Raw genomic sequence first — 144179 nt, 5'->3', positions numbered from 1 at the left:
TACCTCTCTGTCATACGGAGTGACAAATCCCAGTCTCGATTCATGCACCCAATAGACACTTTCGGAGATACCTGTAGTGCACCTTTAGAGTCACCCAGTTACGTTGTGACGTTTGATACACCGAAAGCATTCCTACGGCATCCAGGAGTTGCACAATCTCATGGTCTAAGGAAATGATACTTGACATTAGAAAAGCTCTTGCAAACGAACTACACGATCTTGTGCTATGTTTAGGATTGGGTCTTCTCCATCACATCATTCTCCTAATGATGTGATCCCGTTATCAACGACATCCAATGTCCATGGTCAGGAAACCATAACCATCTATTGATCAACGAGCTATTCAATACAATTATAGCATGTTGTGGTCTATGTATTCACACATGTATTACGGTTTCCGGTTAATACAATTACAACATGAACAATAGACAATTATCATGAACAAGGAAATATAATAATAACCATTTTATTATTGCCTCTAGGGCATATTTCCAACAAGCAGCCCGCCAGATCTGGTTCGGCTGGCCACACCCCGACGCAACCCACCTACGCAGGCACGCACCACCACTCTCCCAGTAGTCCACCACGCAACACCGCCATCTGTCGTCGTCGCCGCGCAAATGCGAGAGGAGGCAGTCCCACACCAGCACTCCCCATACGAAGGGTGACATGGCCCGCTGCCATCGACGCCGGCTGGGCTTTGCCTGGCGGCGCGCTTCGGTGGCGGCGGGGGGAGAAGATCGAGGAGGGAGGGAGCTGGCGGCGGCGAACGAGGGTTTCGCCCCCCTGATACGTCTCCAACGTATCTATAATTTTTGATGTATTCATGACATGTTTATAATATTTCTATATGATTTTTGGATAATTTGGTTAGAACTAACCCAGACTCACTACCGTGGTGTTGTTTTTGTGCAGAAATAAAAGTTCTCAGAATGCGCTGAAAATCAACGGAGATTTTTTTTGGAAAATATAAAAAATATTGGAACGAAGAGTTACCGGAGGGGAGGCCCGTGGGCCCCATGAGGGTGGAGGGCGCGCCCACCCCCCTGGGGTGCGCACCCTACCTCGTGGATGACTTGGAGACCCCCCTGACGTGAGACCAACACCAAAAATTCCTATAAATACAAAAACCCCAAAAAGAAACCTAGATTGGGAGTTCCGCCGCCGCAAGCCTCTATAGCCACCAAAAACCAATCGGGACCCTGTTCCGGCACCCTACCGGAGGGGGGATCCATCACCGGTGGCCATCTTCATCATCCCGACGCTCTCTATGACGAGGAGGCAGTAGTTCACGCTCGGGGCTGAGGGTATGTACCAGTAGCTATGTGTTTGATCTCTCTCTCTCTCTCTCGTGTTCTTGATGTGGCACGATCTTGATGTAACGCAAGCATTGCTACTATAGTTGGATCTTATGATGTTTCTCCCCCTCTACCTTCTTGTAATGGATTGTGTTTTCCCTTTGAAGTTATCTTGTCGGATTGAGTCTTTAAGGATTTGAGAACACTTGATGTATGTCTTGCGTGGGATACCCGTGATGACAATGGGGTATTCTATTGATTCACTTGATATATGTTCTGGTGATCAACTTGCGGGTTCCGTGACCTTGGGAATCTATGCATAGGGGTTGGCAAACATTTTCGTCTTAACTCTCCGGTAGAAACTTTGGGGCACTCTTTGAAGTTCTTTGTGTTGGTTGAATAGATGAATCTGAGATTGTGTGATGCATATCGTATAATCATACCCGCGGATACTTGAGGTGACATTGGAGTATCTAGGTGACATTAGGGTTTTGGTTGATTTGTGTCTTAAGGGGTTATTTTACTACTAACTCTAGGGTTGTTTGTGACACTTATAGGAATAGCCCAATGGATTGATCGGAAAGAATAACTTTGAGGTGGTTTAGTACCCTACAATAATCTCTTCGTTTGTTCTCCGCTATTAGTGACTTTGGAGTGACTCTTTGTTGCATGTTGAGGGATAGTTATATGATCTAATTATGTTATCCTTGTTGAGAGAACTTGCACTAGTGAAAGTATGAACCCTAGGCCTTCTTTCGAAGCATTGCAATATCATTTTCGCTCACTTTTACCACTTGCTACCTTGCTGTTTTCATATTTTCAGATTATAAAAACCTATATCTACCATCCATATTGCACTTTTATCACCATCTATTCACCAAACTAATGCACCTATACAGTTTACCATTGTATTGGGTGTGTTGGGGACACAGGAGACTCTTCGTTATTTGGTTGCAGGGTTGTTTGAGAGAGACCATCTTCAGCCTACGCCTCCCACGTATTGATAAACCTTAGGTCATCCACTTGAGGGAAATTTTCAACTGTCCTACAAACCTCTGCACTTGGAGGCCCAACAACGTCTACAAGAAGAAGGTTGTGTAGTAGACATCACCCCCCCCCCCCCCGCTCGCGGGAGCTGGCCGGGCGAGGGTTTTTTCTTGAATCACCAAATTTCACCTTCATCCACGGTGATGTAAATGAAGAAAAGAAATATCTATGCTGCCAGAGCTGACCGCCCCTCCTAAAATCATGTTATATTCATTGACTTCTCACATTTCTAGTCTACCAAATTTGGAATTAACAATTTTAATATTAGTTTTATGCCTGGAACAAGTGGAGTGGATTCTTTAATCATAAGATGCATGTTTCATGTCTTTCAGGTATTATTACACTAGCTTATGCTTAGGATATATGAAGTGCGCTTCCAAAATTGACTATTCATAATCGAAGGTACGATTGTTGATTCATGTTATGCTTACACACGCAAATGCGTGTGAAGATATTTTCTCCGATAAATAATGATACTTATCACCTGCAAAAAGAAATAAGCAATGATACTTCCAAGAGTTTCTTTTTCTTTCATAGCAAAACATGGTGATGGTTGGCAAGATTGATAATAGTGCAGAACAGGTTAAGAGAGACTTGATTAGTAGGAGACAAACGGTACAAGACAAACTTTTTCTTGCACATTGTTGTCGTGGTTATCTCACAGGCGGGTTCGCAAGGTGACAGATGCCACGGGGTGGCTTGAGGAGAGGGCAAGACTGCCGTGGAGATCTGGGGACGGGATTGGGCAAATAGCACGCGATGGTTTACCCAGGTTCGGGGCTCTCCGGAGAGATAATAGCATAAAGGAAATATGCCCTAGAGGCAATAATAAAGTTGTTATTTATATTTACTTATATCATGATAAATTTTTATTATTCATGCTAGAATTTTATTAACCGGAAACTTGATACATGTGTGAATACATAGACAAAACATAGTGTCCCTAGTATGCCTCTACTTGACTAGCTCGTTAATCAAAGATGGTTAAGTTTCCTGACCATAGACATGTGTTGTCATTTGATGAACGTGATCACATCATTAGGAGAATGATGTGATGGAAAAGACCCATCCGTTAGCTTAGCATAATGATTGTTAAGTTTTATTGCTATTGCTTTCTTCATGACTTATACATATTCATCTGACTATGAGATTATGCAACTCCTGAATACCGGAGGAACACCTTGTGTGCTATTAAACGTCACAATGTAACTGGGTGATTATAAAGATGCTTTACACGTGTCTCCGAAGGTGTTTGTTGGATTGGCATAGATCGGGATTAGGATTTGTCACTCCGAGTATCGAAGAGATATATTTGGGCCCTCTCGGTAATGCACATCACTATAAGCCTTGCAAGAAATGTGACTAATGAGCTAGTTGCGGGATGATGCATTACGAAATGAGTAAATAGACTTGCCGGTAACGAGATTGAACTAGGTATGATTATACCGACGATCGAATCTCGGGCAAGTAACATACCGATGACAAAGGGAATTACGTATGTTGTCATTGCGGTTTGATCAATAAAGATCTCCGTAGAATGTGTAGGAACCAATATGAGCATCCAGGTTCCGCTAATGGTTATTGACCAGAGATGTGTCTCGGTCATGTCTACATAGTTCTCGAACCTGTAGGGTCCGCACGCTTAACGTCCGATGACGATTTGTATTATGAGTTATGTGTTTTGGTGACCGAAGATTGATCGGAGTCCCAGATGAGATCACGGACATGACGAGGAGTCTCAAAATAGTCGAGAGTTAAAGATATATTGGGTGAAGGTATTCGGACACCGGAATGGTTTCGGGACGTTTCGGATATTTATCGGAATACCGAGGGGTTAGCGGACCCCTCGGGAAGTAATGGGCCTTCATAGGCCATAGGGGAGAGAGAGAGGGGAGCCCGCAAGGGTGGCGCCCCCCAAGGGAGTCCAAATTGGACAAGGGGGAAGGGGGCGTGACCCCCTTTCCTCTTTCCCTCTCCCTCTCACTCTCCTTCCCTTTTTCCCTCTGATAGAAAGGATAGGGGGAAGTGACTAGGATTAGGAGTCCTAGTCGGTTTCCCCCCCCCCTATGGCGCGCCCCTTGTGGCCGTCCTCCTCCCCTCCTCCTTTATATATGGGGGCAGTGCGGCATCCCATAGCACAATAGTTATTCTCTTAGCCGTGTGTGGTGCCACCTCCACAGTTTACTCCTTTGGTCATAGCGTCGTAGTGCTTAGGCAAAGCCCTACGCGGGTCACATCACCATCACCGTCACCATGCCGTCGTGCTGACGAAACTCTCCCTCGAACCTCTACTGGATCAAGAGTTCGAGGGACGTCATCGAGCAGAACGTGTGTTGAACTCGGAGTTACCGTACGTTCGTACTAGATCGGTTGGATCGTGAAGACGTTCGACTACATCAACCGCGTTAACCTAATGCTTCCGCTTTTGGCCTATGAGGGTACGTGGACACACTCTCCCCCTCTCGTTGCTATGCATCTCCTAGATAGATCTTGCGTGATCGTAGGAATTTTTTTAAAATTGCATGCTACGTTCCCCAACAGTACTCCTGCATATCTGGATATATATGTGGTGTACATGTCTGGCAGTACAGAGTTGCTCCTGAAGCTGTATCTGAGGTCAGTGACGTGGGCATCTGGCCTCCTATCTGTGTGTGAGCACAAGTGCCAAGAGCACTAGTAGTAGTGTAGCATGGATGTATGCATGCGTGAGTGGCCTTGTGGCCGTGGGAGTGTGTGAGTCTATCCTCCTGGATGGATGGATGTGAGCTCATATATATAGGTGTAGGCTAGCTTTGGATGTAAGCTAGGTGAGCATGGGTGTGTGCTTGGGATATAAGCTACAACGTGTATCTTACATCCCAAGCTATGCTTGCTTGAGAGCTAGGCTAGGTATTATCCCTGGGTCATTTTATAAATCAATGTCCAGGGGACAAAGTACACTGTAGATGATGCCGCGTGTGACGAGCGAATAGTGTATGCTTTATCAGCAATAGTGGTTGTGGTATGGCCGTCTTATCAGTGTTGTCTTGATGCAGTGGTTGACTTCGCGTAGCAAGCCAGCTGGAGCAGCCGGACGGGGAGTCGGCCAGGCAGCCGGGATGGTGAGCCGGCCGAGGTGGCTGGGCAGCCGGACCGGGGCGCTGGTCGCCCCGATGTTTTTGAAGAGTTGTCTACCGTCTTGGGCCTACCCAGGGGTCATCCCCCCAACAGTTGCCTTGGTAAAATTTGTTTGGGTGTACAGTTGAGCCCACTTCAGAAATGAACTCATGTAGCAACATTTTTTTCATGTTCAGTGTCACTTTATTGGCTCCAAATTTGTTATCGGGATGAATACTTTATTCAAGATGATTTGTTATAATTTTTTATGTTGTCATAAACGACATGTGTTAAATGGTCTGAGAATACCTATGTACTTAGCGTTATCCTTTTTGAAAGAAAATGGCATTTCTTTAACTAAAAGATTGCGCTTTTTATACACCATTGTGTTATGTGCTTCATGTTTTTAATTTTTAAAATAAAATAAAATGAGGACGCTTTTACGCTTTGCATTAGTCTTACTTGATTTTGTTGCACCTATTTATGCATTTATGTAACAAGTTTCCCACAACAACATGCGAGGTATCATCTAGTTTTTCAAAATCCATACTACGCCATGCAACACACAAAAACCACGTACTACTACATTTTACATAGATAAACATAGACTACCTATTTGTTGTCACATATGTAGACGACATCTGTGTTGCCGGACGGACTTGCCACCTGGTGGATGGTCGCCTCCCACAGCTCTATCTCCTTCTCAGACTCCATGGCCACGATAATTGCGTCCACCTTCGCTCATGCCTTGCGGAGATAGCGGCGGTTTGCCTCTACCTTCGCCTCCAAGCGGAAGGAGTTCAGGATGGCCTGTTGCTCCGCCGCCTCCTCCGCTTAGGCAACCTCGTACTCGCCTTGTGCGTTACCCATGCCAAATCCGACTTGGGCAACCATAAGAATTGACTCTGCCTCACCTTCCTCCTCCTCCATCACCGTGTCCGTCGCCTCCTCCTCCTCCTCATGCCTGAAGAGTTTGGAGGTAGGCCAGCCGCAATTCGAGTGGCACGCCGGGCCTGGAGCTGCAACCGAGGCTCCAGAGTGAGCATCGCGCACATGGTGATCTGCTATTGGGTCAGAGCTCCATACAGCGAGATCGAAGCAGATGGGGAGGGGGTGGTGGCAATGCAGAGGATACGGAAATAGAATGAGACTAGGGTTGTGGGGTTGCCGTCCGGCTTAAATAGCTGGATTTGGCCCCTCGGATAGCACACCAGAGCGGCGTCCTCATCGGACCACTAGTTTCGACGGGTGTCCACATGGGTACTGATACGTCTCCAATGTATCTACTCTCCAAAAACTTTTACTCTTGTTATGGACTCTAATTTGCATGATTTGAATGAAACTAACCCTAACTAGCATTGTTTTTAGCAGAACTACCTTGGTGTTATTTTTGTGAAGAAATAAAAATTCTCGAAATTGGATGAAACCTTACAGAGATTTTTTATGGAATAAATTAAAAAATACTGGAGCAAAGAACTTCCCAAGGGGGGTCACCAGCAAGCCACAAGCCCGAGAGGCGTGCCTCATGAGCTTGTGGACCTCATGAGCCTCCGTCCCACCTAATTCTAAGCCTATATATTTTGTCTTCTCGAGAAAAAAAAAGAGAAAGTTTTATCATGTTTTACGATATAGAGCCACTGCCACCTCTTGTTCTTCGCTGGGAGCCCTAATCTGGAGTGCATTAAAGGCTCCGGAGAGAGGAATTCGCTCGTCGTCATCATCAACCTTTCTCCATCAACAATTTCATGATGCTCACCATAGGGAGTGAGTAATTCATTTGTAGGCTTGTTGGACGGTGATGGAGATGGATGGGATTTCCTATATAATCGAGTCAATTTGTTAGGGCTTGATCACTAGTATCCACTATGTTCTGAGATTGATGTTGCTATGACTTTGCTATGCTTATTGCTTGTCAGTAGGGCCCGAGTGCCAAGATTTTAGATCTGAACACTTATGCTTTCCATGATTATATACTTGAGATGTTGATCTTACATGCAAGTTATATGCACCTATTATCATTCCGAACCGCAGACTCCAAAGTGAAAATGATTGGGATACTCTCTGGGAACGACTGTAATTTGAGGAGTTTATGTATTCACTATTTGCTAATGCTTTGTTCCAGTTTTCTATTGAAAGGAGCGCCTTAATTACCCTTAGTTTTCATTAGGACCCTACTACCACGGGAGGGTAGTACAAAAGATGTCATGCAAGTTCTTACTGCAAGTACGTATGACTATATACAGAGTACATGCCTACATATGATTGATAAATTGGAGCTATTGCGTATCGCTCTAGGTTGTGACTGTTACATATAGAATTTCATCCAAATCTTCATCTCTTCTCTATTGCCTACACTCCTATAATATTGTCTATGCTCAAGTTACTATTTCTACCGTTGTTCCAATTACTACATGTTGCTATACTGTTACCGTTACTACTGTTAGTACTACTTCATTGCTATCATATTACCGTGCTACTAATAAATTGCTGCAAGGAAGTGACTTCTCAGGTGTGGTTGAATTGACAACTCAACTGCTCAGTCTTATCAGTATGGGTGATATACTACACTCGAAGACTGTTATGGTCCCCTATACTTGTGGGTCATCAGGTCTTGCATGTTAGTCCGACGTGGCGGACGCGCTCGGGCCTCCTCATATCCACCATAGATTCGGGATGGATTTGAGGGGTGCCAGTCAGCCCGGACATATAGGGCTAGTTTAAGGAGCCTAGCTTGGTCATGTTTTTGTGACCGGTCACTGACCGGGCCACCCGCCCGAACATATAGGGGAATTGAGGAGATTGACTGTAGATGTTCTAAACACAGCGGTCTGGTGAGTGCCACCACTCTGATGCACTACCTGAGACTCTGAATTCGACTATTTAAGGTGGGCGGTGGAACCCCAATCCTATTAGTCCTATTTTCACCATATTCTTCCCTCTACGCCGCCACCCTGAAATCCGCTTGAGCTCCTGCGTCTGCCGTTACTCATGGTCCGACAGTGGATCACCACGTACGCCATGCTCAATCCAGAGCGGCGGTTGGAGCTCCTGAATGAGGTCCTAGACGGCGCGCCGATCGAATTGTTGTCGGCCTGCCTCCAGACTCTCCTGAACAAGAGGAGGAGGAGCAGGAGGAGGAGGAGGGGGAGAAGGAGTAGGAGCATGCGCCAGACGCAAACATGGTGGCCATGAAGCTGGAGGAAGAGGAATAGGAGGAAGGTGATGCAGATCCAGCGCCTCCGGCTATCGGATTGGGCATGGGTGACACCCTCACGGAGTTTGAGGTGGCCCAAGTGGAGAAGGTGGTGGAGCAGCATGCCATCCTAATTCCATCCACTTAGAGGCGGAGGTGGAAGCCAACTGTCGTGCCTTGCGGAGGTCAATGAGCTCTTGACGACATGGAGTCTGATGAGGTTGCAACAATAACATGCAACTTCTACACATAAGTTACAACCAATTCTTAAAATGTGAAACTAATCAATTTTCTTAGATAAAAAAATTGACAATCAAGGTCATAAAATAATAGACCCTTAATTAGGCAAACATGAAATGATTAGTGACACCTTCAATAAAATGTGGCGTCCAGCTTTGATTGGTCATGTCTTTAAGGACATTTCTACTTAGGGCATCTCTGATGACCCACAAGTATAGGGGATCTATCATAGTCCTTTCGATAATTAAGAGTGTCGAACCCAACGAGGAGCAGACGGAAATGACAAGTGGTTTTCAGCAAGGTATTCTCTCCAAGCACTGAAATTATCGGTAACAGATAGTTTTGTGATAAGATAAATCGTAATGGGTCACAAGTAAATAAAGTAACTAAGGTGAAGCAAGGTGGCTCAATCCTTTTTGTAACAAAGGACAAGCCTGGACAAACTCTTATATAAAGCAAAGCTCTCCGGAGGACACATGGGAATTGTTGTCAAGCTAGTTTTCATCATGCTCATATGATTCATGTTCATTACTTTGATAATTTGATATGTGGGTGGACCAGTGCTTGCGTGCTACCCTTCCTTGGACGAGCCTCCCACTTACAATTAACCACTCTCGCAAGCATCCGCAACTACGAAAGAAGTATTAAGGTAAACCTAACCATAGCATGAAACATATGGATCCAAATCAGCCCCTTATGAAGCAACGCATAAACTAGGGTTTAAGCTTCTGTCACTCTAGCAACCCATCATCTAATTATTACTTCCCAATGCCTTCCCCTAGGCCCAAATAATTGTGAAGTGTCATGTAGTCGACGTTCACATAACACCACTAGAGGAGCACTACTAGGGATAACCTTATACATAGAACATTAGCAGTAGCGCGGGCTAAAAACAAATGCTGGTGCTAATTAGCAGTAGCGCGCCCGCGTACAAAAGCGCTACTACTAAAATTCCCATGGCTTAGCCGATAAGTTGCACATAGTAGTAGCGATCTTCGCCGAACCGCGCTACCGCTATTTTCTTTGTAGTAGCGCGTTTACGCTGAGAGGCGCTACTGCTAAAGTAAATAAAATTAAATGGAAAGCAAATAGAAAAGTAAATGAAAATGAAATAAATACAAAAATGTGAAAGGAAAAAACAAAATGTAAAGAAAAATGAATGAAAAGGGGAAAAGAGAATGGTATAGCAGTAGCGCGTATCCAGGAACGCGTTGTAGCTATGTTAGCAGCAGCGCACTTCCTGGAACGCGCTACTGCTACTTCTGACTAAACCACTCGATTCGTTTTTCCCAACGGTCACTTCCCCCAAATCGCAACTCCTCCGCTGTCGCCGCCGTCGCCCGTCGGCCGCCGCGCGCTCTCCCGCCGCTCTCCCGCCTCAACGCCGCCCCCGACCCCGACCTCGCTGCCGTCGCGCGCCCGAGCCCCGACCCCGACCTCGACGCCGCCTGCCCCTCCCTCGCGGCAGTCATCGTATGGCTCTGCCTCTCCTCTCTCCTACCCTCCTCTCTCTCTCTCTCTGCTAGGGCAATTTATATATGTGTTGATGCTCATATGAACCCTAGATTTGTTTAGGGCAGTAGTCATTTTTTAGAATTTAGGAAAAATGATTAGCAATTTTTTTAGGAAATTAGCTAGGGAAAATTTTTATGAAAATGCCTAAACAGTAATTTCATTTGCATATTGTTGTTATATGATATATGTCATTGATGTTCATTTGCATATTCCATTATTGAAGTGGTTCGATTGTGCCCAAGTGGCTTTGTTGTTTCCAGGAAATGAAGCCGAGTGGCCTATGTTTTGCCAAAATGTTGATTCATTTCCGTTCTGGAAAATTTCAGGTTCTCGATTTGTCCACTTTTTAGCAAAAGTTATGCCGAAATTTTCCGTGAATTTCTGCATGACTTGTGCTACAAACTAGGACATATCGAGTGCCCGGGATTTGCCGCACCGGGAAGGAGTCAACGTTCCTGCAAAGCATAGGCCTTTTTTATGTCATTATTCATTTTATTAGGTATAGAATTAGTTGACTAGATTTAATCGTAAGAACTAGTTGAATTAATAGAACTAGTTGAACATGTCACATTTGTTGTTATTTTTTAGTTAAAGCAATTTTTCGCGCATCGACGTCGATGATGCCTATCCCGCATCCTCGTCGTCGAGTCGGCCGAGGACACCTGCGTCACCAGATGGGCCATGTCTGGGACTGGGCTCCGCCGGGGTGGTACTGGGAGGCGCTACCTGCCGGGGGGCGCAGGTTGGTGAGGAGCCAGCCTGTCGTTGACCCGAACCTTCTTTGGTGGCGGTCGCATGGGCCAGTGACGGTCCAGAGGCTCGAGGACCCCGCGGAGGTGGTGCGTCACCGTGTCAGTGAGGAGGACACGCACGTCCGTCGCTACTTGTTTGCGTTGGAGCACAGGTTCTCCAATACTTGGCAGGTTCTCCAGGGATCTCACTGGAGCTATGATCCTGTGATGGTTCCATCTCTTTGGGTGTCCACCGACTGTGTCGATACCCGTCGTGCGCTAGGGTTTTAGTTGTATTAGTGATTTTATATGTATGATACTATTCGGGATGTATTAGTGATAATATTCGACGATGTACAGGCGCATGAGATGATCTACTTTTGCTTATTGAATGCATGCTAATTTGAATACTTATTTACTTTACGATTTGGTTTTGCTTATTGAATGCTCATGTCAATATGAGTCCTATAAGATATTTTGAGTATCCTGGAGTTGTCTTCGATCGATTTTCAATTAATGTTTCAACTATGAACATAGGAAATGTCTGACAACGAAAAGGACTTTGGTATTTGCAAATACTGTGAAGACGAGCGTGGCCTATGCGACGGAATCTTCCTAGATGATGATAGGCGCTTCAGCATCAAGCTGGACGTGAACTTTGAAGTGGATACAGTAAGTCACAATGACAAGTCTTTTTTTGTAATTAAGCATGACATCTGCTTCATTTGCTTCAACTTATAATTTATTTATTTTTACTATTCTACTAGCGTATCCCCTGCCATGCAAGAGTTCTTGTCTTGGATAAGATAGGTTTTAGTCATACTATGTAGGTAAAGAAAGTTTACTTGAAGACCGAGCATGGTTATATTTTCCATGCAAAATTATACAACGGAGATGACTACACCTATTTTGGATGCAAAACTTGGCGAGCACTATGCAAGACTTAGGCATTTGAGCTTGATATGGTTATCACCTTTGATATTCGTCCGGAAGATGATATTGAAGGTAATAGCGACATCTGGGTCGATGTGCAGACGCCTCCACTTATACCATTATGTGAGTTTCTCAACCATATTTATGTCTTTGATATTGTTTATTCAAAAATAGTTGACAACTAATTTCTATTGTCAGCTTGTTTCAGTTCAAGCAAACATGTCCAGCGCTTGGTAGACAGGACCTACTACTGTCCCGGGGCTGAACTAAACTGCGAGGAGCTAAGTCATTATGTTTCATGGCTTGAGGATCTTGATACTGTCAAGACAAATTTTCTTCCTACACTTAGAAATGTTAGTACTGAAAATGTGCGACCAATATTGTTCATAATGAACTATAGTCACATCTATTTAGGAAAGATGGTAATATTTTTACTATTTTGTCCTCAGTGCATCTTTTGCATACATTATTTTTTAAGCTAAACTTCATTGCTAAGTATGTAACTATACGATGTTCTTCAACAGGGACTCCCGATGAATGTTGTGCCTCGTGGGATCGAGACTAATGGTACCATGAGTATTGTTAGCTTACGGCCAAGATATCCTACAATGCACTTTAGTGCATTCAGGATTTCTAAGAGCGAGGAAGTCTTAATAGTGAAAGATTGGACCAAATTTGTGATGGAGGAGCGCAGAGAAGTACTAGGGGGCATCAATCAGAAGCGCATCCCGCGATTAGGAGACAGGTTCATCTGCATGCTCCAACTTTATGAAGGAGGAGAGCTACACATGTTTTATGTTATTTTACCTGAGAGAGAGCAGCAGGAGTGATTAGCTAGCTAGAAATGAGTTTGAAGATGATGATGTGCTACACTATGACTATGATGATTAAATAGCTAGTGTTGGTGGTAATGACTATGATGATTATTATTAGCTAGTGTTGGTGGTGATTAGATAGCTACCGCATCTAGTGTTGGTGGTGATTAGCTAGCTAGAATGAGTTTGAAGATGATAGTGTGCTACACTATGACTATGGTGATTAAATAAATACTGTTGGTGGTAATGACTATGATGATGATTAAATAGCTTGTGCTGGCGGATTAGATTCAAGTGGATGCAACATGTGGTGCACATCAAAAGTACTACTAGTCCAAACTAGATCAAGTTTGGATTAGTAGTATACTTTTGACATGCACCACATATTGCCTCCACTTGAACCTAATCCACCTTCATTTGACACACTGTTATGGACATAAGATATAAACCTCATAATTGGTATTGTACCAAAATTTGTATAACGACATATAAATACAATAAAAATGAAAAAAAAGTACTAGTAGCGATGGATAGTAAACACACTACAACTAGCTGGATTAGCAGCAACGCGGGATAGAACAAGCGCTGCCGCTATGTGTCTTAGCATCAGCGCTTGTCGCACGCGCTACTGCTAAGTAATAGATGTAGCGCCTTATTGGTAGTGCGGCTGCCCGTGCTACTAGTGGGCATTAAACCCGCGCTACTACTAGGGTTTTCCCTAGTAGTGGAGAGACAACATACATCTCATCAAAATATCAAACAAATACCAAATTCACATGATTACTTATAACAAGACTTCTCCCATGTCCTCAGGAACAAACGTAACTACTCACAAAGCATATTCATAATCATAATAAGAGGAGTATTAATTATCATTAAGGATCTGAAAATATAGTCTTCCAATGGATAAACCAACTAGCATCAACTAAAAGGAGTAATCAACACTACTAGCAACCCACAGGTACCAATCCGAGGTTTTGGGAGCAAGATCGAATACAAGAGATGAACTAGGGTTTGAGAGAAGATGGTGTTGGTGAAGCTGTTGCTGGAGATTGACCCCCTCTCGATGAGAGGATCGATGGTGATGACGATGGCGACGATTTCCCCCTCCCAAAGGGATGTTTCCCCGGCAGAACAGCTCCGCCGGAGCCCTAGATTCGTTCTGCCCAGGTTCCACCTCGAGATGGCGGCGCTTCATCCCGAAAGCTTCCTCTTGATTTTTTTCTGGTCAAAACACACCATATAGCCAAAGATGGGCACCGGAGGCCAGCCAGGGGGCCCACAAGGTCGGGGCGCACCTAGGGGGTAGGGCGCGCCCTCCACCCTTGTGGCTGGCTGGTGGCCCCACTGGTAGTTTCTTCGCCCAATATTTTTTATATATTCTAAAAATAAGCTCCATGAAGTTTCAGGAATTTTGGAGTTGTGCAGAATAGGTCTCTAGTATTTGCTCCTTTCCAGTCCAGAATTCCAGCTGTCGGCATTCTCCCTCTTCATGTAAACCTTATAAAATAAGAGAGAATAGGCATAAGTATTGTGATATAATGTTTAATAACAGCCCATAATGCAATAAATATCAATATAAAAGCATGATGCAAAATGGATGTATCAACTCCCCCAAGCTTAGACCTCGCTTGTCCTCAAGCGAAAGCCGATATCGATAATATAAATATGTCCACATGTTTAGAGATAGAGGTGTCGATAAAAATAAAATACGGACATGAGGGCATCATGATAATCTCTAGAACAGCAACATATATTGTCATATAATTTCTTATGATAAAGTAACAATTCATTCACAAAGTAAAGTATGAATCATAAACTTTATTGAAAACTAACAAACTATGATCTCAGTCATTGGAGCAATTGCAATTTATCATAACATCGGAAACAGTTAATTAAAGAGCTTTTTAGCAAGTCCACATACTCAACTATCATATAATCTTTCACAACTGCTAACACTCACGCGATACTTATGGGTTCAAAGTTTCCATCAGACACAGAGAAAGATAGGGGCTTATAGTTTTGCCTCCCAAATTTTTACCTCAAGGGTAATGTCAATAATAATACTTTATGAAAACCTACATCCGAGTGGATATATATATATATATCCGGATCTCTCCAACACACAGAGCTTGCCAAAGGAAAAAGTATAAAAAGGAAAGGTGATGATCACCATGACTCTTATATAAGGGTAGAAGATAAAAGTAAAAGATGGGCCCTTCGTAGAGGGAAGTAGAGGTTGTCATGCGCTTTTATGGTTGGATGCACAAAATCTTCATGCGAAAGAACGTCGCTTTATATTGCCACTTGTGATAAGGACCTTTATTATGCAGTCTGTCGCTTTTATTTCTTCCATATCACAAGTTTGTACACAGCTTATTTTCTCCACACTAGTAGATCATACATATTTAGAGAGAAATTTTTTATTGCTTGCACCGATGATAACTTACTTGAAGGATCTTACTCAATCCATACGTAGGTATGGTGGACTCTCATGGCAAAACTGGTTTTAGGGATGTTTGGGAGCACAAGTAGTATCTCTACTTGGTGCAAAGAATTTGGCTAGCATGAGAGGGAAAGGCAAGCTCAACATGTTGGATGATCCATGACAATATAACTTCTATTCAGATATAAGAAAACATAACCTATTATGTTGTCTTCCTTGTCCAACATCAACCTTTTAGCATGTCATATTTTAATGAGTGCTCACAATTACAAAAGATGTCCAAGATAGTAGATTTATATGTGAAGCCTCTCTTTCTTTATTACTTCCTATTAATTGCAACAATGACCAAAACTATGTTTGTCAACCCTCGACAACTTTTATTCATCATACTCTTTATATGTGAAGTCATTACTCTCCATAAGATCAATATATGATCTTTTTATTCTTTCTTTTATTTAATACCCTCAAGATCATAGCAAGAAAGCAAAGCCCTCAACTCAAAACTACTCTTTATTATATATCTCACGGACTTGATTACATAGAGGGAACATAAAGCAAAACTCAAAGCTAGATCATACTAAAAACTTTATTCTACTAGATCAAGATATAACCAAAAGGATCGAACTAAGAAAAACGATAAAGATAAAGATGTGATGGTGATACGATACTGGGGCACTCCCCCAAGCTTGGCAGTTGCCAAGGTGAGTGCCCATACCCATGTGTTTAGATCTCTTTCTTCGGAGGTGGTGATGAAGGATTTGTTGATGAAGTAGGCTCGTCATCCATCTTCTAGGGCATAGGCTCACCATCATAGAAGGATGATCGAGTCTCCGGGATCCTCAAATCTACAGCCAAACTCATCCTCTTGAATCTATATTCATACTCATAGTTTTGGTTTTGCAGGTCATAGATCTGGGCTTGGAGATGCTCGATTTTCTCATGAAGCTTGAGGTTGGCCTCCACAATGTTCTTGGCGTCCATCTTGTGATTGTTGGTGAACTCCGCGATCATCATGTGATTGGCGTTTAGTCCCCGTTCCACCATCCCTTGGGACTTGAAAACTTGCTGCTCCATTGCTTCGAGTCCCGTCTCCACGCTTCCGGTCTTCTTTGGCCCCTCTACATCGCGGATGTGCAGCACCCCCTCACGCATCTCAATGGTTTGAGGGTATTGCAGCACCTCTATGAGGTAAGGGTTGATGACCTTTTCAAAAACTTGTCCTTGGGGGCGCTTGGAGACGTCATGGTGATCTAGATCTGTCAGAAAAACAGCTCGAAACCAAAACAGGAGATATTGTCGTGGTACGGTGGTAAAACCTTCAGGAGATTATATAATGATTTTTTACCGACCAAAAGAAGTATCGTGCAAGAAAACGGAGTCCGGAAGGCACACAAGGTGGCCACAAGGACGAGGGGTGCGCCCAGGGGTTAGGGCGCGCCCTCCACCCTTGTGGTGGCCTCGTGTCTCTCTCGGACTACTTTTAATTTTCCTAAAATTTTAAATATTCTAAAACGGAGAAAATTTATCATTGGAAACGTTTTGGAGTCGGCTTACTTACCGTACCACATACCTATTCCTTTTCGGAGTCTGAAACATTCTGGAAAGTGTCCCTTACGTACTCCTCTAGGGTTACGGTATTAATTATATTGGTCTCAACATTTATGGGAGTACCTGAGATGTAATGTTTGATTCTTTGACCGTTTACCACCTTCGGATTTGTGCCTTCGGCATTGTTAATTTTTATGGCGCCGGAACGATAGACATCCTCGATAATGTAGGGACCTTCCCATTTAGAGAGAAGTTTTCCTGCAAAAAATCTTAGACGAGAGTTGTACAGCAAAACATGATCACCTACATTAAACTCATGCTTTTGTATCCTTCTGTCATGCCATATTTTAACTTTTTCTTTAAACAACTTGGCATTCTCATAGACCTGGGTTCTCCATTCATCAAGTGAGCTAATGTCAAATAACCTCTTCTCACCGGCAAGTTTGAAATCATAATTGAGCTCTTTAATAGCCCAATATGCCTTATGTTCTAGTTCAAGAGGTAAGTGACATGCTTTTCCATAAACCATTTTATACGGAGACATACCCATAGGATTCTTATAGGCAGTTCTATAATCCCACAATGCATCATCAAGTTTCTTGGACCAATTCTTTCTAGATCTATTAATAGTCTTTTGCAAAATTAATTTAATCTCTCTATTGCTCAATTCTACTTGACCACTAGACTAAGGATGATATGGAGATGCAATTCTATGATTAACATCATACTTAGCAAGCATTTTACGGAAGGCACCATGAATAAAATGTGAACCACCATCAGTCATTAAATATCTAGGGACTCCAAACCTCGGAAAAATAACTTCTTTAAGCATATTAATAGAAGTGTTGTGATCAACACTACTAGTTGGAATTGCTTCTGCCCACTTAGTAATGTAATCAACATCAACTAAAATATGTGTATACCCATTAGAGGAAGGAAAAGGTCCCATATAATCAAAGCCCCAAACATCAAATGGTTCAATACAAGTGAATAATTCATAGGCATTTCCCGACGTCTACTAATATTACCAATTCTTTGACATTGATCACAAGACAAGACAAACTTGCGGGCATCCTTGAAGAGAGTGGGCCAATAGAACCCGGATTGCAATACCTTATGTGTAGTTCTATCTCCAGCGTGGTGTCCTCCGTAAGACTCAGAGTGGCACTTGCGTAGGATCTATTCCTGTTCATTCTTAGGTATACAACGTCTAATAACACCATCTACTCCTTATTTATAAAGGTGTGGGTCATCCCAAAAGTAATGTCTTAAATCATAGAAAAACTTTTTCTTTTGATGGTATGTGAAACTAGGTGGTATAAATTTAGCAACAATATAATTAGCATAATCAACATACCATGGAGTATTATGAGAAGCATTTATGACATTTAATTATTCATCAAGAAAGCTATCATCAATAGGTAGCGGGTCATCAAGAACACTTTCTAACCTAGTCAAGTTGTCTGCAACGGGGTTCTCAGCTCCCTTTCTATCAATAATATGCAAATCAAATTCTTGCAGCAAGAGAACCCATCTAATAAGTCTAGGTTTAGCATCTTTCTTTTCCATAAGATATTTAATAGCAGCATGATCAGTGTGAACAGTTACTTTGGAATCAACAATATAAGGTCTGAACTTATCACATGCAAATACAACTGCTAAAAATTCTTTTTCAGTGGTAGCATAATTTCTCTGGGCACTGTCTAGAGTTTTACTAGCATACTGGATAACATTTAATTTCTTATCCACTCTTTGTCCTAGAACAGCACCAATAGCATAATCACTAGCATCACACATAATTTCAAAGGGTAAATTCCAATCAGGTGGCTTAACAATAGGAGCAGAAATCAAGGCTTTCTTAAGTATTTCAAATGCTTCTACACAATGATAATCAAAAACAAAAGGAACATCCTTTTTGCAAGATATTAGCGAGAGGCCTAGAAATTTTGGAGAAGTCTTTAATAAACCTCCTATAGAAACCAGCATGACCAAGGAAACTTCTTATACCTTTGATATCTTTAGTACACGGCATCTTTTCAATAGCATCTACATTAGCTTTATCAACTTCAATACCTCTTTCAGAAACTTTATGGCCCAAGACAATACCTTCATTAACCATAAAGTGGCACTTTCCCAATTCAAGACAAGATTAGTTTCTTCACATCACTGCAAAACTCGGTCAAGGTTGCTTAAGCAATCATCAAAAGAAGTTCTGTAAACGGAGAAATCATCCATGAAAGCCTCAACAATCTTTTCACAAAAGTCGGAGAATATAGTAGTCATACATCTTTGAAAGGTAGCAGGTGCATTGCATAAACCAAAAGGCATACGTCTATAAGCAAAGGTACCAAAAGGGCAAGTAAAAGTGGTTTTCTCTTGATCATCTTTTGACACAGGTATTTGAGAGAAACCGGAATAACCATCTAGAAAGCAAAAATGAGCGTGTTTGGATAGTCTTTCTAGCATTTTATCAATAAAAGGTAAGGGGTAATGATCTTTTGTAGTAGCTTTATTTAATTTGCAGAAATCAATTACCATTCTATAACATGTAACAATTCTTTGAGGAATCAATTCATTTTTATCATTAGGAACAGTAATACCTCCCTTCTTAGGGACACAATGAACATGACTTACCCATTGACTATCAGCAATAGGATAAATTATACCTGCCTCTAGAAGCTTTAGTATTTCATTTCTTACCACTTCTTTCATCTTAGGATTTAACCGTCGTTGATGATCAACAACTGGTTTAACATCTTTCTCTAGTTTAATTTTATGCTGACATAGAGTGGGACTAATGCCCTTAAGATCATCGAGAGTATATCCAATAGCGGCACGGTACTTCTTCAGAGTTTTCAATAATTTCTTTTCTTCATGCTGTTAGCACTAATAATAACATGATATATTTTCTTTTCATCAAGAAAAGCATATTTCAGAGTATCAGGTAATGGTTTAAGCTCAAACACGGGATCACCCTTAGGTGGAGGAGGATCACCAAGGATTTCAATAGGCAAATTGTGTTTCAAAATAGGTCCTTGATTAAAGAATACTTCATCTATTTCCCTTCTTTCATTCATAAACATCATTTTCATGGTCTAGCAAATATTGTTCTAAAGGATCATTAGGAGGCATGGCAATAGAAGCAAGACCAATAATTTCATCTTTACTAGGCAATTCTTTATCATGGGGTTGTCTGTGAAATTTAAATAAATTAAAATCATGAGACATATCACCTAAACCAACAGTAACAATATCTTTCTCGCAGTCTATCTTAGCATTAACACTATTCAAGAAGGGTCTGCCAAATATAATGGGACAAAAGTTATCTTGTGGGGAAGCAAGAACAAGAAAATCAGCAAGATGTTTAATTTTCCCACACAAGACTTCAACATCTCTAACAATCCCAATTGGTGATATAGTAAATCTATTAGGAAGCTTAATAGTAACATCAATATCTTCTATCTCATCAGGTGCAATATCATTCATAATTTCTTTATGTAAGGTATAAGGAATTGCACTCACACTAGCACCGACATCACATAAGCCATGATAACAATGATCTCCTATTTTAATAGAACCAACAGGCATGCCAACAACAGGTCTATGTTTATCTTTCGTATCGGGTTTTAGCAATTCTAGCAGCTTCATCATAGAAATAAATAACATGCCCGTCAATATTATCAACCAAGAGATCTTTAACCATAGAAATACTAGGTTCAACTTTAATTTGTTCAGAGGGTTTGGGAGCTCTAATATTACTTTTGTTAACCACAGTTGAAGCTTTAGCATGATCCTTTATTCTAACAGGAAAAGGTGGTTCTCAGCATAAGGAGTAGGAACAATATGATCAACATTGTAAGTAATAGTTTCTTCTTCAAATTTAATAGGTTCAACTACTTTAACTTCAATGGGAGGATGATATTTAAACCACTTATCCTTAGGGAGATCAACATGAGTAGCAAAAGATTCACAAAAAGAAGCTACTATCTCAGAGTCAAGTCCACATTTAGTGCTAAAATCACGAAAATCATCGGTATCCATAAAAGATTTAACACAATCAAACTTAAGGTTTATAGCTGACTCTTTACCTTTTTAGAGATCCCAATCTTCAGAGTTGCGTTTAATTCTTTCCAATAAATCCCATTTGAATTCAATATCCTTCTTCATATAGGAACCAGTACAAGAAGTATCAAGCATGGATCGATCATTATGAGAAAGCCGAGCATAAAAGTTTTGAATAATAATTTCTCTTGAGAGCTCATGATTGGGGCATGAATGTAACATTGACTTAAGCCTCCCCCAAGCTTGAGCAATACTTTCTCCTTCACGAGGCCAAAAATTATATATATAATTCCGATCATGATGAACCAGATGCATATGATAAAACTTCTGATGAAATTCCAATTTCAATCGTTTGTAGTTCCATGATCCAATATCATCCAATAGCCTATACCATGTCAATTCCTTTCCCTTCAAAGATAAAGGGAAGACCTTCTTGTTGACAACATCCTCGGGCATACCTGCAAGCTTAAATAATACACAAACTTCATCCAAGATTAGGTGCATATCGGGATGTAATGTTTCATCTCCTGCATAAGGATTAGCTAGCAGTTTCACTATCGCACCCGAAGGAATTTCATAATAAATATTTTCAGTAGGTGCAGTAGGTTGAGGAGCAACTAATTGTGGTTCTGGTAGAGGTGAATATACCCCGAACAAACCCCTCAAAGGATTATTTTCCATAGTAACAAGTGACAGTATATTTCAGCACACTATATAAATGTTTCCTTACCAAATTCCACTTACCAAAGGCGCTTCACTCCCCGGCAACGGCGCCAGAAAAGAGTCTTGATGACCCACAAGTATAGGGGATCAATCGTAGTCCTTTTGATAAGTAAGAGTGTCGAACCCAACGAGGAGCAGAAGGAAATGACAACTAGTTTTCAGCAAGGTATTCTCTACAAGCACTGAAATTATCGGTAACAGATAGTTTTGTGATAAGATAAATCGTAATGGGTAACAAGTAATAAAGTAAATAAGGTGCAGTAAGGTGGCCAATCCTTTTTGTAGCAAAGGACAAGCCTGGACAAACTCTTATATAAAGCAAAGCGCTCCGGAGGACACATGGGAATTGTTGTCAAGCTAGTTTTCATCATGCTCATATGATTCACGTTCGGTACTTTGATAATTTGATATGTGGGTGGACCAGTGCTTGGGTGCTGCCCTTCCTTGGACAAGCCTCCCACTTATGATTAACCCCTCTCTCAAGAATCCACAACTACGAAATAAGTATTAAGGTAAACCTAACCATAACATGAACCATATGGATCCAAATCAGCCCCTTACGAAGCAACGAATAAACTAGGGTTTAAGCTTCTGTAACTCTAGCAACACATCATCTAATTATTACTTCCCAATGCCTTCCCCTAGGCCCAAATAATGGTGAAGTGTCATGTAGTCGACGTTCACATAACACCACTAGAGGAGAGACAACATACATCTCATCAAAATATCGAACGAATACCAAATTCACATGATTACTTATAACAAGAATTCTCCCATGTCCTCAGGAACAAACGTAACTACTCTCAAAGCATATTCATAATCATAATTAGAGGAGTATTAATTATCATTAAGGATCTGAAAATATAATATTCCACCGGATAAACTAACTAGCATCAACTACAAGGAGTAATCAACACTACTAGCAACCCACAGGTACCAATCTGAGGTTTTGGGACCAAGATCAAATACAAGAGATGAACTAGGGGTTGAGAGGAGATGGTGCTGGTGAAGATGTTGATGGAGATTGACCCCCTCTCGATGAGAGGATCGATGGTGATGACGATGGCGACGATTTCCCCCTCCCGGAGGGATGTTTCCTCGGCAGAACAGCTCCGTCGGAGCCCTAGATTGGTTCTGCTCAGGTTCTGCCTTGAGACGGCAGCGCTTCGTCCTGAAAGCTTCCTCTTGTTTTTTTTCAGGTCAAAACACACCATATAGCCAAAGATGGGCACCGGAGGCCAGCCAGGGGCCCACAAGGTCGGGGGGGCGCGCCCAGGGGGTAGGGTGCGCCCTCCACCCTTGTGGCTGGCTGGTGGCCCCCCTCTGGTACTTTCTTCACCCAATATTTTTTATATATTCCTAAAATAAGCTCCGCGAAGTTTTAGGAATTTTGGAGTTGTGCAGAATAGGTCTCTAATATTTGCTGCTTTTCTATTCCAGAATCCCAACTGCCGGCCTTCTCCCTCTTCATGTAAACCTTATAAAATAAGATAGAATAGGCATAAGTATTGTGATATAATGTTTAATAACAGCCCATAATGCAATAAATATCAATATAAAAGCATGATGCAAAATGAACGTATCAATCTCCAACACCGACCCTCAAACCGCCCGCATATGTTCGGACCACGCGGTTTGGACGTGTTGTGCCATCCAACGCAGGCGTGTATCGGCCCGTGGGACGGTTTGGAAGTACTTTCTCTCACAAACTAGAGAAAAACATGGGGGGCTTCGCGCGCGTCTGGACTGATCCCAAGCCCGCGTCTAGCCGGCCTGGCCCAACAAAAATCTCCCACCTGCCTCTTTCGTGCTTTCCATCGAATGCCCGCTCCGCTTGCCACGCCACATTCATGCAGGTCTAGAGCATGCAGCGGCCGACATTAATGCCGCGATTTGGCCATACGGGAGGGCGGTGTTGGCGGACATGACCTCCCGGGCATCGTCGGTGCAATGCAGACGTCACGTCCCGACGATCCAACTCCGGCCGCTGTGCTGCATTGAAGCGGGTTGGCCGCCCCTTTGCCTCGCCTGGCCGCGACTATTTAAGCCGTGCGTCGGCGATGCATGGAGGCGCACCCCCTCCCCGAGCATCGCCCCCTCCCCACCCCGCCTCTGTGCCCGAACCCCTCTTCCTCTCCGAGCCCAGCGGCGGCGATGCCGAAGTCATGGTGCTCCATGCCGACCGGCGGAGTCGGTGGAAGCTCATTGTCTGGTGTTTCTTGGCGCCGCCGCCCATGCTCTCCGGGCCATTCAGCGTCAGGGGCGGTCGTCTCCTCTGCCTACGAGGAGATCTTCATAACCTTCGGTGACAAGGAAGACCCGATGTCGTAGCAGCTGCCATACAGCCGTCTGACTCCTCAAGGAGGCCACTATGATAGACGAAGATTTTGTTCGTCAGATTGAGATCACATGGGCATGTTGCCACCACCGCTGGCGCGCGTCAAGCAGCAGTCGTCGTCCCCGCCACGCCACGCCACTACATGAAGTGCCAGCCGACGTCCCCACTCCGGCTGGTCAAGGATGAGCCGGCCTCACCCTAGCGCAACTGCGACGTCCAGATCGGGTGCCGCGTCAAAGGAGGAGCCGTCGTCACCCCCCGCACCACTACATCATCCAGATCGGACGCCGGGTCAAGGATGAGCCGCACGTGCAGCCGAGATGGGCGCATGGACACACCCTCGTCGCCGCCGCGTTGCCACCGCCCTGCCGTCAAAGAGGAGCTACCGCCTGCGATCAAGAAGGCGCAGGGTCGTCTCCTGCACTACCTCGAATGAGACGGTTACGGCGGTGCCTCGGGCTCAAGGGCCGTCGTATCCAAGGCAGACCGCGCGGCAAGGCAGCTGGCGAGGTACGTCCGGCACAATGCCGGTCGGCGCTCCGCGTTCGCCAAGAGCGGTGTGACGTCGGATTGGGTCCACAACAACCCTGACCTGACCACCGCGTGGGAGCTCGACCGCTCCGTGACCATCATGGAGATGACCGCCAGGCGCCGCTACTGCCTTGACGGAGAGCTCGACAGGATCAGCGAGGAGTGATCGCTTAGTGACTGCTCCTCCAATGCTGGTCGCGGCAAGGCCACTGCCAGGGCTCTGAAGGCAACGTCGGGAATGGCCGCGGCGACACTCCACACTGGGCAGCAGGAGGCAGAGCGGCTCCTCCGCGAGTGGTAGGCAACCGCCATACAAGGCTGTCGCGACCCTCCGACACCATTCCGCCGCTGGAGGATCGATGATGATGACGACACTGACTGCGACGGCTGTGCCGCATGGCAGGCCGGCCAAGCGTAGAGGTGGTCGTCTGGTATAGGGTTTAGGTTTTTTTCCCCTAGTTTTTTGGTAAACAGTCAAAATATCAACTTTTTATGTAAATTACAACCAAACCTGAATGAATTCCATTGTGTTTGAATGAATTTTATCTAGTTAGAGCAACTCCAACGCGCCGACCCAAACGGACGACTTTTTTGTCTACTTTTTGTCCGTTTGGGTCGGCCGCCCACTCGGTGTCCGCCTTCTTGTTGATTTGGGTCGGCAGTGCGCCCAACGCGCCGACCCATATTTGCCGGCGTGGCTGGCTGGCGGCCCTTTTTCAACAAATATGCACACATTTTACATTATTTTACAAGCAAACATATAGTTTCATAACCAAATATAGCATAGTTTCACAACCAAATAAAGCATAGTTCTACAAGCCGAATAAAAATTAAATTGTCTCACATAGTTTGAATAAAAAGATACATTTATTGGTTGCCACGAGCCCACATATGCTCAACCAAATCATTTTGAATCTACATGTGAGTTTCCCAATCATGTATTTCATGATGAAATTTGGTGAACTGTTCAAACGTTGCCGCTCCTCCATGCTCAGGCGCTCATCTTCTACGATCACATTGTGCATGATCACACAAGCAGTCATCACCTCCCATAGCTTCTTGGTGCTTCAAGTCCTAGCAGGATACCGAATGATGCCACATCGAGATTGCAAAACATCAAAGGCACGCCCGACATCCTTCCTAGCACTCTCTTGCTCTTGGACAAATATTTTCCTCTTCTCTCCGATGGGGTTGGGGATTGTCTTCACAGTAGTGGTCCATTGAGGATAGATACCGTCACCTAGGTAGTATCCTTTGTCGTAGTTATGGCCGTTGATGGTAACATTCACCCGTGGCCTGAAGTGTGACAGTGCAAGCCCTGACATGGCCCTAATACTGCCCTTGTCAAGAAGGGTAGTTCTTCCCCTCCTAGTGCATGCAGTCTATATTGCCAAGCATCCATGGGAAGCCACTGCTGGCATTCATTGCCAATAAGCGTGTTGTATCTTGAGGAGTCAGCTCTCTCAAGTACTCAGGGCCGAACACAGCAATCATAGCCTTGTAGAACTTGTACATGGAGTCTAGGGATGTGGACAAGCTCATACGGACGTACTCATCAATGAGATCACCGGGCACTCCGTATGCAAGCATCCGGATGGCTGCAGTGCATTTCTGATAAGATGGGAAGCCAATCTTTCCAAGGGCGTCCTCTTTGCACTCAAAATAGTTATCGTATCCGACCACTCCCTCTCTAATACGGTTAAAAACATGCCTAGCCATACAGAAACATCGCCGAAATTTCCGATGTTTGAACAGCGGGTTGGTCGTGCCAAAGTAGTCCTTCCAAAGAAGGAAATGGCCGCTTTCTCGGTTGCGATTCAATGCCAAAAGGTGTCCCGGAATCGAGCCATGGAACAACGGCCACTGGCTATTAAGGTGGTGATGGACCAACACGACAACCAAGATCTCCTCCTCCTCATCGGACGAGGAATCGTCGGAGTCGCAAAGGAAATTATGGAAAAAGAACTCGTCGGTGGAGTCCATTTTGTACCTTGGCAAACTGTCGAACAGCTTGCGGGCGTCGTCGAAGGAGCTGGCCGGCAAAGAGGCGCGCCTCCCTCGGACCAGGCGGCTGGCCTAGAGACGCCCGACGAGCATGCCAGCGTCTGGACGAAGGAGCTGGCCAGGGCGGCCAGACGACTTGCTGCTCACGGCGGCAACATCGGGAGGTGGGGGTGGGAAGCTTCGGTGGCCCGGCGGCGAGACGGTGGTGGCGACGTTGGGGGAGGTGTGTCGGCACCGGCTGCTGCCAGAGGCACCGGCAAATGGGCGGCGGCGACGATGCGGCGGAGGCGGAGGCGGGCGAGGGTTTGCTGTCGATATGGGGGGTGGGGAAGGATGGCCAATGTGCCACCGACTAGCGGGCCAGGGGGAGTAGGCGGGCGCCGCGCGCGTCCGTTTTTTTGTCCGCGCCAACGCAAATGAAGCTTAAAATTGTACCGGGAATGGGTAGGCAGGCGGACGAAAAGTGGGCACGCGTTCGTTTGGGTCGGCGCGTTGGGCTGATTTTTCTGTCCGCGGCGACCCAAACCGACGTGGGCGCCCTGTTGGAGTTGCTCTTAGTTCGAGTTGTTGTTAAAATGTATGCGTGCAGCTTGGATGGCGGTCTCCGGCATCAGGGTCCACGAATTTGCCCCTTGTGCGTAGACGGATGCCGGAAAAAATTTACGAGTTGAGACGCCTTTACGTTCTATATGGCTAAACTTGGATTGCGTTTTTTTATTTTTTATTTTTTGCTGGGGGCGTTTTGTTTGCTTTTGCTATATGTACCAAACTCGTACTTGTGCTCTACCGCTAGATTGCGCACTTTTTTTTGCTGGGGGCGTTTTGTTTGCTTTTGCTATATGTACCAAACTCGTAATTGTGCTCTACCGCTAGATTGCGCGCATCCCTATAGCTATTCTGTTAGCTATTCTACTGGTGTGTGTGCTGGTAGCAAATGGAAACGGTCAAAGAATGGTGGCTATCCACTTCTTCTAATGTTGTCTGCCGGTTGCAGATGGAGACGGTCAAAGAATGGCGGGTATCAATCCTGTGGAGGTTGGTGGTCGTCGCAAAGCTATTTTTCCATCGTCATGCTCTCTCGTGGTTTGGGAGACTTGGAATGAAGAAAACCGTGTTTTAAGGACACATCCTCTTCGCCGCCGGTTCTAAAACGCATGTGTTTGAACTTGGAAGCGAGGATTTGGGCCAAGTCCGACGCCAAATTCTTTAGAGTTATAATCTTGCCAGGTGAGTAGGATTGTGTAACGCCTTGGCTTCGCGCCAAGAATTTTCTTCTGTTTATAATCTTGTAACGCTCCTTGATTAATGAAACGGGTAAACTTTTTGTCTCCGTTTTGAAAAATGTATATTGTGCGCTAACTTTCAATTGTACTATCCCTTTTGTCATTCCTACTATATACCAAACATGACCTAGCATTGCCCTAGACTTTGTAGGTTACGTGAAGGAGGACATCTATACTAGGTTCATTGGCAGAAAATAAGGACCAACCAATGTACCTATGTTCTCCTCTTTCAAAATAAATAAATTGTATACCCATGTGTAGTAGGAGTAGTTGAGAAACAACTCCAACCTCTTGTGCAAGCTAGTCGCCTATATATTGAGCAGGGCTGCTGCTATTGGCAACACATCTGCTAGCATATATATACTTTCGTTGTTGAGCATACCAACAAAACAAATTCTTCCTCGAGAGTTTTAGGTGGCCATGAAGATGGACAGCGATTTCCATATGGCCAAAGGAGAAGGAGAGACCAGCTATGTCAAGAACTCTACCCATCAGGTAATTTGAAGAAATAACTCACAGCGCTTTTTCAAAGACCAAAATTCACAACAAATATGCTGCCCTTGTTTCCTTTATAGTACTTAGCATCGACATTTCTGGCTCACCAGAGCTGGTTACACTTTCTATCAATCTTAAATGGTAAAGTTTCTTTTTGTTCATTTTTATCAGAAGAAAGCTTTGATTCAAACTAAGCCGGTGCTTGAAAAGGCGGTGATAGAAGTGTGCATGGATTTGCTCCATCCAACAATGATAGTTGTTGACCTAGGCTGCTCTTCAGGTGAAAACACACTCATCTTTGTCTCCAACGTGATCGAAGCAATATGCTGCAACCATGACAAGCTTCATGGCAACCTCATGGAGCTCCAAGTCTTCCTCAATGATCTACCCGGAAACGACTTCAACTGTGTGTTCCAGTCACTTGAGCAGTTCAAGGAGTCAATTACAATAACTCATAAGCTAGAAGCGCTACCACCTTTTTATATTGCCGGGCTACCGGGCTCCTTCTACACCAAGCTTTTTCCTCGTCATAGCGTTCATCTGTTTCACTCATCATATTGCCTTCATTGGCGATCTGAGGTACTAAACTGGCAAGCCACAGTTTATCTGTCTATCATTATTGTTAACCATCAAGGTCCTACAACTATTGTTTGAATCATGTAGCTCCCGGATGGATTTGCGGCCAAGAGAGAAATGTATCTAAACAAAGAAAACATTTATATTGCGAGGACTACACCACCATCTGTAGTTAAATTATACCAGGAGCATTTTGAGAAGGATATGTTGTTGTTCCTCAAGCTGCGATATGAAGAACTGGTGCTCGGCGGACAAATGGTACTGACATTTCTTGGGAGAAAAACAGAGGACGTCTACAATGGAGATATGAACCAGCTCTATGGATTAATTGCACAATCTTTGGAATATCTTGTTGAAGAGGTACACACCAGTATATCTTTAGTACAATTATTTCACAACTCTTATAATTACAGAAAATTAAACTTTTTTGCGAATAAATTAAACATTCAACTGTCACAACAGGGCCTCCTAGAGAGGGGAAAACTCAACTCCTTTAACCTACCCTTTTACGGTCCATCACTTACCGAAGTCAAGATGGTGATCAAGCAAAGTGGACTATTCGACATAAATCACATCGAATTGTTCGAATCCAACTGGGATCCTCGCGACAACTCGGAAAGCAATGAAGTGCACGACCCCCTCCGAAGCGGCATGAATGTGTCCAAGAGTTTGAGGGCAGTGATGGAGCCCCTTTTCACAAGTCATTTTGGTGAATCTGTGCTCGACATACTCTTCAACAAATTCGCGTACAATGTCGCGGAACACCTTGCGAGGGAGAAGACAAAGTATTCCATCATTGTTCTGTCCTTGGAAAGAAAATAATGGAGGTCTACATTGATTGTGTATCTTGACTTGTTTTATCTCTCTATGAACTTAATCATCTACCAGGTCTTGTTTAGTTGTTGACTCTGTCCCAGAAATGGGGGTTTTCAAGTTTTGTCGTCCTCGGCTGTGTTCACCTTGGATGTAGACTCTTTTGTGTTTGTATCTCCCATATAAATTGGGAAGAATCAAAAGGATGATACTCCCTCCTTACCAAATTATAGTGCATATAAAATTTGGTATAAGTCAATATTTTAAAATTAGAAACTTTATATTCACTTACAATGCCTAACCAATGCCATTAGATTTATCAACAGATATATGTTCATATATTTTTCTATAAATTTGGTCAAAGTGAAACTTTTGTAAATTTGGTTGTGGCATAAATGCTATATGCATCGTACACAACATGTATGGTTCAAAATGAGCAATAATAACTGCAGCATTTTCTTCTTGCAGTTAGACAATTAGCTGGCCAAAAAATAATTCAAGGATTCCTTGACCCATTCCCTTTGTTGGCCATATCGGCAAAATTATGAAGGGAATGCTAGAAAATTTCCGTAGACATGCAACCAACAATTACGTATAGAAGGATCATAGCATGCCAAATTTTTAATGGCACAAATTTGTGCCCAGCCAAAGAGAGAGAGAGAGAGAGAGAGAGAGAGAGAGGGAGAGAGTACCAACCATTTTATTGATTTTTTACAGGGTAGAGGTGCGTTCGAAGGGCATAACCATGCTTCAAACCTGTTGCCTTGCATTCTAACTACGCTTATGCATATGTAGGTTCATGCATCCAAACCTCACGTGTGTTAAAGAAATGATGGTGTCCGGCAGTTTATGATATTTATTAGCCGGCCGGATGGGGTCACAACTCATATGTACTTGCATGCTAATTTGCACACGCATGCACACGTGGACGTGCTATCTGGAAACTGCCTACCAGTTGCATGTTTTCTTCTTTAGGAATATCAGGCTTTATTAGTCAATATAATCAAGAGAGAGTGCCTCCCGGATACAATCCGGGGTTACATGAAAAATAAAGTCACTAGAGAACTTAGAAGATCTAGCTAGAATATGTGCCGCGACATTCGACAAACGATTTACATGACTAAAGCGAACAAACGAGAAGAACGAATGCCAATTCCTTGATATCAGCAGTGATGAGCCTCACCGGCGAGCGATCAACCGTCGAGGCATTGGTTTTCTGGATAACTGACAAACAGTCTGTCTGAAAAACGGCCCTTAAAAATCCTTGATCATGGGTGTGAGCCACCGCATGCCGTAGCGCCACTGCTTCAGCTAATTCTAGGGTGGTAACCTCATCAGCATGCTCACGGCAAGCCCGTAACCAATCTCTGATGTGGTTCTTGGTTACCACGCCAATTCCCATCCGTCGAGACTCCTTAAAGAGTGCAACATCCACATTAACGGCCATTGCATCTGCAGATCTGCTGGCGGTGGAACCCATTTAACGGGAGATACTGGAGTATCACGCCTTATAGCAATTGCAATCCTACCACAATTCTGCATAATGAAGTCAACATAAGCCAAAGCTTTCTCAGCCACTCCGCGGGGATGCATCCTAACATCATTATTTTTTGCATCATTCCTGGCCTCCCAAATGTGCCAATGGTTGCTACCAAAGTCGTGGCCTCGAGAGAGGTCGCTCGTTGACTGAAATCAAATATCCACTGCTTGGTATGAACAAGACCTTTACGGCACAGATGGAAGCCTAAATTCCGCTTCAGCACTTGTCATACCTGGCGCACGAAGTGGCAAAACAGAAAGAGATGCTCAGCTCGCTCCTCTTTGCTAAGGAAAAAATATGTCACCGCATTCGGAACATGGCGCCGTAGCAACTGACTGCCTATCGGCAGACAATCGCAGGCCATTCTCCATAGGACGATCTTCATCTTTCCCGGAGCATTGACCTTCCAAAGAGCTTGCCAGTTTTTCTCTTCAGCACCAAAGTCTGATTGCACACCATGGCCATAAGAATTGCGAGTACCATGAAATTTCTAAGACTTGGCCAAGTTATATGCCGATCTAACTGAGTAGGATCCAAATTGATCATGAGACCATGTAACAAAATCATCCACCACGCGCACACTTAGTGGAATTTGTAACACTACGTTGGCTGGCCAACGCTTTGCACATGGGGCAATGATAGGTGCCGATCAGCCCATTAGATTTGGCCCGGAGAAAGGATTCACCCAGTTCACCCTGTGCCCTTCCCTCTCCTCCCGAATCTCGCGCCCGTTGACTAAAATCTATGTATCGGTCCCCACCCGTGAAGCCTCTCCTTGCCGGTGGCAGCACAACGCCTCATTGTCGGGATTAGTCGCTGCACCGTACCGCCAGCGCCAGCGCCAGCACCAGCACCAAAAAGACTCACCGGTGTCGTGCCCCCCCCCCCCCCTTGATTGCAGCATCGATGACTTCCCCGTCACCTGAACTCTTGCCAAACGTAGCATTTGTCATCGTGGATGCAACTCTCTGCGTCCTCGGTTCTAGCATCGCCAAAATCCGGTTGTAGCATTCGAGTGTAACTTGTCTCGCCACAGGGTACTAGCAACGAGTGTAACGGGTGGTAGCAAACCAGATGATCTAGCAATGCGGTTGCAGGGTTCGGTGGTGAGAGAGCACGGTGTCCCACGGTTGGAGCTCCTCCGGCTAGACAGTTGCGACTCCCATTCCCAATGGTTCCAGCTTTTAGCATCACCGGTTCCAACAAATTGGCACGCCCGTTGTAACTTGTGGTCCACCGGTCACAACAAAAAATGCGTCCCGGTCACAGATCTCGTCGTTGCTGGTTCTAGTAGCACCACACAAAGGTTGAAGCTTTCGATGTGTATGGTTGCAGCTTGCTGCCCCTTGTGGTGAATGACGATTCCTGCACACAGTGTCACCACCTCCGATGCCGGAAGGTTTGCCGTTTGTAGAAAATGGAGATCACTGTTCCAGCAACGGCGGGTGCTGATTGTAGCACCGTGGGAGTCCAAGGGTGCGTCTTATCTGGCGCCAGCGGGTGTAGGTTGTAGCTTTTCAATGCACCGGTTTCGACATCTTACAACAAGGTTGCGGCTTTTTTCGGCAAAGCTCGTATGCGTCATATTGGTTAGTCCACCATGCTTCGGCATGGTTGATCGAAGGAGTGGGTGGCTGATGGAGCTGCACGGCTGTGGTGCTCGGGTGAGAGATCATTGGCGAGGACAATGCCTCGTCGACCATGTGCTCCATGGGAGAGAGAAAGTATATAGAAAGAGAAGTGAACGACTGGGAGAGTGGACAGAAGATATGGCGGTGTCCGCATCTTCCCATGAGTGGCCCACCCGCCCTTACATGTCGCAGATTGAATCGTTAGGAGCGTGCGCTTGTGGACACGGCCGACCGAAGCTTGGTCCGGTCGGTCGGTGCAAAACGTTTCCCTTGTACATGTGGGAAAACGTGCGTACTAGATTTTGCATGCAGTCGTGCGAGGCTGCATCGACTGAGAGCATGGTAGCTATATGGGAGTTGCCATGTCACCTATAACCAATCTAAAAGCATGATCAATAGTATAGTCAACAACTGATTATATGAAGTTACCACTTTATCTATGGCCAACCTAATAGCCAACATGTATAATAACTACTTAATAAGAAATACTACTTGATTAATACTTGGCCACCTTACATTCTCACCATGTTTTTTGAAGCCCGTGCTGCATCCGACTTTTAATCTACAACATGCTTCTCTTCTATCTCCTCTCTCTCGCATCCAACTCAGCAAAAATATAATACTTTAATTCTTACAGCCTGCTGACTGTACCTTATTAGACTTGCTTTAATAGCCAACATGTGTAATAGTCAATTACTAAGAAGTACTAGCCCATCTTACACTCTCACAATGTTTCTTGGAGCTCGTGCAGTAGCTGGCAGTTAATTTACAGTCCGCTTCAATTCTCTCTCCTCTTCTCTCCCATTCAACTAGGCAAAAACATAATACTTTATCCTTACAACATGATGACTGTACATTGTTAGACTTTCTCTGAAGCGATACATTTATTCGCGAAGAGATGCATACATTCACACAAGTCGTAACCGCTAGATAGTGAAACTATTCCGCAACCTTTGCCGGCAAACAATCTTCAATTGCTGGACAGCGAAGTCTTCCTGAATACCTACCACGAAACGACTTCAACCATGTGTTCCACTCACTTGATCAGTTCAAGGATTCAGTTACAGTCACTCATAAGCTAGAAGCACTACCACCTTTTTATATTGCCAGGTTACACGGCTCCTACTACACCAAGCTTTTTCCTTGCCATAAAGTTCATCTGTTTCATTCATCATATTGCCTTCATCAGCGCTCTGAGGTACTAAATTGGCAAGCCATGATAAATTGACGGTGGGCATGCGCTGCCTCTCGCCGGCTGTTCTCAGGCTCTTGTGGCTGCACCTATGAGCATCACGGATCAGGCCCGATCTAGTGTTTGGTGGCTTTTCTTCAAAGATGCGATATACATACAATGGGTTGACGCAAAGGGCATGGATGTGCAGTGGCGGCATTGAATTTGCTGTCCGGATTTGATAGTCTTGGGTGGAGAGACGTCGGTGGCCATGACCCTATCCGGAGGTGACTACCGAGATAGGACCTAGGATCTTGGATCTTCAGATCTGGTGGCAACGAGAAGTATATTTTGTTGATTGATTCTGCCACTATGGACGAGGACGACGGAGCATGGGGACGGTGTGGGGCTGCCAAAGCATCCCGGTGTGGGATTTGGCGGTCCCCATAACGTTCCTCCTTAAATCTCCATTGCAATGTGCGACAATAACCTTCACCTTTTGAAGCTGTTAGTGGTGATCAACTCTTGTCGTGGCTCGATTGCCTGCTTTTGCAAGCATGGTCTTCACCTGTGTGACATCTCACATCAAAGACTGTGATATGCATGTAGCTGTTGGGATCGCGGTAAGTGCTAGTGACAACACTGGATGACTTCAATTTGGTGATGCTTCTTAAGCATTAGTCTCGAGCTCTGGGGTGAAAACCCGAGGCGTTATATTTTTGGTTATTGTGTCATTACCTTGTTAAAAGACTTGCTCAGACTTGTTCTTCGGGGTGAAAACCAATGATCTGGCCTTTGGTGGTCAGATGCGGTGAAGGCAGTGCTTGAGCGTTGTTCCCTACCTGAAGGTGTTGCTGCTGGAGCCTTCTCATGGTATTGGTGATATCAAGTGATTGTTGTTGCGGATATCGTTGCTGTTCTAGATTGTTGATCATTGTTTTGATCAATACGGAGTTTTTTTTCCTCATCAAGGTATAACTTTGGTCTTGCTTGACTTATCTAGTTGCCGGCATGAATTTTATGTGTGTGCGTTGGTGTTGGTTGTGTGCATCCTAGCTATGCCGATGCCATGTGTGTTGCTCATTGTGTTTGTATCCCCTTGATGCTCCATTATATTATGAGCTAGTAAAATCCTTCCTTTGTCGGAAAAAAATGCACCGTTAATCATCAAGGTCCTACAACTATTGTTTGTATCATGTAGCTTCCGGATAGATTTGCGGCCAAGAAAGAAATGCCTCTAAACAAAGGACACATTCATATTGCGAGACCAGGAGCATTTCAGAATGATATGTTGTTGCTCCTCAAGCTGCGATATGAAGAACTGGTGCTCGGCGAACAAATAGCATTGGCATTTATTAGAGAAAAACAGAGGTTGTCTACAATGGAGATATGAACCAACTCTATGGATTAATTGCACAATCTTTGGAATATCTCGTTGAAGAGGTACACAACAGTGTATCTGTGGTACAATTATTTCACAGATCTTATAATTAGAGAAAATTAAACATTGAACTGTCACAACATGTCCTTATAGAGAGAAAAAAACTCAACTACTTTAGCCTACACTTTTATTGTCAAGATGGTGATCACTGATCAAGCAGAGTGGATTATTCAACATAAACATGTCGAATTGTTCAAGTCCCACTAGGATCATGGTGACAACTCGGAAAGTGATGACGTGCATGACCTCCCTCCAAAGTGACATGAATGTCTCGAAGAGTTTGAGGGCAGTGGTGTTGCCCCTTTTCACAATCCATTTCGTTCAATCTGTGTTCAACATACTCTTCAACAAATTCATGTATAATGTCGCGGAACACCTTGCGAGGGAGAAGACTAATTAAGTATTCCATCATAGCCCTGTCTTTGGAAAGAACATAATGGATGTCTACGTTGATTTTGTATCTTCAACTTGTTTTACCTTTATGAATAAAATGATATGCTTGATCTTTGTTTAGTTGTTGACGCTGTACCAGCGATGAAATTATTCAAGTTTGGTCTCGTTGTCTATGTCTATCCTCGATGTAGAGACTCTGTTGTGTTTATGGGAAGCACTTCAACTTCGGCACACCCCTCTAAACACATCGACGGAGGAGATTTCTTCATACCCCTTCATAATAAAGGGTAGGGTGGTCTTTTCTAAAAGTGCATCGCCCACCGGAACATATACATACGCAAACACCCCTCTGCGCCGGGCCTACCCATTTTATCTTTTCTTTTTTTGTCAACCTACAAAAAAGTGTGCGAGACGTGATTCAAACATGCAACCTCCTCATTAAGTGTACGCCGCAGTGCGAACCAATCTATGGTTGGATGGCTAGAGGGACAGTGCTATCCCTAGCCCACCAGGGTTCAAGTCCTAGTGATCGCATTATTTCTAGATGCGCTCTCAGTGGGAGAAGATGTTTTTATCAACGGACGAGGTGCCTACGGTGACTTCATAAATCACAAGATGATATGCCGGCTCAGTGTCTCGAAGATGCTCATAGAGGTAGGATGTGCGTTCATAGGGTGAGTGTATGCGCATATGTATAAACGTTTACGTCTGTACTGTGTTCAAAAAAGTGTACGCCGCAGTAGCCAACCACACAACTCACCTTATGCGAATACTTACATCTTTTTTCTTCTTTTGTTCTTTCTTCTCTTCGTGCCCAGTGAACAAGGAAGTCGGGGGTTTGTTTTTTCTTTTTCTTTTTATCTTTTCTTTTTCTGGTTTCCTTTGGTCGTGGTCACGGGTACGTTTAACATGGTGTTTTTATACATTCTTGACCTCAACTTTTTCAAGCAGGTGGGTATGCCCATGGTAACTTTTGACACCGTATTCATGTTGCGACACGTCTGGCCATTTATCGATCTTTTTCACAGTGAAAAATCCAAAAAATACAAAACTTGTCAAAAATCTAAACAACTTGGCATGGTGCTCTGAATTGGTTATACAAGGCCATGGAAAAAAATGGGGCGGTCTATTTTTGGACATCCTTGATATGACCCTAACTTTTACAAGCAAGTGGGCGTGCCTATGGTAGGCTTCCATGACAAGTTTGTTTAAATCCCGACACCATTTGATGTTGCGACACGTTCGACAATTCATCGGCCTTTTTACACCAAGAAAACTTCAGAAAATATAAAACTTGCCAAAAAAACCAAACAACTTAACATGATGCCTTGAATGGTCATAATAAATTATGGAAAAAACTTGGGGCACTTTAAGGATGTCAAAAAACAACGTGCTCTCACATGGAGCTTTCTGGCGTACCAGAACACTCTCCGTTCAACATGATCTACATTTGGACATCCTTGAAATGACGTCCATTTTTGCAAGCTTGTGGGCATGCCCATGTTAGGTATTCATTTCAAGTTTGAACGATTTCTGACACCATATGCAAGTTGCGATGTGTTCTGCCATTTATCGGCCTTCCTTGACCGAGAAAACTCCAGAAATGTAAAATTTGTCGAAAGCCAAAATAACTAGGCATGGTTCCTTGAATTGGTCATACAAGGTCATAAAAAATTGGTGTCATTTCAAGGATGTCGAAAATCAACGTGCTCTCAGACAAACCCTTCTTGCCTACCCGAACACCGTTGTCGAACATTGCATTTTTGTGGACATCTTTGAAATGACCCCAAATTTTTCACCCAGTGGGAATGCCGATGGTAGATATTTATGCCAGGTTTGAACGACTTCCAACACCGTGTGCAAGTTGCAACACCTCCGACCATTTATCAGTATTTTTTCACCGAGAAAGGTCCAGAAAATGCAAAACTTGTAGAAAACACAAGTAACTTTGTCTGGTGCCTTGAATTGATCATAAACTACCAGGAAAAAAAATTGGGGCCATTAGGCGGTTGTCAAAAAAAAACCATGCTCTCGAACGGAGTCTTCTGGCTACCCAGACACCCTACGTTCAACATGGTGTTTTTGTACATCCTTGATCCTAACATTTTCAAGTAGGTGGGCATGCACATGATATGCATCCATGCCAGGTTTGAACGATTTTCGACACCCTATGCAAGTTGCGACACGCCCAGCCATTTATCGTCCTTTTCTGATCGAGAAAAGTTCAGAAAATACAAAATTTGTAGAAGAACCAAAACAACTTGGCATGGTGATTTGAATTGATCATGCAAGCCAATAATAAAATTAGTGTTATTTGAAGGATGTCGAGAAACAACGTGCTTAAAGGGAGCTTTCTGGCATACTCAAACACCCTACGTTGAATATGGTGTTTTTTCTACGCAAATTCAAAAACTGTTTAGGGATTTGTTTTTGAAAAAAATCCTTTAAAATTGTTGTTCACATTTCCTGAATTTTTTAAAGTTCTAAATTTGTTAGTGTTTTCAAAAATTATAGAAATTCCAACTTTGTTCACTTAAAAAAAAGTTCACCGTATTGAAATAATGCTCCTGTATACTGAGAAAATGTTCACTGTGTATAAAAACAAGTTCATCATGTACAGCAAATTGTTTCAACATGCATTTGAAAAAAAAAAGATGTTCACCGTATATTTTCAAAAAAAATTATGGTGTATTATAAAATGCTCATCATATGTTATACAATTGTTCAATATGAAAGGCGCATTTTTTAAAATGTTGATCCCATATTATAAAAAAAAATCAATATGTTTTTTAAAAGGTTTCATCATGTATTAAAAATTGGTCATCGTGTATTATATAAATGTTCATCATTTTCAAATTTTTGTTTAGGTATTCAATAATTGTTCACCTTTCAAAAAAATGTTCACCGTATTTAATAAAAATGTTCACCATACATAAAGAAAATTTTCACTGTATATAAAGAAATGTTCATCGTACATAGAGAAATTGTTCAGCGTGCATTTGGAAAAAGATAGTTTACCGTATATTTTAAAAATGTTCAGTATGTATTTTAAATTCAATTTCTAAAAAATTGTTGATAGTTCATAAAAATGGTTCAGAATTCACAATTTGTTCATAATTTTTGAAAATATTCACATTTAAAAAAAATGGTCACGTTTTCAAATTTGTTCCCTTTTTAAAAAATGTGTTCATGTTTTTAAAAATTTTAAGAATTTCGAAATTTGTTCACCATTTTGAAACATTGTTCACATTTTTTCCAAGAAATATTGATTTAAAAATATGGTTCTCCCGCCGTAGTTGGTACTTCAACACTACCGATGCATTTTAGTCATCAGCTGTTGGCAGCTTGGCTGGCTAGTAGAATCAGTATCTACTAGAGGCTAACGCGGGCTTTGCCGAGTCAGTTTTCACTTGTCGTTTTTTTATCTAGCAGGTTATTGTGGTCGTTTTTTGTTTTATCTGTATAATTAGCTTGGATTTTAATTATGTTCTGATGGTCTTTTAATTTGTATATTGTGCCAGAGTGCCCATAAAGACGATATTTGTTTTAAGAGGAAACTGAAGTTGCTCGATGCATGATTGTGATATCCTTACATATTTCGGTTTTAATGTCAGCCCGTGGTCATTCTGTGAGCCTCTTGGGAGCTTATATTCCACGGTGAAATTGTAGCATTGTTGGTACAATGTTCACATGGGTGATCCATGAATCTCCCACTTGCTCAACTCGACTCTCTGATCCACTAGCTTGCTTTGTAATATAGGTTTGCGCCCACTCTACTGCAATCTTATAAAAAGCCGGATATTTTTTTATTTTTTGTTAAATCAAAAGATTTTTTTTACAACCATGATTTTTTAAATGGAAAGGAATTTATAATATATTTATAGATTTAAAAACATTTGCAAATTTAAAATAAACTTCATAGATTAAAAGTTCACAAATAACTCTCAGCAATTTAATTCACAACAATTTTCCGCCTTAAAATGACGCTATAGCAGACCTCTCCTGGAGCCGCTACAAAGCACTCTCAGCGGCCTACATAACGCCAAGCCAATCGAATTAACTCTCGCCATCAGCTATCCTCCACACCACACGGAGGAGACGTACCCAAAAAAAAAATGGACATGCAAGGAACCAGCTGCCCACACAAAACGCCTAACCCACTGTCATCGGGGGCCCACACACTCTCCACACCCCACAAGGTGATTGCCAGGTCGGCAGGTAGGAGTTTGACTTGTACCAGTGTCTTTTCTATTTTTCATGTAGCATGGGGTTGTATCGAAGCGGGACTTTTATTAAAAGCATTAATAAAATATATGCAGCATATATATACAACGAATATGCAGATTATAGATATATGCAGCTTATGTACTACAAATACAGTCTGTGAATACAACAAAATAAATGCAGCTTATATACAACAATATATCAACTTGTGGCATACATGAGATATGCAACTTATATACAAAAAATATGATTCTAAGTGAGCAATAAAAATTGCAGCGATCTCTTCCTGCAGTTAGGGCATCTCCAACGCTAACCCGCAATCAGCTTCGTATCCATCCGCGAATCGGGGGACCAGTCCATGGACACAGATGCGGGAGCCAACCATCTATAGCTATCCGCATACAATTAAAACCGCATTGCAACAGGCTGGATGAAATTCAATCAAACTGGATGAAGTTCATTCAAGTTCTGTCACAATTTACATAAACAAACGATATTTCAGCCTTTTACTGGAAAAAAAATCGACAACTTCTACCGGACAACCACCTTGTACGCGTGGCTGCCCTGCCCGGCCGTGCCACCATCGCCGTACATGCCGCCGCCGTTGTCGTCGTCCCTCCTGCGGTGGTAGGGCGTTGGTCCGCCACGGCAGCCTTGTCCGACCGCTGTCTGCCGGTCATGGAGGAGCCACTGCACCTCCTCCTGCGTGGCATCAATGACGGTCGGTGCATGATCTGGGCCGGCATGAATGCGGCGCGGGAAGCGGCGCATGCGTTAGATGGAAAGCACGAGACATGAGGGTTTTTTGGATGGGTCAGGGGAGTCAGAAGAGGGCGAGGTAGGGGTCCTGACATCTGCAAAGACCACCCCAGTATGTCTCGAGTTTGCGGGAAAAAATGTGTCAAACCGGTCAGCGGAGCGATACAGGCTAGCGTTGCGAAACACATCTGGACCGTGTTGTCCAGTCGGATACAAACGGGTTGAGGGTTCGCGTTGGATATGCCACAAATTGGGTGGCCAAAAAATAATCTAAGAGCATTACTAGTAGAACCCTCAAACCCTCACTAGCGTTTTAAGGGTCCAAAAATGATTTTTTTGTGCACTTTTACGGGTTGAAAAACAGGGGCAAAGATTAGAACCCTCAAACCCAATCCTTATAACGGAATATTCCCCATGAACGACACTGTCGTTGCCCGCGGGAGGTCGACGGGGGCGACTAGCAGCGGCGGTCGCGGGCGTGGGCGCGGGAGTTGGGAGGATTTTTTCCCTCCCGCGCGAGGATAACCGTCAAATGAGGGTTGGGGTAGGTTTTGCTTCCCAACCCTTACTTTTGAGGATTGGGAGAGGGTTTGAGGGTTGGACCTTTAAAAAAATTTAAGGATTTGAGGGTTAAGGGGTTCTAGTCTACGGCTTTTTTTCGACGAAAACTGTAAAAAAACAGTTATTTTTGGACACCGATAACAGCCGAACGTTCGGTCTGGGGAGGCACCAGTCCGAACGATACGTTCGGCAGGGGAGTATCGATGGATCGAACGATTTCGTTCGGTGCGAACAACCCCTCAGCCTGAACGCCTGCGAGACAGGCCCAATAGCTTCCCGGGCCAAACAAAAAGGACCCTGATATCTCCCGACCCCCACCGAACGAGTCGTTCGTCACGCGGGGGGGGGGGGGGGGGGGTTGATTGATCGAACATGTGTGTGCTCAGCCCGAACACCATCACTTTAGGCCCTTTTTTGCGTTGAAATAAAAGGAAAATAAAACCCAGTTTACCCAAAAACTAAGAAAGCCCACTTTTGGGTGTGAATAATAGAGGTCAGATTTGCCATACTCTAAAAAAATTGAAATGGTCTAAAAATAATTTTGTCATCATAGATAGAAAATAAGGAACAAGATGCTACTAAAAAATCACTATGGGTTGAAGCCAAAAAATTTGCCATAATCTTTATAAGCAAAATTTGCCATGGTGAAAAAGAGATCTTTATGTGCAAATGGCAAAAAATAAAAAAAAATCATGGCAATGTTGCATCTCTACCATGATGGCAAGAAATGTGGATTAAAAATTGTATGCTATTTTTACTATATAATTAAAGAGGCAAAAAATGTGGATGAAAAATTGCCATCATGTGACGCAGAAAAAAATGCACAATCTTTTGTTTAGTAGTAATTGCAATGTTTTGTAAAGTAAATGTACCATAGTCAATAGAAGCAAAAATTGCCATGAATGGTGGAAGAGGCAAAATTTGCCGTGGATGTAAAGTATTTTTGCCATTGCAAAACTAAAAGTCAAACTTGCCATGCTCCAGAGAACTAAATGTGTCATGAGTGAAAAAAAGGTAAATTTGTCATGTATGTCACATAAAAATTGTCGTGGAACAAAAGGCTAATTTTTCCATGTTAATAAAGGTAAATTAAAATAGAAAGTAAAACTAGCCATGACAATAAAAGTTAAATATTGCCATGGGGATTTAGGTAGAATTGTCATGTTAATAAGGGTCAATTTACCATCGACAAATAAAAAAAGTAAAACTTGCCATGGCAATAAAAGTTAAATATTGCCATGAGGATTTAGGTAAATTTACTATATTAATGAAGGTATATTAGCCATGGCAAATAAATAGCAAAACTTGCCATGGCAATAAAAGTTCAATATTACCATGAGGATTTAGGTAAATTTACTATGTTAATAAAAACTCAAAATAAACAGTAAAACTTGCCATGACAATAAAAACTAAATATTGCCATGGGGACTTTGGTAAATTTGCCATGTTAATAAAAGGTAAATTTGCCATGGCAAATAAATAGTAAAACTTGCCATGGCAATAAAGTATTAAAAATTTCCATGGGGGATGTAGGTAAATTCGCCATGTTAATGATGGTGAAATAATTAGTAAAACTTGCCATGGCAATATTTTCCTTTTTGTGTTGTTTTGGACAATTTAAGGAATTACCGCGACAATTTAAAACAATCAAAAGTTGCCATGGCAAGAAAGAAATGAATTTACCATGTTCCGAGAACTAAAATTGCCATGATTCGATAACTAAATTTGCCGTCTTCAAGAAAGCAAATTTGCTATGATGCGTAAACTAAATTTGCCATCATCAATTTAACTAATTTTTTTATGCTTACATGGCAAGAAGATAAGATTAGTTGCCATGGTAGAGTAAAATTGCGCCATGATCCAAATATCGAAAGTTGCCATGGCAAGAAAGCAATGAATTTTACATGATCCGAGAACTAAATTTGCCATGATTCGATAACTATATTTGCCATCTTCCAGGAAAATTTAAGAAAAAATATACAATGAGACAGCAAATTTAAGAAAAAATGTATAGTACAGTACATGTTTTAGTCCTGAAAACGTTCTCTCTAAACGAAAAGCAAGCTTTGATTACTCCATATCCCTTTTCAGTTTAACTATCTATGAAGTTGTTCAACGAAGATGACCACAAACTCTAAAAGTACCTTTCCCCACTACAGAAATTCAGCGCACATAGCCGATCAAATCTAGCTGCGAATCATTTATTTTCTTCTCAAAAACTCATAGCCTATCACCACTACAACAAAATCTATGGACATACAAAATGACATTCCGTCCTGGAAGAGTGGTAACGAAAAAACACAGAAAAAGTTGTTCTACGGAATCAATAACTCCTAGAAGCACTTGTTCTATTGGTTTCAGTTGACACATTCAAAACAAAATGGCCTAGTTCACCTCTGCCCAGCCGATTCACTTGTGATGTATGCATCGCTAGAACAGAAAAAATCGTAGAAATGGAACAATTCTGGGGCTGGGCATTACCAAGCAAAGCTCTGGCTAGGACACCGGCGCTGATCTCCAAGCACCCCGGCGGGAGCGGGGCAGCTCGCGTTCGTGACCATGTCGGGAAGCACAAATGCCTGGGGTGGTCCGATGTTGGGACCGCTGGAGCTCCTCGGCGCCGCCGCCTGCCTCGTCTCCGTCTCGCAACAATCTCCGGCAAGGACAGAGCAGCCCGCCCCATCTCCGCCGTGCGTCGTCCCATGGCTGGTCCGGTGGCGCTCCTCCGCGCAGACGCTGGCCTCGTCTTCGCCGCAACTTCGGCTAGGCCGCAGCGTCCCCAGCCGAACTTGGAGGGATGGCGCTGGCTGCGCCTCGGCACCGACGAGGAGTCTCACGCCGAGCGGCACCCCCCCCCCCCTCCCTATCTGATTGATATCTCAGTCGGCCCACCTCGTCGCCAGCGCATGGCCGCCTCCTCCGTGCCCCGCGGAGAAGTTTTGCTTGGGTGTGGACTGCGAGGCGAGAGGAGTGGATAAGGTAGTGCGCACGTGGGTGGGGGATGGAAACGTTCGGGGGCGGCGCCTGCTTTTCCGAACGAAAAAGGAGATGACGTGTCTGGCCTGACATGCTTTAAGATCTGTGTTATCATCTAACGGTCAGAAGGGCGTTCGGGGCGAGATGCTAAAAGACGGCACGTTCGGGACTTATTGATTCCGTTATTTTTAGGGGTTTGAGGGTTAGTGTTTTACTAGACTTGCTCTAAAGACTCCTTGACCCTATCCCTTTTTGGCCAAAACACCAAAATTATTAGAGAGTGGTGGTGCGTTCTATGACATATCACAAAACCCACCCACTGATACATACTCCGTATGGTCCGTGAAGCTTCTACACTACACTTGCGTACTGCTCGGGATGCGATCTTTAGTCAACTGCCAGCAGACCTTGCAGAGAAGTCGCCGCATGGCTCCACGATCCAGGAGAAGGCATCCATCCAACCTGATACCAAGGGCTGGGAGCCTGGGATCGTCACGTAGCGGTGCTTAGAAAGTGGTCGCTAAAACAGTCAGCTGAGCATGGCGAGGAACTCGTGCATGCTCCGGTAGCTGGAGCCGCCTGGGGCAACGGCCTTGGCCGCCTCCTCGCGCATCCTTGCCGCGCCTGCCGCAATCGCCTCATCGCCCATCACCTCCTTCACCTTCTCCCCTATCTCCGCCCCGCTCACCACCGATCTCTCCTCCGAATCCTCCTCCTGCCAGCTCCAGTGCTCCATCCACACCCCGAAGCCGCCGCTTCGTATCACCGTCGCGATTATCTTGTGGTCGCCCAACGTCGGCCATGCCAGCATCGGCACGCCGTACGCGGCCGCCTCCGTCACCGACCCCCACCCGGCGTGGCTCAGGAACAGCCCCACGGCCGGGTGCTTCAGGACCGCCTCCTGGTCCACCCACTCCTTGGTCACCAGGCCGCGCCCCTGCACGCGCCCCAGGAACCCGTCGCCCAGCACGTCCCTCAGCTCCGCCGTGTCCTCCCGGTCCAGTATCGTCGTCTTCACCACCCACAGGAACAGGCAGCCGCTCGCCTCCAGCCCGGCGCTGATCTCGCGGATCTGTTTCTGCGCGGCGGCGTTGCAGTTGCCGAAGGCGACGTAGACCACCGAGCGTGCTGGCTGCTCCCCGAGCCAGGCGATAGGCGAGCCCGCCTTATCGCTACTTCTCGCGGTGGTTGGCGTCGACTTGAGCGGGCCGACGGCGAACACCGGAGGGAATCCGGGAACGACCTTGCCGCCCCGCAGGCCAATGAGTGCCTCTGGCTCCAAGGCATCGAACGTGTTGATGAGGATGCCGTCTGCTTTGGCGATCTCGCGGCCGTTGACGATGAACTGCTTGGTGAAGAGGCCGTCGGGGTTGCGCAGCACCCGCGGGCAGTGATCGAACGGGAGGCGTCGAACGCCGGGAACGTCGACGTCGCCGACGAGGTGGTCTGCGTTCGCGCCGTCAAGGTAGACGGGGAAGTAGGCGAGGAATGCCAGCACGGTTGCGCCGGACGTGAAGAGGACGTGGCATGGAAGCTTCAGCTCGTTCTTAGCTACGGGGATAACCTCGGAAGCCAGGGTGACGTCCGTGATGACGGCCGACGCGCCCGGTGCGGCGGCAGCGATGAGCGGGCCGAGGAGATGGGCCGAGCGGCGCAGGGACTCCCACCGCAGGAAGAAGGGCTCGGTGTCCGCAAAGGCGGCGGCGTCGAACGGCAGGAGGTTGAAGTCGATGCGCCGGATGGCGGGGAAGGCGGCGAAGAGGCCGGCGAAGTGCTCGGCCTCGGCTTGCGAGACCGTCGGGAGGGCGGTCACGACGGAGATGTCCACGCCCATGGTGGCGACGGCGGTGATGAAGCGGGTGAAAGGGAGGAGGTGGCCCATGCCGGCGCTCGGGACGAAGACCAAATGCGGTGCGCCGCTGCCCTGGTTGCCGGAGCTCGGCATCGCCGCGGGAGACATTCGCAAGCAGTCGGGTTTGTGACTGAGAGGAGTGTGCACTGGCGAGTGTTTGTTGTCTCGTCTGAGAGGAGTGGGCAAAGCAATTAGCGGCCGGTTCGATTTATAGCGGGCTTGCACCATCGTTGGGAGTCCGGAGGAGCTGCATGGGCGAACGCTTGCATGGTCGGCACGTGTAACGGGCCTGCTTTGCGTGAGACACCAGAGAGTACCCGAAAGTGGAAAATCTACCGTTAACGGTACCTACCTGTACATCTGGTACCGTTCATCTTTTTTTTTTTGCGGGATGGTACCGTTCATCTTAGCACCAAGATCAATGTGCTGAGTACATAAAATACAGCAACACTGGCATGCATAGGTCAGATGGTTGTTAGGAAAGACAAGAGGAGTGCATGGATGGGCGGCTGACTGCATACACAAGACTCTCTCCAAACAGAAGGCATTCGGGTTTTTTTTTTGGCGGCGATATTTTGAATTGCTCGTAATTTCTTAACCAAAATTTAGTTTTTGAAATGTTTAAATATTTGAATTAAAGGCGATATGGCATTTAAAACAAGACATATGTTGGATATATTTTGAAAAAGTTCTAAAAAAACTGATTTCACTCATAGTTTAAAAAACTGGGCTGGTGATTGAACCGGTGATGCTGCCGGTTCAGATTTTTACTGGTCAGACCGTTGGTTCAACAGTTCATTTCCTTGTTTTTTAAGCCAAAAAATATGTAAAAACAGGTTACTAAGTTTCTATCATTTGACACCTGGGATTGGTTGTTGGGCCAAATTGGCGACGTCGGCCTGTTTCCAAGCGCCGAAGAATCGATCTCGGCTGCTGCAATTATTTTTCCTCTTTCCCAACAATGCAAAAGTGTGCTACCGGTTAGCTCGATCGGATTTGTTTGATCCATTTGCAGAACGACCTAATTAGCTTATAAAGCTGTTGAGGCCGTCGGTTCCTGGTTTTATCCAGTCCAACCAACGGTCCGGTCAAGGTTTTTAACAATGATTTCACTAATAAAAAAAGGTTTCACACATTTCAAACAAATCATTTTGCAATTTGCCAAAACATATTTCATTCATTTAAAAAAGATTTCAATCTATTCACTAACTAAAAAAAGTGAAACATTATTTTAAAACATATTCACTTATTTCAAACCACTAATTTTACTTAGTTTTGAAAATAATGTCACTCATTTCAAAAACTGATTTCACCCATTAAAAGAAGTTGATTTCACATAATTAAAAAAGCACTGAAACGTACTTTTTGAAGACGAACAATTTTGAATATTTGAAATAATTAGTTTCACACAATTAAAAAATCAGTTTCAAAAAATGATTCCAATTGTTTTCAGTAACTAATTTAACTCATTTCAAAAAATAATCCACTCATTTAAAAAATTGAATTCAATTATTTCAAACAACTTATTTTGACCTTCTCCAGAAACATATTTCACTCGTTTTTTGAAACCAATTTCACTCAGTGTCCGCAAGAATTTGTAGTAATATAATATGTTTCATGTGAGAAGATTGGTGAAAGTGCATCTTGATGGAATTTGAGTATTGAGGGATAAATTAGCATTCCTATGTAACTACGCTTGCATCACATAGTTAAAATATGCGAGAACATACATCTTTCAAATGTATGGGAGTGGATTAATAAAATTTACGTGAATAATTTGAAGAGGGGGGGGGGTCCATAGCACTAAGATGGGAAGGCAGTTGCCGCCCTTGTCTGTTGCCCCTAGCCTACCATGGCGGCGTCGATTACTCGCTCATTTAGAATATGAGTTGATGAATTTTATGATAAGAGTGAGGGTTGAGAGTGAGCATGATGGAAGTTTGGGTTGATCTGCTTAGTTACAACTAACTGAGCAGGATAATTTAAATTGCATTCATCAGTGATGGTTTTACAACAAATTACATGAGCGAGCGGGTCATATTTTTTTCATCAAGTCATACAACTATTTTGTTTGCATAGAAAGGTAAATACATTGCTTGATTTCTTCAAGTGTTAATAACAAAACTTTTTTTGGTTAGAACAGTAAATGCATTGGTTGACTGCTTCAAGAGTTAATAATGGATAGGTGTCGTATCAATTGCATGCCCAACATCGGATATCATATTTTTATTTCGTGGTAATACACGACATTCAAATGTATGTTACAATGTGGCAATGGCTCAGAAGACATCGGGTCTGCCTTCTTGGCTTGGGGGCATAACGGAAGGTGCATGCCTCCTCTCCATTAATGGCGTTGGTGGATCAGCACGAACACGGGGGAAAGGATAAGGGCAGAGTGCGGAACAGTTGGCGTCATCCAGTTTTAAAGGAGGGAGGTCTACATGGCAAAGGTGGGGTGGGCGTCATCCGGCTTTAAAAGAGAGGGCTCCAGCGAGAAATGATCCGCTTCGGCGGGAAACCGAGCAGGAAGTGTAGGGTCCGGTAGAAAAAGAGAAGGGTACGTCGTGGGGGTGGAGTTTTTTGTGTTAGGGTGCGCGCTGGGGATAACAGGGTTAATAGTCTGGACAAGCATATTTCTCCCCCACATATGGGCTGAATTTGTGGAAGCCAGACAATTGAGTTTTGGGGAGCCCAATGGGCACCCGATGATGTCCAAACATGCTCAAATGTATGAGGAAGAAATGAGCCTTGACCTTCGAGACCTTAATGATTTTTTTGATTCATTTGTTTACAATGAAGCTCATGTAGCAACACACCGGTGATGTACTAGTGTATGCATATATAGGGGAGATCTCAACTATCTCTTTGGCTTGCTTTCACAGTCGCTACAATCTCTTGTAAATAAGAGTAGACTGTGTCAAACTGGATGTGAATTTGATGAACATGGTCCACACACATCTCTTATGAATAGAGAAGATGAGTGAAGGCAAAGCCAAAGGTTTTCTGAGGATGAGCACGACACCTTGTGGTTTGAGGACCGTGTATTTGTGCCCAATAATGTCGAGATCGGGAAGTTGATATTACAGGAAGCTCGTGACTCACCATACTCGATACACCCTGGAAACACCAAGATGTATTTGGATTTGAAGGAGCGTTTCTGGTGGATTAGAATGAAGAAGGATATTGCCGAGTATGTAGTCATATGTGATGTATGTTAGAGAGTGAAGGCAGAACATCAAAAGCAAGCAGGATTATTACAGCCTATGCCGATACCCGAATGGAAGTGGGATAAGCTTGGCATGGACTTTATCACCGGATTACCCAGGACCCGATCAGGATATGATTCTATCTGGGTAGTAGTGGACCGCTTGACCAAAGTAGCTCAATTTATCCTAGTGAAAACCACATATACAAGTGCGAAGTTGGCCAAGATATACATGACCAGGATCATATGTCTGCATGGAGTTCCGAGGACCATCGTATCAGACAGAGGAACACAGTTTACTTCAAAGTTTTGGCACCAACTGCACCAGACGTTGGGAACCAAGCTGGAGTTCAGTACAGCTTTTCATCCGCAGACAGATGGACAGACTGAGAGAGTCAATCAGATTCTGGAGTACATGTTGAGAGTTTGTGCACTAGATTATGGGTCTAGTTGGGATGATAATTTACCCTACGCGGAGTTCTCATACAAGAACAGCTACCAGGCCAGTTTGAAGATGGCACCGTTTGAAGCCCTGTACGGAAGAAGATGTCGAACACCGTTGATGTGGAATGAAGTTGGAGACCGCCAGTTGTTTGGACCGGATTTGATTAAGGAGTCCGAGGAGAAGGTTAACCTGATTTGAGATAGACTGAAGGTAGCTCAGTCCAGACAGAAGAGTTATGCAGACTCGAAACGCAAGGAGGTAGTCTATGAAATCGGAGACAGAGCATATCTGCGAGTGTCACCTCTGCGAGGAGTTAAGCGTTTCGGAGTTAAGGGAAAATTAGCCCCGAGATTTGTAGGACCGTACCGTGTTTTAGAACACATGGGAGAGGTTGCCTACAAGTTGGAGTTACCTGAAGGACTATCAGGAGTTCACGATGTGTTTCACGTTTCCCAGTTGAAGAAGTGCCATGCTGAGATGGCCGATATTCCTCTAAGAGATACAATGCCCATGGAAGCAATCAGTTAGACAGTGATTTGACATATGAGGAGAAACCAGTCAGGATTCTTGAATTTGCCAGTCGAGTTACCCGCAGCAAGGTTATCAAGTTTTGCAAAGTTCAGTGGAGCCACCATACCGAGGACGAAGCCACTTGGGAAAGAGAGGATGATCTACGCAAAGACCACCCATACCTATTTTCTAGCCAACCCAAATCTCGAGGGCGAGATTCATCTTAAGGGGGGATAGGTTTGTAACATCCCAAATTTTCAATTTGGAATGTTATACATAGGTCATTCATGCATATCATATTTTATTGCATTTCGTTTTGTGATCCTCGAAATCCTAAGCAACTCAAGGACCCTCGGAGAGAGTTGGGGATTTTCTTAGTTCTCATATTTGAACTTTTCTCAAATATTGAAACCAGGATCACTTTGGTTTTAATTATTTTTCTCCCCGAAAATATTTCATATTAAAATCAAATGAGAGGAGATAATATGACTTCTCCAAAATAAATGAAATGTTTGAGGAAAAATATTAAAATATATTTGTATTCTTATTTGGGGTTTTATCGCTATTTTATTTGGATTAGGAAAAAAAAAGCATTTTTCAAAGTTGCTTTAGAGGCCCAAATATATGTTCACTTTGCCCGCTATATTTTTAGAGGACGGGGAAAGTTTATTTTAGGAATTTTGGAGTCTGTTTAGTATTCCTTTTAATCGTTTTTCTACGCGTCGGAATATTTTTTTAAAAAAAGGTGCGAACCGACTTACCGGGCCATGTCCAGCTAGGACACTTAGCCCGGGGCTTTATAAGCCGCGCCCCCGAGGCCCGAGGCCCAAGTCGCCCCAGCCCCCGAAACCCTAGCGCCGCGCGCCGCCGCCCGCCGCGCCGCCGCCGACCCCGCTCGCCGCCGCCGCCGCCTAGCTCGCCGCCGCGCCGCCTTGCCGCCCCGCGCCCGACCCGCCGGAGCCGCGCCGCCGCCGCACCGCCGTCCGCCGCCGCCGGTTTTCTTTCGAAACCCTAGATCTCGTTTCTTTTCTATTAGATCGGTTTTTCCTTCAATTTGTTTATTTTGCGGACGTTCATTCGTACGTTCGTTTCAACGGACGCCGTTCATCCGTTAGTCGCAGACAGTGAACGTTCGTTCGTTAGCCTGTTCGTCAGTTTTTCTTTTTCCAGGGTTTTCCGCGATTATTTTCGATCGCGATTTCTGCCCTGATCTTAGTTTTAGTTTATCTTTTCGCTCGTTTATCGGAATCAGGCGATTCAAGCGCCTGGATCTTCGTCTCGAAGCCCTCTTTACTGTAAAATTTGATTTTAGTCCAGATTAGTAATCGGATCTTGTTTCTTTCGCTGCTTGAGTTTCGTTGCTCCGTTTGATTTGATTCTTTTTGCAAACCGGAGTTCTTCAGTTGACTTTCTGGCTAGATCTTCTTATTTGAGATTTACTCGTGCATCCTTGCTTGAGTGCTTATGTATGCTATTGTTTGTTTACAATAGAACACCCAGAGTGCGAAGTGTGCTACTACGAGTCTTTAGGATTTGCAGATCGTTAGCAAGGCAAGTAACACTTTGATCATACCCCTTTATCAACCAGTTTTATGCATTAGTTTCAACCTTCACACATTGCATGGGTAGGATCTCTTAACATGTGGGTCTGGGAAGTAGATGATGAGGTAGAACCTATTACCTGTTTTATTATCAAACCCATGGGAGTTACTTCTACGTTATGCTTATATTGCCATGCTATGCTCGTAGACGTGGTTTGGGTTTGAGTGTATCCATGACAGATGTGAGTTGTTAATTAATGGTTCAACTTAAGGTGACAACTTTAATACACATCTGGGTGGATTGCTTGTGGGCACCTGGAGAATCCAGTGTTGTCTTAGGATATCCTGAAGTACCCATGTGATCATCCTACGGTCCGCCACCCAAGCTCAAAGGGATCATAAGACTATTCATGCTAGAAACTTCCGTGTGCAACCACAAGCCATTATGGGCTCTGGCATAGTTGAGTAAGTTGCATGTGCTCTTGAAGAGGTGGACTAGCAGATGTAGGGGATTGTAGGTGTACCAGTCCGCCCGGAGTAGAGAGCAAATGCTTCTGAAAGATTGTGTCTCGGTCATCCGTTTCTCAAACACCATGTAGTGCGAGAAATCCAACGAAGGAGATCGAGTCTTATGGGGAAAAGTGTGCAAACCTCTGCAGAGTGTATAAACTAATCATGGTTAGTCGTGTCCCCGGTTATGGACATCTTGAGTATCTGGTTCTTGGATTATCATATGGATCTCATCACTCTAAATAAACTTTGTTGGGTTGATAATTACTTTAATTGGGATTGAGTTGGAGGAACCTTCTCAATACTGTTCAACTACCTGGATAGTTAAAAAAATTATATTCCTTTGTTGTAGGGAAAAATTGGCTTTTCGCAAAACATGTTAACCATACAGCCTCCACAAGCCATATATGCATGTAGTGATAGGATTTATCTGTTCATTACTCTCCTGTGTTACATTGCCAACATATCCATGTGCTGACCCGTTTTGGGGCTGCAACGTATAATGTTGCAGGCTTTTCAAACAAGGAGTAAGATGTGATAGGTCGTTTGTCATGCACTCAGCTATGCCGTTGGAGTTGATGGACTCACTTTATCTTCCAAGCCTTCCGTTGTTATCGTATTAGATGGCCTTAGGCCACATTTATTGTAATAAGTTCTCTATTGAGACATACGATATAATAAGTGTGTGATTTCCACTCTGTTATAAATCCTTCGAGTACTGTGTGTGTCAGCATTACCGATCCAGGGATGACACTGAAGCACAGAGACTTGACCGTTTGAGGTCGGGTCGCTACAAGATGGTATCAGAGCACACGCTGAATGTAGGACACGACCACTAAGAAAAGCCATAGGCCACTCTTCTCTACTTATTTTTGACTCCTCTCCATTTTCTACTCTTTAGGATGGCGGACTCGAGGAACAAGTTTGCACAACCGGATGAAGACACACCTTTTGGACGACACTTGAAGGAAGTCACTAAGTACCTGAACATTGGAATACCAAGCTTCAGCGGGACCTATACCGCCACTTTACCAGAAGAGGAGCGCTGGATGATTCAAGTTCAAGTTCCAGGAAGGACGTTCACACCAGTCACTAAACACATAGAGTTTTCCTTTGATGCACCCACCTGGAGTCTAGGCAAGAGTATGGCAGCCCACATTGCTATAGGACGCATCGGAGAAGTTTACCACAAGGAGCTTAAGGACACTATCTACCAGATATGTGGGCGCCGAGATGAGCAATGGGAGATGATCAACACCAGGAAGGACAGGTCCATTGCAGCATTCATACAGGAATTAAATCATCACATTCGTCGCCAGGAGAACTAGATGTGCGCAAGCATGATAGATTTGAAGAAGGCGATGATCAGGATCACGGAGCTAGAAGAGGAGCTTAAGTCTACACGCGATGGATATGAGGAGGAAATGATGATACTCGTGGAGAGGAATGACGACATGACCAGGAAGCTAGGAGTTTTTATGAGAGACCACGCGCCAGGAGGAGAAGACGATGAACCCAAGGAGATTCGTCCTAAAGACTACATCATCATCGACGACACCGACTCTGACCCGGATAGTAGTGATGATGACTATGAAGACGAAGATGGAGCGGATATCATGGAGTCTTCCACCGATCAAAATTTCTAGTAGACCACCATACTATTAGTAGTACACCCCCCATGTAAATATTAGTAGTCCGAGCACTGTAACGATAGTTAGACCGATTGTATGCCCTTGCTTGATTGATTGAGTGATATGATATGATTGTGTTTGTCTCATGTGCATATGGGTAGTGTTTTCTCACTAGACCTCATTCTATTCTAATATCTTCCCCCTAAACCCATCAGATGCCTCCGAGATGTGACCCCGGTTTTGCTTTCCCACCGGAGCTCACTCAGTTGATCCATCAACAGAATGCCTTGATGCAGTTGTTAGTTCAGAACCAAGGCAACAACAACAACAACCCACCGCCACCACCACCAGTTGATAACTTAGCCCGTTTTCTGAGGCTGCAGCCGCCGGTGTTTTCCAGTAGCACCGAGCCAATAGTTGCTGATGATTGGCTGCACAGGATTGGAAGAGAATTGACCACCGCAGGTTGCACAGATGCTGAGAAGGTGCATTTTTTGCCGCACACCAATTGGATGGTCCCGCATCCGCATGGTGGGAGAATTACACAACCACTTTTCCTATAGCCAATGTCACTTGGGAGCAGTTTCAGCAAGCATTCGGCACCGCCCACGTATCCACTGGAGCTATGAGCATGAAGAAGTGTGAGTTTCGCAACTTATGCCAAGGGAACCGTATTGTAGGCCAGTACGCGGAGTTTAGTAAGTTATCCCGCTATGCTCCAGATGATGTGGCCACAGATGCCGCGAAGCAGGAGAAGTTTATGGAAGGGCTGAATGATGAGATGAGTATGCAGTTAATGGTGGCAACATTTAACAACTACCAGGAGTTAGTAGATAAAGCTCTCATGATCGAAGGGAAGCGGCGGCAGATAGAGAGCGACAAGAGGAAATATGGACAAGGGAAGTACAGTTCAGGAGCTCAGCAGAAGCCTCGCTTTACCCCGAACTCGGGAGGACTTACCCATAACCATGGAAGCCACACTTACAATGGAGGAAGTTCTCATAATCATAATGGCCCAAAGAATGGGAATGGGAATGGAGCAAGCAGCAATCAGAACCGTTCCAATCCAGCCACACCCGCCAAGAGGGACCTAAGCCACGTTACTTGTTTCAAGTGCGGGAAGACTGGACACTATGCCACTGAGTGCCCTGAAGCGAAGAATGGAAATGGTAATGGGAGCTCTGGGAAGAAGCCCAATCCATTTAACAAAGGACAAGTGAACCACGTGAACGTGGAGGAGGTTGAAGAGCAACCAGATGCAATTATCGGTAAGTTTTTAGTTAAGTCGTTTACTGCAATCGTTCTTTTTGGTACTGGTGCATCACATTCATAGATATCAAGGGGATTTGTGGATAAATATAAGTTGCCCACTAAAGTTCTTAAGACACCTATGCTAGTAAGCTCACCCGGAGCCGAGTATATGACAAGCAGTGGATGTTTTTAGATGCCATTAACCATAGGTAGCCATGTTTTCCCCTCTGACTTGATAATTTTGGAGTCGCAAGGATTGGATGTGATACTAGGAATGGATTGGCTGTTGATGTATGGAGGAAACATCGATTGCACCAGTAAGTCAATTCTGCTTACCACCCCGGAGGGAAAAGGATCAAGTATGTATCCAGGCATGCGCCAAGGAGACACTACTAGGGAAAACGTTATACACAGAATCTTAGCAGCAGCGTGGTTTAAAAACAGGCGCTACTGCTAACTAGCAGTAGCGAGCTTAAAGGAACCGCGCTACTAATAACTAGATAGCAATAGCGCTCTAGGTGAAACAAGCGCTACTACTATAATTGCCACGGATTTGCCCCCAGGCTAGATATAGTAGTAGCGCCCTTCCCTGGACGCACTGCTGCTAAAGTACTTAGTAGCAGCGTGTTTCTGCAAAACTCGCTGTTGCTAAGTGTTGCACCTAATTAAGTTTAGTCTCGTACTGCTAAGCGAACAAGGTGTTTACCACCTTAAATATGTTGACTATTTACATTCTACACAAAAAGATCAATGATGACGAACCTATATTTTTGATGTGTGCTTAGACTTAGCAGTAGCGTTTTTCCTGAAAACGCGCTATAGCTACTTTAGCTATAACGCGTTTCCTGAAGTGTGCTACTGCTAGTTCGACTTAACCACCTGCCCGCTCAAAATTTCGCTAAGTCCTCCTCCCCCCACTGTTCCCCTAATCGTCTGTTGCCGCCGCCCGAGCCCGAGCCTGCCCTCGCCGCCGCCGCCCGAGGCCGCCGTCAACCTCACCGTCGCCGCTCTCGACCTCACCGTCGCCGCCGCCTCCCCCACCCCCTCCGCTCTCGACCTCATCGCCGCTCTCGACCTCACCGTCGCCGCCGCATCCCCCAACCCCGCCGCTGCATCCCGATCCCGAGCCCGCCCTCGCGGCCCCTACCTCTCCGTCGCCGAGCACCTCCCCGCCACCGTCTCTCCCCTCTCTATAAGCCCCCACCCCTCCCCCACCCTCGTTCTCCCTGCTTAGTTAGTACTAGATGTTTTTTAGTAGTAGTAGTAGATGTCAATTTAGGGTTCATAGATAATGATTTTTAGCAGTAGTAGATGTTAATTAGTAGTAGTGATGGTACTAGTTAACTATTGTATAATGTAGTTTATTTTTACTGTTTTTAGTAAGTATTTAAAATAATTAGTAAGTAAATTGATAAACTAGTTGAACTAGTTTAGTTGTAGTTGAACTGTTTAGTAAGTAAATTAATAAACTAGTTGAACTAGTTGAATTAATAGAACTAATGTATTTTTAGTAAGATAATTAATATAACTAGTTGAACTACTTTATTTTTAGAAAGAACTAGTTTTTTTCTATTTATAGTAAGTTTATATTTAGTAAGAACTAGTTGAATTAATAAAAATAGTTGAACATGTCATATTTGTTGTTATTTTTTAGTTTAAGCAATTATTCGGGATGTATTAGTGATAACTTATACGGTTTTTGCTTTTGCAGAAATCAAGGAGCCCCTCCATCATCCCCGCCGTCGTCCCCGTCACCGACCCCCTCCGACATCGAGGTGAGACCAGCCAAATATCCATGTATATCTTGTGTTGCTCAAATAGGATATGTGGTTGCCCAAGTGGCCGTTCATGTTCAGTTTACACCTCCGAGTGGCCTATGTTTTGCCGGGGTGTTGATTAATGTCCGTTCCGGCAAATTTCAGGCACTCGATATGTCCTTTTTTAGCAAAGGTCATGCCGGATTTTTCCGTGAATTCTGGCATGACTTGTGCTACAATATGTAGGAAATATCGAGTGGCCTGGATTTTCTCGAAAAATAATGATCTAATTTAGGTTTTTTAGTACATATATTTAATTGTACAAGTTTAATCTTTGAATTATGAACGTAGAAAATGTCGTACTCGGACGACGACAGTCTCCCGGGGGAGTGCAGCTGGTGCCACGACGATCGAGGTATGTGCGACAGGTTCGTTGAGCTGGACGAAGATCGGCGCTTCAGCATTAAGCTCGAGGAGACATTCGATGTTGAAACGGTACACAACAACTTACAAGTGTTTTTTTTCGTAATTAAGAATGACTTCAACTATTTCAACGTCTAATTTTCATCTTTTAGAATTCGACTAGCTTATCCCATGCCATGCAAGACGCTATGTCTTGGAGAGGATGGGTTTTGAAGACCATGAAAATTTTCAAACAAAGAAAATACACCTAAGGACCCATCATGATATCGATTTTGAAGTAAATCTGTATAATTCTCAGAGTGTAACCCATTTTGGTTGCCAAAATTGAGAAGCACTTTGCAAAATGTATGGTTTTTATGAGGGTATGATTGTCACCATGGATCTTGGTGATCCTGACATCGAGCAAGACAATATGGACATTTGGGTCCTTGTTGATATGCTTCCGATTCTACTGCAATGTGAGTTTCTCAAACATAGTTATTAACTAATTTATATTGTTTATTTCAAAATAGTTGACAGCTTATTTCCATTGACAACTTATTTTGAATCTTCAAAGAATGTGCATAAGATGGTAGACAAAACCCACTACACTGATGGCTCCGAATTAACTTACAAGGAGAAAAGTCATCTGATTGCTTATTGTACTTATCTTGAGAATTACAATACCTATTATTGAACTCCTCCAAATTATGGTGAATACGTGCCACTAGTGCACGTGTTGAACCACGGTAACTTCTATGGAGATACCCTGGTAAGATTTTTTACTATTACGACATCAGTGCATCTTTTGCATACTTCTAAAACTAGTACATCATTGCTAACTACGAAGTTATTACTATGTTTCTCAACAGAAAATCCCGATGGATTGTGTGCCTCATCTGATGTATCAGAATGGTCGCCTTGCAGTTCTGAACAGACAGCCAGGTCAATCTAAGGAGCTCACCTATGCATATTAGATTTCTAAAACCGGTGAACACATGCTAATCAAAGAATGGAAAAAATGTTTGGACATTCGCAAGGAGGTTCTTGGAAGTAACATTAAGCGAAAGGCAAGAATTGGAGACAGGATAATCTCCATTCTCCATAATGGAGAGTCAGGGGCTATCTTGTTTTTTGCTATTTTACCTTAGAGAATATAGTAGGTCCTAAGAGAATATAGTAGGTCCTATGAGGTACAATATGTTTATTATGTGATACAATGTGTTAGAGTTGATGAGAGGAGTACTTGTGATTACGACTAGTGACCAATTTGCTATGTGATGTCTCATTGATGAAAACGATGATCTTGAGGAGGTGTTATATGACAATGATGTATTATGATGATAAGTTGTTAATGATATGATGATGATGATATTTATTATATCATTGGGTAAAAGAACCGCAGATTAGTTTCAAGTGGATGTCCATCCACTTGAAACTAGTCCACGGTTCTTTCACCCCTTAATGTAATAACTCATTATGATGTAAAAACAATTTCTAAATTCCTGTTGTATGAAATCTTGTGTAAAGGTGTACGAATACAACATGAAATAAAAAAGAAACAAAATATGAAATAATAGTAGCAGCGCGGGCAAGGAGAAGCACTACTACTAATTACCAGTAGCGCTCCTCCGGGAAGTCGCTACTACTAAGTCGATTTAGCAGTAGCGTGGGCGGAGGCACGCTACTGCTATACGTTAGTTGTAGCGCCTTATCAGTAGCGCATCGCCCCACGCTACTGATAGGCCTAAAACCCGCGTTGCTGCTAAGCTTTTCCCTAGTAGTGGAGAACCCAAGTACATTCTCTCACGGGAGTTTGTTCAGGAGGAAGTGCCTATTGTGAAGGATTACCCAGATGTATTTCCAGAGGAGTTACCAGGAATGCCGCCAGATCGATACATCGAGTTTTTGATAGAGCTGTTGCCAGGCACCGGGCCTATATCAAAGAGACCATACCGTATGCCCGCGAATGATCTGGAGGAGATCAAGAAACAGGTTAAGGAGTTATTGGAGAAAGGTTACATCTGACGGAGTTCATCACCATGGGGAGCCCTAGTGCTATTGGTTGAGAAGAAGGATAAGTCTTTGAGAATGGTTGTTGATTATCAAACATTGAATGAAGTGACAATCAAGAACAAGTACCCACTGCCGATGATCAATGATCTGTTTGACCAGCTGCAAAGAGCTAAAGTGTTTTCAAAGATCGACCTGTGATCAGGTTACCACCAGCTGAAGATTCGAGAAAAGGATATACCTAAGACAGCTTTTACCACAAGGTATGGGCTTTATGAGTATACGGTTATGTCATTTGGATTGACTAACGCCCCAGCCTATTTCATGAGTATGATGAATAAGGTGTTCATGGAGTTCTTGAATAAGTTTGTCGTGGTGTTCATTGATGATATTTTAGTATACTCAAAGGATGAAGAGGAACATAAGGAGCATTTGCGTTTAGTTCTCGAGAAACTCAGGGAACATCAGTTATATGCCAAATTCAGCAAATGTGAGTTTTGGTTGAAGGAACTTGGATTTCTTGGACACGTTATATCAGGAGGAGGTATAGCAGTGGACCCCACCAAAGTTCAGTCGGTCACCGAGTGGTTGGCACCCACCTCAGTTGGAGAGATCCGTAGTTTTCTTGGACTCGCGGGATACTATCGGAGATTCATTGAAATTTTCTCTAAGATTGCAAAGCCTATGGCGACGTTGTTGAAGAAGGACACCAAGTTCCATTAGACTAAGGAATGTGAAGCAAGTTTCCAGGAGTTAAAGAAACGTTTGACTACAGCCCAGTGCTGATTCTGCCATATATACGCAAGGATTTCCAGGTGTATTGCGACGCCTCTCGCTTAGGACTTGGAGGAGTACTTATGCAAGACGAAAGAGTTTTTTCATATGCCTCATGACAACTTCGACCGCATGAGTTGAATTATGCCACACATGACTTGGAGTTTGCAGCCGTAGTGCATGCACTCAAGACCTGGAGACATTTTGTTATTGGGAACCATTGTGATGTATACACAGATCATAAGAGTTTGAAGTACATTTTCACGCAGAAGGAGTTGAACCTCAGGCAAAGGAGATGGTTGGAGCTTATAAAGCATTACGATATGAAGTTGCACTATCATCCAGGCAAGGCCAATGTCATAGCAGACGCTTTGAGCCGGAAGAGTTATGCCAATACCTTAGTAACAGGAGGTTTGCCAAGGGAGTTAGCAGAAGATTTCAGGGAGCTACGTTTAGAGATTGTTCCTAGAGGTTTCGTTACAACCATGGAAGTTCAGTCGACCTTGTAGGGAAAGATTCGAGAAGCCCAGAAGGATGACAAAGAAATTGTCGAGATAAAGGAGAAGATGAGTGAAGGCAAAGCCAAAGGTTTTCGTGAGAATGAGCACGACACCTTGTGGTTTGAGGACCGTGTATTTGTGCCCAATAATGTCGAGATCGGGAAGTTGATATTACAGGAAGCTCATGACTCACCATACTCGATACACCCTGGAAACACCAAGATGTATTTGGATTTGAAGGAGCGTTTCTGGTGGACTGGAATGAAGAAGGATATTGCCGAGTATGTAGCCGTATGTGATGTATAACAGAGAGTGAAGGCAGAACATCAGAAGCCAGCAGGATTACTGCAGCCTATGCCGATACCCGAATGGAAGTGGGATAAGCTTGGCATGGACTTTATTACCGGATTACCCAGGACCCGATTAGGATATGATTCTATCTGGGTAGTAGTGGACTGCTTAACCAAAGTAGCTCACTTTATCCCAGTGAAAACCACATATACAAGTGCAAAGTTGGCCAAGATATACATGAACAGGATCGTATGTCTGCATGGAGTTCCGAGGACCATCGTATCAGACAGAGGAACACAGTTTACTTCAAAGTTTTGGCACCAACTGCACCAGACTTTGGGAACAAGGCTGGAGTTCAGTACAGCTTTTCACCTGCAGACAGATGGATAGACTGAGAGACACTACAAGAAATATGTCAACTTATGACCTTCTCTTAGTGACCCCAGCTGAATTGGTCGTAAATTCACGACCATTTCGCTTGGAAGGGCTCAAACCCTGAAATTGCTTACACCAAATGGTTACAAAGCAGACAAGAGTGGCCAATGACCTTATTTTTACCTGATTACGACCAATATAAATGGTCATGAGGTTGTGAACGTGGATGCATTTGTACTTATTGCTATGACTAGGCGCCACCTCATCAGTTTTGCCTATGTGTCATGTCCATGTGTCAATTTTTGCACTAGGTTGTGAAGCAACCTATATTTCTCTCATTCCCAAAGTTCCCCACAAAATTGGGCATTCTTTACTATCCAAATCACTGCCTCATGAAAATATTCAACTCCATTTGCCTGGTAAATCTTCCTCGGCAAATTTCCAAAGTTTTTGTTCAACTCAAACTGTTATGAAGGAAGTACTAGCTAGGCATATCCTAATGAGCTGAATTTTTGCCACATATTCTATATTCCCAAATCATTGCTCTCCACAAAATTTGAGCCCCATCTAACAATACATGTAAGTGTGGCTTCAACATTCATATTTCTGTCCAGTGTGGTATGTTGCAAAGTAAGTGACACCTAGGCTCCTCCATTTGAGCTGCAAATTTTCCAAGATAGTGTCCTTAGTAGATGATCATCCTCGGCTAAAACTCAGGCCCATTAGCCTTGTGAATTTCTCGTAACGCTAATCAAACACTTGGCTGCTAATTCATGTTTGAGCATAGTTCGGTCTCCTAGTGAGATTCTTCTGTTGTTATTTTCTTCCAAGAATCTACCTGGGGAGTGCCAAACCTACTAGACATGCCTAGGCTTCCCAGAACGCATGGCAACGCCACGGTCATGCGGTGACCACGCGGCGGGCACGCGAGACTACGCTCTTTGGAGTTGGAGCCCTGGCCACCGTCCAAACCTCAACATATCACCACCAAACCATGTATTTATGCTTAAATAGATACTTATGTACCTAGAAATGATTTTTGAAAAAAATAAAGAGCAAACTATAAGGCAGCTGCAGTTCAAATTTGACCCACTTCCTACTGAATCGGCGGAAATTTGTCTTTCTCACCAGAGGTGGATAATTTTTTTTACACCCAACCATTTTGTCAATTATGCGTTAAACATGGCCTAGTATTTTATAAAATTGATTCGGCCCATTTTTACAACAATTATTTGGCAGTTCCTTCACAAAAAACCTCATTTGGGGCACTTGAAAAATGGAAAATGAATTTTCCGTGCAAAGAAAATAAAAAATCCCTTAGGCAACATTGTTTGGAATTCCAAGATGCACCCTTGTGCACAATATGAGATCATTTGAACAAACTATGCCATAAATATGGCCATATGATTGATCATTTGGCTTGAAAGCCATGAATCTTCACGCGTGACAGCTCATTTTTTAGAACACTTTTTAAAAATAATTTCTGTATTACAAGTTTATTATTTTTCCTGAAAATTGGTCACATATTATGACACAATGCGAAGGTTTTACAATTTTTTGATTTTTTTTGAATTTTTTATGTCCGTTTCAAAATGTGGTCAAAACGGCGGGCTTGACCGTTCCTAGCTAGTTGTTGAATCTTGGAAACCTTTTGGTGTTTCTCTGATTAAATATATAGTTATGTACCTAGAAATGATTTTTGGAAAAAATTAAGAGCAAACTATGAGGCAGCTACAGTTCAAATTTCACTCGCTTCCTACTGAATCGGCGAAAATTTGTCTTTTTCACCAGAGGTGGATCAAGACTTTTGACACCCAACCATTTGGTCAATTGTGCATTAAATCTATCCTAGTATTTCAGAAAATTGATTTGGTACATCTTTACAACAATTATTTGGTAGTTCCTTCACAAAAAAACCTCATTTTGGGCACTCGGAAAATGGAAAATGAATTTTCCATGCAAAGAAAATGAAAACTCCCTTAGAAAACATTGTTTGGAATTCCAAGATGCACCCTTATGCACAATATGAGATCATTTGAACAAACTATGCCATGAATGTGGCCATATGATTGATCATTTGGTTTGAAAGCCATGAATCTTCATGCATGATAGCTCATTTGTGAGAACATTTTTTTAAAATAATGGCCGTATTACAAGTTTATTAGTTTTTCGGTGACTTGGTCACATGTAATGACACAATGAGAAGGTTTCCCAATTTTTTGATTTTTTTTGAATTTTTTATGCCCATTTCAAAATGAGGTCAAAATGGCGGGAATGACCGTTCCTAGCTAGTGGTTGAATCTTGGAATTTTTTTGGTGTTTCTCTGATTAAATAAATACTTTTGTACCTAGAAATGATTTTTGGGAAAAATAAATAGCAAACTATGAGGCATCCGCAGTTCAAATTTGACCCGCTTTCAGCTGAAACGGCGGAAATTTGTCTTTTTCACCAGAGGTGGTAAAAACTTTTTACACCCAACCATTTGGTCAATTGTGCATTAAATATGGCCTAGTATTTTAGAAAATTGATTTTGTCCAATTTTGCAACAATTATTTGGTAGGTTCTTCACAAAAAACCCTCATTTTGGGCACTCAAAAAATGGAAAATGATTTTTTTGTCCAAAGGAAATGAAAACTTCCTTAGGCAACATTGTTTTCCATTCCAACGTGCACCCGTGTGCACAATATTAGATCATTTGAAACAACTATGCCATGAATGTGGCCATAAGATTGAGCATTTGGGTTGGAAGCCATGAATCTTCACACATTTGGCTTTACACATATTATTTTTCCTGGTAACTTGGTCACATATAATGACACAATGCAGATGTTTTCCATTTTTTTTAAATTTGTATGCATGTTTCAAAATGCGGTGAAAACGGCGGGAATGACCGTTCCTAGCTAGTGGTTGAATCTTGGAATTTTTTTGGTGTGATTAAATAGATACTTAAGTACCTAGAAATGATTTTTGGGAAAAATAAAGAGCAAACTATGAGGCAGCAGCAGTTCAAATTTGATCAGTTTCCTACTGAATCAACATAAATTTGTCTTTTTCACGAGAGGTGGATCAAAGCTTTGGACACCCAACCATTTGGTTAATTGTGCATTAAATATGACCTAGTATTTTATAAAATTGATTTTGTCAAATTTTGCAACAAATACATGGTAGGTACTTCACAAAAGAACTCATTTTTGGCACTCGAAAAATGGAAAATGAATTTTTCGTCCAAAAAAAGTTAAATCTTTCTTAGGCAACGTTGTTTGCCATTTCAAGATGCACTCATCCTCCCTCGTCCGGTCGTCCCCATCTCCTCGCCGCCGTCACAGACGGCGCCCGACTACCACCGCCCATCTCGTGTCGTCCTCTCCCTCCCTCAGATAGTGGTTGAATCTTGAAAATATGGCAAATACAAGAAATTTTACATAAAGTGTTCTAATATTTTTGAAAAATAGAGTGGTGCTATTTTGAAACAAATATTTGGTAGGTTATTCACAAAAAACCATTTTATGCACTCGGAAAATGAAAAATTATTTTTTTGTGCAAAGAAAATGAAAGCTCTATTTGGCAATATTGTTTGCCATTCCATGATGCAAACTTATGCAAAATACAAGATCATTTTGACAAACTTTGCCATTGTTATGTTTTAAAAAAACATCATAGATTTAGGTCTAAATTTTTGAGAATTCAATTGCGAAACAACGGGCCAATGAGACGCGAGGAACCACCTTCACGCGGATCACCAAATTGAATGCAATCTGAGCCATCCATCTCGCACTCATCCAACGGTCGAGCTTCTCCCAAAAAACAAATAGCATAACCCAGCCACCCACCCTCCCCTCGACCTCCCAGATTCGATCCCCCGCCGTCAGCCCCACCAACCCTCCCTTCGATCCCCAGCTCCGATCCCCCGCCGCTACCCCCTCGATCCCTAGATCTGATTCACCACCCGCCGGCGTCGACCGACGCGCTCTCATCGTCTTCGTCTTCCCCTCCGAGCGCCTCCCCTACCGGCTCCGCGTCGCGCTCTTGTCCTCTTCGTCTTCCCCTCCGAGCGCCTTCCCTACCGGCTCCGCGTCGCGCTCGCCGATGCCGACGCCCCCGCCGCCGTTCCGAGCACTTGATGCAACGTTGTGCCATGAATCCTTCACCGTTCGCTGCTCCTTCGGGCTCTGCACCTCGCCGACGTCCCCCTTCGTCACGGCCTTGGTTAGGGCGGCACCACGGTCATGGCACCTTCTCCTTCCAGGCACCGCCGCCGGCGAGCTCTCCTTCACCATAACCGCCTCCCAACCCCGGCTCCGACCTACCCACCATATCGAGCAGGTCCAGATCCGCCACGGCTCCCGCAGCCACGCGCTGGCAGACCAAGCAAGTGCAGGACATGGTCTCTTCCTCTTTTCATTTCGATTTGATTTGGAAGGCTGATGATGTTCGTTCTCTTCTGTTCAATTTGGTAGACGCGCAGGTGCACGGCGTGTGGCCACCATTCTGCTTCCTCCCCTCCCCCGCTTCCTCCGGCGGCGGCGAGGAGAGGTGAGCCGCCTCCGTCACCCCTCCATCCACCACTCAACCAGCGCCACCATCTCCAGCCACCGCCGCCATCAGCACCAGCCTCCTCACACCACGTCTCCCACCAGACAGAGGGGCGGCCATGCCTGGTGCCCCGCGCGAATCCCACTGGCCGCTGCCGCCTCTGCTGCTCCTCCCCTCACCATGCATATTGCCTGCTTCGCCTAGCGCCTAGATGGCAGCAGCCAGCCAAGACCGCGATCGCATGTGATCTATCTATCCACCTGTAGCTAGCTGCCTAACTAAGACCCTGCAGATCTAGTTGTTATCTTAGTGTTTGGACTTTCAAAGTTACTGCATGATGCGCGCTGTGCCGTTACTTTTTGAAGTTACAGCACCAGCCTACTGCATGCATCTCCAAGCATCAGGCTGCTAGTAGTTTACCTGTGCAAGTCAGGCATCATTGGACCCTTGTTCAAAAATCAAGGGCTGGCATATATATATGTGACGCCCCCGATTCAATCGTATACTAACCATACACGCAAACGTGTACGATCAAGATCAGGGACTCACGTGAAGATATCACAACACAACTCTATAAATAAAATAAGTCATACAAGCATCATATTACAAGCCAGGGGCTTCGAGGGCTTGAATACAAGAGCTCGATCATAGATGAGTCAGTGGAAGCAACAATATCTGAGTACAGACTTAAGTTAAACAAGTTTGCCTTAAGAAGGCTAGCATAAACTGGGATGCAGATCGAAAGAGACACAGGCCTCCTGCCTGGGATCCTCCTAACTACTCCTGGCCGCCGTCAGCGGGCTGCACGTAGTAGTAGGCACCTCCCGAGTAGTAGTAGTAGTCGTCGTCGACGGTGGCGTCTGGCTCCTGGGCTCCAACGTCTGATCGCAGCAATCGGGTAAAGAAAAGGAGGGAAAAGAGGGAGAAAGCAACCGTGAGTACTCATCCAAAGTACTCGCAAGCAAGGAGCTACACTACATATGTATGCATTGGTATCAACTGGAATAAGGCTATTATATGTGGACTAAACTGCAGAAAGCCGGAATAAGGGGGGTAGCTAGTCCTTTCAAAGACTACGCTTCTGGCAGCCTCCGTCTTGCAGCATGTAGAAGAGAGTAGACTGAAGTCCTCCAAGTATCATCGCATAGCATAATCCTAACTGATGATCCTCCCCTCGTCGCCCTGTGAGAGAGCGATCACCGGTTGTATCTGGCACTTGGAAGGGTGTGTTTTATTAAGTATCCGGTTCTAGTTGTCATAAGGTCAAGGTACAACTCCAAGTCGTCCTGTTACCGAAGATCACTGCTATTCGAATAGATTAACTTCCCTGCAGGGGTGCACCACATTTCCCAACACGCTCGATCCCATTTGGCCGGACACACTTTCCTGGGTCATGCCCGGCCTCGGAAGATCGACACGTCACAACCCTACCTTGGCACAACAGAGAGGTCAGCAGGGTTGGTCTAAATCCTATGGCGCAGGGGTCTGGGCCCATCGCCCATTGCACACCTGCATGTTGCGAGGGCGGCCGGAGAGCAGACCTAGCCTCCCTTATACAAGAGCAGGCGTTCCAGTCCAACCCGGCGCGCGCCGCTCAGTCGCTGACGTCACGAAGGCTTCGGCTGATACCATGACGTCGAGTGCCCATAACTGTCCCCGCGTAGATGGTTAGTGCGTATAGGCCAGTGGCCAGACTCAGATCAAATACCAAGATCTCGTTAAACGTGTTATCTTGAAATAACCGCGAACGCCGACCAGGGCCAGGCCCACCTCTCTCCTAGGTGGTCTCAACCTGCCCTGTCGCTCCGCCACAAAGATCCATCCAGAGGGCCGTCGGCACAAAGGTCCTTTCAGCCCCCAATCCGTGAATCACTCGCGAGTACTCCTCGAGCCAACCCGACTTTAGTCATCACATGTATCATGTATAAAGTATAGGTATATACCCGTGATCAACCCCCGAGTGATCACGGCCCGATAGTATAGCATGGCAGACGGACAAGAATGTATGGCCATTGATGATAAACTAGCATCCTATACTAAGCATTTAGGATTGCAGGTAAGGTATCAACAGTTGTAGCAACAATGACAGGCTATGCATCAGGATAGGATTAACGGAAAGCAGTAACATGCTACACTACTCTAATGCAAGCAGTATAGAGGAGAGTAGGCGATATATGGTGATCAATGGGGGGCTTGCCTGGTTGCTCTGGCAAGAGAGAGGGGTCGTCAACACCATAGTCGTACTGGGTAGCAGCGGCATCGGTCTCGGTGTCTAGCGAGAAAAGAGGGGGGGAAACAATAAATATAATGCAAACAAATGCATGACGAAGCATGACCTGACAAGTAGCGGTGTTAGGGGTGCCCTAACGCGGTATGAGGTGGTACCGATGAAGGGGGGAAACACCCGGGAAAATATTCCCGGGGTTTCGCGTTTTCAGAAAGATGAATTGGAGGGGGAAAGTTGCATGTTCGCTATGCTAGGGATGTGTGATGGACGAACGGGCTGCGTATCTGGATTCGTCTCATCGTTCTGAGCAACTTTCATGTACAAAGTTTTTCCATCCAAGTTACGGTTTATTTTATATTAATAATAAAAAAATTAAATCATTTTTAGGATTTAATTAATTATTTTAATTCAACATTATCCAGAATAGTGTTTGCTGACGTCATCATGACGTCAGCAGTAAACAGGGCGGTGACTGGGTCAAAGTAACGTGTGGGTCCCGCATGTCATTGTGTGTTAACTAATTAACCAAATTAATTAGTTTAATTACCAGATTAGTTAGGTTAGTTAATTAATTAGGTTTATTAAACACAATTAATTAAGCTAATTAATTTATTAATTAAATAATTAATGTTTTTATTTTTATTTATTATTCTTATAATTCTTTCTTTTTTTGTTCTCTGGGCGGGGCCCGCTTGGCAGTGGCAGTGGGGGGGGGAGGTTAGGCTAATGGGGATTAGCCCCCAAATCAACAAGGGGCCGCTGGGCACGCGCGCAGCCACGGCTGGGAGCCGGGCGCGGCGCGGCCGACCAGCGAAGGCAACGGCGGGCGACGAAAGCGGCTACGGCGAGCGGTCACGCGCGAAGGCGAGGGGCCACCGCGGGGTGAGCAGCGGCGCGGTGGGCGCAGCCGAGGTCAGGTCGGGCGTGGCCCGGCATAGCAGGGGATCGGGGGTGAGCGCGTGCAGCGCGGCCATGGCGAATGCGCGACTGCGCGGGTGCGGGCCAAGGGCGCGAGCCCAGGCGCAGTACAGCAGCGGCAGCATCACACGAGCACGGCGGGCGAGTAACGGCGACGAGTAGCAGCGCTAGCAGTAAAGCGAAGGCAGCGGCAGCAGTACAGAGGAGCAGCGGCACAACAGCAACAGCAGTAAGCAGAGCAGGGGGCTCTCCATGATCGCGGCCCGGGTGAGCGTCGGCCAGCGCCGGGCACGACGGGCGCGCGCAGAAGGCCATGGGGCAATGGTGATTGCGGCCGAGGGCAAGGTGAGGCGCGCGGCGCGTTCCTCACGGGGGCGAGGCAGCGGAGAGGGGAAGAGGAGGCCGAGGGCCTCACCGTATGGAGTAGGGACTAGGCAGTGGGCTCGGGGAGGCTGGTCGGGGATGATCTAGCGACGGCACGGTGAGATGGCGGCGTTCGGCGACGGCGTCAGCTCGACGATGCAGAGACCTTGGACGGGCGACGCGCGAGGGAGAAGGAGGGCGAAGAGGCGATCCGGCGACGAGGCGGGGTAGCATCGGGCGGAGCGGTCGGTGTCGAGGGGCGAGCGGGGCGATGCGGGATCAGGGTCGGGGTCGTTGCCCCCCGATCCAGATCGAGGAAGGAGAGGGAGGCGTGCGGGGAAACGAGTGGGGGGAGTGGGGAACGAGGGGAGTGGGGGCGTTGGTCGACTAGGGTTAGGTCGGGCGGCGGCTGGGCCGACTGGACCGGCCTAGTGGGTCCAGAGGTCAGCTGGGCTGTGGCCCAGTTGGGGGGGTTCTTCTATTTCCTTTTTTTGTTAGTTTTGTTTTTATATTTTGTTTTCTCTTTTTATTTGTAGTTTCTTTTATTTTTAGTTTTATAAAAATTACCACTAGTGCCTAAATTTGTATTTATCAACAAACTACTATGAGATTAATTCTTAACCCATAATAAAATAGTTTTAGCATTTTATAAATTCAATAGGCATTTGTTTAATTGTTTTCACTACTGTTTTAATTGTTTTAGAGCTTTTAAACATTTTATCAAAGTTTGGTTTCTCCACCATAATTACTTACAATTTATTTGGCACAACCCGAACATTTTAGTTCTGATATTTGAAAATTTTACTGTTCGCCTATATTTTAAATTTTAATTTGAATCATTTTTTAACTAGCTCGAGTTTATCAATAGTAACCTAGGTGACGTGGCACCATTAGCATAGGTTTACTGTAGCTTGATTATCCGGGTGTTACAATATAGCTAGTATCATTGGACACATTGTCTGGGCTTGTATAGCTAGTATTATAGGCTGGGTGTTTTTTTAAGTGAAAGTTCTTTCTAAGTATTTTTCAGCTGCTTGTCTGGGCATATATTGTTGTATTATAGGATGCTTGAAAAGCGACTCCCAAATTTGGGAACATGACAGACAGCTACCTCCCAGTTTTGTATATATGAAAGTGAGCGAGTCCCGAATTTGGGTACAGGCAGAGGTCCATTAGGAACATGGCAGTTAATTTGCATAATCCTCGACCTCCTCCTGCAATCTTTCTTTCTCCCTTTCTTCTCTGAATTTCTCGGTGTTGTATAAGTCTGTAAGATTTAGATTTTAAGAGTACTTGCTCCCTGTACTAGTTACTTCTACTACTTAGTTTTAGCTGTTTAGTACTACTCTGTAGATCTGTGATACTAGTCTAGTCACTTGTATAATTTTGTTTATTAGTGTAACCTGAACCATGGAGTAGTACCCTGTACGCATATGTGTGATTATGTGTGTTCTGTAGTCTCTGTGATAGCTCCAGTACATGTGAACTATATGTTGTGGTGTAAATCATTTTCATTCTATCTTATAAACGTGTTTCTTTAATAGCTATTTCTGTTCAAGTCTTGTTTTCATTGATGTTAGCATTTATTTTGTCTCAATTAAAAAAATACTAAAAATACAGTGAAGATAATCTGAACCTCCCTATGTAAAATTTAGTTTGTCTGTAATACTACTAGAAGATATGGGTGAGGGACTGAAAGGATGATATGCTTCCATGAATTTATTTGTAAGAAGTTTTTCTTGGCTGTGTACAAATCAGCCCAAATATGTGAGCCTCGGTTCTGAAAACTAAAGAGTTCATATATTGGTAGATAGACTGTGATTTAGGATATGCTAAACAGAAAGCTTTATAAGATGGAACTATCAATTCATCATGACTTCACTTTGTCCTTTAATTTAATATGGTTAGAACTACCATGGGTTTTTAAGTAGTTGGGGCATTAAGAAACAGCATGCTGGATGTTTGGCCTTGCATCCGTCCTTCCATGAATTCATGCTTGTGCATTGCTAGTTATTGCTTATTTGCAGGTCTTCTTCCTCCTCGATCTGGTGCAGCAGCAACAATTGAAGGTCATGGTCATGGAGCAGCAGCCATATATTTTTCTTCTTATTCTTCCCTGAGATGAGATGAGATGAGGTTTGTTTTCCTCAAGGTCAAGGTGCAGCAGCTCGATTTGATTTGATGTGATTGGATTCAGTTTCCTCACGCCTCTCTGTTTGCATTACAGGCTCTGTTGGTCGGTCTTCAATTCTTCATGCTGTTGCTGCTGCTACATGAGGGGCCTCTTCAATTCTGCATCCGTTGCGGACGTCGTAGCTTCCACCTCCAGAAGAGCACCTGCTCCTTGTGCGGTTACCCGGCCGCCTGCATCCGGAAGTGTAAGCTCCCCCTCCCTCTGTCCTAGATCTCTAGGTCTGTCGCTGTCATGCGCCATGTTCTTGATGTTGCGCGTCCTCATGTGGATGCCACGAACGGCGTTGCTCCTACGTGCAGATTTGATTCGCCACATTAGTATGCGATTGTTGTCTCGCCGTGGTTGTTCAAATTGAGATGCACCCAGTTGATTCGTCATCTCGGGTCATAATTTTTCTGCATTCCCTGTTGCTGTAGCTTGTTGGATGCATAGTTTGATCTCCCAGTGGGAATTATTAGTGAATGGTGATGTCTGTGGTCACGAGAATGGTGATGTAGTAGCTGGTATGCTTGATGCGTGTATGTCCATCTCCTTACTATTTTGCTAGAACCATAAATCCTGATGCATGATGATCATGGTCTGGTTTGTTAGATCTATTCTGCTGGTGCTTAAAATTTGACATGCCTGGATTCTAAAACTCGTTCTTACAGTTTTAATTTCTATGGTTAATTTAGAGAGTTGCACATGTCATTATATTATATACGAAAAAATTCCTAGCTAGTGAGAACATTTTAGTCACTCCATGAACGCATACTGGTTAGTGTTAGTCATACTATTTATGTACATGGCATTTGCTGTCAATTCTTGATTATAAGTTATTGGATCCCTCATTGGCTAATGTTTGATGTTCTGTACCTATTCTTATTCTTATATGTTCATTCTTATTTTTTGCACAGGTGAAGTGTGAATCCATGTCCAAAGCTGTGAAGCATATCAGCAAAGAGTAGCATATTATGTGTTGTAGTTGTAGGCAGTAGTAGGCATATGTGGGTTGTAATATTCTGTAACTATTGTAATAGATTAATGTAGTATTGTTTTGGACCAATTTCATTTGCTCCCTCGTCTGTTCGAAACAATGATTGTGTATGTGATTTGAATACCCGTGAAATGGAAACCTGAGAAGTTAGGTCCAAGTTATAATGGTTGTTTGACAAATTTCAAAATTTCTAATGTGTGGGACCAATTTTGAGCTAAGCCTGACAAGTGGGACCCGTTGCAAAATAAAATGGTTGAAAATAGAAAATCAGTAGACTATAAAAGGCTACATTCTAGAATATAAAAGGCCGAATTGCTGGGCTAGGCCCATGTAGCTAGCAAAAAATAACAGGAAAAATACATTAAAAAGGCCGAATCGTTGGGCTCGGCCCATGTAAAACACCGAATCGGACCGGGCTGATTCTTGTGCCACATCAGCTTGCCACGCTGGATGCCTACGTGGCCTGAGGAGGTTGCTAGTTACCAAAAATTTGGTCGTGGAACCAACAACCTTTTACATATCACAAAGGTCACTAATTTCAGTTTACGACCGCCAGCTTTTGACCTTCTATTTTTGGTCACAAAAAGGTCAGAAATGAAAAACTATGACCTTTTAGCGGCCAATAGTGAGGGTCACAAGTTGACATATTTCTTGTAGTGAGAGTCAATCAGATTCTGGAGGACATGTTGAGAGCTTGTGCACTAGACTACAGGTCTAGTTGGGATGATAATTTACCCTACGCGGAGTTCTCGTACACCAACAGCTACCAGGCCAGTTTGAAGATGGCACCGTTTGAAGCCCTGTACGGAAGAAGATGCCGAACACCGTTGATGTGGAATGAAGTTGGATACCGCCAGTTGTTTGGACCAGATTTGATTAAGGAGTCCGAGGAGAAGGTTAAGCTGATTCGAGATAGACTGAAGGTAGCCCAGTCCAGACAGAAGAGTTATGCAGACTCGAAACGCAAGGAGGTAGTCTATAAAATCGGAGACAGAGCATATCTGCGAGTGTCACCTCTGCGAGGAGTTAAGCGTTTTAGAGTTAAGGAAAATTAGCCCTGAGATTTGTAGGACTGTACCATGTTTTAGAACACATGGGAGAGGTTGCCTACAAGTTGGAGTTACCTGAAGGACTGTCAGGAGTTCACGATGTGTTTCATGTTTCTCAGTTGAAGAAGTGCCATGCTGAGATGGCCGATATTCCTCTAAGAGATACAGTGCCCCTGGAAGCAATTCAGTTAGACAGTGATTTGACATATGAGGAGAAACCAGTCAGGATTCTCGAATTTGCCAGTCGAGTTACCCGCAGCAAGGTTATCAAGTTTTGCAAAGTTCAGTGGAGCCACCATACCGAGGACGAAGCCACTTGGGAAAGAGAGGATGATCTACGCAAAGGCCACACACACCTTTTTTCTAGCCAACCCGAATCTCGAGGGCGAGATTCATCTTAAGGGGGTAGGTTTGTAACATCCCAAATTTTCAATTTGGAATATTATACATAGGTCATTCATGCATATCATATTTTATTGCATTTCCTTTTGTGATCCTCGAAATCCTAAGCAACTCAAGGACCCTCGGAAAGAGTTGGGGATTTTCCTAGTTCTCATATTTGAACTTTTCTCAAATATTGAAACCAGGATCACTTTGGTTTTAATTATTTTTCTCCCCGAAAATATTTCATATTAAAATTAAATGATAGGAGATAATATGACTTCTCCAAAATAAATGAAATGTTCGAGGAAAAATATTAAAATCAATTTGTATTCTTATTTGGGGTTTTATCGCTATTTTATTTGGATTAGGAAAAATATGCATTAGAGGCCCAAATAAATGTTCACTTTGTCCGCTATATTTTTAGAGGACGGGGAAAATTTATTTCAGGATTTTTGGAGTCCGTTTAGTATTCCTTTTTTTAAAAGGTGCGAACCGACTTACCGGGCCGTGTCCGGCTAGGACACTTAGCCCGGGGCTTTATAAGCCGCGCCCCGAGGCCCGAGGCCCAAGTCGCCCAACCCCCGAAACCCTAGCGCCGCCCGCCGCCGCCGACCCTGCTCGCCGCCGCTGCCTCCTAGCTCACCGCCTTGCCGCCCCGCGCCCGACCCGCCGGAGCCACGCCGCCGCTGCCAGTTTTCGCGAGAAAACCATTCGGTTTTCTTTTGAAACCCTAGATCTCGTTTTTTTCTATTAGATCGGTTTTTCTGTCGGTTTATTTATTTTGCGGACGTTCGTTCGTACGTTCATTTTAACGGACGTCGTTCATCCGTTAGTCGCAGACAGGGAACGTTCGTTCGTTAGCCTGTTCGTCAATTTTTCTTTTCTCAGGGTTTTCTGCGATTATTTTCGATCGCGATTTCTGCCCTGATCTTAGTTTTAGTTTATCTTTTCGCTCGTTTATCAGAATCAGGCGATTTAAGCACCTGGATGTTTGTCTCAAAGCCCTCTTTCGGTTTAACCAACTTGAACAAGATTTTGGTACTGTAAAATTTGATTTTAGTCCAGATTAGTAATCGGATCTTATTTCTTTCGCAGTTTGAGTTTCGTTGCTCTGTTTGATTTGATTCTTTTTGCAAACCGGAGTTCTTCAGTTGAACTTTCTCGTTAGATCTTCTTATTTGAGATTTACCCATGCATACTTGCTTGATTGCTTATGTATGCTATTGTTTGTTTACGATAGAACACCCGGAGTGCGAAGCGTGCTACTACGAGTCTTTAGGATTTGCAGATCTACCAAACCGAGAAAAAGAAAAGATAAGGAAGCGAACACATCATACGATGAGCCAAAGCGCCACATTGGTCTTTCAGGAAAAAGAGACATCGTGGGAGTGAAGGGCAAGACAGACATGTCCGAAGATTATGAAAAGTTTTATGAAATTCCTCCCTTCAAAGTCAAGGCTGACCCAAGCACCCTGATAAACGATGAAGATTATCCATGGTTACAGCGCAATAAGCAAAGGACACAAGCGAAGAAAAAGTGAAGACTTTTCTCTCCGCAACTATTATGATGATGCCTTTGATCTAGAATATCCATGTAACATATGAGTTTCCGTATGAAATCCTGATACTTCGAAAGAGATTGTCTGTTTTGTACATGAAGTGCATCTAGTTTTTGCCGTAACCCTCTCTACTTTTTTGCACATGCTATATGGGTGAAATGATGATGCCATGCCAACTTTCAACCTTTTCAGGGTTCATTTGAAATACTTTTCAATTTCAGGGTCATTTAGCTCAACCAAATCAGTAAATGCATGAAAATAATAAATGAAGTCGGAAACGGTTCAAAATTGATGACGTGGCTTTGAATGGTGCATTTTGAACGCACAATAAGTCTGGAGTTCAAATAAGTTCAAAAAATGAAATCCCTTTGTAACAGATGAGTTTTTGTCCGAAACCCTGATACTTCGAAAGAGGTTGTCCATTTTGTACACGAAGTGCATCCAGTTTTGTCTGTAACCCTCTCAACTTTGTAGCACATGCTATGTGGGTGAAATGATGATACCATGCCAATTTTCAACCTCTTCAGAGTTCATCTAAGTTCTTTTCAATTTCAGGGTCATTTAGCTCAAAGAATGAACTAATATAAAAAAGAATGATCTGCAATACTTTTATGAAGCTCTAATAGCAAAAATAATAAACTAAAATAATGAACTAGAAAACTTCAATGAAAGTCTAATAGAAAAAAGAATGAACTAGAAAAATTTAATGAAACTCTAATAGCAAAAGGAATCAGCTAAAAAGTTTTATAAACCTCTAGTATTGTTGAAACTAAAATTATATAAAATTTATGCAACTAAAATTATCAAAGTATTTTATGTTCAAAACATTATAAGCAAAAAGAATTTTCATAAAGAAATTTTTTTGTTAGAAACTTTAATAGCAAAAAGAATTATCATAAATATTTCTTTTGTTAGAAACTAAAATAACGAAGACTTTTTTGAATATAATAATAAAACGCAATAATATTAAATAGCAGGAAAAAGAATCACTCCAAAATCTATTTTTATAGTAAAGTTAATCACAAACTAGTGATTCACACAAATTTCAAAGAATTCAAATTTAAACTATTCAAATTGGAAAATTAATGGCAGTGACAGAAAGTTTATAATTTTTATTACCTAAAACCAAAAAGAATAACTAAAAAACTAGTAAGTATTTTGCTGTAAATAGAAAAAAGAAAAAAGAAAACAAAAAAACTAGAAAAAAATATTAAAAAATGCCGCCTACTGGGCCACCACGGCCTACATACGACTAGAAACCCGCTAGTCGGGCCAAGATGCAGGCCCGCAGTAGGCCCAGTTGGCCTACAGGCACAGAGAGTGGATTTAGGCTCATAAGCCTGCAGTAGAGAGGAGCTCGAAGTGGTCGGCTCGGCAGGGCTTATAAACCACTCCGAGCCCCTCTCGGCTAGCGAGGTGGGACTAAACATCCCACCGCACCGTGATAGTTCCAGTGCATGACTTTTGGTCCCGGTTGGTGGCACCAACCGGGATGAAAGAGTTCCTTTGGTCCCGGTTCGTAGCACCAACCGGGACCAATGCCCCCTTTAGTCCCAGTTGGTGCCACCAACCGGGACCAAAGGCCTCTGCTTCCCGCCCTTTGGGCTGCTGAAAAGAGACCTTTGGTCCCGATTGGTGGTACCAACTGGGACTAAAGGGGGGCATTGGTCTTGGTTGGTGCCACGAGCTGGGACCAATGCTTCATGTATATAAGCAAGACTTGTGAAAAATTTTAGTTTCATCGCAGTTCCCCCGCACCCCGATGCCGCCCGCTCCTCGTTGCTGTCGCCGCGCCTTGCCCCGTCGCCGCCCGCTCCTCGTCGCCGTCGCCGTCGCCATCGCCGATGTGTCCGTGACCTCGTCGTCACCGACAGCCTCCCCGACCTCGCCGTCGCCTCCCGCCGTCGACCCCTCCCTTACCCCGCGCGCGCCGCCTCTGCCTCAGCCCGGCCCCGACCTCGCCGTCGCCGGCACCAACCCCAGTGAGCCCCGTGCCCCTGCCCTGCCACCCCCCCGCTGCCGCTGCCGCCATGGACGTGGCCACCGTGGCCCCCACATATATGTTTTTCTGCATATATATATATATATGATTTTTTTGCATATATGTTGATGTATGTTGATGTAATGTTGATGTATGGATATATATGTATGCATATATGATGATTTTTTGTTCAGCGTCATATATGGTGTTTTTTCCTGCACATATACATATATATATGATCATATGATTTTTTTGTTCATAGATGTGGTTTTTTGTTCGTATATCATATGATGTTTTTATTGTTGATATATGATCGATCATATTTGTTCATATGTATGCAAGCGAAGTCGTTGTCGTTAGTTGTACTATTTAGGGTTTGGGTCGTCGAGGAAGGAAAATAAGGAAAAAGAAGAAAAGAGGAAGAAGGAAGAAGAAGAAGAAGAAAAAGAAGGAGAAGGAATAGAGGAGAAGAAGAAAATAGATATTCTATTTTTTCTTCTTCTCCTCCTCTATTCCTTTCTTATTCTCCTCTTTTTTCTTCTTTTTTTTTCTTCGACATGAGGGGGGGGTCGATAAATAATAGAACTAGTTAAACTAGTTTATTTTTAGTAAGTGCTTAGTAGTTGAACTAGTTGATTTAATAAAACTACTTTATTCTACTATAGAAGTAGTTTATTTTTAGTAAGTACTACTTTATTCTCCCACTTGCTCAACTCGACTCTCTGATCCACTAGCTTGCTTTGTAATATAGGTTTGCGCCCACTCTACTGCAATCTTATAAAAAGCCGGATATTTTTTTATTTTTTGTTAAATCAAAAGATTTTTTTTACAACCATGATTTTTTAAATGGAAAGGAATTTATAATATATTTATAGATTTAAAAACATTTGCAAATTTAAAATAAACTTCATAGATTAAAAGTTCACAAATAACTCTCAGCAATTTAATTCACAACAATTTTCCGCCTTAAAATGCCGCTATAGCAGACCTCTCCTGGAGCCGCTACAAAGCACTCTCAGCGGCCTACATAACGCCAAGCCAATCGAATTAACTCTCGCCATCAGCTATCCTCCACACCACACGGAGGAGACGTACCCAAAAAAAAAATGGACATGCAAGGAACCAGCTGCCCACACAAAACGCCTAACCCACTGTCATCGGGGGCCCACACACTCTCCACACCCCACAAGGTGATTGCCAGGTCGGCAGGTAGGAGTTTGACTTGTACCAGTGTCTTTTCTATTTTTCATGTAGCATGGGGTTGTATCGAAGCGGGACTTTTATTAAAAGCATTAATAAAATATATGCAGCATATATATACAACGAATATGCAGATTATAGATATATGCAGCTTATGTACTACAAATACAGTCTGTGAATACAACAAAATAAATGCAGCTTATATACAACAATATATCAACTTGTGGCATACATGAGATATGCAACTTATATACAAAAAATATGATTCTAAGTGAGCAATAAAAATTGCAGCGATCTCTTCCTGCAGTTAGGGCATCTCCAACGCTAACCCGCAATCAGCTTCGTATCCATCCGCGAATCGGGGGACCAGTCCATGGACACAGATGCGGGAGCCAACCATCTATAGCTATCCGCATACAATTAAAACCGCATTGCAACAGGCTGGATGAAATTCAATCAAACTGGATGAAGTTCATTCAAGTTCTGTCACAATTTACATAAACAAACGATATTTCAGCCTTTTACTGGAAAAAAAATCGACAACTTCTACCGGACAACCACCTTGTACGCGTGGCTGCCCTGCCCGGCCGTGCCACCATCGCCGTACATGCCGCCGCCGTTGTCGTCGTCCCTCCTGCGGTGGTAGGGCGTTGGTCCGCCACGGCAGCCTTGTCCGACCGCTGTCTGCCGGTCATGGAGGAGCCACTGCACCTCCTCCTGCGTGGCATCAATGACGGTCGGTGCATGATCTGGGCCGGCATGAATGCGGCGCGGGAAGCGGCGCATGCGTTAGATGGAAAGCACGAGACATGAGGGTTTTTTGGATGGGTCAGGGGAGTCAGAAGAGGGCGAGGTAGGGGTCCTGACATCTGCAAAGACCACCCCAGTATGTCTCGAGTTTGCGGGAAAAAATGTGTCAAACCGGTCAGCGGAGCGATACAGGCTAGCGTTGCGAAACACATCTGGACCGTGTTGTCCAGTCGGATACAAACGGGTTGAGGGTTCGCGTTGGATATGCCACAAATTGGGTGGCCAAAAAATAATCTAAGAGCATTACTAGTAGAACCCTCAAACCCTCACTAGCGTTTTAAGGGTCCAAAAATGATTTTTTTGTGCACTTTTACGGGTTGAAAAACAGGGGCAAAGATTAGAACCCTCAAACCCAATCCTTATAACGGAATATTCCCCATGAACGACACTGTCGTTGCCCGCGGGAGGTCGACGGGGGCGACTAGCAGCGGCGGTCGCGGGCGTGGGCGCGGGAGTTGGGAGGATTTTTTCCCTCCCGCGCGAGGATAACCGTCAAATGAGGGTTGGGGTAGGTTTTGCTTCCCAACCCTTACTTTTGAGGATTGGGAGAGGGTTTGAGGGTTGGACCTTTAAAAAAATTTAAGGATTTGAGGGTTAAGGGGTTCTAGTCTACGGCTTTTTTTCGACGAAAACTGTAAAAAAACAGTTATTTTTGGACACCGATAACAGCCGAACGTTCGGTCTGGGGAGGCACCAGTCCGAACGATACGTTCGGCAGGGGAGTATCGATGGATCGAACGATTTCGTTCGGTGCGAACAACCCCTCAGCCTGAACGCCTGCGAGACAGGCCCAATAGCTTCCCGGGCCAAACAAAAAGGACCCTGATATCTCCCGACCCCCACCGAACGAGTCGTTCGTCACGCGGGGGGGGGGGGGGTTGATTGATCGAACATGTGTGTGCTCAGCCCGAACACCATCACTTTAGGCCCTTTTTTGCGTTGAAATAAAAGGAAAATAAAACCCAGTTTACCCAAAAACTAAGAAAGCCCACTTTTGGGTGTGAATAATAGAGGTCAGATTTGCCATACTCTAAAAAAATTGAAATGGTCTAAAAATAATTTTGTCATCATAGATAGAAAATAAGGAACAAGATGCTACTAAAAAATCACTATGGGTTGAAGCCAAAAAATTTGCCATAATCTTTATAAGCAAAATTTGCCATGGTGAAAAAGAGATCTTTATGTGCAAATGGCAAAAAAGAAAAAAAAATCATGGCAATGTTGCATCTCTACCATGATGGCAAGAAATGTGGATTAAAAATTGTATGCTATTTTTACTATATAATTAAAGAGGCAAAAAATGTGGATGAAAAATTGCCATCATGTGACGCAGAAAAAAATGCACAATCTTTTGTTTAGTAGTAATTGCAATGTTTTGTAAAGTAAATGTACCATAGTCAATAGAAGCAAAAATTGCCATGAATGGTGGAAGAGGCAAAATTTGCCGTGGATGTAAAGTATTTTTGCCATTGCAAAACTAAAAGTCAAACTTGCCATGCTCCAGAGAACTAAATGTGTCATGAGTGAAAAAAAGGTAAATTTGTCATGTATGTCACATAAAAATTGTCGTGGAACAAAAGGCTAATTTTTCCATGTTAATAAAGGTAAATTAAAATAGAAAGTAAAACTAGCCATGACAATAAAAGTTAAATATTGCCATGGGGATTTAGGTAGAATTGTCATGTTAATAAGGGTCAATTTACCATCGACAAATAAAAAAAGTAAAACTTGCCATGGCAATAAAAGTTAAATATTGCCATGAGGATTTAGGTAAATTTACTATATTAATGAAGGTATATTAGCCATGGCAAATAAATAGCAAAACTTGCCATGGCAATAAAAGTTCAATATTACCATGAGGATTTAGGTAAATTTACTATGTTAATAAAAACTCAAAATAAACAGTAAAACTTGCCATGACAATAAAAACTAAATATTGCCATGGGGACTTTGGTAAATTTGCCATGTTAATAAAAGGTAAATTTGCCATGGCAAATAAATAGTAAAACTTGCCATGGCAATAAAGTATTAAAAATTTCCATGGGGGATGTAGGTAAATTCGCCATGTTAATGATGGTGAAATAATTAGTAAAACTTGCCATGGCAATATTTTCCTTTTTGTGTTGTTTTGGACAATTTAAGGAATTACCGCGACAATTTAAAACAATCAAAAGTTGCCATGGCAAGAAAGAAATGAATTTACCATGTTCCGAGAACTAAAATTGCCATGATTCGATAACTAAATTTGCCGTCTTCAAGAAAGCAAATTTGCTATGATGCGTAAACTAAATTTGCCATCATCAATTTAACTAATTTTTTTATGCTTACATGGCAAGAAGATAAGATTAGTTGCCATGGTAGAGTAAAATTGCGCCATGATCCAAATATCGAAAGTTGCCATGGCAAGAAAGCAATGAATTTTACATGATCCGAGAACTAAATTTGCCATGATTCGATAACTATATTTGCCATCTTCCAGGAAAATTTAAGAAAAAATATACAATGAGACAGCAAATTTAAGAAAAAATGTATAGTACAGTACATGTTTTAGTCCTGAAAACGTTCTCTCTAAACGAAAAGCAAGCTTTGATTACTCCATATCCCTTTTCAGTTTAACTATCTATGAAGTTGTTCAACGAAGATGACCACAAACTCTAAAAGTACCTTTCCCCACTACAGAAATTCAGCGCACATAGCCGATCAAATCTAGCTGCGAATCATTTATTTTCTTCTCAAAAACTCATAGCCTATCACCACTACAACAAAATCTATGGACATACAAAATGACATTCCGTCCTGGAAGAGTGGTAACGAAAAAACACAGAAAAAGTTGTTCTACGGAATCAATAACTCCTAGAAGCACTTGTTCTATTGGTTTCAGTTGACACATTCAAAACAAAATGGCCTAGTTCACCTCTGCCCAGCCGATTCACTTGTGATGTATGCATCGCTAGAACAGAAAAAATCGTAGAAATGGAACAATTCTGGGGCTGGGCATTACCAAGCAAAGCTCTGGCTAGGACACCGGCGCTGATCTCCAAGCACCCCGGCGGGAGCGGGGCAGCTCGCGTTCGTGACCATGTCGGGAAGCACAAATGCCTGGGGTGGTCCGATGTTGGGACCGCTGGAGCTCCTCGGCGCCGCCGCCTGCCTCGTCTCCGTCTCGCAACAATCTCCGGCAAGGACAGAGCAGCCCGCCCCATCTCCGCCGTGCGTCGTCCCATGGCTGGTCCGGTGGCGCTCCTCCGCGCAGACGCTGGCCTCGTCTTCGCCGCAACTTCGGCTAGGCCGCAGCGTCCCCAGCCGAACTTGGAGGGATGGCGCTGGCTGCGCCTCGGCACCGACGAGGAGTCTCACGCCGAGCGGCACCCCCCCCCCCCTCCCTATCTGATTGATATCTCAGTCGGCCCACCTCGTCGCCAGCGCATGGCCGCCTCCTCCGTGCCCCGCGGAGAAGTTTTGCTTGGGTGTGGACTGCGAGGCGAGAGGAGTGGATAAGGTAGTGCGCACGTGGGTGGGGGATGGAAACGTTCGGGGGCGGCGCCTGCTTTTCCGAACGAAAAAGGAGATGACGTGTCTGGCCTGACATGCTTTAAGATCTGTGTTATCATCTAACGGTCAGAAGGGCGTTCGGGGCGAGATGCTAAAAGACGGCACGTTCGGGACTTATTGATTCCGTTATTTTTAGGGGTTTGAGGGTTAGTGTTTTACTAGACTTGCTCTAAAGACTCCTTGACCCTATCCCTTTTTGGCCAAAACACCAAAATTATTAGAGAGTGGTGGTGCGTTCTATGACATATCACAAAACCCACCCACTGATACATACTCCGTATGGTCCGTGAAGCTTCTACACTACACTTGCGTACTGCTCGGGATGCGATCTTTAGTCAACTGCCAGCAGACCTTGCAGAGAAGTCGCCGCATGGCTCCACGATCCAGGAGAAGGCATCCATCCAACCTGATACCAAGGGCTGGGAGCCTGGGATCGTCACGTAGCGGTGCTTAGAAAGTGGTCGCTAAAACAGTCAGCTGAGCATGGCGAGGAACTCGTGCATGCTCCGGTAGCTGGAGCCGCCTGGGGCAACGGCCTTGGCCGCCTCCTCGCGCATCCTTGCCGCGCCTGCCGCAATCGCCTCATCGCCCATCACCTCCTTCACCTTCTCCCCTATCTCCGCCCCGCTCACCACCGATCTCTCCTCCGAATCCTCCTCCTGCCAGCTCCAGTGCTCCATCCACACCCCGAAGCCGCCGCTTCGTATCACCGTCGCGATTATCTTGTGGTCGCCCAACGTCGGCCATGCCAGCATCGGCACGCCGTACGCGGCCGCCTCCGTCACCGACCCCCACCCGGCGTGGCTCAGGAACAGCCCCACGGCCGGGTGCTTCAGGACCGCCTCCTGGTCCACCCACTCCTTGGTCACCAGGCCGCGCCCCTGCACGCGCCCCAGGAACCCGTCGCCCAGCACGTCCCTCAGCTCCGCCGTGTCCTCCCGGTCCAGTATCGTCGTCTTCACCACCCACAGGAACAGGCAGCCGCTCGCCTCCAGCCCGGCGCTGATCTCGCGGATCTGTTTCTGCGCGGCGGCGTTGCAGTTGCCGAAGGCGACGTAGACCACCGAGCGTGCTGGCTGCTCCCCGAGCCAGGCGATAGGCGAGCCCGCCTTATCGCTACTTCTCGCGGTGGTTGGCGTCGACTTGAGCGGGCCGACGGCGAACACCGGAGGGAATCCGGGAACGACCTTGCCGCCCCGCAGGCCAATGAGTGCCTCTGGCTCCAAGGCATCGAACGTGTTGATGAGGATGCCGTCTGCTTTGGCGATCTCGCGGCCGTTGACGATGAACTGCTTGGTGAAGAGGCCGTCGGGGTTGCGCAGCACCCGCGGGCAGTGATCGAACGGGAGGCGTCGAACGCCGGGAACGTCGACGTCGCCGACGAGGTGGTCTGCGTTCGCGCCGTCAAGGTAGACGGGGAAGTAGGCGAGGAATGCCAGCACGGTTGCGCCGGACGTGAAGAGGACGTGGCATGGAAGCTTCAGCTCGTTCTTAGCTACGGGGATAACCTCGGAAGCCAGGGTGACGTCCGTGATGACGGCCGACGCGCCCGGTGCGGCGGCAGCGATGAGCGGGCCGAGGAGATGGGCCGAGCGGCGCAGGGACTCCCACCGCAGGAAGAAGGGCTCGGTGTCCGCAAAGGCGGCGGCGTCGAACGGCAGGAGGTTGAAGTCGATGCGCCGGATGGCGGGGAAGGCGGCGAAGAGGCCGGCGAAGTGCTCGGCCTCGGCTTGCGAGACCGTCGGGAGGGCGGTCACGACGGAGATGTCCACGCCCATGGTGGCGACGGCGGTGATGAAGCGGGTGAAAGGGAGGAGGTGGCCCATGCCGGCGCTCGGGACGAAGACCAAATGCGGTGCGCCGCTGCCCTGGTTGCCGGAGCTCGGCATCGCCGCGGGAGACATTCGCAAGCAGTCGGGTTTGTGACTGAGAGGAGTGTGCACTGGCGAGTGTTTGTTGTCTCGTCTGAGAGGAGTGGGCAAAGCAATTAGCGGCCGGTTCGATTTATAGCGGGCTTGCACCATCGTTGGGAGTCCGGAGGAGCTGCATGGGCGAACGCTTGCATGGTCGGCACGTGTAACGGGCCTGCTTTGCGTGAGACACCAGAGAGTACCCGAAAGTGGAAAATCTACCGTTAACGGTACCTACCTGTACATCTGGTACCGTTCATCTTTTTTTTTTTGCGGGATGGTACCGTTCATCTTAGCACCAAGATCAATGTGCTGAGTACATAAAATACAGCAACACTGGCATGCATAGGTCAGATGGTTGTTAGGAAAGACAAGAGGAGTGCATGGATGGGCGGCTGACTGCATACACAAGACTCTCTCCAAACAGAAGGCATTCGGGTTTTTTTTTTGGCGGCGATATTTTGAATTGCTCGTAATTTCTTAACCAAAATTTAGTTTTTGAAATGTTTAAATATTTGAATTAAAGGCGATATGGCATTTAAAACAAGACATATGTTGGATATATTTTGAAAAAGTTCTAAAAAAACTGATTTCACTCATAGTTTAAAAAACTGGGCTGGTGATTGAACCGGTGATGCTGCCGGTTCAGATTTTTACTGGTCAGACCGTTGGTTCAACAGTTCATTTCCTTGTTTTTTAAGCCAAAAAATATGTAAAAACAGGTTACTAAGTTTCTATCATTTGACACCTGGGATTGGTTGTTGGGCCAAATTGGCGACGTCGGCCTGTTTCCAAGCGCCGAAGAATCGATCTCGGCTGCTGCAATTATTTTTCCTCTTTCCCAACAATGCAAAAGTGTGCTACCGGTTAGCTCGATCGGATTTGTTTGATCCATTTGCAGAACGACCTAATTAGCTTATAAAGCTGTTGAGGCCGTCGGTTCCTGGTTTTATCCAGTCCAACCAACGGTCCGGTCAAGGTTTTTAACAATGATTTCACTAATAAAAAAAGGTTTCACACATTTCAAACAAATCATTTTGCAATTTGCCAAAACATATTTCATTCATTTAAAAAAGATTTCAATCTATTCACTAACTAAAAAAAGTGAAACATTATTTTAAAACATATTCACTTATTTCAAACCACTAATTTTACTTAGTTTTGAAAATAATGTCACTCATTTCAAAAACTGATTTCACCCATTAAAAGAAGTTGATTTCACATAATTAAAAAAGCACTGAAACGTACTTTTTGAAGACGAACAATTTTGAATATTTGAAATAATTAGTTTCACACAATTAAAAAATCAGTTTCAAAAAATGATTCCAATTGTTTTCAGTAACTAATTTAACTCATTTCAAAAAATAATCCACTCATTTAAAAAATTGAATTCAATTATTTCAAACAACTTATTTTGACCTTCTCCAGAAACATATTTCACTCGTTTTTTGAAACCAATTTCACTCAGTGTCCGCAAGAATTTGTAGTAATATAATATGTTTCATGTGAGAAGATTGGTGAAAGTGCATCTTGATGGAATTTGAGTATTGAGGGATAAATTAGCATTCCTATGTAACTACGCTTGCATCACATAGTTAAAATATGCGAGAACATACATCTTTCAAATGTATGGGAGTGGATTAATAAAATTTACGTGAATAATTTGAAGAGGGGGGGGGGGTCCATAGCACTAAGATGGGAAGGCAGTTGCCGCCCTTGTCTGTTGCCCCTAGCCTACCATGGCGGCGTCGATTACTCGCTCATTTAGAATATGAGTTGATGAATTTTATGATAAGAGTGAGGGTTGAGAGTGAGCGTGATGGAAGTTTGGGTTGATCTGCTTAGTTACAACTAACTGAGCAGGATAATTTAAATTGCATTCATCAGTGATGGTTTTACAACAAATTACATGAGCGAGCGGGTCATATTTTTTTCATCAAGTCATACAACTATTTTGTTTGCATAGAAAGGTAAATACATTGCTTGATTTCTTCAAGTGTTAATAACAAAACTTTTTTTGGTTAGAACAGTAAATGCATTGGTTGACTGCTTCAAGAGTTAATAATGGATAGGTGTCGTATCAATTGCATGCCCAACATCGGATATCATATTTTTATTTCGTGGTAATACACGACATTCAAATGTATGTTACAATGTGGCAATGGCTCAGAAGACATCGGGTCTGCCTTCTTGGCTTGGGGGCATAACGGAAGGTGCATGCCTCCTCTCCATTAATGGCGTTGGTGGATCAGCACGAACACGGGGGAAAGGATAAGGGCAGAGTGCGGAACAGTTGGCGTCATCCAGTTTTAAAGGAGGGAGGTCTACATGGCAAAGGTGGGGTGGGCGTCATCCGGCTTTAAAAGAGAGGGCTCCAGCGAGAAATGATCCGCTTCGGCGGGAAACCGAGCAGGAAGTGTAGGGTCCGGTAGAAAAAGAGAAGGGTACGTCGTGGGGGTGGAGTTTTTTGTGTTAGGGTGCGCGCTGGGGATAACAGGGTTAATAGTCTGGACAAGCATATTTCTCCCCCACATATGGGCTGAATTTGTGGAAGCCAGACAATTGAGTTTTGGGGAGCCCAATGGGCACCCGATGATGTCCAAACATGCTCAAATGTATGAGGAAGAAATGAGCCTTGACCTTCGAGACCTTAATGATTTTTTTGATTCATTTGTTTACAATGAAGCTCATGTAGCAACACACCGGTGATGTACTAGTGTATGCATATATAGGGGAGATCTCAACTATCTCTTTGGCTTGCTTTCACAGTCGCTACAATCTCTTGTAAATAAGAGTAGACTGTGTCAAACTGGATGTGAATTTGATGAACATGGTCCACACACATCTCTTATGAATAGAGAAGATGAGTGAAGGCAAAGCCAAAGGTTTTCTGAGGATGAGCACGACACCTTGTGGTTTGAGGACCGTGTATTTGTGCCCAATAATGTCGAGATCGGGAAGTTGATATTACAGGAAGCTCGTGACTCACCATACTCGATACACCCTGGAAACACCAAGATGTATTTGGATTTGAAGGAGCGTTTCTGGTGGATTAGAATGAAGAAGGATATTGCCGAGTATGTAGTCATATGTGATGTATGTTAGAGAGTGAAGGCAGAACATCAAAAGCAAGCAGGATTATTACAGCCTATGCCGATACCCGAATGGAAGTGGGATAAGCTTGGCATGGACTTTATCACCGGATTACCCAGGACCCGATCAGGATATGATTCTATCTGGGTAGTAGTGGACCGCTTGACCAAAGTAGCTCAATTTATCCTAGTGAAAACCACATATACAAGTGCGAAGTTGGCCAAGATATACATGACCAGGATCATATGTCTGCATGGAGTTCCGAGGACCATCGTATCAGACAGAGGAACACAGTTTACTTCAAAGTTTTGGCACCAACTGCACCAGACGTTGGGAACCAAGCTGGAGTTCAGTACAGCTTTTCATCCGCAGACAGATGGACAGACTGAGAGAGTCAATCAGATTCTGGAGTACATGTTGAGAGTTTGTGCACTAGATTATGGGTCTAGTTGGGATGATAATTTACCCTACGCGGAGTTCTCATACAAGAACAGCTACCAGGCCAGTTTGAAGATGGCACCGTTTGAAGCCCTGTACGGAAGAAGATGTCGAACACCGTTGATGTGGAATGAAGTTGGAGACCGCCAGTTGTTTGGACCGGATTTGATTAAGGAGTCCGAGGAGAAGGTTAACCTGATTTGAGATAGACTGAAGGTAGCTCAGTCCAGACAGAAGAGTTATGCAGACTCGAAACGCAAGGAGGTAGTCTATGAAATCGGAGACAGAGCATATCTGCGAGTGTCACCTCTGCGAGGAGTTAAGCGTTTCGGAGTTAAGGGAAAATTAGCCCCGAGATTTGTAGGACCGTACCGTGTTTTAGAACACATGGGAGAGGTTGCCTACAAGTTGGAGTTACCTGAAGGACTATCAGGAGTTCACGATGTGTTTCACGTTTCCCAGTTGAAGAAGTGCCATGCTGAGATGGCCGATATTCCTCTAAGAGATACAATGCCCCTGGAAGCAATCAGTTAGACAGTGATTTGACATATGAGGAGAAACCAGTCAGGATTCTTGAATTTGCCAGTCGAGTTACCCGCAGCAAGGTTATCAAGTTTTGCAAAGTTCAGTGGAGCCACCATACCGAGGACGAAGCCACTTGGGAAAGAGAGGATGATCTACGCAAAGACCACCCATACCTATTTTCTAGCCAACCCAAATCTCGAGGGCGAGATTCATCTTAAGGGGGGATAGGTTTGTAACATCCCAAATTTTCAATTTGGAATGTTATACATAGGTCATTCATGCATATCATATTTTATTGCATTTCGTTTTGTGATCCTCGAAATCCTAAGCAACTCAAGGACCCTCGGAGAGAGTTGGGGATTTTCTTAGTTCTCATATTTGAACTTTTCTCAAATATTGAAACCAGGATCACTTTGGTTTTAATTATTTTTCTCCCCGAAAATATTTCATATTAAAATCAAATGAGAGGAGATAATATGACTTCTCCAAAATAAATGAAATGTTTGAGGAAAAATATTAAAATATATTTGTATTCTTATTTGGGGTTTTATCGCTATTTTATTTGGATTAGGAAAAAAAAGCATTTTTCAAAGTTGCTTTAGAGGCCCAAATATATGTTCACTTTGCCCGCTATATTTTTAGAGGACGGGGAAAGTTTATTTTAGGAATTTTGGAGTCTGTTTAGTATTCCTTTTAATCGTTTTTCTACGCGTCGGAATATTTTTTTAAAAAAAGGTGCGAACCGACTTACCGGGCCATGTCCAGCTAGGACACTTAGCCCGGGGCTTTATAAGCCGCGCCCCCGAGGCCCGAGGCCCAAGTCGCCCCAGCCCCCGAAACCCTAGCGCCGCGCGCCGCCGCCCGCCGCGCCGCCGCCGACCCCGCTCGCCGCCGCCGCCGCCTAGCTCGCCGCCGCGCCGCCTTGCCGCCCCGCGCCCGACCCGCCGGAGCCGCGCCGCCGCCGCACCGCCGTCCGCCGCCGCCGGTTTTCTTTCGAAACCCTAGATCTCGTTTCTTTTCTATTAGATCGGTTTTTCCTTCAATTTGTTTATTTTGCGGACGTTCATTCGTACGTTCGTTTCAACGGACGCCGTTCATCCGTTAGTCGCAGACAGTGAACGTTCGTTCGTTAGCCTGTTCGTCAGTTTTTCTTTTTCCAGGGTTTTCCGCGATTATTTTCGATCGCGATTTCTGCCCTGATCTTAGTTTTAGTTTATCTTTTCGCTCGTTTATCGGAATCAGGCGATTCAAGCGCCTGGATCTTCGTCTCGAAGCCCTCTTTACTGTAAAATTTGATTTTAGTCCAGATTAGTAATCGGATCTTGTTTCTTTCGCTGCTTGAGTTTCGTTGCTCCGTTTGATTTGATTCTTTTTGCAAACCGGAGTTCTTCAGTTGACTTTCTGGCTAGATCTTCTTATTTGAGATTTACTCGTGCATCCTTGCTTGAGTGCTTATGTATGCTATTGTTTGTTTACAATAGAACACCCAGAGTGCGAAGTGTGCTACTACGAGTCTTTAGGATTTGCAGATCGTTAGCAAGGCAAGTAACACTTTGATCATACCCCTTTATCAACCAGTTTTATGCATTAGTTTCAACCTTCACACATTGCATGGGTAGGATCTCTTAACATGTGGGTCTGGGAAGTAGATGATGAGGTAGAACCTATTACCTGTTTTATTATCAAACCCATGGGAGTTACTTCTACGTTATGCTTATATTGCCATGCTATGCTCGTAGACGTGGTTTGGGTTTGAGTGTATCCATGACAGATGTGAGTTGTTAATTAATGGTTCAACTTAAGGTGACAACTTTAATACACATCTGGGTGGATTGCTTGTGGGCACCTGGAGAATCCAGTGTTGTCTTAGGATATCCTGAAGTACCCATGTGATCATCCTACGGTCCGCCACCCAAGCTCAAAGGGATCATAAGACTATTCATGCTAGAAACTTCCGTGTGCAACCACAAGCCATTATGGGCTCTGGCATAGTTGAGTAAGTTGCATGTGCTCTTGAAGAGGTGGACTAGCAGATGTAGGGGATTGTAGGTGTACCAGTCCGCCCGGAGTAGAGAGCAAATGCTTCTGAAAGATTGTGTCTCGGTCATCCGTTTCTCAAACACCATGTAGTGCGAGAAATCCAACGAAGGAGATCGAGTCTTATGGGGAAAAGTGTGCAAACCTCTGCAGAGTGTATAAACTAATCATGGTTAGTCGTGTCCCCGGTTATGGACATCTTGAGTATCTGGTTCTTGGATTATCATATGGATCTCATCACTCTAAATAAACTTTGTTGGGTTGATAATTACTTTAATTGGGATTGAGTTGGAGGAACCTTCTCAATACTGTTCAATTACCTGGATAGTTAAAAAAATTATATTCCTTTGTTGTAGGGAAAAATTGGCTTTTCGCAAAACATGTTAACCATACAGCCTCCACAAGCCATATATGCATGTAGTGATAGGATTTATCTGTTCATTACTCTCCTGTGTTACATTGCCAACATATCCATGTGCTGACCCGTTTTGGGGCTGCAACGTATAATGTTGCAGGCTTTTCAAACAAGGAGTAAGATGTGATAGGTCGTTTGTCATGCACTCAGCTATGCCGTTGGAGTTGATGGACTCACTTTATCTTCCAAGCCTTCCGTTGTTATCGTATTAGATGGCCTTAGGCCACATTTATTGTAATAAGTTCTCTATTGAGACATACGATATAATAAGTGTGTGATTTCCACTCTGTTATAAATCCTTCGAGTACTGTGTGTGTCAGCATTACCGATCCAGGGATGACACTGAAGCACAGAGACTTGACCGTTTGAGGTCGGGTCACTACAAGATGGTATCAGAGCACACGCTGAATGTAGGACACGACCACTAAGAAAAGCCATAGGCCACTCTTCTCTACTTATTTTTGACTCCTCTCCATTTTCTACTCTTTAGGATGGCGGACTCGAGGAACAAGTTTGCACAACCGGATGAAGACACACCTTTTGGACGACACTTGAAGGAAGTCACTAAGTACCTGAACATTGGAATACCAAGCTTCAGCGGGACCTATACCGCCACTTTACCAGAAGAGGAGCGCTGGATGATTCAAGTTCAAGTTCCAGGAAGGACGTTCACACCAGTCACTAAACACATAGAGTTTTCCTTTGATGCACCCACCTGGAGTCTAGGCAAGAGTATGGCAGCCCACATTGCTATAGGACGCATCGGAGAAGTTTACCACAAGGAGCTTAAGGACACTATCTACCAGATATGTGGGCGCCGAGATGAGCAATGGGAGATGATCAACACCAGGAAGGACAGGTCCATTGCAGCATTCATACAGGAATTAAATCATCACATTCATCGCCAGGAGAACTAGATGTGCGCAAGCATGATAGATTTGAAGAAGGCGATGATCAGGATCACGGAGCTAGAAGAGGAGCTTAAGTCTACACGCGATGGATATGAGGAGGAAATGATGATACTCGTGGAGAGGAATGACGACATGACCAGGAAGCTAGGAGTTTTTATGAGAGACCACGCGCCAGGAGGAGAAGACGATGAACCCAAGGAGATTCGTCCTAAAGACTACATCATCATCGACGACACCGACTCTGACCCGGATAGTAGTGATGATGACTATGAAGACGAAGATGGAGCGGATATCATGGAGTCTTCCACCGATCAAAATTTCTAGTAGACCACCATACTATTAGTAGTACACCCCCCATGTAAATATTAGTAGTCCGAGCACTGTAACGATAGTTAGACCGATTGTATGCCCTTGCTTGATTGATTGAGTGATATGATATGATTGTGTTTGTCTCATGTGCATATGGGTAGTGTTTTCTCACTAGACCTCATTCTATTCTAATATCTTCCCCCTAAACCCATCAGATGCCTCCGAGATGTGACCCCGGTTTTGCTTTCCCACCGGAGCTCACTCAGTTGATCCAGCAACAGAATGCCTTGATGCAGTTGTTAGTTCAGAACCAAGGCAACAACAACAACAACCCACCGCCACCACCACCAGTTGATAACTTAGCCCGTTTTCTGAGGCTGCAGCCGCCGGTGTTTTCCAGTAGCACCGAGCCAATAGTTGCTGATGATTGGCTGCACAGGATTGGAAGAGAATTGACCACCGCAGGTTGCACAGATGCTGAGAAGGTGCATTTTTTGCCGCACACCAATTGGATGGTCCCGCATCCGCATGGTGGGAGAATTACACAACCACTTTTCCTATAGCCAATGTCACTTGGGAGCAGTTTCAGCAAGCATTCGGCACCGCCCACGTATCCACTGGAGCTATGAGCATGAAGAAGTGTGAGTTTCGCAACTTATGCCAAGGGAACCGTATTGTAGGCCAATACGCGGAGTTTAGTAAGTTATCCCGCTATGCTCCAGATGATGTGGCCACAGATGCCGCGAAGCAGGAGAAGTTTATGGAAGGGCTGAATGATGAGATGAGTATGCAGTTAATGGTGGCAACATTTAACAACTACCAGGAGTTAGTAGATAAAGCTCTCATGATCGAAGGGAAGCGGCGGCAGATAGAGAGCGACAAGAGGAAATATGGACAAGGGAAGTACAGTTCAGGAGCTCAGCAGAAGCCTCGCTTTACCCCGAACTCGGGAGGACTTACCCATAACCATGGAAGCCACACTTACAATGGAGGAAGTTCTCATAATCATAATGGCCCAAAGAATGGGAATGGGAATGGAGCAAGCAGCAATCAGAACCGTTCCAATCCAGCCACACCCGCCAAGAGGGACCTAAGCCACGTTACTTGTTTCAAGTGCGGGAAGACTGGACACTATGCCACTGAGTGCCCTGAAGCGAAGAATGGAAATGGTAATGGGAGCTCTGGGAAGAAGCCCAATCCATTTAACAAAGGACAAGTGAACCACGTGAACGTGGAGGAGGTTGAAGAGCAACCAGATGCAATTATCGGTAAGTTTTTAGTTAAGTCGTTTACTGCAATCGTTCTTTTTGGTACTGGTGCATCACATTCATAGATATCAAGGGGATTTGTGGATAAATATAAGTTGCCCACTAAAGTTCTTAAGACACCTATGCTAGTAAGCTCACCCGGAGCCGAGTATATGACAAGCAGTGGATGTTTTTAGATGCCATTAACCATAGGTAGCCATGTTTTCCCCTCTGACTTGATAATTTTGGAGTCGCAAGGATTGGATGTGATACTAGGAATGGATTGGCTGTTGATGTATGGAGGAAACATCGATTGCACCAGTAAGTCAATTCTGCTTACCACCCCGGAGGGAAAAAGGATCAAGTATGTATCCAGGCATGCGCCAAGGAGACACTACTAGGGAAAACGTTATACACAGAATCTTAGCAGCAGCGTGGTTTAAAAACAGGCGCTACTGCTAACTAGCAGTAGCGAGCTTAAAGGAACCGCGCTACTAATAACTAGATAGCAATAGCGCTCTAGGTGAAACAAGCGCTACTACTATAATTGCCACGGATTTGCCCCCAGGCTAGATATAGTAGTAGCGCCCTTCCCTGGACGCACTGCTGCTAAAGTACTTAGTAGCAGCGTGTTTCTGCAAAACTCGCTGTTGCTAAGTGTTGCACCTAATTAAGTTTAGTCTCGTACTGCTAAGCGAACAAGGTGTTTACCACCTTAAATATGTTGACTATTTACATTCTACACAAAAAGATCAATGATGACGAACCTATATTTTTGATGTGTGCTTAGACTTAGCAGTAGCGTTTTTCCTGAAAACGCGCTATAGCTACTTTAGCTATAACGCGTTTCCTGAAGTGTGCTACTGCTAGTTCGACTTAACCACCTGCCCGCTCAAAATTTCGCTAAGTCCTCCTCCCCCCACTGTTCCCCTAATCGTCTGTTGCCGCCGCCCGAGCCTGAGCCTGCCCTCGCCGCCGCCGCCCGAGGCCGCCGTCAACCTCACCGTCGCCGCTCTCGACCTCACCGTCGCCGCCGCCTCCCCCACCCCCTCCGCTCTCGACCTCATCGCCGCTCTCGACCTCACCGTCGCCGCCGCATCCCCCAACCCCGCCGCTGCATCCCGATCCCGAGCCCGCCCTCGCGGCCCCTACCTCTCCGTCGCCGAGCACCTCCCCGCCACCGTCTCTCCCCTCTCTATAAGCCCCCACCCCTCCCCCACCCTCGTTCTCCCTGCTTAGTTAGTACTAGATGTTTTTTAGTAGTAGTAGTAGATGTCAATTTAGGGTTCATAGATAATGATTTTTAGCAGTAGTAGATGTTAATTAGTAGTAGTGATGGTACTAGTTAACTATTGTATAATGTAGTTTATTTTTACTGTTTTTAGTAAGTATTTAAAATAATTAGTAAGTAAATTGATAAACTAGTTGAACTAGTTTAGTTGTAGTTGAACTGTTTAGTAAGTAAATTAATAAACTAGTTGAACTAGTTGAATTAATAGAACTAATGTATTTTTAGTAAGATAATTAATATAACTAGTTGAACTACTTTATTTTTAGAAAGAACTAGTTTTTTTCTATTTATAGTAAGTTTATATTTAGTAAGAACTAGTTGAATTAATAAAAATAGTTGAACATGTCATATTTGTTGTTATTTTTTAGTTTAAGCAATTATTCGGGATGTATTAGTGATAACTTATACGGTTTTTGCTTTTGCAGAAATCAAGGAGCCCCTCCATCATCCCCGCCGTCGTCCCCGTCACCGACCCCCTCCGACATCGAGGTGAGACCAGCCAAATATCCATGTATATCTTGTGTTGCTCAAATAGGATATGTGGTTGCCCAAGTGGCCGTTCATGTTCAGTTTACACCTCCGAGTGGCCTATGTTTTGCCGGGGTGTTGATTAATGTCCGTTCCGGCAAATTTCAGGCACTCGATATGTCCTTTTTTAGCAAAGGTCATGCCGGATTTTTCCGTGAATTCTGGCATGACTTGTGCTACAATATGTAGGAAATATCGAGTGGCCTGGATTTTCTCGAAAAATAATGATCTAATTTAGGTTTTTTAGTACATATATTTAATTGTACAAGTTTAATCTTTGAATTATGAACGTAGAAAATGTCGTACTCGGACGACGACAGTCTCCCGGGGGAGTGCAGCTGGTGCCACGACGATCGAGGTATGTGCGACAGGTTCGTTGAGCTGGACGAAGATCGGCGCTTCAGCATTAAGCTCGAGGAGACATTCGATGTTGAAACGGTACACAACAACTTACAAGTGTTTTTTTTCGTAATTAAGAATGACTTCAACTATTTCAACGTCTAATTTTCATCTTTTAGAATTCGACTAGCTTATCCCATGCCATGCAAGACGCTATGTCTTGGAGAGGATGGGTTTTGAAGACCATGAAAATTTTCAAACAAAGAAAATACACCTAAGGACCCATCATGATATCGATTTTGAAGTAAATCTGTATAATTCTCAGAGTGTAACCCATTTTGGTTGCCAAAATTGAGAAGCACTTTGCAAAATGTATGGTTTTTATGAGGGTATGATTGTCACCATGGATCTTGGTGATCCTGACATCGAGCAAGACAATATGGACATTTGGGTCCTTGTTGATATGCTTCCGATTCTACTGCAATGTGAGTTTCTCAAACATAGTTATTAACTAATTTATATTGTTTATTTCAAAATAGTTGACAGCTTATTTCCATTGACAACTTATTTTAAATCTTCAAAGAATGTGCATAAGATGGTAGACAAAACCCACTACACTGATGGCTCCGAATTAACTTACAAGGAGAAAAGTCATCTGATTGCTTATTGTACTTATCTTGAGAATTACAATACCTATTATTGAACTCCTCCAAATTATGGTGAATACGTGCCACTAGTGCACGTGTTGAACCACGGTAACTTCTATGGAGATACCCTGGTAAGATTTTTTACTATTACGACATCAGTGCATCTTTTGCATACTTCTAAAACTAGTACATCATTGCTAACTACGAAGTTATTACTATGTTTCTCAACAGAAAATCCCGATGGATTGTGTGCCTCATCTGATGTATCAGAATGGTCGCCTTGCAGTTCTGAACATACAGCCAGGTCAATCTAAGGAGCTCACCTATGCATATTAGATTTCTAAAACCGGTGAACACATGCTAATCAAAGAATGGAAAAAATGTTTGGACATTCGCAAGGAGGTTCTTGGAAGTAACATTAAGCGAAAGGCAAGAATTGGAGACAGGATAATCTCCATTCTCCATAATGGAGAGTCAGGGGCTATCTTGTTTTTTGCTATTTTACCTTAGAGAATATAGTAGGTCCTAAGAGAATATAGTAGGTCCTATGAGGTACAATATGTTTATTATGTGATACAATGTGTTAGAGTTGATGAGAGGAGTACTTGTGATTACGACTAGTGACCAATTTGCTATGTGATGTCTCATTGATGAAAACGATGATCTTGAGGAGGTGTTATATGACAATGATGTATTATGATGATAAGTTGTTAATGATATGATGATGATGATATTTATTATATCATTGGGTAAAAGAACCGCAGATTAGTTTCAAGTGGATGTCCATCCACTTGAAACTAGTCCACGGTTCTTTCACCCCTTAATGTAATAACTCATTATGATGTAAAAACAATTTCTAAATTCCTGTTGTATGAAATCTTGTGTAAAGGTGTACGAATACAACATGAAATAAAAAAGAAACAAAATATGAAATAATAGTAGCAGCGCGGGCAAGGAGAAGCACTACTACTAATTACCAGTAGCGCTCCTCCGGGAAGTCGCTACTACTAAGTCGATTTAGCAGTAGCGTGGGCGGAGGCACGCTACTGCTATACGTTAGTTGTAGCGCCTTATCAGTAGCGCATCGCCCCACGCTACTGATAGGCCTAAAACCCGCGTTGCTGCTAAGCTTTTCCCTAGTAGTGGAGAACCCAAGTACATTCTCTCACGGGAGTTTGTTCAGGAGGAAGTGCCTATTGTGAAGGATTACCCAGATGTATTTCCAGAGGAGTTACCAGGAATGCCGCCAGATCGATACATCGAGTTTTTGATAGAGCTGTTGCCAGGCACCGGGCCTATATCAAAGAGACCATACCGTATGCCCGCGAATGATCTGGAGGAGATCAAGAAACAGGTTAAGGAGTTATTGGAGAAAGGTTACATCTGACGGAGTTCATCACCATGGGGAGCCCTAGTGCTATTGGTTGAGAAGAAGGATAAGTCTTTGAGAATGGTTGTTGATTATCAAACATTGAATGAAGTGACAATCAAGAACAAGTACCCACTGCCGATGATCAATGATCTGTTTGACCAGCTGCAAAGAGCTAAAGTGTTTTCAAAGATCGACCTGTGATCAGGTTACCACCAGCTGAAGATTCGAGAAAAGGATATACCTAAGACAGCTTTTACCACAAGGTATGGGCTTTATGAGTATACGGTTATGTCATTTGGATTGACTAACGCCCCAGCCTATTTCATGAGTATGATGAATAAGGTGTTCATGGAGTTCTTGAATAAGTTTGTCGTGGTGTTCATTGATGATATTTTAGTATACTCAAAGGATGAAGAGGAACATAAGGAGCATTTGCGTTTAGTTCTCGAGAAACTCAGGGAACATCAGTTATATGCCAAATTCAGCAAATGTGAGTTTTGGTTGAAGGAACTTGGATTTCTTGGACACGTTATATCAGGAGGAGGTATAGCAGTGGACCCCACCAAAGTTCAGTCGGTCACCGAGTGGTTGGCACCCACCTCAGTTGGAGAGATCCGTAGTTTTCTTGGACTCGCGGGATACTATCGGAGATTCATTGAAATTTTCTCTAAGATTGCAAAGCCTATGGCGACGTTGTTGAAGAAGGACACCAAGTTCCATTAGACTAAGGAATGTGAAGCAAGTTTCCAGGAGTTAAAGAAACGTTTGACTACAGCCCAGTGCTGATTCTGCCATATATACGCAAGGATTTCCAGGTGTATTGCGACGCCTCTCGCTTAGGACTTGGAGGAGTACTTATGCAAGACGAAAGAGTTTTTTCATATGCCTCATGACAACTTCGACCGCATGAGTTGAATTATGCCACACATGACTTGGAGTTTGCAGCCGTAGTGCATGCACTCAAGACCTGGAGACATTTTGTTATTGGGAACCATTGTGATGTATACACAGATCATAAGAGTTTGAAGTACATTTTCACGCAGAAGGAGTTGAACCTCAGGCAAAGGAGATGGTTGGAGCTTATAAAGCATTACGATATGAAGTTGCACTATCATCCAGGCAAGGCCAATGTCATAGCAGACGCTTTGAGCCGGAAGAGTTATGCCAATACCTTAGTAACAGGAGGTTTGCCAAGGGAGTTAGCAGAAGATTTCAGGGAGCTACGTTTAGAGATTGTTCCTAGAGGTTTCGTTACAACCATGGAAGTTCAGTCGACCTTGTAGGGAAAGATTCGAGAAGCCCAGAAGGATGACAAAGAAATTGTCGAGATAAAGGAGAAGATGAGTGAAGGCAAAGCCAAAGGTTTTCGTGAGAATGAGCACGACACCTTGTGGTTTGAGGACCGTGTATTTGTGCCCAATAATGTCGAGATCGGGAAGTTGATATTACAGGAAGCTCATGACTCACCATACTCGATACACCCTGGAAACACCAAGATGTATTTGGATTTGAAGGAGCGTTTCTGGTGGACTGGAATGAAGAAGGATATTGCCGAGTATGTAGCCGTATGTGATGTATAACAGAGAGTGAAGGCAGAACATCAGAAGCCAGCAGGATTACTGCAGCCTATGCCGATACCCGAATGGAAGTGGGATAAGCTTGGCATGGACTTTATTACCGGATTACCCAGGACCCGATTAGGATATGATTCTATCTGGGTAGTAGTGGACTGCTTAACCAAAGTAGCTCACTTTATCCCAGTGAAAACCACATATACAAGTGCAAAGTTGGCCAAGATATACATGAACAGGATCGTATGTCTGCATGGAGTTCCGAGGACCATCGTATCAGACAGAGGAACACAGTTTACTTCAAAGTTTTGGCACCAACTGCACCAGACTTTGGGAACAAGGCTGGAGTTCAGTACAGCTTTTCACCTGCAGACAGATGGATAGACTGAGAGACACTACAAGAAATATGTCAACTTATGACCTTCTCTTAGTGACCCCAGCTGAATTGGTCGTAAATTCACGACCATTTCGCTTGGAAGGGCTCAAACCCTGAAATTGCTTACACCAAATGGTTACAAAGCAGACAAGAGTGGCCAATGACCTTATTTTTACCTGATTACGACCAATATAAATGGTCATGAGGTTGTGAACGTGGATGCATTTGTACTTATTGCTATGACTAGGCGCCACCTCATCAGTTTTGCCTATGTGTCATGTCCATGTGTCAATTTTTGCACTAGGTTGTGAAGCAACCTATATTTCTCTCATTCCCAAAGTTCCCCACAAAATTGGGCATTCTTTACTATCCAAATCACTGCCTCATGAAAATATTCAACTCCATTTGCCTGGTAAATCTTCCTCGGCAAATTTCCAAAGTTTTTGTTCAACTCAAACTGTTATGAAGGAAGTACTAGCTAGGCATATCCTAATGAGCTGAATTTTTGCCACATATTCTATATTCCCAAATCATTGCTCTCCACAAAATTTGAGCCCCATCTAACAATACATGTAAGTGTGGCTTCAACATTCATATTTCTGTCCAGTGTGGTATGTTGCAAAGTAAGTGACACCTAGGCTCCTCCATTTGAGCTGCAAATTTTCCAAGATAGTGTCCTTAGTAGATGATCATCCTCGGCTAAAACTCAGGCCCATTAGCCTTGTGAATTTCTCGTAACGCTAATCAAACACTTGGCTGCTAATTCATGTTTGAGCATAGTTCGGTCTCCTAGTGAGATTCTTCTGTTGTTATTTTCTTCCAAGAATCTACCTGGGGAGTGCCAAACCTACTAGACATGCCTAGGCTTCCCAGAACGCATGGCAACGCCACGGTCATGCGGTGACCACGCGGCGGGCACGCGAGACTACGCTCTTTGGAGTTGGAGCCCTGGCCACCGTCCAAACCTCAACATATCACCACCAAACCATGTATTTATGCTTAAATAGATACTTATGTACCTAGAAATGATTTTTGGAAAAAATAAAGAGCAAACTATAAGGCAGCTGCAGTTCAAATTTGACCCACTTCCTACTGAATCGGCGGAAATTTGTCTTTCTCACCAGAGGTGGATAATTTTTTTTACACCCAACCATTTTGTCAATTGTGCGTTAAACATGGCCTAGTATTTTATAAAATTGATTCGGCCCATTTTTACAACAATTATTTGGCAGTTCCTTCACAAAAAACCTCATTTGGGGCACTTGAAAAATGGAAAATGAATTTTCCGTGCAAAGAAAATAAAAAATCCCTTAGGCAACATTGTTTGGAATTCCAAGATGCACCCTTGTGCACAATATGAGATCATTTGAACAAACTATGCCATAAATATGGCCATATGATTGATCATTTGGCTTGAAAGCCATGAATCTTCACGCGTGACAGCTCATTTTTTAGAACACTTTTTAAAAATAATTTCTGTATTACAAGTTTATTATTTTTCCTGAAAATTGGTCACATATTATGACACAATGCGAAGGTTTTACAATTTTTTGATTTTTTTTGAATTTTTTATGTCCGTTTCAAAATGTGGTCAAAACGGCGGGCTTGACCGTTCCTAGCTAGTTGTTGAATCTTGGAAACCTTTTGGTGTTTCTCTGATTAAATATATAGTTATGTACCTAGAAATGATTTTTGGAAAAAATTAAGAGCAAACTATGAGGCAGCTACAGTTCAAATTTCACTCGCTTCCTACTGAATCGGCGAAAATTTGTCTTTTTCACCAGAGGTGGATCAAGACTTTTGACACCCAACCATTTGGTCAATTGTGCATTAAATCTATCCTAGTATTTCAGAAAATTGATTTGGTACATCTTTACAACAATTATTTGGTAGTTCCTTCACAAAAAAACCTCATTTTGGGCACTCGGAAAATGGAAAATGAATTTTCCATGCAAAGAAAATGAAAACTCCCTTAGAAAACATTGTTTGGAATTCCAAGATGCACCCTTATGCACAATATGAGATCATTTGAACAAACTATGCCATGAATGTGGCCATATGATTGATCATTTGGTTTGAAAGCCATGAATCTTCATGCATGATAGCTCATTTGTGAGAACATTTTTTTAAAATAATGGCCGTATTACAAGTTTATTAGTTTTTCGGTGACTTGGTCACATGTAATGACACAATGAGAAGGTTTCCCAATTTTTTGATTTTTTTTGAATTTTTTATGCCCATTTCAAAATGAGGTCAAAATGGCGGGAATGACCGTTCCTAGCTAGTGGTTGAATCTTGGAATTTTTTTGGTGTTTCTCTGATTAAATAAATACTTTTGTACCTAGAAATGATTTTTGGAAAAAATAAATAGCAAACTATGAGGCATCCGCAGTTCAAATTTGACCCGCTTTCAGCTGAAACGGCGGAAATTTGTCTTTTTCACCAGAGGTGGATAAAAATTTTTTACACCCAACCATTTGGTCAATTGTGCATTAAATATGGCCTAGTATTTTAGAAAATTGATTTTGTCCAATTTTGCAACAATTATTTGGTAGGTTCTTCACAAAAAACCCTCATTTTGGGCACTCAAAAAATGGAAAATGATTTTTTTGTCCAAAGGAAATGAAAACTTCCTTAGGCAACATTGTTTTCCATTCCAACGTGCACCCGTGTGCACAATATTAGATCATTTGAAACAACTATGCCATGAATGTGGCCATAAGATTGAGCATTTGGGTTGGAAGCCATGAATCTTCACACATTTGGCTTTACACATATTATTTTTCCTGGTAACTTGGTCACATATAATGACACAATGCAGATGTTTTCCATTTTTTTTAAATTTGTATGCATGTTTCAAAATGCGGTGAAAACGGCGGGAATGACCGTTCCTAGCTAGTGGTTGAATCTTGGAATTTTTTTGGTGTGATTAAATAGATACTTAAGTACCTAGAAATGATTTTTGGGAAAAATAAAGAGCAAACTATGAGGCAGCAGCAGTTCAAATTTGATCAGTTTCCTACTGAATCAACATAAATTTGTCTTTTTCACGAGAGGTGGATCAAAGCTTTGGACACCCAACCATTTGGTTAATTGTGCATTAAATATGACCTAGTATTTTATAAAATTGATTTTGTCAAATTTTGCAACAAATACATGGTAGGTACTTCACAAAAGAACTCATTTTTGGCACTCGAAAAATGGAAAATGAATTTTTCGTCCAAAAAAAGTTAAATCTTTCTTAGGCAACGTTGTTTGCCATTTCAAGATGCACTCATCCTCCCTCGTCCGGTCGTCCCCATCTCCTCGCCGCCGTCACAGACGGCGCCCGACTACCACCGCCCATCTCGTGTCGTCCTCTCCCTCCCTCAGATAGTGGTTGAATCTTGAAAATATGGCAAATACAAGAAATTTTACATAAAGTGTTCTAATATTTTTGAAAAATAGAGTGGTGCTATTTTGAAACAAATATTTGGTAGGTTATTCACAAAAAACCATTTTATGCACTCGGAAAATGAAAAATTATTTTTTTGTGCAAAGAAAATGAAAGCTCTATTTGGCAATATTGTTTGCCATTCCATGATGCAAACTTATGCAAAATACAAGATCATTTTGACAAACTTTGCCATTGTTATGTTTAAAAAAAACATCATAGATTTAGGTCTAAATTTTTGAGAATTCAATTGCGAAACAACGGGCCAATGAGACACGAGGAACCACCTTCACGCGGATCACCAAATTGAATGCAATCTGAGCCATCCATCTCGCACTCATCCAACGGTCGAGCTTCTCCCAAAAAACAAATAGCATAACCCAGCCACCCACCCTCCCCTCGACCTCCCAGATTCGATCCCCCGCCGTCAGCCCCACCAACCCTCCCTTCGATCCCCAGCTCCGATCCCCCGCCGCTACCCCCTCGATCCCTAGATCTGATTCACCACCCGCCGGCGTCGACCGACGCGCTCTCATCGTCTTCGTCTTCCCCTCCGAGCGCCTCCCCTACCGGCTCCGCGTCGCGCTCTTGTCCTCTTCGTCTTCCCCTCCGAGCGCCTTCCCTACCGGCTCCGCGTCGCGCTCGCCGATGCCGACGCCCCCGCCGCCGTTCCGAGCACTTGATGCAACGTTGTGCCATGAATCCTTCACCGTTCGCTGCTCCTTCGGGCTCTGCACCTCGCCGACGTCCCCCTTCGTCACGGCCTTGGTTAGGGCGGCACCACGGTCATGGCACCTTCTCCTTCCAGGCACCGCCGCCGGCGAGCTCTCCTTCACCATAACCGCCTCCCAACCCCGGCTCCGACCTACCCACCATATCGAGCAGGTCCAGATCCGCCACGGCTCCCGCAGCCACGCGCTGGCAGACCAAGCAAGTGCAGGACATGGTCTCTTCCTCTTTTCATTTCGATTTGATTTGGAAGGCTGATGATGTTCGTTCTCTTCTGTTCAATTTGGTAGACGCGCAGGTGCACGGCGTGTGGCCACCATTCTGCTTCCTCCCCTCCCCCGCTTCCTCCGGCGGCGGCGAGGAGAGGTGAGCCGCCTCCGTCACCCCTCCATCCACCACTCAACCAGCGCCACCATCTCCAGCCACCGCCGCCATCAGCACCAGCCTCCTCACACCACGTCTCCCACCAGACAGAGGGGCGGCCATGCCTGGTGCCCCGCGCGAATCCCACTGGCCGCTGCCGCCTCTGCTGCTCCTCCCCTCACCATGCATATTGCCTGCTTCGCCTAGCGCCTAGATGGCAGCAGCCAGCCAAGACCGCGATCGCATGTGATCTATCTATCCACCTGTAGCTAGCTGCCTAACTAAGACCCTGCAGATCTAGTTGTTATCTTAGTGTTTGGACTTTCAAAGTTACTGCATGATGCGCGCTGTGCCGTTTCTTTTTGAAGTTACAGCACCAGCCTACTGCATGCATCTCCAAGCATCAGGCTGCTAGTAGTTTACCTGTGCAAGTCAGGCATCATTGGACCCTTGTTCAAAAATCAAGGGCTGGCATATATATATGTGACGCCCCCGATTCAATCGTATACTAACCATACACGCAAACGTGTACGATCAAGATCAGGGACTCACGTGAAGATATCACAACACAACTCTATAAATAAAATAAGTCATACAAGCATCATATTACAAGCCAGGGGCTTCGAGGGCTTGAATACAAGAGCTCGATCATAGATGAGTCAGTGGAAGCAACAATATCTGAGTACAGACTTAAGTTAAACAAGTTTGCCTTAAGAAGGCTAGCATAAACTGGGATGCAGATCGAAAGAGACACAGGCCTCCTGCCTGGGATCCTCCTAACTACTCCTGGCCGCCGTCAGCGGGCTGCACGTAGTAGTAGGCACCTCCCGAGTAGTAGTAGTAGTCGTCGTCGACGGTGGCGTCTGGCTCCTGGGCTCCAACGTCTGATCGCAGCAATCGGGTAAAGAAAAGGAGGGAAAAGAGGGAGAAAGCAACCGTGAGTACTCATCCAAAGTACTCGCAAGCAAGGAGCTACACTACATATGTATGCATTGGTATCAACTGGAATAAGGCTATTATATGTGGACTAAACTGCAGAAAGCCGGAATAAGGGGGGTAGCTAGTCCTTTCAAAGACTACGCTTCTGGCAGCCTCCGTCTTGCAGCATGTAGAAGAGAGTAGACTGAAGTCCTCCAAGTATCATCGCATAGCATAATCCTAACTGATGATCCTCCCCTCGTCGCCCTGTGAGAGAGCGATCACCGGTTGTATCTGGCACTTGGAAGGGTGTGTTTTATTAAGTATCCGGTTCTAGTTGTCATAAGGTCAAGGTACAACTCCAAGTCGTCCTGTTACCGAAGATCACTGCTATTCGAATAGATTAACTTCCCTGCAGGGGTGCACCACATTTCCCAACACGCTCGATCCCATTTGGCCGGACACACTTTCCTGGGTCATGCCCGGCCTCGGAAGATCGACACGTCACAACCCTACCTTGGCACAACAGAGAGGTCAGCAGGGTTGGTCTAAATCCTATGGCGCAGGGGTCTGGGCCCATCGCCCATTGCACACCTGCATGTTGCGAGGGCGGCCGGAGAGCAGACCTAGCCTCCCTTATACAAGAGCAGGCGTTCCAGTCCAACCCGGCGCGCGCCGCTCAGTCGCTGACGTCACGAAGGCTTCGGCTGATACCATGACGTCGAGTGCCCATAACTGTCCCCGCGTAGATGGTTAGTGCGTATAGGCCAGTGGCCAGACTCAGATCAAATACCAAGATCTCGTTAAACGTGTTATCTTGAAATAACCGCGAACGCCGACCAGGGCCAGGCCCACCTCTCTCCTAGGTGGTCTCAACCTGCCCTGTCGCTCCGCCACAAAGATCCATCCAGAGGGCCGTCGGCACAAAGGTCCTTTCAGCCCCCAATCCGTGAATCACTCGCGAGTACTCCTCGAGCCAACCCGACTTTAGTCATCACATGTATCATGTATAAAGTATAGGTATATACCCGTGATCAACCCCCGAGTGATCACGGCCCGATAGTATAGCATGGCAGACGGACAAGAATGTATGGCCATTGATGATAAACTAGCATCCTATACTAAGCATTTAGGATTGCAGGTAAGGTATCAACAGTTGTAGCAACAATGACAGGCTATGCATCAGGATAGGATTAACGGAAAGCAGTAACATGCTACACTACTCTAATGCAAGCAGTATAGAGGAGAGTAGGCGATATATGGTGATCAATGGGGGGCTTGCCTGGTTGCTCTGGCAAGAGAGAGGGGTCGTCAACACCATAGTCGTACTGGGTAGCAGCGGCATCGGTCTCGGTGTCTAGCGAGAAAAGAGGGGGGAAAACAATAAATATAATGCAAACAAATGCATGACGAAGCATGACCTGACAAGTAGCGGTGCTAGGGGTGCCCTAACGCGGTATGAGGTGGTACCGATGAAGGGGGGAAACACCCGGGAAAATATTCCCGGGGTTTCGCGTTTTCAGAAAGATGAATTGGAGGGGGAAAGTTGCATGTTCGCTATGCTAGGGATGTGTGATGGACGAACGGGCTGCGTATCTGGATTCGTCTCATCGTTCTGAGCAACTTTCATGTACAAAGTTTTTCCATCCAAGTTACGGTTTATTTTATATTAATAATAAAAAAATTAAATCATTTTTAGGATTTAATTAATTATTTTAATTCAACATTATCCAGAATAGTGTTTGCTGACGTCATCATGACGTCAGCAGTAAACAGGGCGGTGACTGGGTCAAACTAACGTGTGGGTCCCGCATGTCATTGTGTGTTAACTAATTAACCAAATTAATTAGTTTAATTACCAGATTAGTTAGGTTAGTTAATTAATTAGGTTTATTAAACACAATTAATTAAGCTAATTAATTTATTAATTAAATAATTAATGTTTTTATTTTTATTTATTATTCTTATAATTCTTTCTTTTTTTGTTCTCTGGGCGGGGCCCGCTTGGCAGTGGCAGTGGGGGGGGGGGAGGTTAGGCTAATGGGGATTAGCCCCCAAATCAACAAGGGGCCGCTGGGCACGCGCGCAGCCACGGCTGGGAGCCGGGCGCGGCGCGGCCGACCAGCGAAGGCAACGGCGGGCGACGAAAGCGGCTACGGCGAGCGGTCACGCGCGAAGGCGAGGGGCCACCGCGGGGTGAGCAGCGGCGCGGTGGGCGCAGCCGAGGTCAGGTCGGGCGTGGCCCGGCATAGCAGGGGATCGGGGGTGAGCGCGTGCAGCGCGGCCATGGCGAATGCGCGACTGCGCGGGTGCGGGCCAAGGGCGCGAGCCCAGGCGCAGTACAGCAGCGGCAGCATCACACGAGCACGGCGGGCGAGTAACGGCGACGAGTAGCAGCGCTAGCAGTAAAGCGAAGGCAGCGGCAGCAGTACAGAGGAGCAGCGGCACAACAGCAACAGCAGTAAGCAGAGCAGGGGGCTCTCCATGATCGCGGCCCGGGTGAGCGTCGGCCAGCGCCGGGCACGACGGGCGCGCGCAGAAGGCCATGGGGCAATGGTGATTGCGGCCGAGGGCAAGGTGAGGCGCGCGGCGCGTTCCTCACGGGGGCGAGGCAGCGGAGAGGGGAAGAGGAGGCCGAGGGCCTCACCGTATGGAGTAGGGACTAGGCAGTGGGCTCGGGGAGGCTGGTCGGGGATGATCTAGCGACGGCACGGTGAGATGGCGGCGTTCGGCGACGGCGTCAGCTCGACGATGCAGAGACCTTGGACGGGCGACGCGCGAGGGAGAAGGAGGGCGAAGAGGCGATCCGGCGACGAGGCGGGGTAGCATCGGGCGGAGCGGTCGGTGTCGAGGGGCGAGCGGGGCGATGCGGGATCAGGGTCGGGGTCGTTGCCCCCCGATCCAGATCGAGGAAGGAGAGGGAGGCGTGCGGGGAAACGAGTGGGGGGAGTGGGGAACGAGGGGAGTGGGGGCGTTGGTCGACTAGGGTTAGGTCGGGCGGCGGCTGGGCCGACTGGACCGGCCTAGTGGGTCCAGAGGTCAGCTGGGCTGTGGCCCAGTTGGGGGGGTTCTTCTATTTCCTTTTTTTGTTAGTTTTGTTTTTATATTTTGTTTTCTCTTTTTATTTGTAGTTTCTTTTATTTTTAGTTTTATAAAAATTACCACTAGTGCCTAAATTTGTATTTATCAACAAACTACTATGAGATTAATTCTTAACCCATAATAAAATAGTTTTAGCATTTTATAAATTCAATAGGCATTTGTTTAATTGTTTTCACTACTGTTTTAATTGTTTTAGAGCTTTTAAACATTTTATCAAAGTTTGGTTTCTCCACCATAATTACTTACAATTTATTTGGCACAACCCGAACATTTTAGTTCTGATATTTGAAAATTTTACTGTTCGCCTATATTTTAAATTTTAATTTGAATCATTTTTTAACTAGCTCGAGTTTATCAATAGTAACCTAGGTGACGTGGCACCATTAGCATAGGTTTACTGTAGCTTGATTATCCGGGTGTTACAATATAGCTAGTATCATTGGACACATTGTCTGGGCTTGTATAGCTAGTATTATAGGCTGGGTGTTTTTTTAAGTGAAAGTTCTTTCTAAGTATTTTTCAGCTGCTTGTCTGGGCATATATTGTTGTATTATAGGATGCTTGAAAAGCGACTCCCAAATTTGGGAACATGACAGACAGCTACCTCCCAGTTTTGTATATATGAAAGTGAGCGAGTCCCGAATTTGGGTACAGGCAGAGGTCCATTAGGAACATGGCAGTTAATTTGCATAATCCTCGACCTCCTCCTGCAATCTTTCTTTCTCCCTTTCTTCTCTGAATTTCTCGGTGTTGTATAAGTCTGTAAGATTTAGATTTTAAGAGTACTTGCTCCCTGTACTAGTTACTTCTACTACTTAGTTTTAGCTGTTTAGTACTACTCTGTAGATCTGTGATACTAGTCTAGTCACTTGTATAATTTTGTTTATTAGTGTAACCTGAACCATGGAGTAGTACCCTGTACGCATATGTGTGATTATGTGTGTTCTGTAGTCTCTGTGATAGCTCCAGTACATGTGAACTATATGTTGTGGTGTAAATCATTTTCATTCTATCTTATAAACGTGTTTCTTTAATAGCTATTTCTGTTCAAGTCTTGTTTTCATTGATGTTAGCATTTATTTTGTCTCAATTAAAAAAATACTAAAAATACAGTGAAGATAATCTGAACCTCCCTATGTAAAATTTAGTTTGTCTGTAATACTACTAGAAGATATGGGTGAGGGACTGAAAGGATGATATGCTTCCATGAATTTATTTGTAAGAAGTTTTTCTTGGCTGTGTACAAATCAGCCCAAATATGTGAGCCTCGGTTCTGAAAACTAAAGAGTTCATATATTGGTAGATAGACTGTGATTTAGGATATGCTAAACAGAAAGCTTTATAAGATGGAACTATCAATTCATCATGACTTCACTTTGTCCTTTAATTTAATATGGTTAGAACTACCATGGGTTTTTAAGTAGTTGGGGCATTAAGAAACAGCATGCTGGATGTTTGGCCTTGCATCCGTCCTTCCATGAATTCATGCTTGTGCATTGCTAGTTATTGCTTATTTGCAGGTCTTCTTCCTCCTCGATCTGGTGCAGCAGCAACAATTGAAGGTCATGGTCATGGAGCAGCAGCCATATATTTTTCTTCTTATTCTTCCCTGAGATGAGATGAGATGAGGTTTGTTTTCCTCAAGGTCAAGGTGCAGCAGCTCGATTTGATTTGATGTGATTGGATTCAGTTTCCTCACGCCTCTCTGTTTGCATTACAGGCTCTGTTGGTCGGTCTTCAATTCTTCATGCTGTTGCTGCTGCTACATGAGGGGCCTCTTCAATTCTGCATCCGTTGCGGACGTCGTAGCTTCCACCTCCAGAAGAGCACCTGCTCCTTGTGCGGTTACCCGGCCGCCTGCATCCGGAAGTGTAAGCTCCCCCTCCCTCTGTCCTAGATCTCTAGGTCTGTCGCTGTCATGCGCCATGTTCTTGATGTTGCGCGTCCTCATGTGGATGCCACGAACGGCGTTGCTCCTACGTGCAGATTTGATTCGCCACATTAGTATGCGATTGTTGTCTCGCCGTGGTTGTTCAAATTGAGATGCACCCAGTTGATTCGTCATCTCGGGTCATAATTTTTCTGCATTCCCTGTTGCTGTAGCTTGTTGGATGCATAGTTTGATCTCCCAGTGGGAATTATTAGTGAATGGTGATGTCTGTGGTCACGAGAATGGTGATGTAGTAGCTGGTATGCTTGATGCGTGTATGTCCATCTCCTTACTATTTTGCTAGAACCATAAATCCTGATGCATGATGATCATGGTCTGGTTTGTTAGATCTATTCTGCTGGTGCTTAAAATTTGACATGCCTGGATTCTAAAACTTGTTCTTACAGTTTTAATTTCTATGGTTAATTTAGAGAGTTGCACATGTCATTATATTATATACGAAAAAATTCCTAGCTAGTGAGAACATTTTAGTCACTCCATGAACGCATACTGGTTAGTGTTAGTCATACTATTTATGTACATGGCATTTGCTGTCAATTCTTGATTATAAGTTATTGGATCCCTCATTGGCTAATGTTTGATGTTCTGTACCTATTCTTATTCTTATATGTTCATTCTTATTTTTTGCACAGGTGAAGTGTGAATCCATGTCCAAAGCTGTGAAGCATATCAGCAAAGAGTAGCATATTATGTGTTGTAGTTGTAGGCAGTAGTAGGCATATGTGGGTTGTAATATTCTGTAACTATTGTAATAGATTAATGTAGTATTGTTTTGGACCAATTTCATTTGCTCCCTCGTCTGTTCGAAACAATGATTGTGTATGTGATTTGAATACCCGTGAAATGGAAACCTGAGAAGTTAGGTCCAAGTTATAATGGTTGTTTGACAAATTTCGAAATTTCTAATGTGTGGGACCAATTTTGAGCTAAGCCTGACAAGTGGGACCCGTTGCAAAATAAAATGGTTGAAAATAGAAAATCAGTAGACTATAAAAGGCTACATTCTAGAATATAAAAGGCCGAATTGCTGGGCTAGGCCCATGTAGCTAGCAAAAAATAACAGGAAAAATACATTAAAAAGGCCGAATTGTTGGGCTCGGCCCATGTAAAACACCGAATCGGACCGGGCTGATTCTTGTGCCACATCAGCTTGCCACGCTGGATGCCTACGTGGCCTGAGGAGGTTGCTAGTTACCAAAAATTTGGTCGTGGAACCAACAACCTTTTACATATCACAAAGGTCACTAATTTCAGTTTACGACCGCCAGCTTTTGACCTTCTATTTTTGGTCACAAAAAGGTCAGAAATGAAAAACTATGACCTTTTAGCGGCCAATAGTGAGGGTCACAAGTTGACATATTTCTTGTAGTGAGAGTCAATCAGATTCTGGAGGACATGTTGAGAGCTTGTGCACTAGACTACAGGTCTAGTTGGGATGATAATTTACCCTACGCGGAGTTCTCGTACACCAACAGCTACCAGGCCAGTTTGAAGATGGCACCGTTTGAAGCCCTGTACGGAAGAAGATGCCGAACACCGTTGATGTGGAATGAAGTTGGATACCGCCAGTTGTTTGGACCAGATTTGATTAAGGAGTCCGAGGAGAAGGTTAAGCTGATTCGAGATAGACTGAAGGTAGCCCAGTCCAGACAGAAGAGTTATGCAGACTCGAAACGCAAGGAGGTAGTCTATAAAATCGGAGACAGAGCATATCTGCGAGTGTCACCTCTGCGAGGAGTTAAGCGTTTTAGAGTTAAGGAAAATTAGCCCTGAGATTTGTAGGACTGTACCATGTTTTAGAACACATGGGAGAGGTTGCCTACAAGTTGGAGTTACCTGAAGGACTGTCAGGAGTTCACGATGTGTTTCATGTTTCTCAGTTGAAGAAGTGCCATGCTGAGATGGCCGATATTCCTCTAAGAGATACAGTGCCCCTGGAAGCAATTCAGTTAGACAGTGATTTGACATATGAGGAGAAACCAGTCAGGATTCTCGAATTTGCCAGTCGAGTTACCCGCAGCAAGGTTATCAAGTTTTGCAAAGTTCAGTGGAGCCACCATACCGAGGACGAAGCCACTTGGCAAAGAGAGGATGATCTACGCAAAGGCCACACACACCTTTTTTCTAGCCAACCCGAATCTCGAGGGCGAGATTCATCTTAAGGGGGTAGGTTTGTAACATCCCAAATTTTCAATTTGGAATATTATACATAGGTCATTCATGCATATCATATTTTATTGCATTTCCTTTTGTGATCCTCGAAATCCTAAGCAACTCAAGGACCCTCGGAAAGAGTTGGGGATTTTCCTAGTTCTCATATTTGAACTTTTCTCAAATATTGAAACCAGGATCACTTTGGTTTTAATTATTTTTCTCCCCGAAAATATTTCATATTAAAATTAAATGATAGGAGATAATATGACTTCTCCAAAATAAATGAAATGTTCGAGGAAAAATATTAAAATCAATTTGTATTCTTATTTGGGGTTTTATCGCTATTTTATTTGGATTAGGAAAAATATGCATTAGAGGCCCAAATAAATGTTCACTTTGTCCGCTATATTTTTAGAGGACGGGGAAAATTTATTTCAGGATTTTTGGAGTCCGTTTAGTATTCCTTTTTTTAAAAGGTGCGAACCGACTTACCGGGTCGTGTCCGGCTAGGACACTTAGCCCGGGGCTTTATAAGCCGCGCCCCGAGGCCCGAGGCCCAAGTCGCCCAACCCCCGAAACCCTAGCGCCGCCCGCCGCCGCCGACCCTGCTCGCCGCCGCTGCCTCCTAGCTCACCGCCTTGCCGCCCCGCGCCCGACCCGCCGGAGCCACGCCGCCGCTGCCAGTTTTCGCGAGAAAACCATTCGGTTTTCTTTTGAAACCCTAGATCTCGTTTTTTTCTATTAGATCGGTTTTTCTGTCGGTTTATTTATTTTGCGGACGTTCGTTCGTACGTTCATTTTAACGGACGTCGTTCATCCGTTAGTCGCAGACAGGGAACGTTCGTTCGTTAGCCTGTTCGTCAATTTTTCTTTTCTCAGGGTTTTCTGCGATTATTTTCGATCGCGATTTCTGCCCTGATCTTAGTTTTAGTTTATCTTTTCGCTCGTTTATCAGAATCAGGCGATTTAAGCACCTGGATGTTTGTCTCAAAGCCCTCTTTCGGTTTAACCAACTTGAACAAGATTTTGGTACTATAAAATTTGATTTTAGTCCAGATTAGTAATCGGATCTTGTTTCTTTCGCAGTTTGAGTTTCGTTGCTCTGTTTGATTTGATTCTTTTTGCAAACCGGAGTTCTTCAGTTGAACTTTCTCGTTAGATCTTCTTATTTGAGATTTACCCATGCATACTTGCTTGATTGCTTATGTATGCTATTGTTTGTTTACGATAGAACACCCGGAGTGCGAAGCGTGCTACTACGAGTCTTTAGGATTTGCAGATCTACCAAACCGAGAAAAAGAAAAGATAAGGAAGCGAACACATCATACGATGAGCCAAAGCGCCACATTGGTCTTTCAGGAAAAAGAGACATCGTGGGAGTGAAGGGCAAGACAGACATGTCCGAAGATTATGAAAAGTTTTATGAAATTCCTCCCTTCAAAGTCAAGGCTGACCCAAGCACCCTGATAAACGATGAAGATTATCCATGGTTACAGCGCAATAAGCAAAGGACACAAGCGAAGAAAAAGTGAAGACTTTTCTCTCCGCAATTATTATGATGATGCCTTTGATCTAGAATATCCATGTAACATATGAGTTTCCGTATGAAATCCTGATACTTCGAAAGAGATTGTCTGTTTTGTACATGAAGTGCATCTAGTTTTTGCCGTAACCCTCTCTACTTTTTTGCACATGCTATATGGGTGAAATGATGATGCCATGCCAACTTTCAACCTTTTCAGGGTTCATTTGAAATACTTTTCAATTTCAGGGTCATTTAGCTCAACCAAATCAGTAAATGCATGAAAATAATAAATGAAGTCGGAAACGGTTCAAAATTGATGACGTGGCTTTGAATGGTGCATTTTGAACGCACAATAAGTCTGGAGTTCAAATAAGTTCAAAAAATGAAATCCCTTTGTAACAGATGAGTTTTCGTCCGAAACCCTGACACTTCGAAAGAGGTTGTCCATTTTGTACACGAAGTGCATCCAGTTTTGTCTGTAACCCTCTCAACTTTGTAGCACATGCTATGTGGGTGAAATGATGATACCATGCCAATTTTCAACCTCTTCAGAGTTCATCTAAGTTCTTTTCAATTTCAGGGTCATTTAGCTCAAAGAATGAACTAATATAAAAAAGAATGATCTGCAATACTTTTATGAAGCTCTAATAGCAAAAATAATAAACTAAAATAATGAACTAGAAAACTTCAATGAAAGTCTAATAGAAAAAAGAATGAACTAGAAAAATTTAATGAAACTCTAATAGCAAAAGGAATCAGCTAAAAAGTTTTATAAACCTCTAGTATTGTTGAAACTAAAATTATATAAAATTTATGCAACTAAAATTGTCAAAGTATTTTATGTTCAAAACATTATAAGCAAAAAGAATTTTCATAAAGAAATTTTTTTGTTAGAAACTTTAATAGCAAAAAGAATTATCATAAATATTTCTTTTGTTAGAAACTAAAATAACGAAGACTTTTTTGAATATAATAATAAAACGCAATAATATTAAATAGCAGGAAAAAGAATCACTCCAAAATCTATTTTTATAGTAAAGTTAATCACAAACTAGTGATTCACACAAATTTCAAAGAATTCAAATTTAAACTATTCAAATTGGAAAATTAATGGCAGTGACAGAAAGTTTATAATTTTTATTACCTAAAACCAAAAAGAATAACTAAAAAACTAGTAAGTATTTTGCTGTAAATAGAAAAAAGAAAAAAGAAAACAAAAAAACTAGAAAAAAATATTAAAAAATGCCGCCTACTGGGCCACCACGGCCTACATACGACTAGAAACCCGCTAGTCGGGCCAAGATGCAGGCCCGCAGTAGGCCCAGTTGGCCTACAGGCACAGAGAGTGGATTTAGGCTCATAAGCCTGCAGTAGAGAGGAGCTCGAAGTGGTCGGCTCGGCAGGGCTTATAAACCACTCCGAGCCCCTCTCGGCTAGCGAGGTGGGACTAAACATCCCACCGCACCGTGATAGTTCCAGTGCATGACTTTTGGTCCCGGTTGGTGGCACCAACCGGGATGAAAGAGTTCCTTTGGTCCCGGTTCGTAGCACCAACCGGGACCAATGCCCCCTTTAGTCCCAGTTGGTGCCACCAACCGGGACCAAAGGCCTCTGCTTCCCGCCCTTTGGGCTGCTGAAAAGAGACCTTTGGTCCCGATTGGTGGTACCAACTGGGACTAAAGGGGGGCATTGGTCTTGGTTGGTGCCACGAGCTGGGACCAATGCTTCATGTATATAAGCAAGACTTGTGAAAAATTTTAGTTTCATCGCAGTTCCCCCGCACCCCGATGCCGCCCGCTCCTCGTTGCTGTCGCCGCGCCTTGCCCCGTCGCCGCCCGCTCCTCGTCGCCGTCGCCGTCGCCATCGCCGATGCGTCCGTGACCTCGTCGTCACCGACAGCCTCCCCGACCTCGTCGTCGCCTCCCGCCGTCGACCCCTCCCTTACCCCGCGCGCGCCGCCTCTGCCTCAGCCCGGCCCCGACCTCGCCGTCGCCGGCACCAACCCCAGTGAGCCCCGTGCCCCTGCCCTGCCACCCCCCCGCTGCCGCTGCCGCCATGGACGTGGCCACCGTGGCCCCCACATATATGTTTTTCTGCATATATATATATATGATTTTTTTGCATATATGTTGATGTAATGTTGATGTATGGATATATATGTATGCATATATGATGATTTTTTGTTCAGCGTCATATATGGTGTTTTTTCCTGCACATATACATATATATATGATCATATGATTTTTTTGTTCATAGATGTGGTTTTTTGTTCGTATATCATATGATGTTTTTATTGTTGATATATGATCGATCATATTTGTTCATATGTATGCAAGCGAAGTCGTTGTCGTTAGTTGTACTATTTAGGGTTTGGGTCGTCGAGGAAGGAAAATAAGGAAAAAGAAGAAAAGAGGAAGAAGGAAGAAGAAGAAGAAGAAAAAGAAGGAGAAGGAATAGAGGAGAAGAAGAAAATAGATATTCTATTTTTTCTTCTTCTCCTCCTCTATTCCTTTCTTATTCTCCTCTTTTTTCTTCTTTTTTTTTCTTCGACATGAGGGGGGGGGGGTCGATAAATAATAGAACTAGTTAAACTAGTTTATTTTTAGTAAGTGCTTAGTAGTTGAACTAGTTGATTTAATAAAACTACTTTATTCTACTATAGAAGTAGTTTATTTTTAGTAAGTACTACTTTATTTTATTTATAGTAAGTGCTTAGTAGTTGAACTAGTTGATTTAATAAGACTACTTTGTTTTACTATGTAAGTAGTTTATTTTTAGCAAGAAAATTAATAGAACTAGTTTATTTTTTTAGTTGAAGCAATTATTCCCGCATCGACGTCGACGATGCCTATCCCGCATTCTCGTCGTCGACTTGGCGGAGGAGGCCTGCTTGATTAGAGGGGCCATGTCCGAGACCGGGCTCCGCCGGGCTGGTATTGGGAGGTGCTACCTTCCGGGGGCGTAGGTTGGTGAGGAGCCAGCATGTCGTTGACCCGAACTTTGTTTGGTGGCGGTAGCTTGGGCTAGTGACGGTGACAAGGCTTCCGGACACCGCGGAGGTGATACGTCACCAAGTCAGCGAGGAGGACGAGCACGCCCGTCGCTACATGGTTGCGTTGGAGGGCATGTTCGACAATACCTGGCAGGTTCTTCAGGGATCTCACTGGAGCTATGATCCTGTGATGGTTCCTTCTCTTTGGCTGTCCACCGCCCGCGCCGATACCCATCAGGCGCTACGGTTCTAGCTAGCTGTATTAGCGATGCTATATGTATGATACTATTCGAGGTGTATTAGTGATAATATTCGATGATGTACGAACGCAAGAGATGATGTAGTTTTGCTTATGATTGAATGCATGCTAAATTGAATACTATTTTATTTTATGATTTGGTTTCGCTTATTGAATGCTCAAATTGGAAAACTACTCATACTTTGAATGCTAAAATTGAAAAGCATTATGCAAGGTGTATGCATTTAATTAGTTGATAGCTTATAGGGTTTTTTAGTACATATATTTAATTGTATAAGTTTAATATTTGATGAACATAGGAAATGTCGTACTCGGACGACGAAAGTCTCCTAGGGGAGTGCGACTGGTGCCACGACGACCGAGGTCTGTGCGACAGGCCTCACCTGGACGAAGATCGGCGCTTCAGCATTAAGCTCGAGGACACCTTCGATGTTGAAATGGTACGCAACGACAACAAGTGTGGGTTTTTTCGTAATTAAGCATGACTTCAACTATTTCAATGTGTAATTTTCATCTTTTACAATTTGAGTAGCTTATCCCATGTCATGAAAGACGCTATGTCTTGGAGAGGATGGGTTTTGAAGACCATGAAAATTTCGAAACAAAGAAAATTCACCTAAGGACCCATCATGATGTGTATTTTGAAGTAAATCTGTATAATTCTGAGAGCGTAACCCATTTTGGTTGCAAAAATTGGGAAAAACTTTGCAACATGTATGGTTTTTATGAGGGTATGCTTGTCACCATGGATCTTGGTGATCCTAACATCGACCAAGACAATATGAACATTTGGGTCCTTGTTGATACGCTTCCAATTCTACCGCTATGTGAGTTTCTCAAACACAGTTATTAACTAATTTATATTGTTAATTTCAAAATAGTTGACATCTTATTTCCATTGACAGCTTATTTTCATTGTTCAAACAATGTGCGGAACATGGTAGACAGAACCTACTACACCGATGACTCTGAGTTAACTTATCAGGAGAAAAATCATCTGGACGCATTTTGTACTGATCTTGAGAATTACAATATCTATAATAAAACTCCTCCACATTATGGTCAAAACGTGCCACTAGTGCACGTGTTGAACTAAGGTAACATCCATGGAGATGCCATGGTAAGATTTTTTACTATTACGGCATCCGTGCATCTTTTGCATAAATTCTTAAAACTTAACTACATTGCTAACTACGAAGTTATTACTATGTTTTTCAACAGAAAATCCCGGATGATCGTGTGCCTCATCTGATGTATCAGAATGGTCGCCTTGATGTTTTGAACATGCAGCCATGTCATCCTACGAATCTCACCTGTCCATATCGGATTTCTAAAAGAAGTGGAGACATGAAAATCACAGAATGAAAAAAATGTATGGACAGTCGTAAGGAGGTTCTTTGAAGTAAAAGGAAGCGAAGCGCAAGAATTGAAGACAGGATGATCTCCATTCTCCATAATGGAGAGTCAGGGCCTATATTGTTTTATGCTATTTTACCTTAAAGAGGGTATTTAGGTCCTACCTTATACTGATGACCATGCGCTAAGAACAATTAAGTAGGGTTGGTTCGATGACTATGAGGATGATGATCATATGACTTGTTATTAATAACGAGTAGAAGTTCTATGATGATGATTAGTAGGACTTGTTATTATGATGATGCATGATGCGAGCATGAAGAGTTAGTATATATCAGTGAGTGAAATGAACATGGATTGGATTGAAGTGAAGGCAACATGCATGTGGTGCATGTCGAAAGTAGTACTAATCCAAACTTGATCAAGTTAGGATTAGTATTAGTTTCGACATGCACCACATATATGTTGCCTTCACTTCAATCTAAGTCATGTTTAGGCATAGCAGTAGCGTTGGTAAACCAAGCACGGAGATAAGAGAGGACACTTCTGTCTGTTAGCTAGCTAACACCCTAAATTAACCCCCAAACCCCCCTAAACCACCTCCTTTAAAAAAACAAAAACCTCAGTTGCTGATGCGTGGATGCCTTTTGGTCCCGGTTGGTACCACCAACCGGGACCAAAGGCCCTCCTGTCTGGGCTCGCCACAGCGGCCACATGGAGGCCCATCTGTCTTGGTTGGTGTAAGAACCGGGACTAAAGGTGTAGGGCTTTAGTAACGACCCTTTAGTGTCGGTTCTCCAACCGGGACAAATGACCCTTACGAACTGGGACAAATGGCCGTTTTTCTACTAGTGTCTTCATCCCCCAAAGCCCATATGCATCTGGACGTAGTGCATTGAAGCAGCGAGTGACGCCAATAATCCTCAACACCGCATAGACCGCAAGCGCTGGATGTTGCCACGGTGCACCCACACGTCGTTCGTCGGGAGTTAATATTTGGCGAGGCGCCACAGGAACATTTTAACACTAGTAGAAAAAAGGCCTAATGTTTAGCTCATTAGTCCCAGTTTGTAATTGAACCGGCACTAATGTGACCATTAGTGCCGGTTCCAACGGCTAGGCGGGCGGCACTCATTAGTCCCGATTCATGGCAAACCTTTAGTACCGGTTCGTGCCACGAACCGGGACTAAAGAGGTGGTGGCAGGCTAGTGTCAGGCTGCGGCCCCACCAACACCTTTAGTCCCGGTTCGTGGCACGAACCAGGACTAGAGATGTAACTTTAGTCCCGGTTCGTATAACCAATCGGGACTAAAGATCATCCTATATAAACCGAGAAATTGTATATACCAGATTCTATAGATATATATGTGTATGCGTGAATGGTCGTGTGCGAGAAATTCGATTATATATATAGGGTCGCGCTATTCGTCACCCTATGTGAGGAATAGTTATTCTTCATCCCCCTCTCCTTTTACCATTAATGCACCGTAATTTTACGTTCCGTAAGTTTTGTCTTATTTCCGACGCAAAAAGGGACCGTAAGAAAATATATAATCGCCGTAAAAAATATTTTATGTTATGTAAAATTACAAACGTAAAAACATAGTCTAAAATACACATAAACTATAAATTTTCTTGTCTTATAACCTATATTTTTATTTTCTTATGTCAAATTTTACGTAGTGAATCAATAGGAATGTAACTATTTGAATTCGAAACATAATTAATTATGAAATGATCGTAACATTACCTCGGGTGAAGAATAGTTTATTCTGCACCCTGGATGATGAATAGTAACACTATATATATATACATAGGTGCCCAGGCACCTTGACTAGATACCGTTGGATCAGATCTTGATCTGTTGTTGTGATGGTGGCATGCACACCTCTAATGGAAACAAAAAACTTTCCATACATTGTATACCCACGTACATGCATTGATGAGATTCCAAAATTTTTTTGATGCATGTCATTTGTTTACCTTCCAAACATTGCTACAGACGCTATGGAAAAGGTCAAATATAGTAACTGATACATGGTATTCATTGTGTCTTGCGTGAGAGAGTAACAATTAATTCATTTTTCATACCCGTTGCCTTCTATGGTAGCCACTGGTTAATAAATTGATGGAAAATGTGAGCACGGGTTTAGCGATGTCAGGATTGTTTCACAATCTGACAGGATAATATATTCATATGAGGTATGCACGTCACAAAGTAAAAAATAATTAAGATCACATCTTATACTATTCGATCACCTTAATTTTTATAGGTAAATAAGTGGTAAAAAAGTGTGACCCGGCCTTCATTTTTAAAAGACTTGATACCTTGACAAGTAAAACATTAGGAAAATACATAAGAATGTCCTAATTGTACATACAAAACCTTTGGGACGATGTTTCATATTATTTAATTATATCTGATACCTTAAAACAATCAGAGTATATACATACCCTTTTTGTTTTATTAGGTATATACATACCCTTGGGTATCTTTATATGCATCTGTGGTCGAAATGTGAAAAAATCGGGTGTGGGTATCAACCTGCACGCGTACATTCGTAAAATTAGTCGTCAAAAAGTGTGACCCGGTATTTTTTTAAATACTCGATACCTTGAAAAGTAAAACATTAGGAAAATACATAAAAATGTCTCAATTATACATACAAACCTTTGGGACGATGTTTCGTATTATTTTGCCATACCTAATACCTACAAAAATTAGAGGGTATATACATACCCTTTTGCTTCATTAGGCATATACACACTCTTGCGTACCTTGGATTGCAGCTATAGTTAAAATGTCAGAAACATAAAGGATGATTGAATAACCAGAAATATCACGGGTATATATATACGCGCCATCTTTTTTCAGAAGTCAATGGGAGGTATAAGCAAAATATTTTTAATGAACGTATAATAGAGTGCACTGTTATAGAAAATACCATGCGGTTTTAGTTTGGAAAGGAAAACTTCTAGGGAACCAATAGTAAATCATTGACCATTAATGATTGGGTGCATGCAAACAAAACTTGGAAAGTCATTATATCATAGATTGTACACATGCATGAAGAAATATGACTTGCCATAACGGGTCTAGGTGCCCAGGCACCTAGGTGCCCCAGATAATTTACCTATATATATATATATGATCGGTTCTACGAGAAATTTTATTTATATATATGCATAACGTGTATAATATGTAGTAGCGTAAAATATGGTTCAAATGAAAAAAATGAAAACACAAAATTAAAAGAAAAAATAAATCATAAAATCATAAACCCCTAAACCTTTTAGTCCCTGTTGGTATTCGGGACTAAAGGTCTCCCAGCCCCGACGCGGGCTCGTGCCACGTGGTGGGCCTTTGGTCCCGGATCATGTTGAATCGGGACTAAAGGAGGAGACCTTTAGTGCCCACCCTTTAATACCGGTTCCAGAACCGACATTAAAAGGCCTTACGAATCGAGATTATAGCCTGTTTCTGCATTAGTGTAATCTTCCCAGGTACTTGGATGTTCCAATGTTTGTTCCAGGATCCTGTTTCAATGTTGGTGTTTGAAGCTCCAGCTATCCCCTGCAACCATGTCTCTCTCCTTTGCTTGATGGTAGTCAACATTCTATATGCCGATCTAACTGAGAAGATGTTGTTTCTTTTGAAGTTCCATGCCCATGTGTCAAGTATATTCCTTGTATAAATAGGGATGCTCATTATAGATGGAACATCTATAGGTAAAAATATCTCCTGAAGGCGTTGCACGTTCCATATCACTGTTGTAGCATCAATAAGTTCAGATACCGTAACCGGTGGGTTGTTGGTTAAACATTCATATGGTTTCATCATCTCATCTCGCGGGATCCAATTGTCCCCTCATATGTTTGTCTCCAGACCGTTTCCTATCCTCCTGATGAGCCCTAGTTTTAACACATCTCGGCCTTCTACTATTGCTCTCCACACTTGACTTGGATGGGGCTCCCAATTCACGCTTCAAACGCCAGTTCCCTAAGCTGGCGCCCACACGCCATTGCTCCTAGGCCAGCCATATAGGCGAGCACTCGATCCATCAGGTTCATTCCATCGATCGTTGCAGTCATTGTTGACAGTATACCCAACATTCAACCTTCCCTAAAAGGAAGTCAACTACCAATCATTAATTAATATGAATAAACAAAAATATCGCAAAAAAAGTTTGTGAAATACAAAATCACAGATTTTGAAAAAAAGTATCACAAAATTTGAAAAAAAGTTCACCGAATTTGAAAAGAAGTTCGTGTATTGAAAAAAAGGCCATCAAATTTTAAAAATCATAAATTTTCAAAAAAGTTCACTGAATTTCAAAACTTTGTCGAATTTGAGAACATTTCATCAATTTTGAAAAAAACATGATTTTTAGGAAGTTCATCGAATTTGGAAGAAGTTCATCAAATCTTAAAAAAGTTCAAAATTTCGAAAGAAAAGTTCATCGACTTCCAAAAATAAGTCTTTTAAAAAAAGTTCATCAAATTTGAAAAAATCGATTCTTTAAAAAATATGCAAAAATTAAAATAATCTATTTTGAAACAAAAAATGATTTTTTTAAAGTCACACATTTAAAAAACAAAAAAAGGGAAAAGAAAGAAAAGGGAAAAAAGAAAAACCGAATAAAACCATCCGTAAACTGAATCGCAAACCAGGAAAAACCCGGCTTGGGAAGCTTCCCAAAATTGGAGCTTTCACGAACGTCCAGAAAAGAAAATGAAAAGTCATAATGAACTAACTTGGCACGAGCGGGGTCCATGGTCTAGTGGTTGAGTGGAGCCCTCGCAGCCGAGACGTGAGGTCGCCCCAAACGATTCACTAAGCGAGCACTTTTTTGCGGATTGAAACACATGGACCAAAAGCTAAAATAGGCCGGCCCAGCGCGGGGGCCCTTCAGGCGCCTATTTAGTAACGGCCGCCTGAAGTGTCAAATAGGAAATGCCATCATATCCACCTTTGTATTTTTTATTAGATCATGATGGCGCGCGTTGCCGCGCCTGTCTATTTTTGGAATAGATTATGGGTAGTTTTAGTTGATTTGCACGTTGTGCGGTAGTGAGGATTTGTCATGGGCTGCCACACCCTTCAATCACGATGATGAACTGCCGCACCCTTCATGAAATATATGAGACGATGTTAACAGATTACAGTTTCATAGAAGTCCTACGTTCTTTCATGTTTAGATATCTTCATAAAAAGAGGAGATAATATGATATTTGAACTAATTCCTGCCAAAGTACCACACATCTTGACATCTCGTGATCGTACATGAAGAGTTTTCAAAAACAGGGACTTAATCTCATACTACTACATAGCATGAAGCACCTTGATATTTCTAATAGGTGCAATTTTCCTTCTGGAAATATAAGCATATTCATGCCCTGAAAGCTATCTTTATATTTGATACAATTAGGCCGCATCAGCATTGACTGTAACAAAGCTCGAACGGTTCAAATTACAGTGCATCCAGTTTATAGCCCTAGAGAAATCTATCACCATTTCCAAATCACTGTCCATAATGGAGATTATTGCAACCATTTGGCACCTGTAATGAACCTGAAGATGAGCTTTACGATATCAGAAAATGAGTTTCTATAACCTGCATATTCAGGAAAGGAAAAAGGTCCCCGACAATCATCATAATGTAGGTACATTATTTATTGGCTATAGTTTCATATATCTGTACGGATATTCACCTACATGTTTATGTGACTGTATGAGATGCTCTGTTTGCACGCAATACTTGTCAGCAGGCATGTACTACAGTTTATGGGCACCATGTATATCATCAATATTAGATACTCATCAATATTTGACACGGATGTGCACGTATGTTCATAATGGAAGTCGTATATTACTTTCATTCTAGTACATAGATAATGGTGTACGAAAATAGTAGAACTTGCAGCAGTATGAAAATGCCAAACCTGTGAGTCTGCGACCTATGAAACAATAGATTACCCAGTTTTAGAAGTAAACAAGATCAAAAATAAATTTATTGTAAAGTCAAATTATATAAGCTATCTTTCATGCAAAACTAAAATTCAGAACAACGAAAATTAACAGCCTCTTCATTTGGACGACAATCCATGTACAGATATTCATGGAGTCTACCAAATAGAAAAGGTTTTGCCGGGGGTCATCCTCCTTTTCTAAAAAAAACCAAATAGAAAAGGAAATAAATCAACGGAGCAATCCATTCACAGCTCTGATTCTTAGAATCTTCCCATAAGAAGTCAGTGGAAGCGAGTCCATCCCTACAACACAGCGCATTCATTTCTATTTCGTACCAATCAACAGAAGGAGATCATAGTTAAGGTCACTGGATTACCTCTTAATATGAACAATGGGGAAAAGACGATGTCAAACACACGTGCTTTACCTTGGGACATATTTGTTCCCTTGTTTTGAATGATCGCCATATACCTCAGTTTGGATGAATAATGTCAATTCTGAACATCACTCACTGCAGGCATTCAAAAAATCAACATCAAATGAACCTTAGCTTCACCTTCTTCAAAAGTCACAAGGGTATGGCTGTACATGTACTATTTATATATATCCTACAAACTAAACAATCAGTCGGTCAATGTTATAATAAATTTATAATTCCTAACTTACAATTCCACCCAACGCGTGCTAGACTACCTTGACATGCCCAGAAACCATACATAGTAGTCCACATCCAAATTTCAGAATGTTCTTTCCTAATTCATATAGCTACACCGAAACAACTGTGTACAAATTATTTGTTGGTTCCTTCATGAATTGGCGGGTTGCTGGGTATATGGGTTTCATACAAGGGCCTCTGCTGTCTGTGACAATCAAAGGAGCTGGGCAATGCCTCGCTATCGACGTGAAGGCTGAAAGGTCATCAACGAAATGCTTTTGTTTTCCCCGTAATCCCAACATTTTCCAGTCCATGCTTCTCACCGGTGAAACATCGTTCACGCTCATTACAACAGTGTTTCATCCTCTCGGGGTTATTTGCATGCACTGGAACAATGTTTCCCTCGAGAGGATATATTAAACGTCATTTTCTTTCTCCCTTTTCTCTAAATCGAGTGCTTGTAAGTGTTCTATAGAGGATGTGCTTGATTTGTTTTTTGATTTATCAAATCTTCTTTAATGGTATAATTGTTAATCTCTGCTATAATTATGTTCCAAATCATAACCGTTAGTACGAAGTTCATTGTTCTTACCACTTATCTTTTCTCCTCGGGATAGCAGCAAGTCAGGTGAGAGCAAAGCTCTCTTTGCATCAAGCACAATTTGGAAGATCAGCATGAGTTTCTCATATGCAACTTTCAGATTTGTCATGTACTTTTACACTATTAACCCCTTTCTTTACTTTCAGGAACACCATGAATATTCGTTAGCCCAGTTGGATGAAATAATGATGCTTCTTCATGGAATAAAGGCAGATTCCAATAATTTAAAGACACTATAACTGAGCAGTTTTCCTGCCATCTCAGGGCATTAGCAAGGTCAGCCGTTGGATTAGCGCTATGTTAGCCGCGAACTGGGCCTAACGTCGCAAGGGCAGCTACTCCCGTAGCTATTTTGGAGCCCAGGGGTTAATCGGGCCAGTTTTCTACTCGGCCCAAGGCAGGGAAGCCCGCTTGAGCGAAGATAATAAAACACCGAACCAGCACGTCCCTTCGCTCCTCACGACGCCCCCTCCTCTCCCCGCCGCCGCCCACGACGGCATCTCCTCGCCTCCCTCAACTTCGGGCGTTCTTCTTCCATCTAGCCTAAGTCGAGCCTCGCGAGGGATTCCGACGCGGGTGGGGATCAATCCGAGGCGATGCTTGCTAGTGATCCGGCGCAGGAGGGGATCAACCCGAGGCGACGCGTGCGAGGATGCGATGTTCAACAGGATCCCACCGGTAGCAGATGTGCGACGTCTCCTCTTCCCCGTCACCGTTGCTCCTAGCTGCAGCCACTCGTGCACGTCACCGCCAGGTTTAGTTCAATCGCTTCTGTATATGAGACACTCTCTGATGCTTAGATTCAGTGCGCCACTAGCCTCAAGGGAGATTTGGAGGATGCCGAGGCTTGGAACACCGAAGAAATGTGGTTGTGTCAGCTTGATGCCACTCCGCCACTGCAGGTTATTCGCATAGATTCAGCCGCTCTCCTATCATTTTGTTCATCAAAAATGATTGTTGGATATCACTTGCAGTTCTATATAATATGACAATTCTGGTATTCATTGCTCCCAGTTGCTTGAGGCAAATAATTAGATTAGTACATTTGGTGGAGTTGTACGATGTGAAAGAACAATGTTTGTTTCTATCAGTTAGAAACTGAAGAATACATCTAAACTGACTGGTGTCGAGAATACAAATTAGGGATAGAGATGTACGGGTTGATGATTCCATTAGAATCCAAGAACATTTCAGTGGCCCCTTATTTTTTACTATGTATATGTAGTGATGGTTATATACCTCCTTGATTTCCGGCAATTGTCCGCTGCTCAAGGTGACCCTCTACCTCTCAGGCGGATTACCATGGTCGGCTGGATTGACCTGCCCCCGATTCACCTGCATCACGCATCTCGGCTTGATCGACTGGATACCATCAAGCGCTGGATTCCTTCGGGCGCCTTGCCGCAGCTGAATCTCCTCGAGCGCGTTGTCTCCCTCCCGCACTGGATCCCCTCGGATATTTGAATATCATTCCGGTCTTAAATTATGTTCCTGGAGAGAAACACAGGAAACTGAGGTACTGCTACGCTGCCTGATCTTCTTTGTCCCCAACAGATCTCTTCTCACATGATGTTGCGACGGTTGACGTTCAGGTATTGACTTCAGTTTCTACATTTTAGATAGATCAGTAGGCTAAATTTTCAAAATGAAGATGACTAAGCATGCTTTCTGTCTTGTGCAGAATTGAGAGGACTTGAATGTGGTAACGACCTCTGCTACATCGGCTAATACAGCAGCAAGGATTCGCTTACTCAGTATTATCCATTGCTCCAGCCGTATATAACCTTGCAGGTTAGGTTATATCGATGAATATTATTGAAAAAAAATTCATACATTACAACAATGTGATTTATTTCTGGTTCCATAACATCTATTTGTGGTCTGCACTCTGGAATATGCTTGCAACAATCGAGTAGAAGGAGTACTTACTGAAGTGGCCAGCATTTCCGTCAACTGTGGTATTTGATCTTTACTACCACCAGTGTTTTTCAGGTGTATTTTTTAATTATTTTTCTCTTTCTCCCATTTACAAAAAAAATATATATCTCTGTCAAAAAAACTTCAAAATAGATGCGCGCAGCAACGCGCGCCAATAATGATCTAGTGCATTTTTAGAAGGCAGCTCCACAGGAATGACTCAGCACATTGTGCTTCACTATTTCTAAGAATACGTTGCGTGGGCCTTTTATTTTCAGGATTGTAAAGACTACTGTTGGTTTTCATTAAAAAAAGACTACTGTTGGTCTGCAACTGAAACAAAATGTCGAAACATACTATGAATGAATTTTGTCCTAGTTCAGCCAACTGTAAAATCATTCAGATATAGCAAGAGCATGCATCAAAGCAATGATAAAACTAATAAAAACAGGAAAACCTGCAATAATTTTCAGAATTAAAAGTCAAGGAGCGCCAATCATCGAGTATGTATGCACTATGGGAATACAACCATTTATTGTACCTTTGTTGTGCAAACCAGCTACCTTAACCGTTTTTACAACCTGAGGGAAAAAACATGCATTTGTTTCCATGAGTGCACGTCAGAGACGAGGGCTCTGAAGAATGTTCTATCTTAAAACCAATAAATGAAAGCAATATTCAGTACGTAGTACCAATATACAAATAGTTTCCAATGATGCTGGAATAATCAATAATCAACAAGCAAGAGAATATGTCCTCTCTCTTAATCTTAATTTATAGAACAACCTGAACAGTAAGCTATAATATCCTCAAGTCACGACTAACACGCACGCACTGAGCCATCATAAATTCAGGAGCTCCTTGTGCAATTTTTTTGATTGTTTTTGCATGTGTCTGACTTTGCGTTAATTTAATCAAGAGAAAATTTGATTTGGTTCATCAGCCAACATCAGGGGAAACACAACAAATCATGCATGTGATGCATCAGAGTTCGCACATAGTAGGTGTGCATCGATCATGCGTGAACTGAAAAACTGCTAAGCATGGATAATAAATGTTAAAACACTTGAATTCCAACGAGAGAGGAAGAAGGCTTGAGAGGGTGGCAGACGTATAAGGTGTGGTGTAGTTACCCGTCCGAAAGCTCCAGAATCTGGTTAGCAAGAAAATCCACAGCACAAAGCTCCAGAATCTGCCCAAATCAATCCACCAGACGTAGCATAGTTCCTGCTGGAGTCCAGAGGGTCGGCAAACAGTGGCAGGGGAGAAAGCATTATATAGTACCAAATGGCATAGGAAAGAACTGCCACATTACCAGCCATGAATATAGTACCAAATGGCATAGGAAAGAACTGCCACATTACCAGCCATGAATGCCATGATTGCGTGGTTCAAGAGAGAAAGAAGCAGTTTCTAGCAGAGGAGGCGTCGGCCATTATCGCCCTCACGCCCTCCATTCTTCACCCGCGCGCCTCCTCTAATCCCTCGCGCACCTCGCATCCAACCGCGTGCTGGAGCCCATCGGCTGGAGCCGGATCCCGCTCCTCCGGTCCATCCCAGCGCGCCCATGGACTTGCCTCCGACCCTCACCTCCAGTGGATCAAATCGACCGACGCACATCGGCTGCTCCTGTGCGCGCCTCGCACCGGTCGATCCCAGCGCGCCCATAAGTTAATTCGATCTGCACCTCCGGTGGATCGAATCGACGGACACACACCGGCTGCTCCTCGTGTGCCTCGCATCGGGAAGTAATCTGGACGCGGTCGCTTCTGTGCGGCTCGCGTGGGTAGTTTTTTTAGCAACTCCCCTCATCGGAAGCTACACAGTCGCTCAATCCTAGAATGGGTTGGCCGACGGCCCAATTCACCACAGGCATTCCTTTCGGCGCCTGGAGCATCAGCCCACAGGACAGTTGGGCCAGATATCATACAGTGCGGCGCAGATTGCTTCCCACACGTGATCTGACGACCAGAAACTGTCAGTCGAAAAAACGGACGGCCGAAAACGCGAATCGCTGAGAGAGCTCGGATTAGGCTCAGTTATACTGTCCTCAATGCCAAATCATACTAATTCCTAATTAACATTCAGTCTTGCAGCAAGTGAATTTAAAACACTTTGCTCACAAAAGTCATAATGCATATAGGCCCTCGTCGGGAAGACAAAGTAAGCTCCTTCAATTTACCAGCATACGGGGCGTCGGTCGACGAAGTGACGGGCATCGTTGAAGGAAAGTGGCGCCTTCGACGTGGCTCACATCAAGCTTTTCGAGCAGAACTGGGAACCCTACGATGACTCGGAAGGCGGCGACATGCTCGACAGAGAAGGGTGGGGAGAGCTTTCTTGGACAATGCCGCCAAGTGCATTAGATCAGTGATGGAGTCCCTGGTCGCGAGCCATTTCAAAGAAGACATACTCAAGGAGTACATGCGTCGTGTCATGATAACCCACAAGTAGAGGGGATCTATCGTAGTCCTTTTGATAAGTAAGAGTGTCGAACCCAACGAGGAGCAGAAAGAAATGATAAGCGGTTTCCAACAAGGTATTCTCTGCAAGTACTGAAATAAGTGGTAACAGATAGTTTTGTGATAGGATAATTTGTAACGAGCAACAAGTAACAAAAGTAAATAAAGTGCAGCAAGGTGGGCCAATCCTTTTGTAGAAAAGGATAAGCCTGGACAAATTCTTATATGATGTAAAGCGCTCCCGAGGACACATGAGAATATCGTCAAGCTAGTTTTCATCACGCTCATATGATTCGCGTTCGGTACTTTGATAATTTGGTATGTGGGTGGACCGGTGCTTGGGTGCTCCCCTTACTTGGACAAGCATCCCACTTATGATTAAACTCTATTGCAAGCATCCGCAAATACAACAAAACTATTAAGGTAAACCTAACCATAGCATGAAACATATGGATCCAAATCAGCCCCTTACGAAGCAACGCATAAACTAGGGTTTAAACTTCTGTCACTCTAGCAACCCATTATCTACTTATTACTTCCCAATGCCTTCCTCTAGGCCCAATTAATGGTGAAGTGTCATGTAGTCGACGTTCACATAACACCACTAGAGGAGAGACAACATACATCTCATCAAAATATCAAACGAATACCATATTCACATGACTACTAATAGTAAGACTTCTCCCATGTCCTCAGAAACAAAAGTAACTACTCACAAGCATAAACATGATCATAATCAGAGGGGTATTAATGTGCATATAGGATCTGAACATATGATCTTCCACCAATTAAACCAACTAGCATGAACTACAAGGAGTAATTAACACTACTAGCAACCTACTAGCACCAATCCCGGACTTGGAGACAAGAATTGGATACAAGAGATGAACTAGGGTTTTGAGATGAGATGGTGTTGATGGAGATGTTGATGGAGATTGCCATCTCCCGATTAGAGGAGCGTTGGTGATGACGATGGCGATGATTTCCCCCTCCGGGAGGGAAGTTTCCCCGGCAGAACAGCCCCGCCAGAACCCTAGATTGGTTCCGCCAAGGTTCCGCCTCGTGGTGGCAGAGTTTCGTCCGAGAAGATGGCTTATGATTATTTTCCCATCGAAGGAGTCCATAAAGCAGAAGATGGTCACGGAGGGCCACCAGGGGGCCCACGAGGTAGGGGGCGTGCCTAGGGGGGTAGGGCGCGCCCCCACCCTCGTGGGCAGGGTGTGGCCCCCCTGGTGAAGTTCTTGCGCTCAATGTTTTTTATATATTTGGAAAACTTCATCCGTGAAGTTTCAGGACTTTTGGAGCTGTGCAGAATAGGTCTCTAATATTTGCTCCTTTTCCAGCCAGAATCCCAGTTGTCGGCATTCTCCCTCTTTATGTAAACCTTGTAAAATAAGAGAGAATAGGCATAAGTATTGTGACATAATGTGTAATAACAGCCCATAATGCAATAAATATTGATATATAAAAGCATGATGCAAAATGGACATATCATGTCACGGGGCACCTTGAGAAGGAGAAAACAAGTTCACTATCTCGTCCTTGCCTTGAAGAAAATAGAGCAAGGATGACGGAGCAGGGGAGCCAAAGTAATTAGCTCAACTTTGCTTGTGCAGTCACAGTGATGTTGTAAGTCAATACCTAAAGCCTAAGGCTTGGTCGGGTCGGGTGATGGCGTCGACATCATCGCTTCCCTATTTGGGGCGTCGCCTTGAAGAGCATTGGATCCCGTTTGCAATCTCCATGTCCTAGACACTCACGACATTGCAGTCGACAGGTGCCCGACCGATAGTGTGGTGGTGCGGTGTCCAATTTGGTTACGATGATGATGGCCAGCGGTGTAGGGTTGCGGCAGTGCTTTAGTGTCGGTTCAGTCGGCGAAGTGACGGACATCAGTGAAGGAAAGTGGCGCCTTCGACGCTGCTCACATCAAGCTTTTCGAGCAGAACAGGGAACCCTACGATGACACGAAAGGTAGCAGCATGCTTGACAGAGAAGGGTGGACAGGGCTTTCTTGGACAACGTCGTGAAGTGCATCAAATCAATGATGGAGTCCTTGGTCGTGAGTGATAGCACAAGTGCTCCCTGGGTGATTTTGGTAATTAATGTCAACATATCTCTCGTTGGACTAATATTTTCATCTAGTATATTTCAGAAAGTTCAACTAAGGCGTGGCATGGACAAGAGGGTGTGGAACCCCTTCAAGATGCTAAGGACAAAGATTGGCAAAAGCTCAAGACTCTTCATTTCTATTTTAGTGATCCAAGATCACATTGAGTCCATAGGAAAAGCCAATACTACTAAAAGGGGATGAGGTGTTGCTTAATGATCTACTTGCTCAAAGTGCTTAGTGATATGCTCCGAAAGCCCTCAACCACTTTCTTAAATCCAAATATGTCCTAAACCTAAAGTCAAACTCGGCCCCACCGATTTGATCCATCCGGAGCCACCGAGTTCATTTGACATAGCCACTGCCAGAAACCCTAATCAATTCTGTCTCACCGAGATGGCCTTGCAAACTCTCTGTTGCCCATTGTAATTATTTTGGTCTCACCGAAATATGCAATCAGTTCCACCGAGTTTGCTTGACCAACTCTCTGTTTGCTCATTGCTGAAATCGGTACCACCGAGTTCACGCAATCGGTCACACCGAGATGAGGTTTTTCCCTAACCCTAGCACATTGGTCCCACCGAGTTGATCATGTCAGTCCCACCGAAAATCCCAACGTTCACATTTTGAACTGAATCGGTCTCACCGAGTTCACCTATTCGGTCTGACCAAGTTGGGTCAAATGTGTGTAATGGTTAGATTTTATGTGGAGGCTATATATACCCCTCCACCCCCTTCTATATTCAAGAGAGAGCCATCAGAACATGCCTACACTTCCACTACCCATTTTCTGATAGCGAACCACCTACTCATGTGTTGAGACCAAGACATTCCAATCCAACCACAAGAATCTTGATCTCTAGCCTTCTACAAGTTGATTTCCACTCAAATCATCTTTCCACCATATCCAAATCAGTGAGATAGAGAGAGTTGAGTGTTTGGGAGACAATCATTTGATGCACAAGAGCAAGGAGTTCATCATCAATATACCATCTATTACCTTTTGGAGAGTGGTGTCTCCTAGATTGGTTAGGTGTCACTTGGGAGCCTCGGTCAAGATTGTGTAGTTGAACCAATGAGTTTGTAAGGGCAAGGAGATCACCTACTTCTGAAGATCTACACAAGTGAGGCAAGTCCTTCGTGGGCGATGGCCATGGTGAGATAGACAAGGTTGCTTCTTCGTGGACCCTTCGTGGATGGAGCCCTCCATGGACACGCGCAACTGTTACCCTTCGTGTGTTGAAGTCTCCACCAACATGGATGTACGATAGCACCACCTATCAGAACCACGCCAAAATCTCCGTGTCTCCAATTCCATTTGCACACTCCAATCCCATCCCTTTACTTTCTTGCAACTTGCATGCTTTAATTTTCGCTGCTCATATACTCTTGCCATGCTTGCTTGAAATGTATTGTGAATGCTTTAACTTGTGCTAAAACTCCACCTCAACTTGAAGGATTTAAAAACTGCCACTTTTGCTTGTTGAGGGTCTAATCACCCCCTCTAGACACCTCTTCTCGATCCTTTCAATTGGTATCAGAGCATTGATCTCCATTTCTTTGGTTTAATCATCATTGGAGGAATATGGATGAGTCTACGATGGGGAGTTTTAGACATAGAGTGCATATGCTTGATGGAGTGTTCTATAATGCTTGGAAAAATGAGATGCTTGAGATTTTCAATGAATATCACTTGAACAAGTATATTACTAGCCCTTGTGCGCCCCTTATTGATCTATTGCATCCTACCCCCGATGAATCTCTTGACATGACCCGCAATCTTAGAACTATTAATCTTATTATTAGAGGATTGCCTAGAAATTTGATTGTTTGCTTGCCTACTCTTGAATATGCTTACACTATATGGAGATTTCTTGAGGAACGTTTTCCAAACTATTCCTTGAAAAATCTAGATGGGATTCTTCAAAAGTCCATAGCTTTTCATAAAATGAAGCCTAGTGACCCTGAATTTGATGAATGTCTATTTGAGCTTCGTGACCTTATGCGTGCAAAAGGAGATGTTGTAGTCATTAGTAGTATCATCTCTCAAGTCATTAGAATTCATAAAGATGTACATTGCCATGGTCATACATCTAATGAATCACTCTCTCTAGGTGATGATTGATAACCCACAAGTATAGGGGATCGCAACAGCTTTCGAGGGTAGAGTATTCAACCCAAATTTATAGATTCAACACAAAGGGAGCCAAAGAATATTTGATGGTATTAGCAACTGAGTTGTCAATTCAACCACACCTGGAGATTAATTATCTGCAGCGAAGTGATCAGTAGAAAAGTAGTTTCATAGTTTTGATAGTAGTGACAATAGCAATAGTAACAGTAACAGTGATGGCAGTAATTTTGTAGCAAGTGTAACAGTGATGATAGCAGTAGTAACTTAGCATAAACGATATGGAAAAGTTCGCATGCATTGTATCGATGACTTGTTGGATGATATTCATCATGTAACAGTTATAACCTAGGGAGATTCGGCACTAGCTCTAGTTCATCGATATAATGTAGGCATGTATTCCGTAAATAGTCATACATGCTTTATTAAAATAACTTGCATGACATCTTTTGTCCTACCCTCCCGTGGCAGCGGGGTCCATATTAGAAACTAAGGGATATTAAGGCCTCCTTTTAATAGAGAACCGGAACAAAGCATTAACACATAGTGAATACATGAACTCCTCAAACTACGGTCATCACCGGGAGTGCGCCCGGTTGTTTTCACTCCGGGGTTGCCGGATCATAACACGTAGTAGGCGACTATAACTTGCAATATCGGATCTAGAACATGGATATAATGATGATAACATAAACAGTTCAGATCTGAAATCATGGCACCCGGGCCCAAAGTGTCAAGCATTAAGCATGGCAAAGTCATAGCAACATCAATCTAAGAACATAATGGATACCAGGGATCAAGCCCTAACAAAACTAACTCGATTACATGATGAATCTCATCCAACTTGTAGTGGAAGAACTTAATCGTGGAGCCATCACAACTAGGTTAGCTTAAAGGGATTAAACGGGACAAAGGACACATGGAGTTTATACTGGCTCGGCCCCTTGTAGTGAAGGTAAAGGCCTAATCTAGTTTGAGGTGGTATTGCTTGGGTTTCGATTACTAGGGAGCGAATATGATTGACCTAGTTCTCGATCTCTTGATTCTTACCCTAAACCGCCGCTGGGTCGTCCCTTTATATACACAGGTTGACGCCCAGCGGCTCACGGAGTCTCGACCGGCTCATACACAACGTGTCCGGCCCGGTGACTAACTATGCATGCCTTATAATATAAGTCATACATATATGACGGTTTACACATGTGGGCTTTAAGTCACCTTTGGGTTTCGGGCCTTTAGTAAGCCAGCTTCATGAACCGCCATCTTCAGCATCTTTATGGGCTTTGTTTTCATGAACCACCAGCGGTATGACCCGGCCCCTCCTGGGTGGGTCATACCCAATAGTTATATCCCCAACAATAGGCCCCAGGTTGATGTGAACTTGTTCATATCAATCTTTCAACACTTAGAAAAAATCCTTCTTCATTTGCTCTTGCAAGATCTTGTAACCCGCCATGACGTCATCTCCTAGGATTGCGGTAACCTGCCGTGACGTCACATGTCCTTAATATTACACAAGACCCAAATCTCAATATATACTCTTTTTAATAAGTTCCTGAAAATCGAGACATCTGTGATGTCGCATATCCATTTTTTGGCCTCCTCGATCCCCGTGCATGTCACTTATCCTTTCAACATTATAAATAGGGCCAGGGGTCCCTTTCACTTTCCCCCCTTGCCTTCTCGTTTCCATCTTCCTCCTCGCGTCGCTTCAGCACCTGAGCTCTGCCGCCGCCGTCGACTTTCGCCACTGCCTCAACAACGGCCGCTGCATCAACCTAATTTGACCAGAGTTCATCCGCGTGGCTCCGCTGTTCAACAACTCTGGTGAGTTCTCCTCCTTCCTTTTCCCCTAGATCCTATTAGAGTTTCCACGAGTTTGTCAGAGTTCATCTTCGCTCTTCACTATAGCTTGTGACTTTTGATTCAAACTTGGTATCCCTCCTGTGCGGCGGTAGTTGTGGCGCTCATTTTTGCTATTAGAACACCCCCTTGCGTAAGAAAACCAATCTGGACATATGCTCAAGTACTGCAACTTAGGTCTAAATATTCTCCATTATCTGAAGTGCCGTAGATCCAAAAATCGTAGCATCAATTTGTGAAATCTGTTTTTCCAACACTTAGCAATTTTCCCATTCTCAGATCTGTATATCAATATTTGTGTGGGCGGCTTAACTTAGAAAACGCAACCCACCAGGTACCATTAGTCCCCTCTTAAGTTGCCAATAGCTTATCTTTATAACTTCAATGCCATCCTTCGGTTTAACATCTATGCATGCTTCATTATTTTTTGCCATTAAGCCAGCAGTCGGCTTGACCATATAATCTTAAACCGGCATAGTTTTCCTTTCAGATCATCGAAAAATGGCTAAGACATATACCTCTTGCAACTGGGTCCAATCCCAGGTCACTGAAGAAGACCCGAGCAATTTTGTTGCAACTGGCGCCCTAGCCAAGAAAGAAGATATCCACTGGAGGGTCCCTGGTGAAGAAAACCCTCCTACACCCAAGGACAGAGAAGTAATTGTCTTCACTGATCACCTGAGCCGGGGGTTCAGCCCACCCGGCTCAAATTTTTTTTGCGACGTGCTTCATTTCTTCCAACTTCACCCTCAAGATATTGGGCCCAACTCTGTATCCAATATTTGCAATTTCCAAGTCTTCTTTGAAGCTTATCTTCAAGAGGAGCCCATAGTTGAATTATTCAGAGAATTTTACTACTTAAACCGTCAAACAGAGTTTACTGACGGGCCCAACTTGGAGCTCGGTGGGATTTCAATTCAGAAGAGGAAAGAAGTCAACTTTCCCTACGCCAAGCTGCCGAGTCACCCCAAAGATTGGAACCAAGCTTGGTTCTATTGTCAAGACACTTCTCCATCAGACGAAAATCCTCTGCCGGGTTACCGCGACCACCGGCTTAGCAACACACATCCGCTTCCTCCATGAATGAACGCAAAGGAGCGAGCAAAATGTGCACCAGCCTTTTCAAAGCTTAGAGCCTTCATTGCTAATGGCTTAACCAGCATTGACTTTGTTCGCTGCTGGGTGTCATGGTGTTGGGGAACGTAGCAGAAATTCAAAATTTTCCTACGTATCACCAAGATCTATATATGGAGAGACTAGCAACGAGGGGAAGGAGAGTGCATCTACATACCCTTGTAGATCGCTAAGCGGAAGCGTTCAAGTGAACGGGGTTTATAGAGTCGTACTTGTCGTGATTCAAATCACCGATGATCAAGTGCCGAACGCACGGCACCTCCGCGTTCAACACACGTGCAGCCCGGTGACGTCTCCCACGCCTTGATCCAGCAAGGAGAGAGGGAGAGGTTGAGGAAGACTCCATCCAGCAGTAGCACAACGGCGTGGTGGTGATGGAGGAGCGTGGCAATCCTGCAGGGCTTCGCCAAGCACCACAGAAGAGGAGGGAGAGAGAGATGCAGGGCTGCACCAACGAGAGATCGAATCGGGTGTCTTCTAGGCAGCCCAATGCCTCAATATATATAGGGAAGGGGAGGGGCTGCGCCCCCTCTAGGGTTCCCACCCCTAGGGGGGGGCGGCAGCCCTAGATGGGGAGGCAAGGGGGCGGCCAAGAGGGGATGGGAGAGGGAGGCGCACCAATATGGGCCCTAAGGCCCATATCCCATTAGGGTTTGCCCCCCCTCTCTCTCTTAGGCGCATGGGCCTTAGTGGGGCTGGTGCCCTTGGCCCATGTAGGCCAAGGAACACTCCCTACAGCCCATGTGGCCCCCCGGGGCTGGTGGCCCCACTTGGTGGACCCCCGGGACCCTCCCGGTGGTCCCGGTACGTTACCGATAAACCCCGAAACTCTTCCGGTGACCAAAACATGACTTCCCATATATAAATCTTTACCTCCGGACCATTCCGGAACTCCTCGTGACGTCCGGGATCTCATCCGGGACTCCGAACAACATTCGGTAACCACATACAAACTTCCTTTACAACCCTAGCGTCATCGAACCTTAAGTGTGTAGACCCTACGGGTTCGGGAGACATGCAGACATGACCGAGACGTTCTCCGGTCAATAACCAACAGTGGGATCTGGATACCCATGTTGGCTCCCACATGTTCCACGATGATCTCATCGGATGAACCACGATGTCAAGGACTTAATCAATCCCGTATTCAATTCCCTTTGTCTATCGGTACGATACTTGCCCGAGATTCGATCGTCGGTATCCCGATACCTTGTTCAATCTCGTTACCGGCAAGTATCTTTACTCGTTCCGTAACACATCATCCCGTGATCAACTCCTTGATCAAATTGTGCACATTATGATGATGTCCTACCGAGTGGGCCCAGAGATACCTCTCCGTTTACACGGAGTGACAAATCCCAGTCTCGATTCGTGCCAACCCAACAGACACTTTCGGAGATACCTTTAATGTACCTTTATAGCCACCCAGTTACGTTGTGACGTTTGGCACACCCAAAGCACTCCTACGGTATCCGGGAGTTGCACAATATCATGGTCTAAGGAAATGATACTTGACATTAGAAAAGCTTTAGCATACGAACTACACGATCTTTGTGCTAGGCTTAGGATTGGGTCTTGTCCATCACATCATTCTCCTAATGATGTGATCCCGTTATCAATGACATCCAATGTCCATGGTCAGGAAACCGTAACCATCTATTGATCAACGAGCTAGTCAACTAGAGGCTTACTAGGGACATGGTGTTGTCTATGTATCCACACATGTATCTGAGTTTCCTATCAATACAATTATAGCATGGATAATAAACGATTATCATGAACAAGGAAATATAATAATAACTAATTTATTATTGCCTCTAGGGCATATTTCCAACAGTCTCCCACTTGCACTAGAGTTAATAATATAGTTCACATCGCCATGTGATTAACACTCACAGGTCACATCGCCATGTAACCAACATCCAAAGAGTTTACTAGAGTCAATAATCTAGTTCACATCACTTATGTGATTAACACTCAATGAGTTCTGGGTTTGATCATGTTGCTTGTGAGAGAGGTTTTAGTCAACGGGTCTGAACCTTTCAGATCCGTGTGTGCTTTACAAATCTTTATGTCATCTCCTAGATGTAGCTACCACGTTCTATTTGGAGCTATTCCAAATAACTGTTCTACTTGGAGCTATTCTAAATTGTTGCTCCATTATACGTATCCGACATTTCTACTCAGAGCTATCCGGATAGGTGTTAAGCTTGCATCGATGTAACTCTTTACGTCGAACTCTTTATCACCTCCATAATCGAGAAAATTCCTTAGTCCACTAGTTACTAAGGATAACTTTGACTGCTGTCCTGTGATCCATTCTTGGATCACACTTGTACCCCTTGACTGACTCATGGCAAGGCACACTTCAGGTGCGGTACACAGCATAGCATACTGTAGAGCCTATGTCTTAAGCATAGGGGACGACCTTCGTCCTTTCTCTCTATTCTGCCGTGGTCGAGCTTTAAGTCTTAACTTCATACCTTACAACTCAGGCAAGAACTCCTTCTTTGACTGATCCATCTTGAACACCTTCAAGATCATGTCAAGGTATGTGCTCATTTGAAAGTACCATTAAGCGTTTTGATCTATCCTTATAGATCTTGATGCTCAATGTTCAAGTAGCTTAATCCAGGCTTTCCATTGAAAAACACTTTCCAAATAACCCTATATGCTTTCCAGAAATTCTACGTCATTTCTGATCAACAATATGTCAACATATACTTATCAGAAATTCTATAGTGCTCCCACTCACTTCTTTGGAAATACAAGTTTCTCATAAACTTTGTATAAACCCAAAATCTTTGATCATCATCAAAGCATACATTCCAACTCCGAGATGCTTACTCCAGTCCTTAGAAGGATTGCTGGAGCTTTGCATACTTATTAGCATCTTTCAGGATTGACAAAAACCTTCCGGTTTGTATCACATACAACCTTTCCTCAAGAAAATCGTCGAGGAAACAATGTTTTGACATCCTATCTGCAAGATTTCATAAATAATGCAGTAATCGCTAATATAATTCCAACAGACTCTTAGCATCGCTACGAGTGAGAAAATCTCACCGTAGTCAACTCCTTGAACTCGTCAGAAAACATCTTAACGACAAGTCGAGCTTTCTTAATGGTGACATTTACCATCATTGTCCGTCTTCCTTTTAAAATCCATCTATACTCAATAGCCTTACGACCATCGAGCTGTTCTGCCAAAGTCTACACTTTGTTTTCATACATGGATCCTCTCTCGGATTTTATGGCCTCGAGCCATTTATCGGAATCCGGGCCCACCATCGCTTCTCCATAGCTCGTAGGTTCATTGTTGTCTAGCAACATGACTTCCAGGACAGGATTATGTACCACTCTGAAGTAGTACGCATCCTTGTCATCCTACGAGGTTTGATAGTGACTTGATCTAAAGTTTCATGATCACCATCATAAGCTTCCACTTCAATCGGTGTAGGTGCCACAGGAACAACTCCCTGTGCCCTGCCACACACTAGTTGAAGAGATGGTTCAATAACCTCATCAAGTCTCCACCATTCTCCCACTCAATTCTTTCGAGAGAAACTTTTCCTCGAGAAAGGACCCGATTCTAGAAACAATCCTTTAATGCTTTCGGATCTGAGACAGGAGGTATACCCAACTGTTTTGGGTGTCCTACGAAGATGCATTTATCCGCTTTGGGTTCGAGCTTATCAGCCTGAAACTTTTCACATAAGCGTCGCAGCCCCAAACTTTTAACAAACGACAGCTTAGGTTTCTCTAAACCACGGTGTCATCTCATCGGAATTACGTGGTGCCCCTTTTAAAGTGAATGTGGTTGTCTCTAATGCCTAACCCATAAACTATTGTGGTAATTCGATAAGAGACATCACGGTATGCATCATATCCAATAGGGTGCAGTTATGATGTTCGGACACACCATCACACTATGGTGTTCCAGGCTGTATTAGTTGTGAAACAATTTCCACAATGTCTTAATTCTAGGCCAATCTCGTAATTCAGATATTCACCTCTATGATCATATCATAGATCTTTTATCCTCTTGTCACGACGATCTTTCAACTTCACCCTGAAATTACTTGAACCTTTCAATAATTCAGACTCGTGATTCATCAAGTAAATATACTCAACATCTACTCAAATCATCTGTGAAGTAAGAACATAACGATATCCACTACATGCCTCAACACTCATTGGACCGCACACATCAAAATGTATTACTTCCAACAAGTTGCTTTCTAGTTCCATTTTACTGAGAACGAGGCTTTCAGTCATCTTGCCCATATGGTATGATTTGCATGTCTCAAGTGATTCAAAATCAAGTGAGTCCAAACGATCCATCTGTATAGAGTTTCTTCATGCATATCTACCGATATGACTTACGTGGCAGTGCCACAAGAAGGTGGTACTATCATTACTATCTTTTGGCATGAACATGTGTATCACTACGATCGAGATTCAATAAACCATTCATTTTAGGCGTAAGACCATTGAAGGTATTATTCAAATAAACAGAGTAACCATTATTCTCCTTAAATGAATAACCGTATCGCGATAGACATAATCCAATCATGTCTACGCTCAACACAAACACCAAACTCGATGGTAGAGGGAGCGTGCGATGCTTGATCATATCAACATTGGAAACACTTCCAACACATATCGTCAGCTCACCTTTAGCTAGTCTCCGTTTATTCCGTAGCTTTTATTTCGAGTTACTATCACTTAGCAACTGAACCGGTATCTAATACCCTGGTGCTACTAGGAGTACTAGTAAAGTACACATCAACACAATGTATATCCAATATACTTCTATCGACCTTGCCAGCCTTCTCATCTACCAAGTATCTAGGGTAATTCTGCTCCAGTGGCTGTTCCCCTTATTATAGAAGCACTTAGTCTCGGGTTTGGGTTCAACCTTGGGTTTCTTCACTAGGGCAGCAGCTGAATTGCCGTTTCATGAAGTATCCCTTCTTGCCCTTGCCCTTCTTGAAACTAGTGGTTTTTCAACCATCAACAATTGATGCTCCTTCTTGATTTCTACTTTCGCGGTGTCAAACATCGTGAATATCTCAAGGATCATCATATATGTCCCTGATATATCATAGTTCATCACGAAGCTCTAGCAGCTTGGTGGTAATGACTTCGGAGAAACATCACTATCTCATCTGGAAGATCAACTCCCACATGATTCAAGCGATTGTTGTACTCAGACAATCTGAGCACAAGCACAACAATTGAGCTTTTCTCCTTAGTTTGCAGGCTAAGAAAATCGTCGGAGGTCTTATACCTCTTGACGTGGGCACGAGCCTGAAATCCCAATTTCAGCCCTCGAAACATCTCATATGTTTCGCGACGTTTCAAAAACGTCTTCGGTGCCTCAACTCTAAACCGTTTAACCGAACTATCACGTAGTTATCAAAACGTGTATGTCAGATGTTCGCAACATCCACAGACAACGTTCGAGGTTCAGCACACTGAGCGGTGCATTAAGGACATAAGCCTTCTAAGAAGCAATGAGGACAATCCTCAGTTTACGGACCTAGTCCGCATAATTGCTACTATCAACTTTCAACTAATTTTTCTCTAGGAACATATCTAAACAGTAGAACTATAACGCGAGCTACGACATAATTTGCGAATTCCTTTTGACTATGTTCAGGATAATTAAGTTCATCTTATGAACTCCCACTCAGATAGACATCCCTCTAGTCATCTAAGTGATTACATGATCCGAGTCAACTAGGCCGTGTCCGATCATCACGTGAGACGGACTAGCCAACGTCGGTGAACATCTTCATGTTGATCGTATCTACCATACGACTCATGCTCGACCTTTCGGTCTTCTGTGTTCCGAGGCCATGTCTGTACATGCTAGGCTCGTCAAGTCAACCTAAGTGTTTGCATGTGTTCCGAGGCCATGTCTGTACATGCTAGGCTCGTCAACACCCGTTGTATGTGAACGTAAGGATCTATCACACCCGATCATCACGGCGTGCTTCGAAACGACGAACTGTAGCAACGGTGCACAGTTAGGGGAGAACACTTCTTGAAATTTTAATGAGGGATCATCTTATTTACTACCGTCGTTCTAAGCAAATAAGATGTATAAACATGATAAACATCACATGCAATCAAATAGTGACATGATATGGCCAATATCATATAGCTCCTTTGATCTCCATCTTGGGGCTCCATGATCATCTTGTCACCGGCATGACACCATGATCTCCATCATCATGATCTCCATCATCGTGTCTTCTTGAAGTTGTCACGTCATCTATTACTTCTACTACTACAGCTAACGGTTAGCAATAAAGTAAAGTAATTACATGACGTTTATGTTGACACGC

At 43.8% G+C, this 144179-nt stretch overlaps 3 protein-coding genes, 1 long non-coding RNA gene and 3 pseudogenes across 5 annotated transcripts; 4 read left to right on the top strand and 3 right to left on the bottom strand.

Annotated features, from left to right (window-relative positions):
* Positions 1-28131: 28131 nt before the first annotated feature.
* On the top strand, positions 28132-30154 carry LOC125524525 (anthranilate O-methyltransferase 1-like). Its single transcript, XM_048689567.2, has 4 exons — positions 28132-28298; positions 28470-28877; positions 28962-29234; positions 29337-30154. The coding sequence occupies exons 1-4, from the start codon at positions 28224-28226 to the stop codon at positions 29694-29696; spliced, it is 1116 nt and encodes a 371-aa protein (XP_048545524.2). The 5' UTR covers positions 28132-28223; the 3' UTR covers positions 29697-30154.
* Positions 30155-32837: 2683 nt separating this feature from the next.
* Positions 32838-130577, top strand: LOC125518588 (anthranilate O-methyltransferase 1-like; annotated as a pseudogene).
* LOC125520341 (UDP-glycosyltransferase CGT pseudogene) lies at positions 44654-46410 on the bottom strand (annotated as a pseudogene).
* LOC147958848 (uncharacterized) lies at positions 65294-66512 on the top strand. The gene is made up of 2 exons (XM_087535912.1): positions 65294-65809; positions 65899-66512. Exons 1-2 carry the CDS (start codon positions 65528-65530, stop codon positions 66238-66240), a joined length of 624 nt encoding a protein of 207 aa, XP_087392038.1. The 5' UTR covers positions 65294-65527; the 3' UTR covers positions 66241-66512.
* LOC147958847 (UDP-glycosyltransferase CGT pseudogene) lies at positions 83402-85158 on the bottom strand (annotated as a pseudogene).
* On the top strand, positions 104047-105182 carry LOC147958846 (uncharacterized). The gene is made up of 2 exons (XM_087535913.1): positions 104047-104559; positions 104649-105182. The coding sequence occupies exons 1-2, from the start codon at positions 104278-104280 to the stop codon at positions 104988-104990; spliced, it is 624 nt and encodes a 207-aa protein (XP_087392039.1). The 5' UTR covers positions 104047-104277; the 3' UTR covers positions 104991-105182.
* On the bottom strand, positions 124228-129987 carry LOC125520343 (uncharacterized). 2 transcript variants are annotated; one of them, XR_015611093.1, is made up of 3 exons: positions 129488-129987; positions 129257-129350; positions 124228-128704 (listed from the first exon to the last, which is right to left on the bottom strand). It is a non-coding gene; the product is annotated as an uncharacterized LOC125520343 (long non-coding RNA). The 2 variants fall into 2 exon arrangements; XR_015611092.1 differs by having other exon boundaries at positions 124228-129350.
* Positions 130578-144179: the final 13602 nt, after the last annotated feature.

Source organism: Triticum urartu, chromosome 7A, assembly GCF_056163025.1.
Source record: "Triticum urartu cultivar PI428250 chromosome 7A, HENAU_Tu73, whole genome shotgun sequence".
NCBI classification, from domain to species: Eukaryota; Viridiplantae; Streptophyta; class Magnoliopsida; order Poales; family Poaceae; genus Triticum; species Triticum urartu.
Note: the sequence above shows the minus strand (reverse complement) of the source record. Positions and strands in the feature narration are given on the sequence as shown.

What these genes read in the sequence shown, in the direction of transcription:
- LOC125524525 (XM_048689567.2), top strand. Translation starts at nt 28,224, where the DNA reads ATGAAGATGGACAGCGATTTCCATATGGCCAAAGGAGAAGGAGAGACC. An exon ending in TCAAGAACTCTACCCATCAG is followed by an intron (nt 28,299 to 28,469) that starts GTAATTTGAAGA and finishes CATTTTTATCAG; the next exon opens with AAGAAAGCTTTGATTCAAAC. An exon ending in TGGAATATCTTGTTGAAGAG is followed by an intron (nt 29,235 to 29,336) that starts GTACACACCAGT and finishes CTGTCACAACAG; the next exon opens with GGCCTCCTAGAGAGGGGAAA.
- LOC147958848 (XM_087535912.1), top strand. Translation starts at nt 65,528, where the DNA reads ATGCCGACGCCCCCGCCGCCGTTCCGAGCACTTGATGCAACGTTGTGC. An exon ending in GCCACGCGCTGGCAGACCAA is followed by an intron (nt 65,810 to 65,898) that starts GCAAGTGCAGGA and finishes TCAATTTGGTAG; the next exon opens with ACGCGCAGGTGCACGGCGTG.
- LOC147958846 (XM_087535913.1), top strand. Translation starts at nt 104,278, where the DNA reads ATGCCGACGCCCCCGCCGCCGTTCCGAGCACTTGATGCAACGTTGTGC. An exon ending in GCCACGCGCTGGCAGACCAA is followed by an intron (nt 104,560 to 104,648) that starts GCAAGTGCAGGA and finishes TCAATTTGGTAG; the next exon opens with ACGCGCAGGTGCACGGCGTG.